This window comes from Rattus norvegicus, chromosome 10 (genome assembly GCF_021556685.1).
Source record: "Rattus norvegicus strain SHRSP/BbbUtx chromosome 10, alternate assembly SHRSP_T2T, whole genome shotgun sequence".
Taxonomy (NCBI): Eukaryota; Metazoa; Chordata; class Mammalia; order Rodentia; family Muridae; genus Rattus; species Rattus norvegicus.
In genome coordinates, this window is record NC_141543.1 from 63,521,745 (window position 1) to 63,661,521 (window position 139,777).

General features: G+C 48.5%; 5 protein-coding genes, 1 long non-coding RNA gene and 1 other non-coding gene across 16 annotated transcripts in view; 5 read left to right on the forward strand and 2 right to left on the reverse strand.

Moving 5' to 3' along the window:
* The first annotated feature begins 415 nt into the window (after window positions 1–415).
* Window positions 416–15,751, forward strand: P2rx1 (purinergic receptor P2X 1). 4 transcript variants are annotated; one of them, XM_087569950.1, is made up of 12 exons: window positions 416–1,054; window positions 8,719–8,866; window positions 9,028–9,099; window positions 9,493–9,562; window positions 9,748–9,844; window positions 10,148–10,228; window positions 10,467–10,608; window positions 13,036–13,163; window positions 13,495–13,585; window positions 13,956–14,021; window positions 14,372–14,473; window positions 14,616–15,751. In XM_087569950.1, the coding sequence occupies exons 3-12, from the start codon at window positions 9,049–9,051 to the stop codon at window positions 14,679–14,681; spliced, it is 894 nt and encodes a 297-aa protein (XP_087426076.1). In that variant the 5' UTR covers window positions 416–1,054; window positions 8,719–8,866; window positions 9,028–9,048; the 3' UTR covers window positions 14,682–15,751.
* LOC148002953 (uncharacterized) lies at window positions 3,085–16,698 on the reverse strand. The gene is made up of 3 exons (XR_015631791.1): window positions 16,630–16,698; window positions 4,238–4,639; window positions 3,085–3,256 (listed from the first exon to the last, which is right to left on the reverse strand). It is a non-coding gene; the product is annotated as an uncharacterized LOC148002953 (long non-coding RNA).
* Window positions 6,304–6,377, forward strand: Trnai-aau (transfer RNA isoleucine (anticodon AAU)). The gene has a single exon. It is a non-coding gene; the product is annotated as a tRNA-Ile (tRNA).
* A 2,787-nt stretch (window positions 16,699–19,485) lies between the features above and the next one.
* Window positions 19,486–42,584, forward strand: Camkk1 (calcium/calmodulin-dependent protein kinase kinase 1). 4 transcript variants are annotated; one of them, XM_087574013.1, is made up of 18 exons: window positions 19,486–19,583; window positions 19,814–19,955; window positions 26,160–26,248; window positions 26,339–26,730; window positions 27,371–27,418; window positions 27,800–27,853; window positions 28,211–28,262; window positions 28,465–28,598; window positions 28,990–29,026; window positions 29,931–29,952; window positions 31,513–31,601; window positions 34,481–34,680; window positions 37,082–37,135; window positions 37,798–37,871; window positions 38,136–38,223; window positions 38,458–38,586; window positions 39,010–39,113; window positions 40,717–42,584. In XM_087574013.1, the coding sequence occupies exons 4-18, from the start codon at window positions 26,371–26,373 to the stop codon at window positions 40,787–40,789; spliced, it is 1,518 nt and encodes a 505-aa protein (XP_087430139.1). In that variant the 5' UTR covers window positions 19,486–19,583; window positions 19,814–19,955; window positions 26,160–26,248; window positions 26,339–26,370; the 3' UTR covers window positions 40,790–42,584.
* Window positions 42,585–47,801: 5,217 nt separating this feature from the next.
* Window positions 47,802–77,500, forward strand: Ncbp3 (nuclear cap binding subunit 3). Of its 2 annotated transcripts, NM_001108281.1 has the most exons (13): window positions 47,802–48,006; window positions 49,748–49,813; window positions 52,839–52,944; window positions 63,519–63,644; window positions 64,152–64,280; window positions 64,499–64,575; window positions 65,589–65,697; window positions 67,640–67,739; window positions 68,729–68,832; window positions 71,314–71,608; window positions 72,873–73,027; window positions 75,089–75,250; window positions 76,255–77,500. In NM_001108281.1, exons 1-13 carry the CDS (start codon window positions 47,824–47,826, stop codon window positions 76,488–76,490), a joined length of 1,848 nt encoding a protein of 615 aa, NP_001101751.1. In that variant the 5' UTR covers window positions 47,802–47,823; the 3' UTR covers window positions 76,491–77,500. The 2 variants fall into 2 exon arrangements, with proteins under 2 accessions (NP_001101751.1, XP_087429062.1); XM_087572936.1 differs by lacking the exon at window positions 64,152–64,280 and having other exon boundaries at window positions 76,255–77,373.
* A 9,440-nt stretch (window positions 77,501–86,940) lies between these two features.
* Window positions 86,941–139,777, forward strand: part of Itgae (integrin subunit alpha E) — a 54,458-nt gene continuing 1,621 nt past the window's right edge. Inside the window, exons 1-30 of one of the 3 annotated variants that reach the window (XR_015631104.1) lie at window positions 86,941–87,062; window positions 99,783–99,906; window positions 104,248–104,345; window positions 105,087–105,154; window positions 105,483–105,600; window positions 105,814–105,951; window positions 106,726–106,841; window positions 107,362–107,513; window positions 108,549–108,702; window positions 109,163–109,313; window positions 109,744–109,811; window positions 110,614–110,752; window positions 111,405–111,547; window positions 111,878–112,018; window positions 112,513–112,737; window positions 113,547–113,677; window positions 115,137–115,267; window positions 117,306–117,469; window positions 118,898–119,026; window positions 121,828–121,901; window positions 125,176–125,308; window positions 126,772–126,870; window positions 127,674–127,753; window positions 128,455–128,529; window positions 129,225–129,288; window positions 129,368–129,475; window positions 133,826–133,882; window positions 134,132–134,227; window positions 135,909–136,004; window positions 137,259–137,357. Coding sequence is in view for 2 of the 3 variants with exons in the window: in NM_031768.3 (NP_113956.2) it covers window positions 87,026–87,062; window positions 99,783–99,906; window positions 104,248–104,345; window positions 105,087–105,154; window positions 105,483–105,600; window positions 105,814–105,951; window positions 106,726–106,841; window positions 107,362–107,513; window positions 108,549–108,702; window positions 109,163–109,313; window positions 109,744–109,811; window positions 110,614–110,752; window positions 111,405–111,547; window positions 111,878–112,018; window positions 112,513–112,737; window positions 113,547–113,677; window positions 115,137–115,267; window positions 117,306–117,469; window positions 118,898–119,026; window positions 121,828–121,901; window positions 125,176–125,308; window positions 126,772–126,870; window positions 127,674–127,753; window positions 128,455–128,529; window positions 129,225–129,288; window positions 129,368–129,475; window positions 133,826–133,882; window positions 134,132–134,227; window positions 135,909–136,004 (3,309 nt within the window). In the remaining variant the exon portion in view is untranslated. 3 annotated transcript variants of the gene reach the window in all.
* Window positions 130,877–133,664, reverse strand: Haspin (histone H3 associated protein kinase). The gene is given in 1 exon segment (NM_001398936.1): window positions 130,877–133,664. A coding segment is annotated over 1 exon segment (2,256 nt). The 5' UTR covers window positions 133,643–133,664; the 3' UTR covers window positions 130,877–131,386.

The following is a 139,777-nucleotide window of genomic DNA, read 5'->3' on the forward strand; positions in this document are numbered from 1 at the left end:
GGCCAGGCTTGGATTTGACGGGACTGATGAATGGGGAGCATCCAAGGGCAGCTCTGGGCTACAGGACTTGACATCCACTTCTGCCTGTCTCCCTACAGGTCCCCAGGACTGAGCTGTCTACTCTGAGACTGTGGGTGTAGAGATGGATGTAACACTCTGACGGATTTCATCTCAAGTCCTGCCCGGACCCTCCAGTTCTGTCCTGTCAGGTTCCTGGAATGGGGGTAGCCAGTAGCTTTATCTCTGGCCCTGTGGCTGGTGGCCATGGTGGTTTCCTGAGAGCAGCTCCTGTTTCCGGAGGCCCAGCAGGGCCCAGGCGGAGCCTAAAGGGGTAGTGGGGCTGGGCCTGGGTGGCCTCACTGGCTCCGCCTCTGTCTATCTTTGGGAATTTATTTCACCGGCACCACGGGCCGGTACTCCACTGCCTGCCAGCAGCCAAAAGCTGTTCTGATCACCCAGGGTTTTTCCTCCCAACCCAGACCCCACCATCGAACCTCCAACTCTGGTCCCACCTAGCCTGCTCTGTCCTTAAGGGGCCGGGAAGCCCCAGTCACTCCACTGCTATTGTAGATGCAGATGGTGGCCTGCCCTTGACCATAGAGGCCGTGTGGGGTGTTCATCTCTGAGCCCCTTCTGGCCCACCATGGCTCGGCGGCTGCAAGATGAGCTGTCAGCCTTCTTCTTTGAATATGACACTCCCCGGATGGTGCTGGTACGAAACAAGAAGGTGGGAGTCATTTTCCGTCTGATCCAGTTGGTGGTTCTGGTCTACGTCATTGGGTGAGTCTAAGTCCCCCTCCCACCACCTTTGGGCGCCTGTCCTCTACATGTGCCAATCCTGAGAGCTCTGGGGTACTGAGGAACCCCTCATCTCTCTATGCACTGCCAAGTTCTGGTGAGCCTCCATGCTATTAAGAAGAAATAGGCCCTGTCAGCCCACTGTCAAGATGGAGACATCATCACAGGATAGGACATACTTCTCTGGGTGCATGATGACCAAGAGGCAACACCGTTGTGGGTCCTGAGGAAGTGACACGGCAACTGGTCCTTTCTAGTGAGTGAGTGGTACTCCCTGCTAGAGCCCTTTTCACCTCCACCTTCCCACATGCAGCCGAGACAAAGCGACACCCCATTTTACTCGCCAGAAGACAGGCTCTGTTCCCATCTCTCCAGTCTGAACAAAGGACAACCTGGGATATCCAGGCCCCTGGGAACTAAAAGGCAACTGGATTCTGAACACTTAGCATCTTGACGGAGGCACAGAAGAAGTCTCCATTCCTAAGTGTGGCGTCTCCTCCCCGGCACAGGGTCAGAGCAGCACAGGTCTCCCTCAGCCATCTGGCTAGCCTGGGAATGATGCAAAGGCTAGGTTGTCCTGGATCTTGCATGTTGCTATGTGTTGTGTGGCCTAGCGTGGTGCTAAGTGACTGCCCATGTCCTGAATGTTTAGCCATGTACCATTGGCTTTATGTACCTGTGCTGGATGTGCAAACATATGGCTGTGGCTCTGTCTGCCCTGGGTCTGAGGTAGTTGGGTACCTGAGGCATCGCCACATGTCAGGGACATCATGTTTACTCACAGTTGTGATAAAAAGAGCCCCTGGAGACCCTGGAGTCACTAAAAGGGTTGGGTCCTAATGGGAGCCTGGGAGCACCCAGCAGTCCAGCCTGACTGCTGTGTGGTTCTGAGGGTGCTGCACATTCCCATGTAGGGGAACCGGAACTAAGGGCCCAAAGAGCTACTCATGTGGTACTAACCTTTTGGGAGGGCCTAGCCCCTAGAACAGACTTTCTTCTCTTCACTGGGTCCCTAAGATTCAGAGCTGGTCAGAGGCAGCCAAGGCTAGGATCCTTTGGATGCACCTCGGGCTCTGTCTCCCTCTCGGTCACAAATCAATGTAGTCAAGCTTAGGAGGAAAACTAAGGCCGAGAGGAGCCCCGGGCCTTTGCTCTGCCTCCTCCCTTCCCACCCCCCACAAGGCTTCTAGGAAACTTCCTGATGGGCGCCAATAACCACATGTTGAGCACATGAGGAGTGTAAATGTCCGCCATTAGTTTTTTCCTAGTTCCTCCAAGAAGGGGAAGTCACTACTCAAGCTTAGCCTGTTTCTCACTTGGGGAGACCAAAATGGTTATCCCGACTCAGGCCCCAGGGGCTCTTTACTGTGTTTTCAGAGCTGTGGCTATGAGCAGTTCCTGGCTGTCACAGTGTCAGGACAGAAGGGACAGTCTACCCATCCCAGCTCTGCTGCAAGCTGAGTCCCTTCTGCACCTTAGTCCTGATCCCTACCTCCTGCGACAGGAACCTCACTCCATCCCTCTTTCCTGTCTTCTGCCCTGAGATGGTCTATCAGTTTCAAATGGAGGTAGTTCTTGTTGGTGTGAGGGTGGGGGTATTGGAGGTGAGGGAGGCGACTAGTCTCACTAAAATGCCCAGTTCGCACAGCAGAGCCAAAGGCAAGGTCTTCAGGTCCCCAAACCCAGGCTTCCCTGCCCACTGGGGCACTTGCTAGCTCTAGCTATGGCACCTACTGCCTCTGTCGCCCTCATCTGGCCACTGCCTGATGCTACATTGACTTCTGAGCCTGGGCATTGCCAGCCTCAGTTCCCCCACTGTTACATGGGACAGCGGTTGGAGAGGACCATGCTCTTCCTTGTGAAGGGAAAAGGGCTTGCTATAAGGATCCTCTTCTTTGCTAGGTATCTGTGTGTTTGCCTGGATGTCTGGTCCTGTGGGTGCTGAAGGGAAGTTGGGGGTTCCCCTGGCTCTTCTGGAACTCACTGTGTTCTGGGTTCATACTCACAGATATCCACTTGCCTCTGCCCCCCAAGTGCTAGGAGTAAAGATGTGTGCTAGCATGTCTGACTCTAGCTGAATGTTTTGTTCAGTGACTGGAACTTGCATGAGACTGACTTCAAATACCATTATACCTTCTCTTTTAATTAACTTTTAATAGGCATTTTTTTTCTTTTTTTCGGAGCTGGGGACCGAACCCAGGGCCTTGCGCTTGCTAGGCAAGTTCTCTACCACTGAGCTAAATCCCCAACCCTTAATTAACTTTTTAAAAAAAGTAATTATTTTTTAAAGATTTATTTATTATATATAAGTACACTGTAGCTGTCTTCAGACACACCAGAAGTGGGCATCAGACTCCATTACAGATGGTTGTGAGCTACCATGTGGTTGCTGGGAATTGAACTCAGGACCTTTGGAAGAGCAGTCAGTGCTCTTAACCTCTGAGCCATCGCTCCAGACCTGGAAAGTAATTTTTTAATTTTGTGTGAATCAGTGTTTTGCCTGTGTGTAAGTTTGTGTCAGATCTTGGAGTTACAGACAGTTGTGAGCTGTTGTGTGGGTGCTAGGAATTGAACCTGGGTCTTCTGGAAGAGAAGTCAGTGCTCTTAACTGCTGAGCCAACTCTCCAGCCCCCTCTTTTAATTAACTTGTCTTTCATTTATTTGATGTTCAGAATTAAACCCAGGGTCTTGAGCATGTTAATTGCACTCCCTGACCACCGAGCTATTCCTTAGTTTTTATAAACACACACACAAACTCATGGATGCAACACACACACACACACACACACACACACACACACACACACACACACACGCATGCACACACACCATAATTCTAATCAGGCATGTTGGTATTTACCTATAATCCCAGCACTCGGTATCATAAATTCAAGGTTAGCCTGGGCTACACGGTGAGTTCCAAGCCAGTTTGGAGTACACGATAATACTGTCTCAAATCAAAAAGCCTCACAGGCATGTTGTCCTTATAATTCACAAGGTTGTATCATTACATTTCTGTCACTCAAAAAAATCACTCCCCCTTCTCCTCGCTGCTTGCCTATTCTGGGCATTTCCTATAAATAGAAGCCATGTGCCTTTTTGTATCTGGATTCTTCCTCTTGTGTTGCTTGTGACATGTACCAGTGCCCCAGTGCTTTTTATGGCCAAATAATACTCCATTGCGTCTTGTTTATTAGACGACCTGTGGTTGGACATTTTAGGCTGGTCCCACTTTTTGGCTCCTAAAAGCACTGCTACCCTGCGTCTTTGTGGACCAGTACTTTGGTGGATTTTTTTCCTCTAAGGTATACAGGTAGTAGTGGTGTAAGGTCAAGTGAAATCCCATATTTCAGATTTTCCAAACAGTCTGTTACGTCAGAGATGCCTATGAGATGTCTGGTGTGGACAGTGGATGTAGGGCCCCAAGTATATTAATTACCTAAGTAATTAACTAAGGTGGAAGGGGTCTATTTTGGTTTATGGTTGGAGGATACAGTCAATCATGATGGTGAAGGCATGGTGGCGGTAGCTCTGGCTGCAGTGGCAGGAACTGGGATGGCCGGTCTCCTCAGGAAGCAGTGAGAATGCTGGCTTGCTTTCTCTTTCGTAGTCAGCTCACAAGTGGTGCTGCCCACACTCAGGGTGGGCATTCCCAGCTAAGTTAAACCTTCCTCTCTGGGGATGTAGCTCAGTTGAGATAGTGTTTGCACAGCTTGGATGAAGCCCTGGATTCTGTCCCCAGTTCACACAGACGTGGGTGGGGTGTGTCCCTGCAGTCCCAGTACTCAGCAGGTGGACGCAGGAGTTCAAGGTAGTCCTCAGCTACACAGCGAGTCTGAGCCTAAGAAGGGATGTTTGAGACTTTGTTTCAAATGGTCCAAACAACAAAGACAGCTTCTCCCCACCTACAACTTCTCCCCGCCCACACACACACACCCAAATTAGCTTACTGCTTTGGGATTCAGCCTCATCCACGTTCTCAGGACAGAGACATAAGGATGTCAAGTTCTGTGCCATATACGAACAGGAATGACCCGGTGGCCCAGTTCCCAAAAGAGCTTCTATACCCCGTGAGACCTCATGATCTTGGTCCCTACTGGCTGCATTTCTCTTAGCGTCCTCAATTCCCACCATAAAGGCTTATTACGCTTACAGCATCCAAGGGCTTCTCTAGCCCACAGCTCCAAACTCTGCCACAGACCGGTTTCAAAGGCCTAGGGTATACACGGTCAGTCTTATCTAAGCAATGGCCCCATTCCTCAGTACCCAGATACGTGGTAGGAAAGGTCCTCTACAGGAACAGCACTGACAGAACGCATGTGTAGCACAGAAGGGGAGTGGCTACATGGACTCACACAATAGATACGGGACAGGTAGTTTAACCTCGGCTCTCTGCATGTGCTGAGGCTGACAGCTTCGTAGCTGATCAGTCCGTGAAGCTATACCTCAGGGATCCCGATATGGCATGGGAGGCCTGGAAAATTCCTGGAGAGTCACTGGTTCTCAGCTCACATTGGAAGACCAAGGAAGGTAGGGTGTGGTGTCAGCGGAGGATGTCAGCCACAGCAATGGTACACACTCCAGGAGGAAGTGAAGACAGACAGACCACACTGCTTCTTCTCCGACTTCTTTGTCCCTGGGCCTGTGGGAAGGGACTGCTCACTCTGAGTTAACCTGCCCTTTCCGTTACTCCTCAGTGGGCAGGTCCTGAGGGAGTCTGCTAGGTGACTCCAGACGCAATCAAACTGATGACACACAACGCACCCAGAGCTGTAAGCATCTATGCGGACTTCTTGAGGGCAGGCTCGTGGATTTTGCTCACTTCTGTGGTTTTAGTGTCAAGAACAGTGCCTGGCCCAGAAGACGGGCTTAGTACATCTCTGTTTGTTGAGTGATAACTAGATGCATGGGGCCGAGTCGTAGGGGCGGAGCACAGGCATGGTGGGTAGATCTTGAGGCAAGTGTACATGAAGCAGCTCATCAGAGCTCACCCTGGGCTGAGAATGGAGACCCCAGGGAGGGAAGGCTATGACGAGAGAGTTTCATTTCCATGTGTCTGTGACACGCCAGGTACTTTATTAATTTACTTGCAGAGAACTCATAGAGCCCTCTCCAGGCAATTACCAAGATGTTTTCGTCTTTGTGGGCCAGGCCTGTGTATACAACCTTGTTAGAGATTTGGCGAGTGGACATTACCTTCCAGGCAGGGCATCCTCTATTTTACTGTGAAGGCTGGGAGCTCAGAGAGGTTTAACCTCGAGTTTGAAGCCATACATCTGGCATGTCTAATACATGGGCCACTTCACTATGCGTCTTCTTTGAGAAGGGAGCCCCCAGGAGAGCTGCAGAGACCGGCAAGGGTAATTCCTGGAAGTTGAGGGTGAAGATGGTAGTGTCTCTGACCTCAGACCTCTTTGATGACCTTTCCGGAGTGGCAACCATAAGGCCAGGCCAAGGGATGGCTTTGGAAGAGCTGGTCCAGCAGTTAAGAGTGTGTACTGAGTTGGCCGGTTAGCTCAGTTGGTTAGAGCGTGGTGCTAATAACGCCAAGGTCGCGGGTTCGATCCCCGTTCGGGCCACTAGTTGAAGTCTCCATTTTCCTTCTGGGGCTGGGGATTTAGCTCAGTGGTAGAGCGCTTGCCTAGGAAGCACAAGGCCCTGGGTTCGGTCCCCAGCTCCGAAAAAAAGACCAAAAAAAAAAAAAAAGAGTGTGTACTGCTTGCACAGAGGACCCGAGTTCAGTTCCCAGGACTTATTTCACATGGGCAGTCACACTCACCGGTAATTCTGGCTTCACAGGGTTCAATGCCTTGTTTTAGTCTTCATGGTTATCTATAGTTATGTACACACACACACACACACACACACACACACACACACAGTTAAAAATAAAATCTTTTAAAAAGACATAGCTTTGGAATGACAGACCTAGTGCTGTCGTGCCAAAGTTATTATTATCAGAACCGAGGTCACAAATGCCAGACTTGACATTTCCTTTTGACCCCCCAGAACAGCAGGCAGACACAGCTCAGAAACTGTGTAATGGTCCCAATCATAGCTAGAGCAGAAGCAGCTCCTGAAAGACACGCCCACACCGGTGCTGAGCCACCCTGGGTGGGAGGCCTCCAGCCTGGGTCTGCTCCTGTTTGACCTCTGACTTTCTGGAGTGGGGAATGCTCAGACTTCAGATTCTCCGTCTGCTGTGTAATGTGTTGTTATTGGGCGAAGGGAGAAACTGGGGTTCTGAGGATAGAGATGTGAAGTGGAGACCAGTGGCTTCTCTAGGCTTAGAATGTGCAGCAGCCCCTTTAAGCTGGGGTGCAGAGCAGAGGCCTGACTGGAGAAAGGGACCATGGGAGTGAGGAACCTTTCTGTTGTCTCCCAGCAGGGCAGCCTGGCAGGCAGCCTCAGAAGAACCTAGACCTTTGTTTGGCTTCACCTGTTGCTATTTGGAACCTGCAGGGGGCAGCAGTGACCACGCTTAGACTTGGAAGAGGGATAGGTTCCAGCGCAGGCTTCTAGTCGATGATTAAAGTAGGACAGTGGTCCAGCTGCTTCCCTGGAGCCCCGGACAGGGAAAAGACAGTGACTCTGGGAGTAAGGCTTAGAGAGTCCCCATCCCCAGAGTAGATGACTCCGAGCTCTTTGTCTAAGTAAGGGAAAGAACGGCAGGAAGAGAGCATACACTCCTACCATCTTCTCCCTGCAGAGGACCGTGGGTACATACTCCGGTGGGCAACACACCCTAAATCTACAGTCTCTTCTAAAGGAAGAGGCTCTCCTCAGACAGAAGTGCGATACAAAATTTCCAGTGTAAGCATTGGAAACGAAACCTAAGCTAACAGTGGAATAAACTTCCTTAGCTCATGTTCTAGTAAAGCCCAGCAACTGGGTCCCCCCACCCCTCAAGGGCTCCAGCAATATGGTCAGGAGTCTGGTCCTCTTCATCTTCTGCTTCTATCCTCAGGTTGGTGCTTGGAGATGGCAAAATGACTGCCAGTAGTGTTGGTCTCCCAGGTGTGTGCCCTGCTTAGCATCCACACAGAGGAAGTAAATCCTGGTAGATTTTTCCTAAGAAATCTCAAGAAAAAAGAAATCTGGCTTTGCTACTGACACTCCTCTGATGACAGTTAGACTCACTATTTCTGCCACAAGGGTGGGACATTGATCAGCAAACCTTGGCCATGTGCCCATTCCTGAGGGTGAGGTCTGTCCCACTGAGCCTTCTTGAGTAAATGTGAACCACTCACATAACAATTTGGGAGAGGGGGCTGGATGCTGCAAGGTGGGGTTACAGTCTCTAGCCCCATGTCCTGGCTACACAGAGAGAGGAGTTCTCATCCTCCCTGTCTACATAGAATGATAGCTCGGACTTTGCTAGCGCCAGCTAGCATCCTAAGCAACTTCTTTGCATTAACTCACTTGACAGACTAGTACTAGTGTCATTCCCGATGTACAGATGAGGAAGATGAAGAATCTACTCCACACGTCACAGCACCGGGGAGCAGCCCTAGGAGGCAAAGCCAGTCGCCTGGGCAGTCCTCATACTTTGATGGAAGTCTTGTGGAAAGAAACAGAGTGTTGGGAAGGAGGATTGGGGTCAAGAGCTGGCCAGGGGCCCTGGAAAATAGCTCTTGGAGAAGGACTAGGAGAGACAGTCAGTAGCTGCATGGGTTGGTCTCCTCCTTGGCTGAGGTGGAGTAGTGGTAAATTAGGCACCGGCCAGCAGGGGGCAGCAGGCAAGGCTGTCTTGGCTGCAGTCTGGGAAACTACTTGGGAACCAAAGAGACTCAGAAATGTTTCCAAGGTGGACAAGAGGATGCCAGAAAAGACAGAGGCCTTCCCAGCCACCTGCATCCTTGGATGTCCTGTCTAACAGTACACAGAACCCTAACTCCCCTGTTTCCCCTGGCTCGGCAGGTGGGTGTTTGTCTATGAAAAAGGATACCAGACCTCAAGTGACCTCATCAGCAGTGTGTCCGTGAAGCTCAAGGGCTTGGCTGTGACCCAGCTCCAGGGCCTGGGACCCCAGGTCTGGGACGTGGCTGACTATGTCTTCCCAGCACACGTAAGCTGCACTATCCTTCCTCCCATAAGCCTTGGCAGGCTCTGTGAAGGACCAGTCCAGCTCCATGCTCTCTGGGCCTCAGTCTCCCTTACTGTGAGACTCCACCGTGGTACCATGGAGCTACCAATTCTCATCCTCACCTCTCTGCCCTTCACATCCAGGGGGACAGCTCCTTTGTAGTTATGACCAACTTCATCGTGACCCCTCAGCAGACTCAAGGCCATTGTGCAGAGGTGAGGACCCCACCCTTCTCCTGGACCCACAGGGGAGGTAACATAATGGAATCTCCTTGGACCTTGGTGGTAATGTGGAATGAGCTTTCTGATTATGTTAATGATGTAATGTTTGACAGAGAGTCATACAAAATAACCCCCAGACACTGATAGTGCCATTGTTGGGCACTGGGCCTCGCCATCCCAACTGCCACTCCCCTGCCAGTGGACACTGGCACTTGTCAGCTAGGCAGAGACATAGATAAATGTGAAAGAAGGAGGCTGAGAGCAGAGGCCTCCTATGGAATAGAAGATTTTGCCCCATGTCTACACTGTGGCCCTGGGGGGGATAGGAAAGGGTCCTCCTTAGGACCAACCACAGGGTCTGGGGCCAGCAGCTCTCCCATCCCCCAGAACCCAGAAGGTGGCATATGCCAGGATGACAGTGGCTGCACTCCAGGAAAAGCAGAAAGGAAAGCCCAAGGTAAGACCAGCCCCTTCCTGCCACCTCCACAGCCACCTTGTCTGTGTCTGCCTCTCTCTGCACCCCATTCCCCACCAAGCTGTTCTCCACTGAGAGACTCTGCCCATTCTCATCCTGGCTTTCATCTACCATGAGGTGGAAGCCCAGAATGGGGTGGGAACCCAGGGGCTCCTGTCTCCCTACAGGTATTCGCACAGGCAACTGTGTGCCCTTCAATGGCACTGTGAAGACATGTGAGATCTTTGGTTGGTGTCCTGTAGAGGTGGATGACAAGATCCCAAGGTAACCGATGTCTTCTCCTTCAAGGGAGCTAGAGACAGGGTTCAGGCCCACAGACATCCAGATCTGGCAAGAATGGGTTTCTTCTATTTCTGATCCCACCTCTCACCCTAACCACATGGCCCAGGCCCAAGAGTCTCCCTGGTCTAGGAGCCTGTAAGGCCCTGTGCCATCTGCAGCATGGCCACTCCAACCCCACCACACATCAGTGCGCTCTGCAGGAAAAACCCTGTGCTCCCTGCCAAGCTCTTCGGGGCATACGAACAGTCTTGGGGAAGGGCACTGAGTGAATGCTGTCTCCCCCAGCCCTGCTCTTCTTCGTGAGGCTGAGAACTTCACCCTCTTCATCAAAAACAGCATCAGCTTTCCACGCTTCAAGGTCAACAGGTTCGTGGGAAAGGAGGGCAGAGATGCAGGTGGCTTGACACAGCTGCAGTCGCTCTCACACACTCTCTCTCCACCCCGGCTGCTTGCGTTCTGGAGGCAGCAGTGTTAGCCCTGCCTCCTGGAGAGCAGACTTTTCTGGGAGAAGGATACTCTGTAGAGTTCTTGGGGGTTCCTAGTGCTGAGTGAAGTGAGGACCCTCCCAGCTGGCACATGGCTGCTACCCATGCCCTCCACACAGGCGCAACCTGGTAGAGGAGGTGAACGGCACCTACATGAAGAAGTGCCTCTATCACAAGATTCAACACCCCCTGTGCCCAGTCTTCAACCTTGGCTATGTGGTGCGAGAGTCAGGCCAGGACTTCCGCAGCCTTGCTGAGAAGGTATGGATGGGATGGGAGGGTGGGCGCCAGCAAGGAGGGGACAGCTGGGTGTCACGACACAGGCTGACAGCCCCATTCTGCCTCCCCCTGACACAGGCCAAGTGTGTGCATGAAACTGTCCCCTAGATCCAGATCTCCCAAGGGTCCTTTGCAGGTCCTCCTGGTCTGAACCTGCCATAGAGAAGGAGGTGCTAAGAATGAAGAGATGTGGGCATGTGGGCAGACATCACTTCCATGTTCGATGGTTCCTTCCTTTTTTTCCTTTTTCCTTCTTTCCTCTTCCCTCTCTCCATCTCTCTCTCTCTCTCTCTCTCTCTCTCTCTCTCTCTCTCTCTCTCTCTCTTCCTCCTCCTCCTCTTCTTCCTCCTCCTCTTCCTCCTCCTCTTCCTTCTTCTTCATTTTGTTTTGGGTCAGGGTCTCCCTGTGTAGCCTGGGTTAGCCTCAAACTCCTAATCCTCTCGCATCTGCGTACTCAATGAAGAGTACAGTGTCACCACACCCGGTTTATTTTTAATTTTTTTTTCTGCTGAGGATGGGCCTCACAGTGCTCAGTGGTGTACCCCAACACTGAGCTGTACTACAGCCTAAAATCACTGGAATATTTTGTGTGTTTTTTTTTCTCCATGGTGGGGATGGAACTCACATGTCCCCTGGATTCCCTTTGTAAGACTCTCAAAGATGCAGCCTGGGTTCAAATCCCACTCTGACTTCCATCCAGTGTGCCCTCAGATGGGTCTCTTAAGTTCAGCATGTCTGAGAATTGTCACTGAAGACACTAATAGCACCATTCCTTCCAATGGGGGTGCTGTGAGGATGAAGTGAGCACGCACCCGTTGGTTAGCACTCAGCTCTGCTTTACTGGGACAATTCTATACCCTGCTCTCGCTGGATCCTTCTTGCCCCTGCTTCTGCAGCTGCCTATGTGGAAATGGTAACCAGTCTTTTTTTCTGTGAGATCACCAACATGCCTCACTTAAGACACTTGTGTATGGCAGAGGTCTGCAGAGGTTTGCTTTCAAGAACCACATGGAGGTGGAAGCAGCCAGACAGTGGTTAACTGTGGATGTTCAAGCATCAGTTTGCCTGACCCTATAGGGCTGTCACGCTTTACAGCCTGCCTGGTTCTAGAGCCCACACCTGCCCTCACCCACTGAGAGGTCTGGATCTCTGTTCCCATCTCCCTGCTGAGTGGCTCAGCTCCCTGCCCACTTCTCTAATCACCTCTCTGCTCTTGGCCCGAGCCACCCACCTGTCCTGTTCCTTGCCTCCCTTCACTCTCTGAAGTGTTTTCTGCTCAGACTTCACAGGGCCCTTCTAGTTCAAAGGCTGCCTGCTTTGTCTCCCACAGCACTGTGATTTGATCCAGGAACTAAGAAACAGTGATGAGTGCCAGATGGCTCTGTTCCCCTTGGACCTGACAGTCTTAGGGGACAGAAGTCGATAATAATCACACAGAATACACGTATGACAAGCCAGGTGTTCCAGCACACACCTGCAATTCTAGCACACGGGAGGCAGGAGCAGGGGATCACGAGTTCAAGGCCAGCCTAGGCTACACAGTAATACCCAGTCTCAAAAAACTAAGGAATGGAGAGATGGCTCAGCAGTTAAAAACACATGCTGTCCTTCCAGAGGACCTGCACCCATATCAGGTGGTTCACAACCTACCTATAACTTCAGCTTCAGGGAACCCAATGACATCTTCTGGACTCCGAGAGCCCCCACACACGGGGCAGACGTTCACCCAGATACATATACAAATAAAATGAAAAATAACAAAAGCCAGTCAACCAACTGAGCAACTGAAACCCAAAGGGGATAAATGGCCTAAAAGCAAACATGGGTTTTGTTTAGGAAAGAGTAAGCTGAGGTGGTGACAGTCAGGGAAGCCATCAATAAAAACAGCCAAATAATGAAAAAGAACAAGATTTCTGAAAGAAGAGGGGTTACAAAGGCCCTGTGATGGGAAACACTCGGTGTATTCTAGAAAGATCGCTCAGTGATGGGAGGAGGTGAGAGCAGAGAGGCGGCAGACCTCAGTGTCCCTTCTCAAATACAGAATATCCTCTCTGAGATTGTGCAGATGGGAACAAAGTGGCTAAATGGGTGGTACTTGGTTGAAAACCTAACAATTTGACTTTAATACCTGGTCCCACGTGGTAGATGGTGGAAGCTCACCCTTGCAAATGTCCTCTGAACTCCACAGTCACAGATGTACACAGAGTGTATGTATCCACACGCAAAATAACAATGTAAAACAATGTTTCAAGGAGAGTAGGGTCCGTTTATAAGACAGTTTTCCTTGTTGCTAGTTTTGTTGTTGTCGTTTTGTTTTGTCCTCTTTTAAACTCATGAAGCCATCTTGCCAGCCTGGATAGGAGTTTTAGAATCCTGAAGCCCAGAGCTTATGTTCCTGTGTCCCGGCAGGGTGGGGTGGTTGGTATCACCATTGACTGGAAGTGTGATCTGGACTGGCACGTTCGGCACTGCAAACCCATCTACCAGTTCCACGGACTGTATGGGGAGAAGAACCTGTCTCCAGGCTTCAACTTCAGGTACCTCACTGGCCCCTGCCTATTTCTGGAATGACATGGGTCGACAAATGTTCCCAGAGGGGACCAGAGGACCCTAGATGGCCACCATTCTGTGTGAGTTGTCAAACAGGAAGCTAGCAGGAAACAAAGCCTTAAATGTTTGAGTCCCCAGGCCTGGGTCTCTACCCCTTGGAGTTCCCTTTGGTGGGAGTCAAGAAAGGGTTGAATACCACTCTCATGGACGGAGGCATTCTTCTTGAGCAGTACTGGAAGGTCCTTTCCTAACGCTCTGGCACCCAGTGTGTTTTTGTCTCCTGCTACCTGTCTGTCCCCACCCCCCACCCACCCCCAGATTTGCCAGGCATTTCGTGCAGAATGGGACAAACCGTCGTCACCTCTTCAAGGTGTTTGGGATTCACTTTGATATCCTTGTGGATGGCAAGGTAAGTATCGCATGTGAGGGGGCAGCTGCCAAGGGACCTTCCTGCTTTGGACGTCTATTGTTATGGATAAATGACAAAATGGGATGGGTGTGATCAGAGATCTGCTTTTAATGACCATGGACAGACGTGGGTGATGACCCTGGCCAGGTATTGAGCCACTGCCATGGCTCTCCTACCATCTCCTTGGGTCTAGGGGAACAGGGTTAGTGTCGAAAGCTCAGGTTTACTGACCTGAAGCTGGCTCTCAGGAAAGCCGCAGCCTTGGACCACTGGCAGTGGGAATAGTGTGGAGTTGTGGGAGGAGGGCTTGACCCTTTCTATCTGGGCCCCTTCTGTTGATCTGGTTCTCCCCTGGACCCTACCCCCCCAGGCTGGGAAGTTTGACATCATCCCTACTATGACTACTATCGGTTCTGGGATTGGCATCTTTGGAGTGGTAAGTACCGGGGACACATGTTTGCTGTCTGGAGTTCAGCTGCTCCTCTTCTACGCTCAGAAGCAGAATCTCAAAATGTGACCACAGCTACCTTTCATGAATGAACAGCAGCTGCTTTCCCCAGGATGTACCTGGGGAAACTGAGGCTTGGAGTTAAGGCAGGAGAGAGGTCAGATGGGCTGACTGGGTCCCAGGAGGGGCTTGTAGCACCTTATCCTGTCTTCAGGAAACTAGGGTCTAGAGTGGCAGGATCCAGGCAGGACCGCAGGCAGTAGGGACCACTGTAGGACATGGGAGGTCTGTATCTGCCCCAGATTCCCGTTCTTATCTCTGCCCCTCCATGTCCTCAGGCCACAGTGCTTTGTGATCTCTTATTGCTCCACATCCTGCCTAAGAGGCACTACTACAAGCAGAAGAAGTTCAAATATGCCGAGGACATGGGGCCGGGAGAGGTGAGTGAACTTCAGCGTCTTGAGCAGGTCCCTCCAAAGACCTCCAGCTTGTACAAGTGTTGGCAGGCGCTGTACTGCAGGGCTTGGTGCAGCAGGGCAGTGCTTCTGGGACCTGACTTGCATTTCCACATTGCGTACACAGGGTGAACATGACCCCGTGGCCACCAGCTCCACTCTGGGCCTGCAGGAGAACATGAGGACCTCCTGACCTTAGTCTTGAGATCCGGACTTGACGCAGTGTGTGGCTTCCGGCAAGGGCTGATGGCTTTGAGCCAGGGCAGAGGGCATTCCCAGAGGCTTTCCTGCAAGGCAGACACCAGTGGCCCTCTGGTTCAGCATGAAGACAGGCAAGACTTTGGATTTCAGAGCTCTGGTTTCAGTTCCACATGTCCCTTCCTGAGGGATGCCTCCTCCAGTTTTCACCAATTTGGGTTCATATGGCTGGGCCCCTCACACATCTATACTCTAGCTTTGTGCTTAAGGCTCAGGCTGTCATTGTCTTTCCCACAGCCTTACCTGCCTAGATTTGGGCTCTTCCACATGGTAGCCACTAGCCAGATGTGTCAGTTTGAACTTTAATTAAAATATAATAAAAAGATGGCTGGGTTGAACTAGTTACAGGGACACTTTTGGCCCGTGGCTGCCACACTGGATAACAATGGATGCTGTCATTGTAAGAAGTTCCGAAAGAATTCCTGGGGAGGCTCATCAACAGTGCAGGTGCCTGATACACACCCCCACCCCCTAAACCAGAAACGCAGGCCATTTTGTAGCTGAGGCTTAAGAATTGCTCTCCCAGAGCTTTCTGATTCTTAAGCTCCCAGTCAGCCTTGGGTCAGCACCAACTGGCAGGTGTAGGCACTGAGCAGGGTCTCAAACACCCACAGCATTTGTGTGGACAGCAAGTGTGTCGTGTGTTCTTGTGCCACAAAGAGATTCACGAACCCCCATGTGCACACACACCTCTACACATACCACCCTCCGCCCCCACTGTGGGAGGGAACAGCTTGGGCACTGCAAGCACAGCCATCTGAACACACCCACACTGCAAGGCAGGGACACACAGTCTCCATACAGTGTCATCCCAAGGGAGTCACACCAGACCAGCCCTTCTAGCCCCTGAACCTGACTCAGCTACCTCAGGTGGAGATGTAACCCTGGTGAATCCTGGCTCCTTGCCTGTGGCCCAGTCCCAGTTTCCATAGCCTGTCCAGCTTGGCCGGAACATGAGGGCTGAGGAGGCAAGGGGTGGGCCACAATAAAAAGAATGAGGACAAATAGCTGTTTTTTTTGCTTTCCTTTCAAGTCCGTCTGAAGTCCAGTGTGCTTGCCTGTGAGATGCACAGCTGTGCTGAGCAGCTAAGGTCCCTGTGGGAAGGCTGGTGAGGGATGCCTGGGGCAAGCTGGGCCAGTGAGTCTATAGCAGTCCCTGAGCCCTGTCTCTGCACAGCACAGGGCACCAGCGCTCTTCCCAATACCGAGGAGCACGCTCTTCTGGCTGTGGGGCAGTTGAGTACAGCAGAAGCAGCTTTGGGAGACATGGTTGAGGGAGGGGCTTGTCCCAGGGATCTGGGGACACTTCCCCAGACATGAGGCTTATGGCTGGAGAGTGGAGACGGCCACATAGGCACACCCTCTAGCCTGGGCTCACATCCAACCAGGGGTTCTGAGTACCTCCACCCCCACTCTGTCTAGACCAGTCTGTCCAGCACAAACTACTCATAGTGATGGATCTGTACTGTCCAATGTGGTGGCCACTTGCCAAGGGTAGCCTAGAGTCATTTCAGTTTTTAGTTTAGTTTTTTTTTTAAACAATGCCTTGTTACATGGCATGGTTTAAACACAGGATCCTCTTGCCTCAGCCTCTCAAATGCTAAGATAATGATATTCAGCACTATACCCAGTTCCGATTGTCTTTTGTTCACTAAAATAGCTGTACATAGCTATTTGACATGTAGTGGCTAGCAGAGTGGACAGCACGGACCAGTTGTTCTCTCAGACCTTGGCCTTCTGCCACCTTCCCCAGCCAAGAACCATCTACTCTCCTTGTTTCCAGTGCCCAAGGCCCATGCCTACTGTTCTTTTCCCCCTGTGTGGAAGAAAAAATTATCCAACTAGCCTGGTTCCTCGGGTCAAGGCGGCCTCCTCTCTCTTACCTCCTGCATGTTTTCCTCTCTTGCCTCCTTCTCTGGCTCATGTCCTGCAAGCCAGCCTACTCCCTCTTTATTGCCACCCTTCCAGAAAGACCAGTTTGCCCTTCTCAGTAGCTGGCATCCCCACCCCCACCACTTCCAGATGCCCTTGCCAAGGTCACCAGCAGACTCCTTGATGCAAAAGCCACAGGTACACTTGGGCCGCCATCTCGTTTGGCTCCCAGCATTTAACAGTTGTTCAAAGATTCCTTATAGCGGTAGCCAGTATAGCCTGTCCCGATTTCCTGGCAAGCATGAAGTGTAGGGGAAGAAGGCCGCTTGCAGCTCTCACACAGCTCACCCTGTGTCCTTGGTAAGTGGCTTCTCTCTAAGGCTGCTCTGTGTGTCAGGGTACTGGCAACCTCTGCTAAGGGTGAGGAAAAGGGACATGTGAAGTGCCCAAGGCAGTGCCTGGGACACACTATTGCCCATTGTTTCTGGAAATCACACACACACACACACACACACACACACACACACACACACACACACACACACGTCTTCTTGGTGCTATAACCCTTGCTCCTTGGTTGGACATTTGGTTGCTTATAATGGAGGTTGCCTTTCCATGCATGGTCTTTTGTTGTTGGTGGTGGTGGTGGCTTTTTTTTCTTTCTTTCCTTTTTTGTTTTGTTTTTTTTTGAGACAGGATTTTTTTCTATGAAGCTCTCAATGTCCTGGAACTCACTTTATAGACCAGGCTGGCCTTGAACTTGGAGATCCACCTACCTCTGCCTCCTGAGTGCTAGGATTAAAGGGATGTACCACCACTGGCCAGCACCTTTTCATGTTCTAGCTCTCAAGACTGGGCCTGGTTATGTGATAACATTCGAGTTGGTGGGATGTATGGTGAATGTTCTGTGACACTTTCTTTAAAAGAGCTAGTGTGGGGCTAGAGAGATGGCTCAGTGGTTAAGAGTGCACGCTGCTCTTACAGAGGATCCAGGTTCAGTTCCCAGCACCTACACAGTGGCTCACAACTATCCATAAGCAGACATAGATGCACACACATGCATATACACACACATATATATACATACATACATGCATACATACATACAGGTAAAATACTCATCCACATAAACAAATGCTTAAAAGAAAGAGTTAATTAACATTGACCCTTCGTTATTTCTCTCTATTCCAAATCCTGGAATACACTCGTGATAACTGGAGCTCTGGCCTCTAATTCAGAACCACGAGGACAAAGGCTAATTCCAGGGCTTCCTGGTGCAGGGGGTGGAGGGAGCCACAACTCAAAGGTTTTGTGGAGCAGAGCCACCATATCAGCCCAGAACTGTTTTCCAAGGTTTTCATGTAACATTTGTTGTTGTTGTTGCTGGGGACAAGGATTTTAGCTAAAAGTCCTCTTAGCCTTATTTCAGTAGATTTGCTTGAGTCTTTCCATGGCTCTACTCATGACTGTGGGTCCTCAAGGCTCTCAAAACTGTTGCTTCAATATTGGGGGATAGCTCAGCGATAGCACACTTGCTTAGAATGCAGGAAGCCCTGGAGTCAATCTTCAGAGCTGGGGGGGGGGGGATGTCTCTTAGTCCAGCTCTTTCCAATCCTCCAGTTGCTGGACCAAGTTAGTTATTCATTCAACAAACATATGCTGGACACTCATTAGGAGGTCAGGTTGTGCTGGAAGAATTCAGTACAACCCTTGCTCTCAAGAGTTCCTAGTCCAGACGGGACTCAGGTGAAGAGGTGCAGAGATCAGGAAAACACTGAGAAAGGGCTGCAGGCCATTCTGGGTATCCAGAAGGTCATAGGGAAGGCTTCTGAGCAGCAGAATCATTGAACTGAGTCCCAAGAGACAAGTGGGGTTTAGGCAGGCCAATGGTGAGGGGACCTATTTTAAAGGTGGTGGGAGCAATGAAAGATCCTAGGAAGCAGCTGTCTGGTTACCCCAGAAAGGTTAATGGGAAGTGATCCTGGATTGGGGTGGGGGTGGGGCTGCTACACTAATCAAGTGGAGGCATGACTGTGGAGTTCTGGAAGGGGTAGGAGGTGGAGAGATCTTTAGGGATCTTAATAGGCACATGGCAAACCCTTGTGCTACACCGGTTGGGTCAGAAAACCTGCTACACAGGTAACTCCTGGTTTCTAACTCCTGTTTGAGACAGAGACACAGGTGAGACCAGGTTGGAGACAGCAACATGGGTTTGGGTTTGAGGCAAGCATTGATGTGGGGGATCTCCAATAGACTAATAACCGCAGGATCGAACCAAGAGTCTGTGAGGGACCAAATTCCCAGGCATAACTGCAGTCAAGACCACTTGGTCCTGGAGGGCTCTTTTCCATTCCCTCGGCCCAGCTAGGGGATAGTTGCCTTCTGTTACTCTCCAAACCTGAGTGCAGCCCCACCCCAGCACTCTGATGAATCTCCCTCCTCCTTTCCTCCCCCAACCCCAGGAGAACACTCAACCTCTGGGCCTCCTCCTAGCACCGGGCCTCATCCCGAGGGAGGGATGCTCTTGCCTCTACAGACTAGGACACCGGATTGAGTACTCGAGAAAACCATCGAACGCGCCAGGCCAGGCTGACGGCCCACGACGTGGCCTGAGGGACGTCGGGTTCCCCTAGCCTGCTTGTCTGCGGGCGCCGGGGGCGTGACGCGTCGGGGCCCATCCGCAGGGCCCCTCCCGAGCCGCCTCCTCCGGGTCCCGTGGAGACCCGCCCCTCTCCACCCCTGGGCGGGAGGACCGGACTCTGATTGGACATCTCTGCGGGCGCTGCGCGGCACAGCCAATGATCGCGAGCCGGCGCGGCGGCGGGCGGGGGAGCGAGCGCAGCCTGGAGCTGCGGCGCCAGCGGGTTGAGCCGGGCGATCCTAGCCCGGCGAAGCGGGCAGGGCGGGGCGCGCATAGCGGGAGCGAGCCCGGCGCCCACCGCAGAGACTGTCGCCTGGTGCCTAGGTAGGGGTCAGCAGCCGGGATTTGGAGTTGGGAACTGGGGTGCGCCGCCCTGTGTAGCCAGCGTGCTTTAGAGGGGTGGTCTGCGAGGCCGCGTCTACGTGGGCAGCCGGAACCTGGCGTGCAGCGATCCCCGCTGTGTCTGCAGAGCCAGGTCCTTGGGGTGGCTCCCCGAGCCTGCATCTGTCTAAGCCAACTATGCGGGTGACCGGCCACCTGCGTCCCTTCCGCAGCTGCTGTCCGCGGGACTGCATAGGAACCCCTCGCGGTGCCTCGGGCCCCGGCTCTGGGTGGAGGCCGTGTCTATTCGGAGTGGGCCTGGACGGGTACACCCACGTGTGGATCTCGGCGGAGCGCTTCTCCCACGGCCCTCCCGTGAGTCTTCCGTGGAGAGCTGGGGGCGGGGTGATGAATGGGACGGATGCGGCTAGCGACTTCAGCTGCTGCGCAGTCGTCCCCTGGCTGAGTGAGGGTGGCGGAGGCGGCGCTGTGGTTTCTGGGTCTGGTGGGTACAGGATTGGTGTTCCGAGGGTGCACACGTGCGCAGGGAATGTGTGTGGTGTTTTGGAGGCGGTGTGCGTGCGTCACGTGGACACAAGAGTGTGCCTGTGTACGTGGGGGGTGCATTTCAGGATGAAGTGGTGTGTGAGTACGGGTCACGAGGACAAGGGTTACATCTGTCAGGGAAGGGGTGTGTGCCTGTCTTGAGGATGTTGCAGAGTGAGCAGAGCTCGCTGTCGCATGCCTTGGGTCCCAGGACTATGTCCCAGTGAGCGCCTCTTTGCCTTGGCCAGATTCAGGGTGTGAGAGAAGCACACAGCTGTGTCCTTGAAAATCTCAAAGAAAAGAAAAAGCTGGGTCTTCTATGAATCCCTACCTCCTCCATCCAACACACATTGTGGGTCAGACTGTTCTAGACCCTACTACCTGCTCCTTTGTCCCCAACACTCAGTCTTCACACCAGGACTGGGGCTTATTTTAACCTCATCCAACTGAATTGCTTCTCTGCTTAAGACTCTTCTGGCATTGGAGGCCTCTGATTCTGTCCACAAACCCTAAACCAAGCCTGAGTCCTACTGCCACGTTTGGAAGGGATTTCTCTTAGGCACAGAGATTCCCTTTGGAGTCTTGCTTAGTGGTCAAAAAAGAATTTCAATGTCACCTACTCCAGGAAAACACCCCCAAGGCCAGTGTAAGGGGACCTTAGCTTCTCTCTGGATGCATACCTTCATTAAGGAACTTTCCACTGCAGCCACATCCCCCGTGCTGGCCTTCACACAGAGCAAACACCTTCCCACCTCATAGCACTTGCACCTATAGGCCAAGAAGCTCTTCTCCAAGTGTCCACACTATTCACCGCCTTTCTCCTTTCAAAGCTGCTTAGAGCTTGCGTGGCATACAAGCCCTTCCTGCACTGCATCGACCGTACCCCCCAGCATCTTACTTCTGCCCTGTCTTGTTGCGGTAGCTGTCTTCCCAGAGCATCCCACAGAACCTGTCATATGTTTATTGCTAGCATTCTTTTTTTTTTTTTTTTTTGGTTCTTTTTTTCGGAGCTGGGGACCGAACCCAGGGCCTTGCGCTTCCTAGGTAAGCGCTCTACCACTGAGCTAAATCCCCAGCCCCTATTGCTAGCATTCTTATTTGTTGTCTCATGACTCTACTGGAAAGCAAATGGTGAGAGCAGGGAGTTTGTCTTTTGGGTTTACCCATTTGCCTCCTAGTACCTATACAGCAGATACCCACTGAATAGTTGTAGCAGGAGTGCATGACTCTGGATTTCCATGCCAGGAGTCAGTGTGCCTATCTGTTCCCCAGACGCACACTAGAGGCAAACTCCAAACATATTTGCATGTTAGAAATCCTCCCGTTAGCAACTGGTGTGGAGGGAGGCGTGGGATATTAATCTGGGGTATGGAGAGCTCTGGAAGTCGTGAAAGAGTGGTGGAGGTCAGATCTGTGCTATTTAAGGTGCTTAACTTAGTGAGATCATCCACCCAGCAGTGGGGAAGATCAAAGAGGCTCCTCAAAGGAGGTGATGTCTGAACTGGTCTTCAGGCAGTGAAGCCAAGGGAGGTGTGTTCCTGGCAGAAGGAGCAGCTTGTGCAAAGGCCTGGTGACACAGAGCCTGCAGTTTGCAAAGCTTGAAGTAGTGGGATGCAGCCAGAGCAGAGAGTGGAGAGCAGGTGCTGCGGGAGGTGGAGGGGTGGGCAGTGAGACAGAAGGAACCAGGGGAAACAATCCCTTTGGCTCTTGCCTATGAAAACTGGAGAAATGGAGTTCCCATCTCTGTGATGGGAACAGAGGATGAATAACAGGACAGGGATGGTACTGAGCTGAATATGTCCCTGATGTAGCTGAGCTGCGCAGAAACAGGGAAGGGGGAGATCTCTGGAAAGAGGGTGGAAGCTCAGAAAAAGAGGCCCACAGATGTCAGTTTCCACAGGTGGACTGAGGGATGCCTTGAGGAAAGCGACAGTGGGGGAGGCACGAGCCCACCTGGGTGTTTGGGGATCCCCTGAGGTAGTGGGAGGGCCATCCTCACAGCAGGCATCCTTGAGCATGACTTGGCACCAGACTCCTGGGTCTCCCTTAAGGGGACTGAGTCATCCCAGGCAGGGGTGGGGAGCTGCAGAGGGCACACCACAGCCAGAACCATTAGGCCCTTGTCAGAAGTATAAGCAGGCTACAGTGAAGTGATCCAAAGACACCAGGGCCGCTTTGATGTGCAGCCCGCCTGGCCACTACCTCCTTGCACTTACCCCTGACCATTCCTTTGCTCATCAGGGCTGTTCATCTTCTGCCTGGATGGCAATTGGTCCCTGGCTCAGCCTGACTCTGGAACATTCTAACAGTCTACTGGTCCCTGAGGTTACTGTAGATAGGGCTGCATGAACCAGTGTGGGTGACTGCAGGGTCTCCTTGCCCTTTCTTCTTCTGGCTTCTGTTGGAAGACTTAGCTGGATGGGTCATGTCCTTAGAAAGAGGTCAGATGGAGTGAGCTTCTGAAGCCAAGAGCTTGTGTACTTGGGAGTGGCTGACACTTGGAGGGTGGGGTGCAGCTTGAAGGAGAAGCCTGAGTCAAGCTAGTCCAGAGCCAGGCACCTCAAGTGGGTTGTGTTTGGTAGAGTGGGGCTCACTCTGAGTTGCTTCCTAATGCACACACATTCCAGCTACATATTACTCAGGCACAGACTGCTTCCGTGTCCGCAGCTAAGGTGGCTTACAGAGAAGGCTGGACAGTAGCCATCTGTCTGATTCACCTGTGAGAAAACTGATGTTTCCAGAAGCTTAGTGTCCTAGTCCAGCATGGTGGTACACGCCTTTAGTTCTAGAACTCAGGAGACAGATGCAGGCAGGTCTGGCCAGCCTGGTCTACAAAATGAGCTCCAGGCTACAGAGGAGCCTGTTTCAAAAAAAGATGTACGTGTGTGTGTGTGTGTGTGTGTGTGTGTGTGTGTGTGTGTGTGTCTGCATATATGTATCTTTAGTGCCCTAACCCAGGCAGCGCAGCCCCCATCTGGGAGAACAGGATTTGAGTTTTGCCTAATGAGCGAGGACCTGTGCCTGGGGCTGGTCTCTTGGCCAATGGAGGAATCCCTTGCCCACAAGAGTCTTTGCTGTGCCCAGACTGGGTCTGGGTCCCAGCATGTCTGTCCATCTTTCTGTTTGTCCACTTGACCCCTATTTACCTGCTAAATTGCCTTCTACGAAGCATTCTCAAGGCTGTAGTTTGGGAAGAACCTTGAGAAGACCCATTGGGTGAGCTACTGAGGAATGGACCCTCAGGCCAGCCGTACAAAACACTACCAGTTTCAGGCTGGTGGGGCAGATAACCCTGTGCAGTTCTTTCCCCTTGAGTCTGGCTCTCCTGGCCCTGGTTACGTCTATGTGCAGGCCTACATGATCAGCTGGTAAAAGGGGAGCCCTGGGGTGGGGTGGGAGTGGGGGTGGGGTGGGGGTGGGGGTGGGGTGGGGGTGGTAGCTGTTTGTCTGCACAGTTGTGATCCTAGGAGCTGATTCACAGCTCGGGCAGACCTGTTTCCAGCCTCCTCCAGTATATTGTTCCCTGGTCAGACACAGGCCCCCATGCATACAATACAGGCACAGCCTATGCACAAGGCATTGGGTAGAAACTTTGGGCCTCCCCTGCTGCCTCTCTTCAGCCAAGCCTGGCTTAGTCACCTGAATTTGATCCAGGCGAGAGGGAGGGATGGATGGAGAGCCTTACGTCAGCTCTCACAACCTCCTCCCACAGCCACCCTCGCATCCATCTGGGCCCCCAGCTCATCCCATGCGGTCACCACTCCATTCTTTGGAGCTTGTCAGTAGCGGCCGCTGTTCTGTGTTCCTAACAGCATCAACTTCTTTACACCTCACACCCACACGGGTGCAAGACCTGCCTTGTGGCCCATTTCACCAATGAGAAATTCCCAAAGTTATCTGCTCTCCCGACCCCTAACGGCCAGGAAGTCGGCAGCCTGGGCACCCCAGCCTGGGTGCCAAGCCAGGTAATAGTTCTTAGACTAGAACAGGAAGGCTTCTGCACCTACTGGCTGTGTGATCCCAGGCCCATTCTTATCCTCTTCCCATTCTCCCCATTCTCCCCACCCCATCCATGGGGAGCACCCTCATGGAGACAGGGGCTAGGGTATGGGATAGGGGGTTTCTAGAGAGGAAACTGGGAAGGGGGATAACATCTGAAATGTAGATAAAGAAAATATGCAATAAAAAATGGGGGGGGATGATGACCTTTCAGGAGTTATAGCCATAGGGAAATTATATGCAAAAGTTATGGGCCAGGCCAGCCTGGGGCTTCTCTCTGCTGGAGGTTCACTTCTGACTCTGTCCTCCATCCTGATGTGGCCTGCAGCCTAAGGCTGCTTGGGTTTCCCTCAGTGAAGTGCTGTCCCATCCATGTAATGGGACCAGAGCTGCAGAGATCACTATGGCGACCACTTGTATTCAGCAAATATTTATTGAGCTCTTACCGTGCCAGGCACTGTGGAAGACACAAGTGATCTTACGGAGACAAAGCAGACTGAAGAACTAATCTCAGGGCTTAGACCTGGGGGGTGGGGGAGAGCTACCCTCTGGGGAATGGAAGAGAGGAAGGAAAGGGAGTCAGGCTTGGGGAGGCTCTCTCACTGTCCTCACCTCTTCCAGGGAGGCCTCTCAGAGCTCCTGGCTTACAAGTCTTCCTCACCCTCTTCCTTTCTTGTCCCCAGCAGCAGCCCTGCTGCCTCTGCTCCTAGCACTCGCACTCTTAAGTGTAACATTTGGTCACATGGGCAGGCTGGAAAAACCAAACAGGAGGAATATAAACACTGCACTAGTGTCTTGTGTGACAGACCCCAAGGTGGCACTCCCTCCCCTAGTGCCCCTCCCCTGGACTGGCAGCTCTATTGGGGCGGGAGGGGGGAGCAGACAGGCAGAGGCTCTGACCTTTGCTCTACAATCTACCTCCAAGTCTGTCAGAGCAGCTAGGTAGGCATAGCATCCACAGGACAGAGGGGAGCCTGGCTTGCCCCAGAGCTGTGGTAGGTTGTCAGCAGAGGTGGCTTCCTACCAGTGGCTAGGGCATTCCAACCAGCCCTACCACCTGTGCCCATTCCCAGTAAGGATGGAGAGCCAAAGGTAGAGTGAGCATGGCTCCCACAGGACCTGTGTTCTCTGAGTTGCAGTCAGGATAGAGGAAGTCACCAACAGACCGGAAGGGCAGGGGTTCGGGAGTCCACTTACTTCCTTTTCTTAGAAGTTGCAGAATGAGGCCCAGTAAGGAGGGAGCTTTGGGAGGGGGTGGAGCCAGCATGTGGGCTGTGGCAGAGAGAGTGGTCTGGTCTGAGAGTAAGTCAGGACTCGGCCAGGGCCAGTGTATAGCTACACAGGGTGATGGCTGAGGTGCGGGTGGGCCTGAGGCTGGGGATTGAGGTTCAAGCCAGGGCTATTGCTAGGATTTTGAGCAGGTTGGGGACCCAGGAAACAGTAGCTGGGAGGAATGTGGGAAGCCAGATCCAGAAGCACTTCAGTCCCAGCAGAGCAGCTGTAAGGGACATTTGGTCACATGAACAGGGTGGGTGGGTGGAAGTCAGGAGGAGTATAGAAACTGTGCTAGCATCTTGTGCAGCAGACCTCAATGTGGCCCTCCCCCTAGAGTACCCTCCCCTAGGCTGGCAGCAATACTAGGACAGAGAGGTGAATGACCAGGTTTACCTGGAGTCTTGAAGGTAGTGAGAGGAGTGATGGAAGCCAGAGACCTCAGGAAATGTTGAGAGGGACAGCAGTGAAGATCTGGGACATCCAGAAGGCCTTCCTGGAGGAGGTGTCTGGGTCTGCAGCTCCAATACCCCCGCCTGCTGCTAGGGGGCTGTGCTGGAATGCTCTGTCAGGAAGGGGGACAACTGCTGAGCCACTGGCCATCTTGTAAAGTTGGGACAGAGTTGACCTGGGACTCCGTGCCTTAGTGTGGCTAGGCTTCTAGGCCTTCCCCACATCTGTCTGTCCCCACTGCAGAACCAATGTCGTTGCACTCTTCTATGTAGCCATCAGAGCAGGAGACTGTACCTGTTTTATATGCAGGACGCTGAGGGCATGCTGCAGAGCTACGTGAGCTACTGGGGATCCCTAGGCTTGGGTGCTGGCAAGCCAGGCCAAGGAGCAGCCGGGAGGTAGGGTCTATAGCACTGTGGCTACAGAGGGAAAAAGATCTAGACCCAATCCACTTGCCTGGCCAGGAGTGACCCTCTCTCCTCTCTCAGGTTCCCAACAGGAATATCCACGGACTGAAGTGATGGAGCGCAGTCCAGCCGTCTGCTGCCAAGACCCTCGAGCGGAACTGGTAGAGCGGGTGGCAGCCATCAGTGTGGCCCACCTAGAAGAGGCAGAGGAGGGCCCAGAGCCTGCCAGCAATGGTGTGGACCCCCCACCCCGGGCCAGAGCTGCCTCTGTGATCCCTGGCAGTGCTTCAAGACCCACACCAGTGCGTCCCAGCCTCTCTGCTAGAAAGTTCTCCCTGCAGGAAAGACCAGCGGGAAGCTGTCTAGAGGCTCAGGTTGGGCCTTACTCTACAGGACCTGCCAGTCACATGTCTCCTCGGGCTTGGCGGAGACCCACCATCGAGTCCCACCATGTGGCCATCTCAGACACAGAGGTTAGAAGTTGTTCGTGGACCTGTCAGGGAAGCCTGGGTTTGCACCCACCACATGAACCACACACTTAGCTTTCTTTGGTTTGCCTACCTTTAGAGCTCACTGAGACGATTGCTACAGCAGGGCTTCTTCCATGCAGGGAAAGGCCATCTGAATCAAGGGCTACCTCCTGCCTTCTTCCCACCCTCAGCCCAGACGTAGGGCCCTCTCTTGTTCCTAAGAAGCCTTCTTAGAGCTTGGAAAACAGATCATGTATGTCTCTACCCCTAAACCATCCCAAGCTTGGGCCATAGTCTTGCCTCTGAGAGAATGCTCCGACTTAGAACCTGCAGTGTGCTTCCGGTGCCTGGTCTCTCGTGGGCTTGGATCTGAATGTGAACTTGGGTCCTGTTGGGAGCACGGCATAGCCAGGGCTTCACCCATCATAACCTCACATGTCATCCAAAGCTTCTCATCTCTCGAGGTGGCGATTGCTACCCTCCAGTCTTTCCCAGTCTAAACTTGAAAGGCTGGTGAGAACTGCGGGTGTGGGAAGCAGAGGCTGGGTCCTGAACAGTCTTCTAAGAAGGGAGCACTGTTAGATATGAATGAGCTTATCCAGCAAATGAATGAGCTGTCCTTGATGCTCCCTCCCCCCCCCAGGACTGTGTGCAACTGAACCAGTACAAGCTGCAGAGTGAGATTGGCAAGGTACGGCCTGGGCAGGAAGGGAATTGGGGGGTGGTGCTGCAGAGTCCTCTCTGAGCATCCATATTTCACCCTGATGGGACTGGGGAACAGAGCCAGGAACACCCAGCTTGATTGGGAGATTGTCAGAGGAGGGCAGAGATAACTTCTGCCTCCTGACTCCCAGGGTTCCTTAATGGAGACTAGGAGAGACAAAAGGCTGCATGGGGTGTGAGGTAGGGGTGGGCAGTTCCCAGGGCATGGGAGTCCCCTCCTCATCAGTTGGAAATGTGAGCCCCAGAACCAGATGGTAGGAGATAGGTTGGGGCTGGGGTCCAGAGGCTGGGACCAGAGCTGTTGAGAATGTGGCTATGTCTTGAGGGGCTGACGGATGGCTCTCTGCAGGGTGCCTATGGTGTGGTGAGGCTGGCCTACAATGAAAGGGAAGACAGACACTATGTGAGTCTGGGACTGGAAGGGGTGTTGCCCAGGTTGGGCCCCAGAAGCTGGGAGAGTAGGGAGAAGTGCTGGGAAAGGGACCAGGGGAGGCTCTTAGGGGGAGGTTTCTGTTCCTGGGCGTGCTGAGGGAACAAACTTCCTCTTTCTTGGGGTGTGTAAGCAAAGCTTGGCTTCCTCTGAAGAGAGAACAGGAGGAAGGCCTAGACTCGGCTATGGCATAGCAGACATACCTGGCCACATGCTCAGTAACAGTGGTAGCTGCCAGTGTGCTCATGTGGACCACAGTCCCCATGCGACCAGCCTTTTCTAGTTCCTGGTGGCTGCACACATGTGATGTTTCTGTCCCTTTCTCCATAGGCAATGAAAGTTCTTTCCAAAAAGAAGTTACTGAAGCAGTATGGCTTTCCTCGTATGTATGCCTTGACCTTGGGAACTCCTAGGCTGGGGCAGAGGAGGAGGGAATGGTCCTTAACTACTTTTATTTAGGAGTGGGGTAGAGGGGAGGAAACAGGAGCCTGGGAATGGACTAGGCTTGGTGCACTGGAACGAGATCTCAGCCCCCTAAGGGTCTTTCTCCAGGATCAGCACCTTGATTTCCTTTTTGGTCATAGGCCGTCCTCCCCCGAGAGGGTCCCAAGCTCCTCAGGGAGGGCCAGCCAAACAGCTGCTGCCCCTGGAGCGTGTATACCAGGAGATTGCCATTTTAAAGAAACTGGACCACGTGAATGTAGTCAAGTTGATCGAGGTAGGAGGGCTGGGGAGGGTACTGGAGCTTGGTGGGTGGGTGAGTGTGTGGGGTGGGTTCTCAGTTTTCCAGGGCCTAGGGAGCAAGTGGATGAGGCACTGGGGGCAGGCCATCCTTGAATGGGACTGTGGAGGGATTGAGGCAGTCCAGGGCATTCTTGCTGAGGGTGAGGGGCAGCCCTCCAGGGGCAGGGGTTGTTATGTGGAGGGTTGATGGGGAGGTCAGTAATAACTGAGGCCCTTCTGTTGGTACCTGTACAGTTCCTGCTCTGTGTCCAGGGTGGCTGCAGGGCACAGCAGGGGTCTTGGGTTAGAAAAGGACAGAAGGCCTGGGTTCCTCAACTCCATTCCTCCTCAAGCCCCATGCCCATGTGTCTGCTCCCTTTGACCAGGTCCTGGATGATCCTGCTGAAGACAATCTCTATTTGGGTGAGTGACCCAGCTCATTCCCACAGCAGCTCCCCTAGGGCTGGTCCCACACAGAATGTTTGGGTAGCCATGATCTCTTGTACTCTCAAGTCCTGGATTTTCCTGGGCAGCACTGTAGAACGAGACCTAGATTAATCATTTGGTGACTATTTCTCAGGCCCTAATGAGTCCCAGTCAGCGCAGTTCTGCATTCAGTAGGTGTAAGAAGCTGTCTGCGTCAGTGAATCTCAGGATCGAGCCTCAGTTTTCTCCCCTGTAAAGTAGGATAATAGGGTCAGAAGTGTCACTCAGAAGTAGAGCATTTGCCCAGCATGCTTGGGGAGCTGGGCTCAATACACAGCCCTTCAAAAATGATAGTTACAATAATAATGTAATAGAATGAGGTAACGGTGGTCTGTGTCTCATAGGGTTGGTACCAGGAAATGTGCACATTTGTAATTATCCTTATTAATATGGATGCTATTGCTTAAGTTCTTTATCCTGATTGGTACTTGGGCTTTTCCGGGAGGAGATTTGGAGAAATGGCATAGGAGGGCTGGAGGTGAAGCTCTGGGGATTGCCCAGGACTAGCAAGACCCTGTGTTTCTGCTCCATCACAGAAAGGGGGCAGGAGAGCTGGCTTCAGGCATGGAGAGGCAAGGCTTTGGTCGGGGGTGTTATTGGCCAGGAGCTTTAGGAACAGGTCTGCTCCTTCTCAAGCTTCAGTCCCTCCCTGGCAACTGGGCCCATGCTGAAGTCTCAGCCCCCGAGGCTCTGCTCAGGCAGGCCCATGAGGCTCTGCTCAGGCAGGCCCATGGGGAGCCTCTCTCACCTGTCGGTCCCCTGCCCCTCTCCAGAACAGGGAGGAATCTTGGCACTGGCCACCCACAGCCTTCTGATACCTCCTGTCTCTCTTTTCTTTCAGTGTTTGACCTCCTGAGAAAGGGGTGAGTTCCTGTCCCATTCAGGCAGGTCATTTGTGATCCAGGTCTCCTACCCTCCCTTTGTCTCCCTGCCCAGGGGCCAGCTAGTGTAGATGAACGAAGAGTCGAAGAGAAGAGTCGTACACCAGCTCTCCCTGGAAACTCTTGCCTCAGGTCGATAAGAGACCTGGGACCATTCAAATGAAGGCCAGGAAGGGTTGTGAAGGCTGGGGAAGTCAGGCTGGGAGAGGGATGGGCTTTAAGTCAGACCTCGAATACCTAGGAAGGTATTTGGATGGATGTGGGGGAAGGGCAGTTTTCAGGTAAAACTCAGGCTTGCACTTAACTCACCAAGGGTTCTTTACACTTTACACGGCAGAGAAAGCCAAGGATCAGAGAAGGTAAATAGCCTACCCAAGTTACACAGCAAGTTGTGGAAGAAGCCTGGGGTTCCAACTCTGTCACCTGCCCTGTTTGATGTATGCGGATATTTGCAGAGCAGCGGCAGGGACTAGTGGGTACAGAGCTGGGTGGACCCCTCTCTGCCATGCCTCCGATGAAGCTTATGAGCTCTCCCTCTGCAGGTCCTTTCCTGAAAGACTAATTTTTTTAAAACCTGCATTCAAAAATCAAAAGGTTTTAGGGACTGAGCCTGCAGCTGAGCTGGTAGAGTACCTACATAGGGCACATCAAGCCAAGACTTCAGTCCCTAGCAGTGCATACAACCAAGGATGTCAGCTAATACCTGTACTCGGGGTGGAGCCAAGAGGATTAGAACTTCAGAAATTCAAGCTCTTCATTAGCGACATATTGAACTTCAGGCCAGCCTGGGCTATGTTAGACCCTATCTCACCGCCACCACCACCACCACCACCACAACAAGTATATGGTTATTTTTATTTTATTTTATTTATTTATTTATTTATTTATTTATTTATTTATTTATTTATTTATTTATTTTTGTTTTGTTTTGAGACAGGGCCTCACTATGTAGTTCTGGCTACTTAGAACTTGCTCTGCAAGCTAGGCTGGCCTTAAAGCCACAGAGATTCTCCTGACCCTGCCTCTCCGAATACTGGGGTTAAAAGTATACTCTACCACACTAGTTTTAAAAAATGGAAGTTTGTATTGCTGACCATATCTGAAACTGATTATCTGGAACACTCGTTATCACATGTTATACATTCTGAAACATTCTATTTCATTAGACAAACAAACAAACCCCCAGACCAAACCAAACCAACAACAACAACAAACACAGACCCACTTGATTTGATTTTTCTGACTCAAGTCTGGGTCCACAGTTTTAGAGCCACTGGTTTAAATGGCATCTTTGTAATTATTTGGTTAAACTTAATTATTGCAAGAGCTACGAGCCAGAGGAAACAGAGATGTTAGCCTTGAAATTATGATTGAAAAGGGATAAATAGGCCACAACTTTTATTGGCATATGGGAGAAGCTAGTATCTTGAGTTCTATGAACTCATGAGCACCAGGATCCCGGGAAGGTGCCTGTTCCCCAGTCCTTGGAGTCTTCTGTAATCCTGATTCCACTGAACAGTCCTCCTCCCTCCTTCCTCACAGACCAGTCATGGAAGTGCCCTGCGACAAGCCCTTCCCAGAGGAGCAAGCTCGCCTCTACCTCCGGGACATCATCCTGGGCCTCGAGTACTGTGAGTGAGATTGTCTGTCCACAGGGACTGGATCTAGATGACACAGGCGCGGGCTCTGCCCACGCTCAACAGCCATTGAGCCCTTCCTGTCAGTCAGCAGTGATCTACCAATCAGCTTTAGTGGAGAAAGAGGCGGGTAGGTGTGGGAGGACCTAGTAGGTTTCACTGGGCATGCGCTAGATTCTTCGCCGTGCATTGCATCCACCACTGCGTTTCTCTGCGTGTTTTTTTTTTTTTTTTTTTTCTGCTGAGTTCTAGCCAAGCTTCCCCTCTCTGCAGAACATCAGGAGATGTAGAATAGAAGAGATTTGTGTCCAGCTGCCTGGGGAAGAGTGTGTCCTGGCATAATGCCTGTGGTAACGGCAGGGTAGGCTTAGCTCTAAGGACCTCTAAGGCAAGAGCTCAGGCGCTCATAGCTTCTGTGCCAGGAAGTAGTTCACCTGCTCATTTATTTCATCCACTCACTTCACTCACTTATGTGCACCTACTTGGGGACAGATGATGGTCAGGACTGAGGGGGCTCTGTGTGGCAAGTGATGCCTGCCAGGTCTGCAGAGGCAGGCTTTCTGGAAGAGGCTGAGATCAGGTCCAGAGGAGTGAGGGTTCACTGGCCAGCTATGAGGGTTGATGGTGGGAGAGCCTGTCAGGCGGAGGCGAGAGAGGTTCCATCTGGATGTGGCGTGGCCTGGTGGCTAATGAGCAGTGGTGCTGGCACACCATCCAGGCTTTGTTGAGAGGGCTGCAAACATCTCTGAAGGAGGCTTTCTGACTGAATCCTGTCAGTATTCTGAGGCCTCCAAGCCGAGGAAAGCCTGAGGGGATTTGCTTCTTCGAAAGCACTGCCTGGCAGCTGTGTGGTGGCTGGATGGGGTGTGAGAGGCAGCCAGCTGGCCGGGGGCAGGCTGTTTCCACAGCTCAAGTGACAGATGGTGAGGTCAGGATTAGAGCTGTAGCAATAGGGTGGGAAGGAGGTAGGGTGGCTGGCATGGGGAGACTAACCAGTCTAGAGAGAGAAACCTCAGAAACCTAGGGTTCTGGCCTGATTTGGGAAATGGGGTGCTGTCCATCTCGCTAATCTCTTATCTGGGCCTGTTGTGAATTCTCTCCCTCCCTAGCTGAGGCATAGCCCACAGTGACATGCGGCATCTTTATGCTGATGAGCCCCTCTGGTGCCTCCACATTAACGCTCTCTTTGTACATGTAGGGAATCTGAGGCACGTGGACAAGTGTTTAATACATAGACTCCAGTAAGAGCCCATAGTGTAGGAGAGATGGGTATGTTTATTCTTGGTGCTTGTCTAGTAAGCACTGGGCAGGAACAGCCCTTCCAGGGCTTGGCTGCACCCCCTTCCTTTTCTGGGTCCTTCTCCTCTGTCAAGGGCCCATCTGCCATCTAACCCCACTTCAGATGCATGCTGACCTAGAGTTCTAGGTTACAGCCTCTTCAGGGCCCAGCTGCTACTAATGAAGAGCATCTCTGGGGTAAGTGTTAGCACCAGGGCTGGAGAGGTGGATGAGGAAGGCATCTGTGCCCCCCAAAGACTTGTGATTCTGGTCTTGTGGAGGGACAGATGGGACTGGTCGGAAAGGCCCAGCTGATGGAGGCAGGTGTATTAAGAGAGACAATGAGAACACACACACACACACACACACACACAGAGTTTTTTTCCTTTTTAACTCAGATTCACTGTGTGGCACAGGCTGGCCTCAAGCTCCTCATCTACTGCTGTCTTTTAAATTCCTCAGATTATGGTGGATGACAAACAGTGTGTATCACTATACCCAGTTTGGGCTATTTTTACCTTAGGCTCCATTGACTTCTTGCTCTGAGGTCGAGAGGAGGAGGACCTGAGGTGGTTTTGAGAATTTTTTGAAATGAGTCTTTAGAGTCAGAGAACAGTAGGGAAAAATGTGGAGTTTCTTTTTTCCTTTTCTTGTTTGAGACAGGGTATTGCTATATAGCCCAGGATGGTCTAGAATTTGCAATCTTCCTGACTCAGTTGAGATTACAGGCGTGTATCAGTCTACCTGGCTAGAGTAGGGGTTCCCTTTTGCTGGTGAGGAGTTTGTAGACAGGCGTCAAGTTCCGATACTGAGATGCATCTCGTACTGTTATCTTTTGGCCATCCACATGTGCACAGAGCCTGAGTTCAATGGAAAACCTAGAGTTGAGAAAAGACTTAAACACTATATTCCATTGTCAACCGTGCATCATTTGGGCCTTCCCTGCTCTGATGGGGATGTCAGATTAGTGTCCCTTGCTGACAGGGATAGACCCTGGGGACACAGCAGGCTCCCAGTGTTCTGCACTGTTTCAGACTCTGGCTTCATTCTGCCGGAGATAGATGTCTGACCTTCACCCCAACCATCTTCATCCTAGTGGTGCTGAAGCCTGGTGCCTCCTTCTCTGAAACCCTAGTATTCAGATCCCTGGGGCTGAGGCAGTACTGTTGTGTTTATAACACAATACAGTCCTCACAAGCCAAGCATCAGTCCTAGGAGCGGGGATTCCCTGGTCGAGGCTGGACCTAGGCATAGGCTGCGATGTGGTTTGGACCTGCAGACAGTGCTGATGTGGGAAGGGCCTATGGAGAAATTGTCCTCCCTGTATTTCCCTGTGACTTCTCTCTTCAGCAGGAAGTGCCTTGTTTATTGAGGAAAGATAATTGGACTTAGAGTCCAGTGACTCCCAAGGTTCCCCTCAAATGTCTTCAGTTGCATATGGAGCAGGTAGCCCCAGTGACATCTTGCGAGGTCCTCTCATAACACGAGCGGATAGGGCTGGGGTGCAGCAACATGCTTTCTAGGCTGGAAGAAGGCAGCAGAGGGGCCCCGGGCAGCTGTCCCCAGGCTTGCATATCACCTGCTTCTCTCTGCAGTGCACTGCCAGAAGATTGTGCACAGGGACATCAAGCCGTCCAATCTGCTCCTTGGGGACGATGGGCACGTGAAGATCGCCGACTTTGGTGTCAGCAACCAGTTTGAGGGGAATGATGCTCAGCTGTCCAGTACGGCAGGGACCCCAGCATTCATGGCCCCGGAGGCCATTTCTGACACCGGCCAGAGCTTCAGTGGGAAGGTGATTCCCAGGGCCTGGGTTGGGATTTGGGTGGAGGGCAGAACAGCTTGTAGAGGGGTTGGGGGGGGGCACTTTGCAAGCTGAGGGCTCCAGGCTTCTTGCATGTGAATAGTGCCTGCCTTTTCTCTGGAGCCCAACACATACCCCGTGTGGGGCTCCTCTGATTCCCTAACAAATGGTTACAATCTCACTTGTATCTCTTACTGCTGTTCTGTGTTCTGTGTGGGGCTCTGGGCTGGGCTGTGGTACAGGCAGAGCTAAAACAGTCCCATTCGTATCCTTCCATGTGGTGATGAGGGCTGAGAGTCGTGGTCAGAGGAGGTGGAGGTTTCCTTGGGTCCTGAGCATGGCAGGGTCTAGACTGGGCCTTGAGAATCTGAGCTGGAGGCAGAAGCTAGGAATGTGCAAGAGGATTGAGAGGACTAGGACTGGTCGGGATTTAGACTTTTATATGACCAAAGGGGGTTATGAATGCAGCCCAACACCAAACTGTAAGCTTACTTACAACACATGGGTGGGGGTGGAGAGATTGTTACTTGGTCTCGTGGTGTTCCAATGCCATCTTCATAGAGGTGCCTGGTTTAGAGGGATTGAATGCTTGCTTCAGCTTTCCTGAAGTGACGGGTTTCCTAAGGCTACTGCAGCAGTGTGGATGGCTGCCCTCACTGCCTGGAGCTTCCTGTAGCACCACTGCATGCTGCCATACAGGGAAGGGGAAGAGGTAGCTGGGTAGTGTGGGCCTTGGAGTTCGAGCAGAGAGAGGCCAAGGGTATAAATTAGTTTTTCAACTCTTTTATTTGAGGCCGGGCACATGGCTCAATGGTAGAACATTTGGTTGGCATGTATGTGTTGGGGTTCATTCGCCAGTGCTGCAAAACAATAATCAAAAAGGACCTTTTTTATTTTGCTATAATTCTAAATCTACTGAGAAGTTATAAGAAGAGTATAAAGGAATCCTGTGTGACTTTAAGAACAATCAGTAATTTATTTTATGCTGTGGGCGTTTGGCTCGCACGTATGCCTGTGTATCGGCTGTGTGCCTGGTACCAGCAGAGAGTGTTGAATTCCCTGGAATTGAAGTTACAGGGTGCTGTGAGCCACCATGTGGGTGCTGGGAACCGAACCCACATCCTCTGGAAGAGCAACCAATGCTCTTAGCCACTGAGCCGTCTCTCCAGCCTTTTAACCGATTCATCAGCATTGCCGCGTTAGCGTTTCCATTGTCTTTATGTTTCTGATTATTTCCATCACACTTTTCTGAATCATCCAGAAGTTTATTTTGAGACAATATGGCTCTTTATCACTCTGTACTTCAGTGACTTTGCTAAGAGCGAGCGCATTCTCTTACATAATCTCAGTACAGCGACCAAGGTCAGGGGCTCATCACTGATGAAACTGCTCTGTAATGTATCGCACACATGCAAAATTGTTATGAGATGGTATTGAAATGTTCTCAACTTGCCTGTTCTCTTTTTCTTTTTCTTTTCTTTCTTTCTAATCCTGGAGAGCCAGCCATCAGAGTCACTTGTCACATTTCCTTAGAGTCCTCTGATCTGGAGGCATTTCTCTCTCCACCGTTTTTCTGGGGTGAGGGGTAGGGACAGGGTGTCACATATCCCATGCTGTTCTAGAACTTGCTGTGTAGCTGAGAATGACCCTGAACTAGCGATTGTCCTGTAGCTACAGCCCGAGTGTTGGTTTACAAACACATTATCCTGCGTTCTCCCATCCTCCAGCTTCTTGGCCTCTCTCTGACATCCTGACCTTAATGATTTGAAAGCAGACTGATGTCTTAGGGCACACCAGTTTGCACTTGTCTGTGTTCCCTGGAAGATGGGTGGGTGGATGGATGGATGGATGGACGGACGGATGGACAGGATGGTGGTGGTGGTGGTGGTGCTCTGAGTCAGGGGGTGCACACATGAGGATCCTGTGGACGGCCCCACCTGGGCCTCAGAGGAGTTGTAGGAGGGCATGGGGCGAAGCGGGCAGGGGTTGCCTCTGGCATTGGAAGCAGTTGCACAGTAACTGGAGTGAGGCTCTCTTGAACCCAGAGCTACTTATTGAGCGGGAGTTCAATGCTACTGCTATTTTGGAAATACATCTGGGTCACGGAGGCAGCAATGACCCCATGGGTGAAATGAGGCTTGGATCCCGCTGAGTTAGAACAGTGTTCTGGCCTGTCCCTACAAAGTCCACAATCCCAGGAATGTCACAGCTCTGTTCTGTTCATCCTTGGCATGTCCCCTGGCCTTAGCACAGGGCCCAGCATGCCTCAGGGAGTGTTTGTTGATTGATGCCTGCCTGGGGAAGGAGCTCTTCCACAGCCTAATAAAGATGGGTGGGGTAAGGTGGGGGTGGGGGTGGTCATATTTACTAACACTGGCTTGTTTCTTTCTAGGCCTTGGATGTATGGGCCACTGGGGTTACACTGTATTGTTTTGTCTACGGGAAGGTGAGTCCTGAGGCGCCTGCAAAACTGTGTGACAGATTCAAGGAGCCAGGAGTGGGTGGCGGATGCAGGACCTTTTTGTGTGTCCCTAGATAAAACCGCTTTTGAGAAGCCCACCTAGGCCAAGAAGTCTGAGGGAAGAGAGGCCATTTGTTTCTCTTTCTCCCCTCTGGAAGGGACTGATGTGTTGTCCTGGGTTTAGCACACAGCCAAGAGGTGACAGTGGTATTGCCTCCTCTCCTCCAGAGTGAGCCCTGTCCTCTCTTGATGCCATTCATTCCTTCATTCGTGCAATCATTTCTTCACATCATTGGGTCTTGCCAAACTCTAACCCTGACGTGATCGAGATCCCCGACCACAGGTGCTTTGACTCTGGTGACCACGCTTAAGAAGGCAGGCGGTTTCTCAGTGAACATGTCCCCAAACACCAGACCCAGGGAGAGGAAGGCTTTGCTGTAGGCAGTTTTATTGCTTGTGGCAGGTGCAGCCAGCATAGTTCTCTAGTGACTCAGCTACGTTTGCAGAGCCCTTGCTGTGTGCCCTGAACAAGTTAGATGGGGCCTTTGCCATCTGCTGGGTTGGGGGTGGGGCATAAACTGCCTCCCACCCCGGCCCCCTACAGTGAGGATCAAGGCCTGCAGTCTGTCTGTCTCTCCTTCCCACAGTGCCCATTCATTGATGAGTACATCCTGGCCCTGCACAGAAAGATCAAGAATGAGGCCGTGGTGTTCCCTGAGGAGTGAGTTGTCCATGGCGGGGATCATGGGGGCTCTCCTGCCTCCTGGGTTGGGTATCTGATCTTTAGCAGAGCATTTGCGTTGTGAGAGTCCCATCCCAGCCTTCAGAAAGGGGAAACTGATCCCTGGGAGGAGCCCGAGCAGATGCATGGCCTCCTGTCCTTCTGTCTGAGGAATGTGGTTGGGATTTTTCCTGGTCCCATGGGACAGAAAAAATAACCCTCATTAATAGTGGCATCCTGGTTTCTTTCCTTTTCTCTGCCCAGGCCGGAGGTCAGCGAGGAACTCAAAGACCTGATCCTGAAGATGCTAGACAAGAATCCTGAAACAAGAATTGGGGTGTCTGATATCAAGGTGGGAGGCCAGAGGCCTTGTCCAGGGCCAAGGTCTGTGTCCCCTTCTGGACAGACCTACACTGGGACATGTGTGTTGGGTTTCTGTTTGGCATTTCTGGGTCAAGGTCTCCTTCAAGGTCAATCAATGCTAAGGATGCTTGGGGACCTTAGCTAGTGGTTGTCTGTTTGACCCTTCCCTGGGTTGGGACCCTTTTGATGACCCTGACCCTTCCCTGTCTTCTGGGCTCTACAGTTACACCCTTGGGTGACCAAGCATGGAGAGGAGCCCCTCCCTTCAGAGGAGGAACACTGCAGTGTGGTAGAGGTGACTGAGGAGGAGGTGAAGAACTCAGTCAAGCTCATCCCCAGCTGGACCACTGTGGTAAGAGCGTGAGGGGTGGGGCTCTCTTGTCTTAGGAGGGTGTGGCCACTGCTTGGGACTTGCTCTGCTCTTGGCCTTTGAAGGAACAGTGGGGCTTCAGGTCAGTCAGCCACAGTACAGGGGCCATGGACACCCCTGCTCCCTTGGAGTCTATGGACTATTGGAATAAGGTAATCTTATTCAGCCTGATGGAGAGACCTGAGGTCTGGTGAGGGCTGTGTCAGGAAGAAGCAGTTCCTTCCTTGCCTACGTTCTGTGAACTGCTGCTCTTCCCAAGGCACCACATAGGTGTCTAAGCATGACAGGAAAGGCTGGAGACGTAGCTTGAGGTCCCCACCTGTCAGTTAGACCACACCCTACCCATGAACCTATCTGCTTGCCTAGGCTGGGACTGTATTCCCCATATTAACCTGTTCTCCCCAGATCCTGGTCAAGTCTATGCTGAGAAAGCGTTCCTTTGGAAACCCATTTGAGCCCCAAGCACGCAGGGAAGAAAGATCTATGTCTGCGCCAGGAAACTTACTGTTGTGAGTACAGTGGGCCAAGGCCTGTGGGCTGATCCCTGGGCCTGGGCAAAGGTGTGGCACTGAGACATGTCCCCAGCTTGCACTAGTGTGGAGCTGTCCCTGGAGCCTAGGGACATATCCAAGTCTCAGAGCAGGGTCCCATGTGCACCCATGTCTAGGCCCAATGTCTTATATGCACACACTGTAAGAGATGAAGACTTAACTCAGCCCCACCCGGGACAGATCTTTCTGGAAGGCTGCCGTGGCCATGCTCTCCGTAGCCAGCACTCTGTCAGTCGAGTCCATGTGGACAAGCTAGCTGACAAGGCTGGAGGAGAGGGACCCCTGTTGGCTAATGGGCCCCTACTTTGAACCACATGTAGGGGTTCACCACTTTGGGAGAGATCAGAAAAGCAGTTTTCTGAACATTGATTCTGGCTTCCACTTTTTCTGCTGCCTTAAAATTGACCTTCCAGTTAGTTTATGCATAGACCTTCAGAGAACTGTGAGCATTGTGAACCAGAATACCATGGTCCTAAGGCCGTTGAGTACTAATCTGGTTGTGAAGGAGCTTGGGGAGAAGGGCTGTACGTCTGGCTTGCCCTGTGGTAAAGGCACTTTCCCAGGGAGGTGAACATGGACGTTGTACAGGCCTGCCCTTATAAGGAGTGACCACACAGTGAGGTAGACCTGGGAGATATCTATGCAGTTCCTGATTCCTCTTTGAGGTATTGGGGCCCTGATATTGGAGTTGCTCTTGGTGGAGTGGATCATATAGAATTTGACAGATGAACTAAGATAGATCTGAGAGTGAAAAGGAGTCTGTTAATGATTAGGGACAACAGTCTGGGGCTGGAGAGATGGCTCAGCCGTTAAAGGCTAGGCTCACAACCAAATATATAAGGGACAACAGTCTGACGTCACAATTGTGCAGTCAGCAGGGACCACTCCAGCTCAGTGCTGTGTCTTGGCACCCCCTGGTGGTACAATGAAGCAGTCAATAGTTAAGAACAGTTCTAGTTCGTTCCCTGGAACTGAACAACAAAACCAAAAGTAAAGTACACTTTAACCTCGAGGACCTTGGGGTCCTTGGTAGACTCCATTTCTTTTACATTTTATGAAATTGTTAGTTCAGTTCAGTGAGATTGATCCTTTGGATATTTTTAAAACACAGGCGGGAGCAGGAATGGGTGATCAGATTCAGGTGATCAGACCCACTATTCTACTGAATAGTGGAGCAACTCTGTCCCGTGAGCAAGGTAAAAAAAAAATGCAGAATGAAAGCCTTTAACCCACCGGGGGCCCAGTAAAGGTCAACAAGAAAGACTTTTGACCTGACTAGTACTCGTGGTATACTAGAAAGTCATCTGAGTCAGATGGTAAGAGATTCCTGAGAGGTTTAGATTCCATCCCAGAGCAGTGGGTAGCCGCAGAATGGTTGTGGCCAGAGGAAGTAGCAAGAAGGACTGCCGTGATGGAACAGATCCTAGGGAGGCTAGTGTGGGGTGGGGATGTCAAAGGCTGGAGGATGGTCAGCCATATGCAGATGTGTGTGAGAACTTAGAATCCCCTGCATACACATTCTCACTCCTGGGGTCCCTCTGCCCCTGGTGTTTCCTAACAGGAAAGAAGGATGTGGAGAAGGGGGCAAAAGCCCAGAGCTTCCCGGAGTCCAGGAAGATGAGGCTGCATCCTGAGTCCCTGCATGTGCCCAGGGCCATCGGCAGCATGCTCATTCCGCTCCTCCAGAGGCCCACCGCCCTCATGCAATCATCGCCCCTGCAGGCAGGGGGCTGGGGACTGCAGCCCCTCTCCTGGCTCCCCTCACCCATTGTGCTGCATGACCTGCGCACAGGCATATCCAGGGACAGGATTGGAATGTGTATCATTTGGGGCTCGGGGGTCCCGGTTGGTTCTCTCTGTTCTGATCTATCTTGTGGGGAATATTAGAAACCCTACCTGACTGGCTGGTGAGGCCCAGGGCAGAAGGCAAGAGACCAAAATAGCAGGTGGAGACCTGGTGGGCTGCTTCTCAGAGAACTCCCATAGTGATCGGTGGCCTGCCCAGCTGCTGCACACGAGGAGTGATTGTGTCACTTCTGTGTGGAAGGTGCTGAGTGCTGGAGTCCTCAGATCTCTAGTGTGGATGCTACAAGTAATGAGGCGTGCCTGGGAGAAGACTGATCTTGGAGAATCCAGATTCCTCTCATTGTCTTTTACCTGAGGGCTTGGGTGGGAGCGGCTGTTATGGAGAGCATCTTCTGGCTTTGGGTAGTCCGTGGTACACTGTACGGCAGTCACGAGGATCTGACATTCATAGACTGTGTTTTACACTTGGCACTCGCTGGAGAAAGGACCAAAGTGAATCCAGCTTAGAGCATAGACCTGAGCCTGGAGCAGTGTACTTCTCCTGCCAACCTCCCTTCCTCTCTCACGGATCTCCAGAATGAAGGTTACAGAACACCAGGAGTGACAAGGAGGGCCACGGACTCTCAGCACTGTGGCCCTGCAGATGTGGAAGTAACTGGGATCTAGGCGCTGAGCCGACACTGGCTTACTCACTACATGCTCTGATGGAGGAGGCTCAGCCAGATGAGGGACCGTACAAGACGCACTCCTGTCAGGCTGGTGGCCCTTCTGTCAGTTGCTTCAGTACAGGACATCAGACAGTCAGCCCACACAGGTCAGAGCTGCACAGTTGGGACACACGTGGACACTGCCCTTTCAGAACAGATGTCAGCTGTCTGGATTCTGTGGTCGTCTGGCTATTCTAATGTTTACTGATAATGCTCATAGGGATTGGTCCCCAAAGGGAGATGAGCAGGACTCAGGTAGCCCTCTCTGAAAGCCTCCCATAAGAGATCCTGGCTGCCCACATGGGTTTCAAGAATGCAGGAGGGCTAGGCTAGAAAAGAGAGAGGCTGTGCGGGAGCGCTGGTTCCCACTCTTATCTCTGTGCCCATGGGTGTACATTGCTCCTTCATGTGCACATGCGTGTGTGTGCCCATCTGCTGTATACAGCACACTTGCATGTCTCATACTGGCACATGCATCTGTAATATAGTTTCTATGTCAACTTATGCCTAGGAGCAGAAGGTAGCCCATTGTCAAAGGGCTCCCATTTCAACCCAACTCCTCTGCACTAAGGCAGCCAGTGTAACCCAGGGCTTGAAAACAATCTAATCCTATCTCTAAGAATACTTTTATAGAGTGAATAGGAGGCAAGTTATGCCAACCAATAAATAGCAAAGAGTCAGGGAGCTTCACCGATGGGACCCACACAGGAAAAGCTCGGAGTTGGGTGGCTGGCTCATTGTCCCCAGCAGAGCCAGGAAGGCATGCTCACTGTCACCTGTTGTTGAGAGCTTTGGTTGGCTTTGGTTTTGAATGTAGCACAAGTGAACAAACTCCATAAGAGTGTTTATAAAAATTAACTTCTTAGGAAGTGAATTAAAAACAATAAAAGCCCTTTGTTGAGTTAAAAAAAAAAAAGGCTTTGTATGTCTTCTGCATCCAGACATGCGTTTCTTTCTTGTCACAGTTGACTTGGCTCAATGTTCTGGAAGGCTCTGAGGCACCGCAGGCACCTGAACAGCATGTAGGGTAGTGAGAGGTGGGGAGAGGAGAGGTGGAAGATGGCTCGTGAGGCTAAGGAACTCCTGTCTCCTGAGCTTTGGGGAGAACTGGTTGCTTGAGAGCCATAGGATACATTTCCTGTTTCATAGGGGTTTGGGAGCTGGCATGCCCAGGGCCTTCCCCATGACTTCTTAGCCTCAGTGCTAACACTGGTCATGGGGTCCTCCAGGGTGTTGATAGCAAATGTCATCCTTGAGGTCGGACAGCCTTGAGTTTGAACACCAAGTTAGGCTCCCTACCTTATAACGGACACCTTTGGCAGGCCAGGTCATTTCGGGAGCCTTGGTTTCTTCAGTACAAATAGCATCAGCATTTTCATAGACTTTTGTGACAGCAAATTAAGTCCTTGTTACAAGAGCCTGGCTTGTTATACCTAATTCAGAAGATGAGCACCTTCCGGGGAAACCTGGGTCTGCCGCCCAGCAGGTCCAATATGGCTGCTGTTTTCCCAGCCGTGGTCTTGCAGCTGGGCAAAGCTGGAGACTGATGAGAGCTGAAGACCAAGAAGATGACCAAGCTAGAAGCTGTCAGTTGGTGATCAGTTTTTCCACTTGAGGAATGCAGACCCTCAATGTTCCTGGCTGCTTCTCGGTCACCTTATGCTCCTGTAAAGGGCAGTACCAAGCCTCCAGAGGGGAGACGGTGACCAGATGAGTTTGTCAAATGCCAGACCAATAAGTGGGTTTTGTTCCCATTCCTTTGCTATCCCCACAGCCCCTCAGTTTCAGCTCCTAACTCTCATCTCACTGGTCTCCAGTCCATGACCCCACTAGCTGCCTAGCAAGAATCCCACTCTAGTATTCGGGGCTGCTGCTGGCCTCTCTGGGTGCCCTGCTGGCTCAGGTTCCACCCATCTACCTCATTCACTTCTCTCCCCATCATGTCTTCTAGCCCCCAGACCCCTCAAGGGTACTGCCTTCCCCATAACCCCACCTCTGTCTGTCAAAGTACGTGATACTCTCAATCAAGATGGTTGGGTCCTGACAACAGAATGTTGGAGAGAATCACAGGCGCTTCATGTGATTTCTCCATGAACCTAATCCTTTTAGTGTGCACACTGGTAGGACAACTGAGGCCCAGAGAAAAGTGGCTTAGAAAAGTGTCAGGTTAGACTCTACATCTCTTGCTCACTAACCCCCAACCCAGGCCTTTCCACACAAGCTCCCAGGAGAATTGTAAAGCCCTACACATGCAAAGACATGTGGGGAACCCAGAGATAAAAACTACTATACCACATGGGAGAACGAAACCCAGCGCAGTGGGGCTGGTTAAAGGTTTGGAAGGCAGTTGAGCATGCCTTGGGGAACCTTGGTGCCTATGAGAGGATGTCTACAGACTTTAAATCCTACAGACCTGTTTCCAGGTATCTGTTTTCCTCAATCTCTCAGTCTACATGATGGCTCAGGTAGGGGTGGGGGAGGGGAGATATGGAGGGTTCCAGATTCCTCAGGGGGATACATATCTCAGGTTACTGGGTGACCTTCACTACACACAGGAGAGCACACTCAAACAGCCTTCAACTTCTCAGATGTAAATTGACAGTTTCCCCTGTAGGGAGTCAGGGAGTACGTGTCTTGGGTGTCTACTGAAGACATTGTCAGTATAGCAAGTGGCAGTCTGGTTGGACTAGGCCTCTGAGGTTCAGTGCTACTGAATTCCAGGCTTAAATGTTAGGGGATCCCTCCCTAAAACTCTTCCTCCCTACACACATGTACTCAACTGTACCTGGTGGCCACAGACATTTCTCAAGCTGAGATGAGAACAGGTCAAAGCTTGGGTCTTCACTGTCCTAGAAATCCAGTGTTTATCTCTTCGTGCCTCCCTGCCCCTCTCCACAACCCACTATTTACTAGAAGGTCACATGGTTGGAACCATACAAATGTAACTTTTCTCTGGCACAGGTAGTTTTAATGAGCAGTAAGATTTGACACGGGGAGGGCCCAGGCTCTCCTGTCTTCCACGTTGACCTTAAACTTGCTCTGATTCTGCTGCTTCTACCTCTGAGTGCTGGGATTGCAGCTGTGTGCTCTCATGTCTGGTTTATTCTATGCTGGGGATTGAGCCAGGGCTCTGTGGGTGCTGGGTAAGAATTCAGTAGAATTCAGTTAAGGTAGGGACACACGCAGCCTATGTCTTTATTTTATATTTGAAAATTATACATATTTTTTAACCTTAAGGGGGGAGGAGAAGGGTAGTGTTCTATAGCTCAGGATAGCCCTGAGATCCTGGTGATCATCCTGCTTCAGCCTCCTGAGTGCCAAAATTACAGGTGTAAGCAAGTATGCTCAGCTCTGACTGTATGTGCGTGTGCTTATATGTAAGTATGGGGTGTGTACTCGTCCATGTGGGTATGCGGAGGCTGACGAGTATCTTCCTTGATTATGTAAGTACAGTTCACTCAGTGGCTGGGAGAGGGTGTAAGATCTCCTGGAGTGTAGACTGTAGGGACTGCCTGATGTGGATGCTGGGAACTGAACTTGGGTCCTTTTCAAGAGCACATGTGCTCCTAACCACTGAGCATCTCTCCAGCCCCCTCCTCTTTATTAATATTTCAGACACTCAGGCCCTCTGAAAGAGCATTATGTACTTAGAACCAGTGATCTATCTTCACTTTAGTTTTTGAGGTGGGGTCTTCTCCGTGAACCTGGACTACCGGATTCAGCTGGGATGGCTGGCCAGTGGGTTTAGGGATCTGCCTGTTGCTGCCCCTCCAGCAGTCAGGGTTTAGATGCCTGTCACTTTGTCAGGCTTTTACATAAGTGCTGGGATTTAGAATCGGGTTCTAGCACCGCAGGAATTTTATGAGGTGAACCATCCCTCCAGCCCCACTAACTGTAACTTTTTGAAAATTACTTTTTTTTTTTTTTTTGGTTCTTTTTTTTCGGAGCTGGGGACTGAACCCAGGGCCTTGCACTTCCTAGGCAAGTGCTCTACCACTGAGCTAAATCCCCAACCCCTGAAAATTACTCTTTACCACCTCCTAAATTTCTGTGGTTTCACCTCATTGGGCTGCACTGTGGGCGGAGAGGCAGAGAAGTGTCTGGAGTAGCAGCCTGGGAGCTTAGTGTTGACTGCCTGATGTGTCCCTGTCCCCACCCCCACCCCGCTGTGGCTGTCCCAAGGCTTCTCTGCACTGCAATTTCAAATCCCTCTGAATTGAATCCTCAAGCTGCAAGTCTCTTTAGGAGGGAGAGAGGCCTGTGTGGCTGAGTAATTAACCGCTTCTGTTTCTCCTACCTCCCACTCTGTAGGCCCAGAAAGATAGCGTAATGGTGGGGTTCATGACTGTCACCCACAGCTGGCTATCCCAAACACAAACCTTTCTATAAAATATACACTAGGAAGCCAGGCATGGTGGCACATGCCTATAATCCCATCACTCAGGAGGTAGAGGTAGGAGGATTAGGAGTTTAAGGTCATTCTCTGCTACAAAGCGAGGAGCAGGCCAGCCAGTGCTACACAGCAAGATTCTGTCTCCAAACAAGAGGGCTTGGGTAAAGCTCACTGGTAAAGGGTTTTGTTAGCATGCTCAAGTCTCTGGGTTCCATTGTCAATACAGCAAAAGGAGAACAAAAGGAAAGGAAGGGGAAAGGGAGGAAAGAAAATGCATTCTATTCTTTTAACCCAGTTTTGTTCTTACATTTGTACTGCACTCAATGGATGTTGCCGTTCTGAGGAATTCCATCTTGTTTGTCCCAGGGTGCAGGCCCATTTTAAGAAAAGCTTGAATGTGCTGCACCACTTGTGTTGGGTCTCATAAGCACACATAATTAGCACGTTTGTTCCTTACATTCTTCTTGGAGGTGTGTGTCACCTCTTTGTTCTGCTGAAGGAACTGACATTCCGTGCCATGCCCAAGGTAACCTAGTGTATTTGATTCTTGTATTCTTCTGCTTTAGAATGATTTGTCTTTCTCTGAAAGGATTTTTAGGAGTTCAGATATATGGTCTCAGATATATATTCCTGGTTCAGATCGGGAGATAGGTCTAGAAAGGACCCCGAGCTAGTTAAATATGACATAGGAGGAGACACAAAATCAGGACTCATGACAGACAAGAAGTGCCTTCTGAAAGTCTGATTGTTCAGACTTTCCTTTTTCCCAGCCAGATTCTTACTAGAAACATTTGCAAGAAATCATGCTTGTGAGTCTTGTGATGGATAGAGCTCCCAGAAGTGAGAAAATGGAGTCTACGCTCTGGTTGTGCCCTTTGGGTAGGTCACTGCAATCTTTGAGCACCCCCTTTCCATTTAAGATAGGGTCTTCTGTAGCTTAGGCTGGCCTCAAGCTAGCAAGTGCCCCTTGGTGCAATTGGAGGATAACCTTGAGCACCTAATCCTCCTGCTTCTATCTCCCAAGTGTGGGGAATACAATCATGTACCACCATTACCAGTTTAAATTTAGTCAGGTCTCACCTTGGATCCCTGGATGGCCTGGCACTCGGAGATGAGCCTGCCTCTGACTCCTGACTACTGGAATGACAGGCATGTAACCCTACACTGGGCCCTAGTTTAAATTTTTTGACTACATAAAATGGTTCAATTACTGGAAGACTTGACAGAGACAAAGTTTACTATGGAAATAACTTTGTAAACGCTCAGATTGCCGAGATGATATATTATAGTTCATTCTGGGCTCTGAAGTACAATTGCCTAGGCTTAGATCCAGGTAAATAACCTACCTTGAGAAAACCGTGCCTCAGTTCTCTCCTATGTAAAATGAAAATAATAATAAAAGAAAGTAATAATAAAATCTTATTCCTAGAACTGTAAGGGTTCAAGCCATGGAAGTATTCGGCACGCAGTAACTGCTCAGCGGTTCTTAGAAGTATAGTCCTTAAAGTGTAGGTATTTTGGAACCTCAGACGAAGCTCCACCTCCATTCCTGTTTCGTCCCGCCCCCTACCCCGCAAAATCCCGCCCCAAGCTGGCCCCAGGTTCTGAGGCCACCAAGGGGGCGCCAGAGATAAGGACGGCTCTCTGGTAGAAACGGACGACGCTCTAGGTGACAGAGGTGCTTCTCTGTGGTCATCAGCGACGGCGCTCTAGGCGGCCGGAGTGAGGGGCGGGCTTTCTGTGGTGCGGCCGGCTGGCAGCTATGGCGGCCGTTCGCGGCCTGCGAGTGTCTGTGAAAGCGGAGGCCCCCGCTGGGCCGGCTTTGGGGCTTCCGTCGCCCGAGGTGGAATCCGGTTTGGAGCGTGGCGAGCCGGAACCCATGGAGGTTGAAGAAGGCGAGCTGGAAATCGTGCCGGTGCGGCGCTCCCTAAAGGAACTGCTCCCGGTACGGGCGAGGGGCGGGGGCTGAGGAGGAGGTCGCCGAGCGAGTGTCCCTTGCGAGGCGGGGAGGCGGTGGACAGCGGCGCTGGCGCAAGTCCCGGAATGCGGCGAGGGGCACGAGCGCCGAAAGGCGGGGGCCGCGCATGACCCGGAGAGCTCCGGAGAGAAAGGACGCCGGGGCGCCCGGAAATGGGTGCAGAGAACGCTGGAGGAGGCGGGGGTTCTCGGAGAGAGTTGGGGACACCCCTCTGACTGCCCCTCGGTGCGGGCCCGTGGCCCGGAACGAATGAACTGAGTTCGGCTGAAGATAAAAGGGAGTCGCGGGCGGGAACAGAACCGGATCAGTCCTGAAAGGAAGTGTTAGGTGCCGCGGGCGTCCAGGTCTCCTGGTGGGTCCTACCCCGGCGGAGTTGGTGTCACTTAAACATGACATTCGCTCTTCGGTTGGGAGGGCTAGACTTGTCAAACAGCAGACACTTGTGTGTTGGTATTGTGAATGAGTGTCCTCATGTCCCCGCGTGCCTTCACTGCGTCTACTTGGTGGTCCCAGCTTCTGACGCACGGTGACATTTGATCTTTCTTTAACCACAGTGGATATGAGGAGTGTTTTGTTTGTGGTTTGGTATCCACATGCCCGCTCCTAAGGCTGGTGTGAGGCCTGGGTAGCTTGATTTTCACACATTAACTCCCCCCCCCCGTTTAATTATGCGATAGCAGGTCTTGGTTTTACGTTTGAAGTTATAGTGAAGGGTAAGGTAGTGGTGACAAATATCTTTGGTAACATCTATAGATTATACTGTGGTCGTGACTTTAATCAGTTTAACATGTATATATCACACATCTCTCTATGTGCTGGTGTAATTCCAGGTGCCGAAGAGCAAAACTCCCTCTTGGTGTTTGCCCTAGTAGGGGACACAAGTAAATAATTTCCTTTTGTGTTAAGTGCTACAGAGAAAACACATCCTGTTAATAGGATAAAGTACAGTGGCCAGGAGGGATGTGAAGCAGTTGGTATGTGTTGGGATGCACAGGGAAGTCCCCCGAAATAGATTCAGCTTTAACCCTAAATGACAAAAAGGGGCCAACCATGTTGGTTGGAAAGGGAGCAATTCCTAGCAGGGAGGACTGCAAGCACAAAAGTCTCGGACATGAAAACAAGATTGTTTTGTTGAAGAAATGTTGGGTTGTCTTCAGCACAAGAGGAGAGCAGAAGTCAGAAAGATGTTGTAGAGGAAAGCAGGGCCTAGAGATTGAATGCAGGGGCCAGGGTATTGGCTGCAGACCCGAGACTTCAGTCCTCATTCTAGTCACTTCCCCTCCTTTTTTTCATTGTATTAGGCTGTATTTTTCCCAGAGATCTAGGACTTGAAACATTTTTGTGGAGGCATTTGCTCCACCTAGTGGCCTTTCATAGAAAATTTGTCCTGTCTGGTTTGGGGAGTTAAGTGACTGTCTCATTTTTGACATTTTTCACAAAAGACTTTAGGCTTTCATTTATCTAGATGCCCTGAGTTGACAGAATTACTTAATGTTATGCACAGGCTCCTGCCTGGGGTCTGGAGAAGACTTCTTATTAGAATGGTTGCTTTCTACTGTGGAGCCTCAGAGATAGACTTCCTCCTAACAAGGGTTGTTAGAATGGAGAAGGGTTGCTAAAAAGAATGGCTTCAAAAAGGGCCAGCTGTCAGGCTGCCTTTTATGGTGGATTGTTCTGTCGGAGTTTCTCATTTTTCCTCTTCTGGTAGGACACAAGCAGAAGATATGAAAACAAGGCCGGCAGCTTCATCACTGGGATCGATGTCACCTCCAAGGTGAGACAGACGGTGATTATTCAGGTTGATAAGCAGATAGAATTAGTGAATGTGGTCTTTACCTTTTACACAATGGTAAATATTTTTGCCTCATTTTTTCTTTTGTTGCTGATATGTATCTCATCTATCTATGATACACATATCTCATAATGTCAAATATCTACATCTGTCTGCCCAACGATGTCCTTATATATCCTGAGACCGTTCAGGCAGCATTTGTGTGTGCACATATCCATGAAAAGATAATCACTGAACTTAGTTGTCTGTGCTAACCATTTCCAAGAAAGAGTTTGCACTGGGAATGCTTATTTTAATATTTATTATTTAACATTCACTTGTTATGTAGGATGGATGTGTGTGTTTTGTGTCAAAGTGTGCATGCTGTAACACATGTGAAGTCAGAGAACAACATCAGGTGTTGGTTCTTACCTATCATCTTTTTTGTTTGTTTGTTTTTTGTTTTTGTTTTATTTGAGGCAAGATCTCTCTGCATAGCCTTGGCTGTCCTGGAACTCACTATGTAGACCAGGCTGGTCTCAAACCCACAGAGGTACACCTGCCTGTGCATTTCAGGTGCTAGGATCAAAAGCATATGCCACTACATCTGACTTTTTTTTTTTTTTTTGCTGGTAGTAGTATTATTGATAATATTTTTAAATTTGTGTATGAGCATTTGCCTGTATGTATTAAGTGTACCACATTCAGAACTAGGATGTGAGGAGCTCAGGAGAGGACTTCAGATCCGTTTGGACTGGAGTTTCAGATAGTTGGGAGCTGCCCTGTGGGTATTGGGAACCAAACCTGGATCTCTGTAAGAACAGACAGTGATTGTAACTGCTGAACTATCTCTCCATTCCCCCTCCTACCTTGTTTTTGAGGTGTTCTCTCATCTCTGTCTCCTGTCTCTAAGAATGTAGAAATTACAGACAAATGCTGCAGGGTCGGACTTTTACATGGTACTGGGAATCTCATTCAGGTTGTTAGGCTTACCTGGCAAGCACAACCACAGTCATGCTATGCCCCTGGCCTCGGGGATGCTTAAAGCCATTAATGTATATCTGTGGAAACACTGCTTTCCAACTTAGAAAAATGGTTAGAAGTTGTCTGCATGTCTAAGCTTTGAGGGCCATGCCGACTGATTATCCCCAGCATCTGACAATATTGTCTTTTGCTAAGTGATTGCGTTACCATTGTACCACCTCCATTATCATACCTCAGAGTGAAGCCTCTTAGTTCCCATGTGATAAATTGTCCATACGTTGCTTTAATTCAGTTCATTCAGACTTTTTCTTTCTTCATGATTTAAATGTGTGCTGTTCAGTTTAAAACAGAATTTTCCATTTCAATTGTACTTTTTATTCTGTGTATATATCAGTGTTTGCCTCTGTGTGTTATGTGCACCATGTGCCTGCCTGGTGCCTATGGAGGTCAGAAGAGGGCATCAGATCCCCTGGAACTGGAGTTACAGACAGTTGTGAGCTACACCATGTGGGTGCTGGAAACTGAACCCTGGTCCTCTGTAAGAGCCCGTGTGCTTTTAAGTGCTGAGCCATCTCTCCAGGCCCAATTTAAAATGTAAAATATATATATATATATATATATATATATATATATATAATGATAATATATATATATTAGATCTTTAAAAACAAGAATAAAAGTAAGTATGTTATACTTGGCTTTTTATAATTTCTCCCTCTCAGTTTGTGTCAGATACTTAAAGGCCAGAAGAAAGAGCTGAACATCTTCTAGTGGAATAGAGAATAGTACAAAGTGAAATGTTCTCAGTGTCATTAAGAAGTAGACTGCTGAGGGTTGGGGATTTAGCTCAGTGGTAGAGCGCTTGCCTAGCAAGCGCAAGGCCCTGGGTTCCGTCCCCAACTCCGGGGGGTTGGGGGGGGGAGAAGTAGACTGCTTTCAACCTAATACTTGAAACAGGTACCCGGGAAAAGGATTTGGCTAGGAGATTTACTGACTCAGTGAAGTGCTTGCTGTGTAAGCATAAGAACTGAGTTCAGGTCCCTAGCACTCGTGTGAAAGCAAAGCAAAACAAAATGCATAGAAGTTTGCACCTGTAATCTCAGCACTAAGGACGACCTGCTCCCCCACCCTCAAATGCACACATACATTCCTACCCACACACTAAGCACACACACAAAAGCTGGGAAAGGAGATTGTGGTTCATGCTAGGAAGACTTCAGGGACACAGATGAGCATAACTGTTGGGAAAGAACTGAAGCATGGCTGCTTCCTCACACCCATAAACTGGTTTTAGTCAAACCTTCAGTCAGTACGCAGTTGCTGAGGGGCTGTTGAGAGCCATCAGAAGATCATAGTTGGACATGAATTTATTTTCACTTTTGGAAGAAATTTACAAAGCTGAATTTTTTTTTTCTTTTTTTGTCAGTGTTAATGCATCCTTGTCACTTAGGAATGAAAAGAGGCAATTTCATACACATAAGGCGGGAATAAAGGAGACTATTTTTGCTCTGGTGTTATTTTTATATGGGGGTGTGGCTATAGGGAGTGGACCATTCAGGCATCCATAATGTGGAAGAGCATAATAGGTGTGATTACCATGCCCACAGACAATGTAAATGATAATGGTAGTTGTGGAGCTCCTAGAAATAGCACTGGATCAGCTCTGCCCTTAGCTAGAGGAGATATTTCCTGCAAACCTTCCAGTTTCTTTTGTCTCCATTTCTACACTAAGAAAATTGAAAAGGTTAGGTTATTTGTTTTAACTTCTTAGTGTGATTGTCGGTGGTATATGAAATATCAGAAAACTTTATAAACCAGTGCTCACTGACTTCTTGACCACCTCCTGTGTTCTGGGTGCAGTCATGGGCTGTGATAGGATTGAGACTATTTCAGCCGGTTTACTGTAGACTGCGTATGTCCAGTTCTCTGCAAAACACATTCAAGGTTACTTATTTATTCTGATTTATTTGAAAGTTGCAGCATGTTTGTGATTTAACTTTCCTCATTCTCCCTTTATCTCTTTGCCTCTTTTTGTACTTTCTAGGAAGCAATTGAAAAGAAAGAACAGCGAGCCAAACGCTTCCACTTTCGAGCAGAAGTAAATCTTGCCCAGAGGAATGTAGCCTTGGACAGAGACATGATGAAGAAAGGTAAGGTGAAATGTTTTCATCCTGTTCCAAGAGTGCCTTCGTTTCATGTTTCTGGCTTTGTTCTGTGTGTCCAGTCATCATTCAAAATACCCAAGAAGAAGCGTTAAGGTGAGGTGCTGTCAGATTTTCTCAGAGCTAGAACAGTGGAACAGAAGAAGTTGTTAGGGAGGCTTGTGTCAGAGGTGAGATGTGCATCCTTGCCTCTGGACCTCCTCATCTGCTTTCATCATAGTGATGTTAGTTAGCTTCTCTTTGCCTTGAAGAATAGTGGAAGTGCATGTCTCACTGTGAACCTGTCTTTTAGGGCACTTGGAGCAGCTGGGATTTTTGTTGGTAATGATACATGGTACATATAAACCTCCCATTAGTTATTTTCAAAGAGAAAATACTCCCTACAACTCACAGCAAGGCAGTGATAGTGGTGGGTTTTTTGTTTATTTGTGCAGCTGGGTGTAACTCTGAGACTTACTCAAGCTAATCAAGTCAAGCCACCACATCCCCAGCCCAATTACTAATTTTCTGTTTGCTTGCTTGAGGCAGTGTCTCATGTAGCCCAGACTGATTTCAAACTGAAGATGATCTTGCTTCTACCTCCCAAGTTCTAAAATTCAGGAGTGCACCATGACACTCACTAGCAAAGCAACTTTTGAAGAAGGGAGCCTTTGATTGAGTGAGCCTACATCCTTCTCATTGCCTTATCTAGATCCATGAATACGAAAGGCCTCTCTCTGTTGTACTTATAAATACTGGTGTTTATAAAGGGCTCAGGAGGCAGCCTTCTTGCTGCATGTGGAAGCCCTGTGGGGCGGGGCTGTGTGAGTCTCTTAGTCATGCTTGGGCAATGAAAGCAGAAGCTCCTGAGCCTGCAGGATGGGGGAAATGGCTACTGTCTGCTAGGGACGTGCTTTCCTACGGCACTGTGTTAAGCACATGTTTGTTTTTCACCGCAAGCCTCTGAGGAGTATATTTTTTAATAATTATTTTACAAAGGAAGAAACAGGTTATAGAAGTTTAATTAGTTACTCAGAGCTAATGAAAGACTCAGGAGTCTAACCTATATCTGTCTCACTTTAAAGACTTAAACCTTACTTTAAAAACATTGTTTTATTGTGTGTGATTTTAGTCAACAATTGCTTATAGAAAGCAATCAAAATCTTACGTTTCTGCCAAGTCTTTGATTTAGGTAGAATCTCATGTAGCCCAGGCTAATCATGAACTCTGATCCTCCTGCCTCTGACTCCTAAGTTCTGAGTTTATTGGTGTGTGCCACCATACTCAGCTATGCAGGTATTTCATTTAAAAAGCAGGAGGTTTGCCTGGACATCAGTTGGGGAATATTGCTCATTCTATAGTGCAGCCTGAAAACAAGACTTAGGAAGATGGCCTAACCAATGCTCCTGAATCACTGCTACTCACCCAGATGAACTTAAGGTAGAATCGTGGGAAGATGGGGTTGGATAAGCCCTAGAGGTAACTATTGTTTTTGTAACTCCTGGGTAATTTAATGTGGAGTCAGGATTGGACAGGATTTGGAACCATTGGTTTTGAGCAAAGGTTCTGAAGCCCACTTTCCTGGATTCAAATTCTTTTTGTAGCTCTGTAACCTTGGACAAAATTAGACAGAACTGTCAGGAGTCTGACGAAATGTTGCAGCTCTTAGATTGGTGTTTCGCACATAGTAGGCACCCAGTAGATGTTAGTTTTCTGGTATTCTTCTAAGTAGTCGCCTGAGCAGACCAGCCTTCCACTTAGAGAGGGAAGTTGAAATAGGTCTCTTCATACCCACAGCTACATTAGGTGTCAACTGATTCATTTTCTTATTAATACCAACAATAATAACACTTGTTAAATGCTTACTGAGTTACAGTTGCTCTGTTATGTGGCTAATTTGTCCCTTAGGGATCCCCTGAGGGATTTTACTGATGAGAAAATCCAAGTGCTCAGAGAGTGAGAAATTTGCCTGAGGTTCCATAGCCAGGTATATAGCAGAGCTGGACTTGAAGGCTGGACTGACTGGAAGCCTGTGTTTTTATTTTGCTAGCATTCAGGGACACAACTTGACACAGGCTACATCTATTATGCATCAAAAGGGGTTAGTTAGCTACTTTTGAATGTCTAAGCAGATTGCTAACTAGCTTTTGTCCTCATGTCTCCAGGATCAGAGCTTTTAAAGTCGGAAGGGACCTTCTAGATTATTTAGACCAGCTTCCTTCTCAATACTTCAGGCCCTTGTCATCCAGAGGTGGTATGAAAATCATTATGGGGCAGGTAACTTTGTCTTAGGATACTTGCCTGTGTGGAACATTGCTCTCTGGGAATTTCTGTCCCGTGGTTGCTGTCTGACTTCTAGGAAAAACACTGTTAAGTACTTTGCTCATTTATACAGCGATCTTTCAGGAGACAGGAATACAGCCTCAGGGACTGGAGCAATGGCTCAGAAGTTAAGAGTACTGGCTGCTTTTCCAGAGGCCTTGAGTTCAGCAACCACATCTATAGTGAGATCTGGGGCCTTCTTCTGGCCGACAGGTATACATGCAGGCAGAATGCTATATACATTATATGCATTATATACATTATATACATATATGCTATATACATAAAATAAATCTTAAAAAAGAAAGAAAGAAAAAGAAAAAAGAAAAGGAACTACAGCCCCACTGCTCTTTCTTTCCTTTGAGACAAGGTATTAGGATAGCCCGGGTGTGCCGTAGAGCTTAGGCAATCCCCCTGCCTCAGTCTGGGTTGCTAGTGTGAGATACCTCATTTGGTCCTAACCAACTTTCTTTTGTTTGACATGTCTTTCTGGTCCTCCATCTCTCTCCGGTTTCTACACGTCCTTCCTCAGGTGCTATGTAGAATCTGGATATGGTATCTGTGTTGAACAGCAGACTTGTTGGTCCTTGTCCTCTGTCTTGTGCCAGCCAGGGCTGTAGAGCTGTCTTTGGCCTGGAAAATCCTTGAACTTGTAGCTTCTCCTAGCTGCTGAGTGGTGTGCTAGGGTTGCAGGGTTGTACCATCACACCTGGCTTTTTGCCCTTTCTCTCTTAATTTTTTCACTGTATCTTCTCCACCTTAAGTCTGTGTTGTTTCTTTTTCTTGATCCAGTTGTCAACTGTGTTGTACAGTGCATTTCCATCTGCAGAGAAACAGCTGCACTGATGTCCTGTGCTGTATACGTTGACTCTTGACGGAGCACCATTCACAGTATTCTTTGAATTGTGTTGACTTAGTAATCTTGTCAAAAAACAGATCTTGGAGCATGAGTCTAGTGTGGCTTTTTTCTTACTAAATTCATGGTGTTTCCTGTAGGAAGAGTTGGTGTCTTAAAAGATCATAGCTGCTGTCGACTAAATTTCAGACTGATGGAGAGAGAGCTTTTGCAATCTCTAGTTTGAATCTCCTCCTTTTCTCTACATCAGTCCTTTTCAAGGCTTCGAGGTACTCTCTTCCCTTGCTCCTTTGTAGAGATTATTGCCTACCTCTGCAGTCAGCATGTTGGGATGTAACTCTGGCTAGAACTGAGTCTACAGAAGTGATCCTTCTGTCCTTGTGTTGTTTCTCATGTGTACTTCGGCTCTGCATTAAAGGTGTGAGCTGCTGCTACTTCCAGCTTAGTGGAAGAGCAAAGCAGATCAGCAGTTCTGCCCTTTCTCTTTTTGCAGCAAGGCAGTTAATGAAAAAAGGAAAGCTATTAGCACTTCATTCTTGTTGTTTGGTTGTTTTGTCTTTGTTTTTGTTTTCTTTTGAGACTTTATAGCTCTGGCTGTCTACTCATTTGGTAGACCAAGCTGGCCTTGAACTCACAGAAGTCCACCTGCCTCTTCCTCCTGAGTACTGGGATGAAAGGTGCCTTCTGCCACTGCCCAGCACTGTCAGCACTTGATAGGCCTGTTCCTGTTGTTCTGGAAACAAGGTCCTTATCATGACAGGCTACTGCAGCATGCTACCCACACTGCCATTATCACTGTGCTTGTGTGTTTGTTTCTGGTCTCTTTTCTCTTTCTAGGGTATTGCCTCCTAGCAGTTCTACATCAGCATTTTCTGTCCCTGCAGAGTTTCCCTTTGTCCCTGGAATTGACTCTTTCCTTCTCCTGGGATTGTGTGATAGGTTGTGCTTACCTGAGTGCTTGCTCCACTTTCCATGGAGCCTTTTTAAACTGTTCCTATATTTGGGAGCCACTAGTTTTGTTTTTAATTCTCCTAACCTGAGGACTGTGGATAGTCTTTTTTCTTTAGGTTTTCTGAAATCTCCTCTTCTCCTGACTTGAAATCTGTCCTACTCTGTTGAGGGCCATCTTCCTTTTCTATCAGAGCATCCAAGATGGCACCCTGAGTGCCTGACTTGAGAGCAACACTGAGTAAATACGCAGCGCAGGTCACCTGCTGTAAGTCTAGCACCTCTTAGCTTGTTTATTTCACAGTGACATTGCAGGCAAGGTGAGGGCCTTTTCCTTTGGCATTCTTCCATGAGATCTTGATTTTAACAATGTTCTTATTTCTGGGGGCCTTGCTTCTGGCAAGTTGGTTTTCTTTTGAGAACAAACCACATGCACATGCCAGATAAGTGCTTTCTCACTGAGCTCCACCCCTAGTCCTTGTTTTCTTATTTTGAATAAGGGTCAGGATGGCTTTGAACTTGGAGTCCTTTGGCATCAGCCTCCTTAGTAGTTGGGATTAAGACCTGTGTCACCACGACTGGTTTTTGACTGGCTTCTTTTGAAGAAAATTGTCTATTGTCAATATGTGTCTCATTCTGATAAATTAAACATATCTAGACAGAATTTTTTATTCTTTTACTCTTTTTAAATAAGTTTTAGGGCTAGAGAGATGGCTCAGTGGTTAAGCCCGCTGGCTGCTCTTTCAGAGGTCATGAGTTCAATTCCTGGCAACCACATGGTGGCTCACAACCATCTGTAATGGGATCTGATGCCCTCTTCTGGCCTGCAGGTATACATTCAGATAGAGCATTTATATACATAAAATAAATAAATCTTTTTTAAAGAGTAAAAATATGGGGGCTGGGGATTTAGCTCAGTGGTAGAGCGCTTACCTAGGAAGCGCAAGGCCCTGGGTTCGGTCCCCAGCTCCGAAAAAAAGAACCAAAAAAAAAAAAAAAAGAGTAAAATATAAAAATAAAAAAATTACATGAAAAAATAATACTTTATGTCAGCAGTTTTAATTATCATGATGGACTATCATGTCAAAACAGATTCAAAGGGCTGACAGTGTAACTCAGAAGTAGTACGCTTGCTTAGCATGCACATGACAGGGCCCATAATATGGAACAAATAAAATAAATAATTTTTCTTTAAACTTACACTTAAAAAATAATAAATTTTTTAAAAATTTGTTTTCTCGTGTATTACATACTGGTCATAGTTTCTGCTCCTTCCTCCCTCCCAGCCCCTCTCCCCTACCTTCCATCTTGGAGACTCAGGCAGGCCTCCCAGGGATACCAACCAAACATGGTATATCAAGTTGCAGTAACACTAGGCGCCTCCCCTCATATTAAGGCTGGAAGGGTTAACCCAGAAAGAGAAAAAGGGTCTTAAAGGCAAGCAAAAGTCAGAGACAGCCCCTGCTCCCACTGTTAGGAGTCCCACAGGAAGACCAAGCTACACAACCATAATATGTATGCAGAAGGCCTGGATCTGATCCATGCAGGCTCCCTGATTGTCAGTCCAGTTTCTGTGAGCCCCTGTGACCCAGGTTAGTTCATTCTGTGGGTTTTGTTGTAGTGTTCATGACCCCCTGAGTCCTGCAGTCTTTCCTCTCCTTCTGTAGGATTCCCCAGGCTGTGGGTCTCTGTATCTGTTTGTCAGTTGCTGGATGAAGCCTCTCTGATGACAGTTATGTTAGGCTCCTGTCTATGAGTATAACAGATACCATTAGGAATTGTTTCATTGACTTTGGGGGGCGGGGTGTTGCTGGTCATCTTTGGTTTTATCCTGGGTCTCTGGGCTATCCAGCCTTTGGATCCTGGCCCCAGGCAGTGTTGGAGTGGGCTCTAGTTTGTGGCATGGGTCTCAAGCTGGAGCCTTTCACCCTTTAGTGCTTAAACTATTTTTTTAATCTGTAGGCTTTCCTCTTTTTAATAATGTGATATTTTATAGTATATGCTATGATGTGGTGATACTGAGTTTTGTTATCTTTTTCATGTGCCTGACTCATCGATTAAGTTTGTTTTACTAGATGAACAAATATGTATCCTCCCTGTCTCACTGTGTAGTCTTGGCTGGCCCAGATCTCACTGTATAGACCAGGCTGGTCTTGAACTTACAGATCCCCCTGCCTCTGCTTCTCCAGTGCTGGGATTAAAGGCGTGTGATATTACCACCATGCCTGGCTCTATCTTGTTCTTTTTGTTTTTCATTTTTGTTTTTGTTTTTGTTTTATGTTACATTCTGTGGAACCATCTCTTGACATACCATAGCCTTCTAAAATCTTTTTAGATTTTAACTTTTGGCTCAAGGAACTAAGAAGAATGTAGAACTAGCTAGCACTCACCTTGTACAACAAGGTGTCCTAGAACTCAGGGGGACCTTCCTGCCTCTGCCTGTTTTCAGTGCTAGAATTACAGATGCAGTACTGCCAATATTACCACAACTGGCATTGCCCTACAGTCCATCCTTTTAAATCTCAGCCTCAGTGCTGGAATTAAGGCCCACACCATCATACATGCTATATTGCCTATTTTTTAATTGGATTTTTTCTTTTCTATCTTTTTTTTTCTTTTGGGATATTAGAGTCCCTTATATAGTGCAGATGTTATCGTTTTGATGGAGGTATAATTTGCAAATACACTCTTCTATTTTATAGAGTGTCTCTTCATTCTGTGATTATTTCCTTTATTATAAGGAAGTTTTTGAGTTTGGTATAATCCATCTGTTTAGTTTTGGTTTTGTTTCCTGTACTTAGGGGATCTTATCCTAGGAATTCTTTTCTATTCCAGTGGCCTGAAGCTTTCCTCCTGTTTTCTTTTGGTAATTTGTTTCAGATTTTTCAAATCTTTTTTTTTTTTTTCTTTTCTTTTCTTTTTTTCAGAGCTGGGGACTGAACCCAGGGCCTTGTGCTTGCTAGGCAAGCGCTCTACCACTGAGTTAAATCCCCAACCCCTCAAATCTTTTTAAAAGAAAAATTTTGCTTTATGTCTATGAGTGTTTTGCCTGCATGTTTGTCTGTGTTCTGTGTACACAGTCCCTGAGAACAAATCCAGGTCCTCTGCAAGAGGAACAAGTTTTCTTACTCCTGAGCCATCTCTCCATCCCTTAAGTATTTCTCAGGTGTGCCCAGCCTGCACTCCATGAGCTGCATGAACATCAGGGTAACTATGAATGTGCCACAACACAGAGCTATACACTTTCTTAATAAGAGTTTGCATGTATGATTTTTCTGTTTTGTTTTATTTCATAACTTGATTACATGGTTCTCCAACATGAACTCTGTAATGAAAGATCCTGTTGCAGTGTTGGAAGATTCGGCATGGCTCCATACATTTGGAGTTAATAGCAAGCCTGCTTCTACCATCTAGGCTCAGGCTTCTCAAACCTCTAGCCTGTAACCTTCAAGATAGCACTGGGAGTGGGAATGTAAATTGGAATAGCTGTGTGGAAGAAAATGCTATGTGTGCTCCTTAAAAAAAGTTAAGCAGTAGGACTGCCATAGAACCTAGTTAGTACACCACTTCTGAGCACATAGCTAAAGAAAAGCAGAATGTGAAGAGTGCATTTGCATTTATTGTAGCACTATTCATATAGCCAAGATAGGAAATTAAATAAAACGCTCATTTCTGGTGCTAGGGATTAAAGCTGAGGCCTTACACATCCTAGGTAAGCCCTATCTCTGAGCTACATCTGCCCCACAAGCTGATGGATAGATTAAAACAAACATGTGGTACAAACTCCCATGGAATACTATTCAGCTATAAAAAAGCGAAGGTCTGTTGCTGTGCCAACATGGTAGAAGTAGAGGTCGTTATGTTAAGTGAAATAGGCCTGCCACAGATCAACAGTACACATGACTCCATTATGAGCTCCGAAATAGATGAGTTCAGCAGCAGTGCACAGTCAGATGCTGGTTAACAGCCTGTGAGAAAAGGAGGGATAGGGGTTGGAGAGAGTCGATCCGGGGTTGTAGCTATAGTTTGGAGTAAGAAGATCTGGTTGTGGAATTGCATGGGAGGGTGATTATGGAGACTTATTTTGCAGTATGTCTCTCAAACCTCTAAAGGAAAGAGTTTGACTGTCTGTACCAGAAATGAGTCCTAAATGCCTGCTTTACTTTCTGTTTCTGACACAGGGCCTCACCCTATAGCCCAGACCTTTCTTAAACTCACTGTGTAGTTTTGAGTTCTCGGTGATCCTCCTGCTTCAGTCTTGTGTGTGCTAGGTTCCCAGGCCTGAGCCAGCATGTCCTGTTCTTTCTCAGGATCAGCGCAAAGGAAGACGTGCCTAAGGAGTAGTGAGGGCAGGATTGTCAGACTTACCTGAGACGAGGAAGGGAGGGTGCGAGGCCCTAGTTATGTGTGGGGTGTCTTATTTGCATAAGATTTAGAAATTAACACGACTTGTACAGATTGGTAGGCTTCTGTCATCTCCATACATGTACATGTGAGCTTTGTTCAGATGCTCCCTCCAGCGCTCCCTCCTGCTCCACTCCTCCCCACTGCGCCCGGTGCACAGCCCCTTCCCTCATAGTCTCTGCTTGAGGTCCTTAAAGGGATCGAACAAGACCAGGTAGTACCTATATAAGGATTTTCAAATTCTTAATGACATATTTACATATTCTACAATTAAAAAGGTTAAATAAGATAATCTACTCAAAGTATTTCATGGAAACAGTCAAATGACCATGGCTTTTAACTTTTTTTCACCAGATATAACTGCTCTTTTCAGTGTATTGTGAATAGGACCAGGCTTTTTCCTATAGCTACTGAGGTGTTGTTTTTTTTTTTGTTTTTTTTTTTTAAGATTTATTTTATTTATATGAATACACTGTAGCTGTCTTCAGACACACGGGAAGAAGGATGGTTGTGAGCCACCATGTGGTTGCTGGGAATTGAACTCAGGACCTATGGAAGAGCAGTCAGTGCTCTTAACCTCTGAGCCACCTCTCCAGCCCAAGAAGCGAACTTTTTTTTTTTTTTTTTTTTTTTTTTTTTTTTTTGGGTTCTTTTTTTCGGAGCTGGGGACCGAACCCAGGGCCTTGCGCTTCCTAGGTAAGCGCTCTACCACTGAGCTAAATCCCCAGCCCGAGGTGTTGAATGCTATATAATGATGTCTTTATTTGCGGATGTGCATGCTCTGGTGTGCAGAGGTGCGAAGACAACTTCCAGGAGCCGCGTCTTACCTTCCACCTTGTTGAGTGGTCTCTTTATGCTGTGCTATGTCCTCCAGGCCTGCTGAGCCATGAGCCCTGCCTCTGCCTCCCGCCTGTAGAGTCTGGGGTTACAGATGCATGCCACTGCGTCTGGCTTCTTAGGTGGGGCCTGGGGTTGGAACTCAGTTCCTCAGGCTTATGTTGTAGCCAGCTCTTTAACTGCTGTGCCACACCGGGTATTGTTGATAACTTTTTTTTTCATTCAATATGTTTTAGAATCTCTGGTGTATATAATCCACCCCTTACCCCCGTGTTATATTCTATGTATAGTTTGAGTAAATCATAAGTTATTTAATATGGGTAAGCCATAACTTATTACCCTCATGGCTGCTGGATTATTAGAAATAGTGCTGTCTTAAACATTGTTATGTAAACTCCTTTGTGAACTCACAAATGTATTAGGATTGATGCTGAGAAGTCACAGATATTTATTTATTTATTTATTTATTTATTTATTTATTTATTTATTTATTTTGTAGGATATGTGCTAGAGTACATTCTGATACCCTTTGGAGTATCCTTGTCCTTACTTCCCCTAGGAGGAAAAGCAACTCTTCCCATGTGGCCTATGTTTCATGGAAAAGACAAAATCTGCTCAGTAAAAACTAGTCTTTTTTATTGGTTTTAGACAGGGTCTCACTATGTGGTCTTGGCTGGTCAGGAACTCACAGTGATCTGCCTGCCCGTCTCCTGAATGCTAGGATTGAAGGTGTCCACTTCCACACCCAGCTTGGTAGCTTCTTAATATGAACTTTCCAGATTAGTAGGAAGGTTAGCCTATCTCTTCATGTTTTTACCTATCTATATACATTGTTTCACAATTTTTGTTCCTTTTTTAGTTTTTTTTTTCTTTCTGATTTGTAGGATGTCTTTTTTCTTTATTTTTGGGGGAGGGACAGGACAGTAGGGTTTGAGAAAGGCCCCATACTGTGAACAGTCCTGTGTGGCCGTGTATTTATCCATGCTGTCCATTTCCTCTGTCTGAGCCCTGGGTGGCTGTCCTGAATCACGTCATTTGCTTAATGTGGGTCAATGCAGACATTAAAGAATTTGACCCTACCCTCTTGTTCTGTGCTCCTTTGAAATAATTACTGTTTCAGCTTCTTCCTCTTCTAGAATCATTATCTAAACCATTGTAAAGAATTGCTAGCAAGCTGTACACAGCCGGTAGGAAAATTCTGTGTCTTGTTTTCTAGCAATCCCCAAGGTAAGACTGGAGACGATCTACATTTGTGGCGTGGATGAGATGAGTACCCAGGACATCTTTTCCTACTTTAAGGAGTACCCTCCAGCTCACATTGAGTGGCTGGATGACACCTCCTGTAAGTACACCCACATTCTCTGTTTACTGTGCATTTGTTTATGAGTTTTAAAGGTTTTGCCATCTTTGATGGTGAATAATTATTGCCCAAACTGCTTATGCTTAACTTTTGTCTCTAGCCTAGGAGAAAAAAAGTTAGCCTAATAGTACTTCCGTAGCAGTCACTGTGTTGCAGGGGGATTTCTTAGGGTAGCAGGTCTTACTTTAGCCCAGCCTGGCCTAGCACTAGAGAGAGTTCACTCCGCCTGCCAAGTGTTGGGGCTGTAAGTGTGTGCTGCCACGTTTGGCTTCAGGCAGTCCATTGGGTAGAACAGTTATTGGTTGATTGGGTTTGAGAATGTAGCTCCAGACGACATTCATGAGACATTGGCCACCAGTCTACTTTTTCGTGAGCTGGTTTTTACATTGACTAACAGCCTCTGTAGCCAGTTAGACTGTGGCAGTGAACCTGATGCCAAGTCTGCTCACAGAAAGCTTACGCTTGTATGTGGGTGATGTTTTGTTTTAGGTAATGTGGTTTGGCTAGATGAGATGACAGCCACACGAGCTCTCATCAATATGAGTTCTCTGCCTGCCCAGGATAAGATAAGAAGCAGAGAAGCCAGTGAAGACAAGTCGTCTGAGAAAGACAAGAAAGGTAACTGCACACAAGGAGGGCCCTTGCCGTCCTGCACTGACCTGTTCAGGGCCTTGAGTAGAGCATTATGAACATTGCCTCACCAGATGTTTCTGAGGTAAATTATGATACTCGGGTTTATCAGTCAATAGGAGTAGGAAACACTGGGCTTTTTAAACTTTACAAGTTTATGATGGGGTTACATTAAGGTTCCTCTTGTCCCTCACACTCCATTTTAGACAAGCAGGAAGACAGTTCAGATGACGACGAGACTGAAGAAGGAGAAGTTGAAGATGAGAATTCAAGTGATGTAGAGGTTAGTAATAGGGCAAAGATATCTGTAAGGTTTTATTGAAAAAAATGCTTACTGTCTTTTTAAATGTAAGACTTAAAGACTTAGTAAGCTGTGCTCTTTGTCTAGCTTTTACTGTGGAGCCTTCTACCGTGCACCAGACTCTTGGCTTTTAGTTTGTGTGGATGTAACAGTTCATCTTGGAATCTTAGAATAGTGGTTATACTTGTGTAGAAGAGAAAATGGGTTTATTAAGAAACACTTTGAAGTGTTACCTAATCAATAAAATAAGAGAAAGCAAGTAGGGTTTGTTAGAAATGTTGGAGAGTATTCATTTGAAACATTTGTGTGTGTGTGTGTGTGTGTGTGTGTGTGTGTGTGTGTGGTGCTGGGACAAACCTAGGGCCTCGCACATGTTAGGCGAGTGCTGTGCCTCTGCTCTGTGTCTTCAGCTGAGTATATTCATTTCATGTTTAAATATTAAAAAGTGGTTAAGTGTTTACTATATACCAAATTCTGGGAACAAGCTATTGTTTTTTTAAAAAAACAAGCCCTTGCCTCGCTGTAATTATATTCTAGAGGGGAAGTCAGATACAGTTGCATGGTGTTAGGAGACACAGCAGCACTATGAAGACTGTAAAGGATGAAGGGAAAGAGATTAAGGGCTACAGGGATGGTATGTGCTGTGCTTTCAGAGGACCTAAGTTCCATTCCCAACACCCATGTGGGATGGCTTATGGCTGCTCGCTATACCCACTACAGGGTGTCTCGCTTTGTTCTGTCCTCTGTAGACAACTGCACTCATGTGCACACAGCTCCACACAGACACATATAATGCACGTAGTTTTAAGAAGTGTTTATAATAAAAGAGATAGAAAATGATGGGGATTACTTTTTAAGGGAGATAGTCTCCAGAGGAGCAGGTGCTATAACACTGATGGGTATAAATGACAGAATGCTTCCTAGTGGTGACTGTTCAGAAAAAGTATGAAATACTTGAATTTTTATATTGAAAGTATTTTTCCTTTTCTCTTAAGTTGGACACATTGTCTCAGGTAGAAGAAGAGTCTCTGTTAAGAAATGACCTTCGTCCAGCTAACAAACTCGCTAAAGGAAACAGACTGTTCATGAGATTTGCTACGAAAGGTAAATTTGATATTTGGTATTAATTTTTGGTTAGAATGATGAAATTATTAAGTAAAACTTTCCCGTTGACTGGAAGCTAGCTCAAATAATGCCGAAGCTCCTTTTAAACAAATCCTTTAGGAAAAAGCAGCTCCCTGACTGAGAAGCCATCTCTTTCACATTTGTATTTGCTAGTATTTATTCACTGTTACCTCCCATGCATGCTTATGATGTATTGGATCCCATTTTATCCTCTTCGTGTTCATATATTCCCACCCTTTCCCTTTTGACCTCTCCCCTTTTACCCAGTGCTGAAATCCACATAGAAAAACAGACAGGGTGCTTTGTGAGCCTTTGATTTTGTTTTTCAAAGCAGGGTTTCTCTGTGTAGCCCTGGCTATCCTAGAACTGGCTCTGTAGACCAGGCTGACCTGGAACTCAAGGCTCTACCTGTCTCTGTCTCTCAAGTGCTGGGATTAAATGTGAGCCACATTTAATCTGGCTTGACACTGTTTTTATGAAGTAAGGTTTTTTTTTGTTGTTTTTTGTTTTGTTTTGTTTTGTTTTTTTCTTTTTTTTGGAGCTGGGGACCGAACCCAGGGCCTTGCGCTCGCTAGGCAAGCACTCTACCGCTGAGCTAAATCCCCAACCCCATGAAGTAAGTTTTATTACAGTCGGGTTTTTGTTTGAGCCGTAGGTACTGAGCACTGGAACAGAGGGCATTGGCAGTGCTCAGGGTGCCCTCTAACATTCTTTTTTTTTTTTTTTTTGGTTCTTTTTTTCGGAGCTGGGGACCGAACCCAGGGCCTTGCGCTTCCTAGGCAAGCGCTCTACCACTGAGCTAAATCCCCAACCCGCCCTCTAACATTCTAACCCACCCCTGAAGTGCTGCTGTGGGTGAGGATTTAGTTAGGGTATACTGGTCTGACCCAGGCCGTCATCCAGACGCGTGTCTGTGGCAAGAGAGCTGGCTTTGAAATGAATGAGACTCCTTCAGCATACACTGAGTCTACCACTGTGTCCATCCTGGTCATCCTGGTAGGTAACAAAGCGATGGCCAGTGGTAAAGGTGTTCCTTCAGCTCCACTGTCACTACACTTGAATCCACCTGGAATCACCGGATCAGGGATTCTCCCACCAAGGCCTAGGCCAGCATCTAGCATGTTGGTAGAAGTCTGATTTTGCAGAAACTCCTCCTGAACCAGAGCTATGTGTGCAGTATACCTTTGCCTTTGGTGTCTTGGGCTGGTTTCAGGTGAGATATAAGTTGAGCAACCTAGGCCCCTCAGTGTAGTAGAGAATGAATACCAAACGCCCCTTATGCACTGGGAGAGCCCACTGTCTACCATGTCTGCCTGCTTCATGAAGTTCTCATGTGTCTTGTCATAGAGGATGCTGACTTTCATTAATACCAGCAAGTAAGCCAGCATTTTGTGCCAAATAACAGATAAATGAGTCTTAAAGTGCTGAGCTTGGCCCTGCCACAACTTCCTAGGGAACAGGAGCATATGGTAGGAGTCCATTGTTGACAGTGTTGCCATCCGTGTGTCTACCATAGTGCCATATGAGGATAGGTAGCTTTGGTGTTCTATCTCTGCATAATTTCTGTGCCCCTATATTCCAGCAGAAGAAATGTGCTTGCTGGTATCTTATCTTGGTAGAACTTTCACTGTATGTCCTAATTTGGAACAGTGCCATGAGGGTACTGAAGGTCTTTCAGGGGTTGATAGAATGGGCTGTTGCAAATAGTGTTTTGGTAATCATGGATGTGCAGATTTGTTTTGGGCATATATCCAAAAGTAGTATAGATGGATTATTTGGACTTTTTATTGTTATATTGCATACTTAAGGTCAATCTGAACTGCATGAAACCCTGCCTCAAAATACAAACATCAACAATCAACCAGTCAATATTATTTTCACTCTCATAGGAAACCCTAAGTAACTGTTCTATTAACTTTAGATGACAAAAAGGAACTTGGAGCAGCCAGAAGAAGTCAATATTACATGAAATATGGAAATCCAAATTATGGAGGCATGAAAGGAATTCTGAGCAATTCATGGTGAGTCCAAAACCTTAAAATATGATGGCTGTTTGTCTATCTTAATGTTTTTATTAGCACATAATAGACTTCATTATGACATCAATGTACATGGAGATAATGCATTTTGATAGTTTGATCTTGGCCTCTCCTGTCCCCACCCACTCCTCTTCAACTAGTTCCCTTCTACCTTGACAGCTCTCTTGTGTGTGTGAGTGACCCCTTGAGTTTTGTTAGGGTTTTTTACAGGAGCACGGGTATCTTACCAGTAGTCACTGAAGACAACTTCTCCCTCCCTACTCAACTACAAATTGCATATAAATCATGGGACCCTGTGAGTCCGTCCCTATTCCATAACAGAGTTGATGAACTCAGTCTTGGGTAGGTTTCTGCCAGAATCACAGCTTGAGATGAGTGCTGCAATCATGCCATACCCAGGAAGTTCTTCTTCAGCTATTAGTTCTTTCCTGGCCCTTCCTCCACAGTGTTTCTTAAGACTGAAGGGGTGATACAGATGTCCATTTATGGTTAGGCACTCAGGAGTTTTTTATTCTTGGCGTTTTGTCAATTTCAGGTTTGTTTCGTTTTTTTTTTTGTTTTTTGTTTTTTTTTTTTTGGTTTTGGTGTTTTTGAAACAGTGTCTCAGGTAACCCAGGCAAGTCTCAGACTCTTATGTGGCCAGACAGAACGTTGAACTCCTGATCCTCTTGCCTCTACCTCCCAAGTGTTGGAACTACAGACATGTGCTATCAAGCATGGTTTTAAAATATAATAATTTGAACACTGCTTGAGCTGTTTTTCATCCTTTGTGGGTATTCTGTGGCGGAATGTCAGAACCAATGTGGACTGAAGGCCAGTGAGGGAAGAGCTCAGGAGTCTTAGCTGTGCAGTGATGTGAGAACGCTGCTCCGGCAGGCACCTGAGGCTGCCGTTGTGGAGCTGGAGTGAAGTAGATCTCCACATCCTTCCTATCGGTTTCTGACGGTGTGCTTATTTTGGCAATATTGCAGGAAGCGAAGATATCATTCCCGTCGCATTCAGCGGGATGTGATCAAGAAGAGAGCCCTGATTGGGGATGACGTTGGCTTGACGTCGTATAAACACCGACATTCCGGTAGTTGCCTGCTCAGCTCTTGGGTAGACACACACGTTTGGCTCTCGAAATTGTATTTTTATTCTTAACACAATCTTTTAAGGTTCCAAACTATTATCCTCTCTTCCTTGTCCCCAACCTCTGCCAGGAAAGTAAGTCAAGTCGTGGTTAATTTTAAATTACCCATGCAAGAGGTCACATTTTATAAAACCATTCTAATAAAAAGGACCATATGTTACAGAAAGAAAATTAAAATAAAAATTTCTTAGGAATTTAATTTTTCTTCTATTAATGCAACAACTGCATGGAAACAGCCTTATCAATGGACTGACTTTGTTTTCCCTTTCCAATGATGTGAGTAGGTTGCTGTGTTGAGTGTTTTCACACATTGGTTTTTTATATGAATGCTGCCAAGATATGGGACATTGTGACTTGAGGCTTTTTTCTTTCTTTCTTGTATCTTTATTATAAAGGAACCATTTTCATTATGTTTTCTAAAAGATTGAATTTAATGTTGAGGTGTACAGTCTTCTACTTTATAGAACTAGGTAAGTCAGTATGCAAACAAAATACCGTGCCTGGGTGTCGCTGTCACTGGACGAGACAGGGTGGAGTGGAGTACATATACTTTTACTAATGGATGTGAGCAGAATTGTGTCTCTGAAATCTGCTTATTAGTTACACATGCAGTCTCTGTTACACTTCCACAGTTTCAGTTACTTTAAGACACTGTTAGCTGGGTGGGTGCCACACACCATTAATCCCAGCACTCAGCACTCCAGGAGGCAGAGGCCAGAGGATCTCTGTGAGTCCCAGGCCAGCCTGCTCTACAGAGGCTAGACAGAGGAAACCGTCTTAAAAAACAGACAAAAAGAGATACTGTTGTAACCTACTCTTTATGCCCCTAATTCAGCTATTCTAGTACAGTAACTGATTTCATTTTACATATTGTCTACTTTCAAAGAATTATAATTATTGTAAATGTATACTTTATATTTCTACTCAACTGCAAGCATTATTTCATGTTCTTTTTTTTTTAAGGATTTTATTTTTGACTATTTGTGGATAGGAGGGTGTTGGTGTATGTAGCACCTGTGGCTGCCAGGAGAGGGTGTCAGATTCCCTTGGAGCTGGAGTTACAAGTCATTGACTCTGGTTCACTGCAAGAGTGGGTATGCATTTTTAACCACTGAGCCATCTTTCTATCCCCCTAGCCCATAAACTTTAGAGTTAATGTTAATTTTTATTATGAGAGTGAGTTACCATGTGGCATGAAGTTACACTGAACACTGAATTACTGCATAGTGAATCATAGAAAACATCTGGTCATACTATTTTCATCAACTGATCCATGTGTAACCTTACTGTACCCATTTTTTTTTCTTTTTTTTTTTTTTTCTTTTTTTTTTTTCAGAGCTGGGGACCGAACCCAGGGCCTTGCGCTTGCTAGGCAAGCACTCTACCACTGAGCTAAATCCCCAACCCCCCATTTTTTGTTTAAAGACAGTTGATTTAATCTGTACTGTAAATTAATTGGCATTGAATTCACAACTGAGGGCACTATAGCTCATGCTTGAACAAGGCTAATTTAGTATAGGTATTTTCTTCATGAGGTACACCACCATCCTTTTACACCAGACAACATTTCACTGTATTTCATGGGGGCCTTTTCTTTTTCTCTATAGCCCTGGTATCCTGAAATACACTGTTGTAGAACAGACTGGCCTTGAAATCTCAGAGATTCATCAACCTCTGCCTCAGTGCTGGAATCAAAAACATAAGCCACCATACCCAGCTTAAGGACCATTTTTAAGCAGCGAAAGTATGTGAAGTCACATACCAAAAAAGTGTGAAAACACAGCAGTTAATAGATTGAAAAGAACCTTGCTAACACTAAGAGTAATGACTAAGAACGTGGTGTTGCTATGGCCTTGTCCAGGAAGAACACTTCTGGCCACTCAGGTGTCCTTCAGTCTGCATGTGTCTTCAGATGTTCTTGACAGTACCTTGAGTATGGGTTTAGGAGTCACAAATAAATCTGACATATTTTTAAATATAAAACTCCTGGGCTGGAGAGATGGCTCAGTGGTTAAGAGCACTGACTGCTCTTCCTAAGGACCTGAGTTCAATTCCCAGCAACCACATGGTGGCTCACAACCATCTGTAATGAGATCTGGTGCCCTCTTCTGGTGTGTCTGAAGACAGCTACAGTGTACTCACATACATGGAATAAATAAATAAAAAATCTTAAAAAAAAACCTCATGAATGATGAAGATTGCTCATATTTTGTACATGAGTTTATACTACTGTATTCATGCGTTAGCCAGTCTCTTGGATAAACAAGTAAGAATGAGAGTGGCGTCCAGTTGACAGTTTTATAGGCAGTTCTCCTGTACAGTCTCAGTGGGAGCATTCTTCCCTTCTACCAATGTTGAGTGGAAATCATACTTGTTAGTTTAGCCTTTAGTTTAGTACTAACCTTTTGGGTTAAATTTCTTCAGGATTAGTAAACGTTCCTGAGGAACCCATTGAGGAAGAGGAGGAGGAAGAGCAGGAGGAAGAGGACCAGGACATGGATGCTGATGACAGAGTCGTGGTGGAGTACCATGAGGAGCTCCCAGCTCTCAAGCAGCCCCGTGAGCGGAGCATGTCTAGGCGATCCAGTGCGAGCAGCTCCGACTCCGACGAGATGGACTATGATCTGGAACTGAGGATGATCTCCACTCCCTCCCCAAAGAAAAGCATGAAGATGACCATGTATGCAGATGAAGTTGAGTCTCAGTTGAAAAGCATTAGGTACAATTGTTTTCCTCTTTTTAGTCAACTTAACTTTAAATTTACTTACGTGTTTTGCCAATACTAAGGATTGAACCCAGGAGGATGTCTTGTGTACATACTAGGTAAACACTTTCCCACTGAGATATAACTCTGTGATTTGATTTTATTTTTCAAGACAGGATTTCTTTGTGTAGTCTTGGCTCTCCTGGAACTCATTCTGTAGACCAGGCTGGCCTTGAACTCATGGAGATCTGCCAGCTTCTGCTCCTAAGTGCTGGAACTAAAGTCCTGCACCACCACACCTGGCTTTGATTTTCTTTCTTTAATATTTATATTGTATATGTTTGCCTGCATGAATGTCTCCGTTTACCATATTCATGTCATACCCTCAAAGGTCATAAAAGGCCATTAGATCCCCTGGAACTATAGTTGCAGATTGTTGTGTGCTGTCATGTGGATGCTAAGATTCAAGTCCTGTTCCTTTGGAAGAGCAGCCCGTGCTCTTAAAATGCTTAACTCTTAAAAGCCATGTTTTCAGCCCCTATAATTTGATTTTTAAATGGCAATTACAAGTGTAATTCTTCATGTTGTAATCATTTTTATACTAGTTTTCATTCTTCTACCATGAGTATTGAACACAAGTGGTCAAGCTTGGAAGCATGTGTCCTTACTTGCAGAGCCATCTTGTTAGCCGTGTGTGTGTGTGTGTGTGTGTGTGTGTGTGTGTGTGTGTGTGTGTGTGCGCAGACCTGCTCCACCGGCATAGTATACTCTCAGGTAGGAAGGAAATGGGCTTTTAGTGTTGATTTGTATGGCTTTGTTCACATCTTTGTGTTTAGTTTTTATAGAACTAATAGAGAATCCTAGCAGAGTAGTGCTGTCACCGTGATAGGAGGGTCTTGTCTGCAGACAGAAGTATCTCCTGTTAAGAAGGGGATTGTAGATTTAACTGTGTCTGAACTACATCCAGGCGTACCTGTGTGAGCAGGGTGTGAGCCTCTTTGCAGGTGTCAGCTTAGTGTTTGCTTACCCTTGGAGAAGGGAGCATCAACTGTAAGTTCTGATAGAGTGTACAGGCATCATGGGAAACCACAGTGTTAAAGCTGGCAGTCTGTCACTATCACCATCTCTTCACAGCGTGGTGATCCTGGTGAGCTATCACAGTGGTATGTGTCAGTGGTGGTCATCTCAAGCTGAGTTTTTCTGAAGTGGGAGACTTTCTTGAATCTTTCCTCACAGTCAAAGTTAGTTACTTGTGCACTCTGCTTTTTTTCCCTTAAAGGAATCCCATGAGGTCAGATAGTATATCCACAAGCAATATAAAAAACCGAATTGGTAACAAATTGCCTCCTGAGAAGTTTGCAGATGTCCGGCACCTTTTAGAGGAAAAGCGTCAGCATTCCTGTCCACGGCCAGCAGGCGGCAGTACTAAACCAGGTACCGTTCTTCCTCTTTTATGCTCCTGACTCCCTTCTTGTAAGCCCCTCGAGTGGCCAGGTTCCATCCCTAGACTAACGTGTCCAGCTCCTCAATATGAAGGTGGCCAAGCTTTCTGCCCAAAGAAAAAGTCAAAAATCTGGCCACAAAATCCCACCAATCCCAGGCCACCCTACCTATATAAAGCCGGCCTCCTGCTCAGTTCTTTGCTCTCAAGCAGAGGCAGCCACCCTCCTGTGTCCTTCCCAATAAATCTCTTCTGAGAGGTTTGTTGTGCAGTGTGACCTTGTGGTATTCATTGGCTCCCAACTGCCAGGATACTTTCCCCTCAGAGTTCTAATCCTTACACTTCTGAGCACCTGAGAGCAGACGGGCTCAGGGTAGGTTCTTCTGAATTCATTTAATTGTTCCTGTTGTGTTTAAATCTTTAGGCATTGAAGTTCATGAGAAAACAAATAAAATCAGATTTTGCAACAAAACTAGTTTTCAGTATTCTTGTTTGAAATAATAAATAAATACTAAATATATTATTTCCCTGGGATATTTTATACCCCAAACCAATAAAGTTGGGTGGTTAGAAACATGTTTGAGTGTGAACTAGATTGTGTATGTGAGCAAACCCTCTAATAGAGCAGTCTAAATGTGTGCTTATGGCAAGGGCTGGCATGTGCAAGTCTTTGGGGAGGCTACAACAGCTGCCGCAGAGCTGCTGAGGAAATGAGAGCCGGCTTTTGGAGAAAGCAGCTTTAGAGCTTAGTCCTGGGAGGCAAACTATCTTTTGAGGTGGGGAATAATATGATTCTTATTTTAAAAGATGTTTTTGGAGGATTAGAATATAGTGGGGATAGAAAACAAAGCAACAAGAGCTAAACTTTTTAGGGACAGTGAAGTCAGGGGTGAGAATGGAAGCCTGGGAAGGAGGAAGAGGGAGGAGGAGCCACTGAAGAGGCTCAGCTTGAGCTCTTTGTGGGTGTTTACCTGAGACGTCAGCAGTCTCAAGGCCGATGGACACGAGGCTGCTGTGGCTGCTGCTCGTTAGTGGAGACCTCAGGCCCATCGGCTTTGTGAGAGACTTGGAGGAGCTCACGCTTAGCTTAGCACACGGTTCCTCTACCCGTGGCCTGCCAGTCTCGTTATACTTAGTGGTTAAATGTAGTGAGTTATTGAGAACCACTTGTATTTTCAAGGATTGTGGCTTCTACCCTTGGGGAGCTTGCAGTATTGTTAACTGAAAAATGTGGTATCTTACTTAGTTTTGCTTGGTTCTGGCAAAGAAAAAAAGAAAAGAAAACTTTGCTTTAAACACTCAGCTGATGGCCTCTGCATCCAAGTTTTAAGTTTTCTTAAGAAAAGCAAGATCAATTATGAACAGAAAAGACTTTTAGAAGTCTTCCCATGCTGGTGCTGTGCTTTCACTGTGGGAAATTTGGGATCAGGTCTTTGGAGAGCTGTATTGATTAGTTTGGTTGGTTGGGGCCTCTGTCTCCTGAGGGCTGGGATTAAAGACATGTGCTACCACCATCTGGTGACTGGCCAGACCTCTTTTAGGAGTCATTTTGGAAGAGAGGATGCCCTGCCACATTAGTTTGTGCAGAACCTGTGGTGTATTTTCTGTATTGTGTGGGAGGGCTCAGCACAGTGTGAGCAGGACCACCCTGACTGGTGGTCCTGGGTGCAGTAAGGAAGAGGGGCAAGCCAGTAAGCAGCACCCCTCCATGGCCTCTGCATCAGCTCCTGCTCCAGGTTCCCACTCTGAATTTCTGCCCTCACTCCTTTTGATGAGTTGTTATATATAGAGAGAGATGATAAACTCTTCCTCCCAGGTTGCTCTTTTTTTTTTTTTTTTTTTTTTTTTTTTTTGGAGCTGGGGACCAAACCCAGGGCCTTGCGCTTTCTAGGTAAGCGCTCTACCACTGAGCTAAATCCCCAGCCCCCCCAAGTTGCTTTTGATCATGGTATTTGTCACAGCAGTAGAAACCATGGCTAAGACAAAAGCCAGGATACTGAAGTAAAACACATACACTTGCTAACTTTTTTTGCACACTTTTTCTCTTTTTGCAGATATTCGCCAGCGGTTAGGAAAAAGACCGTATTCTCCAGAAAAGGCTTTTAGCAGTAACCAGGTGGTCCGGAGAGAGCCGTCTTCGGATGTACATAGTAGGCTAGGTGTTCCCAGGCAAGATGTTAAAGGCCTCTACTCTGATACTCGGGAGAGGAAGTCAGGTGAGCAGCACCTCACATTGGTGGAAGGGAAGGAGTGGGGACCAGCGTTGTAACTCAGAAAGTAGGGCTGGGTTGTTCCCCTTCAGTTAGCGAGACTGCCTTTGTTCACATCAGCATCAGCACCATGCCTAGGGGGAGGAGAAGGAGTTATATATCCTTTCTTCTTTTTAGTTTCACATTTAGTTTCTTTGTTCACACATATGTCTAGTTTTTTTATGTATTTTTTTCCTAACTTCCATTTTGTTTTACTCTTCGTAAGTAAAACTTTTTTTTTTTTTTTTTTTGTTCTTTTTTTTGGAGCTGGGGACCGAACCCAGGGCCTTGCGCTTCCTAGGTAAGCGCTCTACCACTGAGCTAAATCCCCAGCCCCGTAAGTAAAACTTTTAATTATCCTGTAGTGTGTGTATACCACCACATTCTAAACACACACTTTGTTAGATTTTAATAAAACACTTTTCTTTTGAGATTTATTTTATGTGTTTTACTTACATGTTTGTGTGTGTACCGTGTATCTGTCTGGTGCCCTTGGAGGTTAGAAGAGGGCATTGGACCCTGGAAGTAGAGTTACGGATTGGTGTGAAGTGCTATGTGGGGTTGGAAACGTAACCAGGTCCTCTACAAGGACAAGTGCCCCTAACCGAGAAGGCCTCAGCCCGATACAGAAACATTCTTTAAAAATGGATAGCTGAAAACCTGAGGAGAATTGTTCATAGTGAAATAGATCCTTCAGTCTGCAGAGTGTGAGAGCTGGCAGTTTCTTGGCAGACTGAGGGGGACACAGCATGGGTTGTGATGTGTGTCCCTCCTGGGAAAGAGGCGAGTGTTTATCCAGTGCCTGGTGTGAGGACTCTCCCATTGGGTCTCAGGGTGTCCACTCACAGACTGGTGTCAAGCCCCTCTGCCGATGTTTCCTGTGTGGCAGGTGTTGGCGGTGCGCCTGCTTCCTCAGAACTATGTGGTGCTCAGCACTGATTGCCAACTGAAGTGTCTTCTCACCCCAACAGGTGGTTTATGGACTCGCTTAGGATCTACACCCAAGACCAAAGAAAAGAACACGAAGAAAGTGGATCATAGGGCATCTGGGACTGAGGAAGATGACTCAGAGCTTCAGAGGGCATGGGGTGCTCTGATTAAAGAGAAAGAACAGTCTCGACAGAAGAAGAGTCGGCTGGATAGCTTGCCGTCACTCCAGATCGAAGTCAGCCGGGAAAGTAGCTCTGGTTCAGAGGCAGAGTCCTGATGCCCTGGCCTTGGCAACTGCCCTTAATCGGACGTTCTTTTATGGATGGGGCGTGCAGTAGGAACCTCCCTTGCAGGAGTTGGCGCCCTTCCCTTCTGCACCCTGAACACTTACTGTCCTAGTAGGACAGCTGAAGAGTGTGACGAGTTTGGAAGGTGTCTCTGTCTTGTGCTGCAGAGTTACAGTTCTGGGCCCTCGAGTCTTTTCCCCACCACCCACAAGCTTTACCCTCGGAGTTAAAGGCAGCCCTCCAGATTTTGTAGACGTTTTCTTAATATTTTTAACATTGTGTCTTTTAAAAGAAATGTTTTACACAGTCATCCAAAGAGCAGAGAACTGAACTTCTCACTGTTGCCTTGGCCCTGACAGCTCTTGCCAGCACCCTTTCCCAAGAAAAGTCAGTTCTCAGGTGCTTATTGGACAGTCTTTGAGGGGGAAGATGGGGGAAGCTGCCAGCTTGGCCTTCCAGGACCTTAGGTGGTGGCTCCGAGTCTCACAGACCTGACGTGAGATGCATCTGCCCTCAGGGTAGATAGGTATGCAGCAGCAATCAGAAGTGCTGCTGTCTCCCAGGGGTTTCTTTCAGGGCCTTTTCCTGGCTGGTAGCCTGATATAAAGATCAAGTTCAGTGCTGTAGGACATCTAGGGACAAACAACTGTGACTTCTGGATTTGGAGTTGATTTCTGTGCTTAGGGGTGGGGTCTTGTGTTGATGTTGAACAATTTTTAAGTCTGTATTATGTTTAAAAACTATTAATGACTTAAAAGTTTAAATTTTTAATTTTTATATGTGGATATTCCTCCTGTTGGCTAAGGGGAAGCTCAAGTGGTGTCTTTTGTGTTGTTAAATATACATTATATACTTTGGAAGAAGGCAAAGAAAGGAGTCTCATTATTTTGAATGATACCAATTGTATGGTCTGTTGTATTTGAGTTCAACTTGCTTTGTGGCGACTATGTGATGGGTTCTTGTTCATTAACACTTTCTAGAAGTGACACCCTGAGAATTCATTCTTTCTGAGAATTCAAGTCTCTGACTTGTCATTGAAGACTTATTCAAAAATAGCAAATAATCTCTTTTCAAATTATTGCTCCATGGAAAGGCAGTAGATTACTTGGCTTCTCATCTGACTTTTACTTTGTAGTATTTTAATACTGTATTACTCTGCAGGCTGAAAAGTGGTGTTTCACTTGAGTGTGTGCGTTAAGACTCCGTTGGGATATCACGCTCTTCACCTGCCTAGATTGTTCTGTACCCAGGAGATCAAAGAGCACTTGACTTGTGGTTGAGCACGTGTCCCTTGGTGGCTGCCGCACTGTGAATGAACAGTGTTGCAGTGTTGTAAGTAAAGAAGTAGAAGGCTTCAGAACTAAGTTGTAGCAAAGCTGCACCGTATGTATTATTTTGGTAACAACTCCACCCCCGCACTGGAAAGACGGGAGCACATAACTAAAGTGGCTTGGCTTCCGAGGATCCTAGAAAGAGAAGTAAGAACTCCTGCAGTTGAGACCTAAGGCCTCCAAGGTTTCTAAGTTTCTCTTGCCCCATGTAGCTCACAGCTCACAGTCAGGTTCTTAGAGATTCAGGCTATGGTAGAGTGAGAAGGAAAAGGCCTGAGAACAGAGACCTGGATGTCTCTACACGGTGGGGCCTGAGCCTTGGTTTCCCATGAAGCAAGTAAATGGTCTGATGCAGAGAGTCTGGCTTTGTTGGTATCTCTCAGTGGTATTTTATTCTTGAGGCTGCAACTGCAGAATGTTTTCTGTTGAGGTGGCCTAGGTGTCAGGAAGACAAGGTAGCTATGAGATTGTGGGCAGGGACTTACCCCATCTTTTTATAGGCTTTAGTTCTCCCAGTGGGTTGAAGATATGCGTGTGGTTCCCACCTGACATGGTTTCCTTAGGGTCTAGACAGACAGACAGACAGACAGACACACACACACACACACACACACACACACACACACACACACACACCAGCTTGCTTTTTGTTTCTGTTATGACACTTTCCCTCTAGCAATCTAGACCCACCCGTGGGTCTTTGAGCACTTGTCAATCTCCTGCTAGAGATGAGGGGAGGACTTTGTGGAAGACAGGAAGTATGTTGTCAAAACTAGCTCCTTGAACTGACCAGGAAAGATGCCCACTTTGGCAGCCTTGTGGTTCTTACAGCACAGACAACCCAGAAACTTACATGCTACCTAACGTGATGGTCTTCCCAGCATCTCTCTCTCCCTACTCGGAGCTGCTCAGATCTTCAGCACCTTGAGCCCTGTGTGCTTAGGAGTGACAGTAAACAGGACAGCCCAGCAGGCAGCTGGGTATACACTATTCAGGGCACTTTCTGTCCATGTGGGGTTAGTCTTTATATGTAGAAGATTTTTAAATACCCTTTTGCTGCTTGGTAATAATTGCAAATACCTCATCTTCCTACTCTCCCTCTTTATAGAGAGGCCAGATGGCCTCTGGCCCTCCTCTATCTAATTCCATGATTCCTTCCCTGCTCTGTCCTTCCTTTCTGCAGCAGCTTCTCTCAACGCTCCCTCTTCAGCCTACACGTTGTAGCGGAGGTGAATGTTTACTTAAGAGATTACTTACATAGTGTGCAGTTCATCCCTTTAAAGTGTGCATTTGGTTGTTGGCTATTTATAGAGTTGTGGAACCATTGTCATCGTTAATTTTAGAGCATATTTATCACCAAAAACATCCTGTTCCCACCAGCAGTCATCCTTCAGCTCTCCTCAGACGTGGCACCTACTAATCTTTCTGTCCTTGTGGATTTGCCTGTAATAGACATTTCATAAATGTTATATGTGATATCTGTGTAGTTAGTGTGTGTGTGTGTGTGTGTTTAGACATGTTTTCATTGTGTAGCCCTGGCTGCCCCTAAGCTCCCTATGTAGAGCAGGCTGGCCTTAAACTCAGAGATTGTCTTCCTCTGCTTCCCAGATGCGGGATTAAAGGTGTGTGGCACTGTGCCTGCCAGTGCGGTTTGTTTAATTGTCTAAATATTTTGTTTACTGTTCATTTGATGGACATTCTGTGATTTCTAGTTTGAGATGATCATGAATAGGCTTCTGTATATATCTGTGTGCAGCTCCCCTTTCTCTCTGTCTCTCTCTCTGTCTCTCTCTCTGTCTCTCTCTTTCTCTCTCTCTCTGTCTCTCTCTCTCTCTCTCTCTCTCTCTGTCTCTCTCTCTCTCTCTCTCTCTCTCTCTCTCTCTCTCTCTCTCTCTCTCTCTCTCTCTCTCTCTCTCGACAGGGTTTCCCTGTGTAACAGGCTCTGGCTATCCAGGACTTAATTTGTTGACCAGACTGGCCTCAAACTCACAGAGATCTGCTTGCCTCCGGAGTACTGGGATTAAAGGTGCACACCACACCCAGCATGTTTCCATTCTTGTGTATAGGAATGGAAGGACCATAAGGTGATTCTTTAGTCTATGGAGGAATTGCCAAACTGCATTCCCATGGAGTATATCAGGATTCCAGTTTATCAAGTCTTCTCCAATATTGTTAACTAATTTGCAGTGATGTTCCATTACGTATGTGCTGTGTTTTATTTTGTTGCAGTGCAGGGACCAGACCCAGGACCTTGCAGATGTAGACAAGTACTGTACTACTGAGCTACATCCTCAGTCCCTTAACTGGTTCTGAGCTACAGTTTCCTAATAAGTAGTGATGTTGGCCATCATTTCTTCCTCTTCCTCATATGTGTGTGTGTGGTTTTGAGACAAGGTCTCCTGTGTTAGACAATATTTTTGTTTTGTTTTATTTTTTTAAAATAGAATTTCTTTGTGTAGCCCTGGTTGTTGTGGAACTCTAGGCTGGCCTGAGACTCAGAGATCTGCTTGCTACTACCTTCTGAGTGCTGGGATTAAAGGCGTCCACCACCACCTGGCTATGTTGGTCATATTTTTATGTATAACAGGATGAACTTCTAAAATATCAATCTGATCTTATGATGCTTGTGCTTAAAGCCTTTCCAGAACTTCATCATTGTTTTTGGAATAAAATTCCAAACTTCTCTGATAGTCTATGGAGCTGTCAAGATATAGGCTCTGGCAGTATCTGTAGCCTGTTCTCTTTTCTCCCTTACCCTCAAGTCTACAGTTCCTGTATCCCTCTTGATCTCAGTGGCTTTCTGGACTGCACAGTGTATGCCTTCAGGTCCAGTTGCTGTTCTGTCTTCTTTATTCCTCTTATGATCAAGGTTTTAAGAGAAAATCGTCAACTTTGGTTTCCTTGTATGTGTTTCCCAAGTATTGCCATAAAGGAATCTTAGCCGACCCCCAGGGTTAGATCATAAATCAGTACCCAAGGTAAAAACTGTGTAATCAAAATACCTCTTGGAAAGCCCAAGGTGGGTGCCACGTTGAAGACTAGCATCAGGAGGTTCTTGCAGTCAGTTCTTGCCTTTGTGGGAAGAGATCGCTGTTTCTTTGGTTGAGCGCTAGGTGAAGTAGTTGACCCTGCAGTTTAGGACTGTGTCATACAAATGGCCCCTTTACTTTGGTGTCAAAACACACTCAGTGAGTTCACTTTTAAGAAGCTTGGGAAGTTGAGCCACAGGAGCAGCAGAAGGACAGAGGGTGTCCAGCTTGCCTGGGCTTGCTGATGGGGGAACAGAGATAGTGTGGCTCCATCACCTTGCGGCTGGCTCTTTTTTTTTTTTAACTTTTCAGACAAATGCTTCCTGTTTAATCCTGTGACTCACAAACCACATGCCTCCAGCCCAGCACACCTCACTGTACTCTTACTTCCTACTCCTGGTTGATCTGTTTGCTAGGTTGTAAGCTCGTGAGAGCAGGGACCATGTTTGGCTTGTGCATTGGGCTTTCTGAAACCATGCTTGCTACCGTTCTGACCTAGAGCAGCTCTACCCTCTGAGGCCCCAGGCCTCCGACAGGGCAGTCTTGAGTTATCTGCCGTGTGTATGCAGTGCCTCCTTTTCATGCCTTGTTCTTGTTTTCCCTTCCAGCCTGTGAGCTCCCAGGGAGCAGGTATCTTCATGTTTTCTCTCTGTCCCTGAGCCAGCCCAGCCCAGTGTAAGTAGTGCTTCAGAAGTATTGGCGACGTGAATGGATTGTGGCAGCTCGGGCTTGCACAGCGTCCCAGGCAGGCCTTGTATTCTAGCTGAGCCTACCAGATGCAAATGGAGATTACTCGTTGGCATACACCATCTGTGCAGTAAGGAACAGTTCCCATCAAGCAGGTCTCAGATGTTAACGATCTGCGACTTCTCAGCTGGAGCTCATCCAGCTCTAGAAATGTTGCTGGGAAATCATTTTGTTTTTCAAACTCAAGGACAGTTTTATTAGGGTGTAAAAGAAAAACACCAGGCAAGTTGTAAATCTCAGCAGATGGCAAGGTGAGGGAAACAAAGAAAGTCGAACTGCCTGAGTTAAGCTGACCTTGACCTCAGCCATGTCGTGGCCAGGAGGAGGTTTTAGAGAAGGAATAAGAATCCACAGTACCAGAGCCTGCCTGGATCTGACCAGCATCTAAAACTAAAGAGGGGTGGAGTCCCTGAACTGTGGTCCTACAGAGTTGTGAGCTAGGAACCCAACCCAGATCCACCACAAGAGCAGCCATTCCCATGAGAGGTGGGAAGAAGGCTGGCTGATAAGTAAGAGGCCCCAAAGAGGGAACACGGAACTGCTTCTTAGACCCTGGTCCTGTCCAGATAAATGACCGCAACCCAGATCAGGAGGCCGAAAGAAACTGCCCGCCAGCAGCCGATGCTCTACCTGAAGCATCATTCCTCCTCCTGCTCCCAGAGCGCTCTCGGGGGTGAACTGCTAGAGTGCACTTTGGGTAAGCAGCAGCAGGTTGCTTTAGCTGCTGCATGGGTAAGCTTGTTTAAGCCTTAGATAGTAAGATGTTGCTCCAAACTTGAGCCTTTTCTTCTCCCTTAAAATAAGAAGAAACTTTACTTTTGGTAATATTGAGAATAGTACTTCCACTTCGAGACAGATTATAAAGTGCATAACATGACCGGCAGCAAATGCCTAGAACTTGTCTTGTGTTTATATGGCAAATCTTAGCAGAAAGAGTAGTGGTCCCAGCTCCTTCAAAACCCTGTAAGCATTTCATAGAGCTTTGATGAGCGTAGTCCACTCTGGAGCTCTCAACCCTACATCAGCCTCCCAAACATATAATAAAGAAATAGAATCTATATTTTACCATTCAGCATACTAAAGCATGTTATAAAGTATGGAAATGGTATTTTATTGTGCTGTTGATAAACTCTATAGAGTGTGGTGATACTCAACTTACCAAAGTCACTAGCCTGCCTGCCCAGGAAGTCTGTCCTAGAGGCCTTCTCTGGATGCTCAGATTCTTCAGTGTTAAGACTTCGTGTGACCCCAGATACTTCTGCCCCTGGACCAGTGAGGACCAGTGTAGGTCAGAAAGAGCAAGAGCCTCCCAGTGTTAACAAAAACCTATCCTGTCCGCTCCCTCCCTAGTGTTGGGTCCAGTGATGCTCCTTTTCTGCGTGTATACAGAAGGTCCCCTGAGGACCAGGAGCCGGGCAGCACTCTTTTTTTTTTTTTTTTTCTTTTTCTTTTTCTTTTTTTTCGGAGCTGGGGACCGAACCCAGGGCCTTGCGCTTGCTAGGCAAGCACTCTACCACTGAGCTAAATCCCCAACCCCGCCGGGCAGCACTCTTAGCTCAGGTGGAATGTCTTTGAGGACAGGCAAAGAGAATGGTGGCTGGAGCTGAGATATGTCCTAGGAACTCATTCTAACATCCACCAGTGAAGATGGCACTTGCCCCTTCCTCTCTGGGGCTTAGTTCCCCTGTCCATGCAGGCCTCAAATGAGGTGACAGGTTTCTTTCATGCACACAAAAGTTGAGATGGGAGAGATCTTAGGGTGCTTTCTAAAGAGCTTTGAATGGAGACCCACCTGCTCCCACAGCCACAGCCGTGCAGCGATCTACCTTCTAGCCCCTCAGCCGTGAAGGGTACAGAAGGGCCAGTGAGATGGCTCAGTGAGTGAAGGCTCTTGCCACCGTGCTTGATGGCCTGAGTTTGTTCACTAGGTCTACGTGATGGAAAGGAAGACTCTTGCAGGTTGTCCTCTGGCCTCCTCATGTGCTCATGTGTGTGCATGCACGCAGGTATACGCAAACGCTGCTCAGTGTTTATTTGAGAAGGTAGCGTAAGGTACTGGTTTGCTTGGGCAGCTATGATGCTGGAAGTTGAGAGGGTGCCAGCATGGAGGATCCTCTCCTTGGCTCACTCACGTGGCCTTTCTCCTCCATGTGTGCCAGTAACGCTTCTCAGTACCAACCTATGGCACTAGACCTACGTCCACCCTTTTGAACCTTTTAAACTCGGCGACCTCCTCAAAGCCAGGTTTCTAACTAAGTCTAGTCACACTGAGGTGCAGAACTTGAATACAGGGATTTGGAGATGGATACTGTTCAGATTCACGATCTGAGGAGAATGGCTTTGTTTCTTCTTGCTTGCTTGCTTGCTTTGTTTTGCTTTGCCTTTTTTTTTTTTCTTTCTTTCTTCCTTTTTTTTTTTTTTTTTTTTTTTTTTTTTTTTTTTTTTGTAGTTCAGGGTCCTGGTTTTGGAATAAGTCATGTCTGGCTCCCAGCTCAGTGACTGTAGCCTTAGGCTCAGTCCTTAGCCTCCCTCTGATGCCAGCACCATGAACCATGAGATGACACTCCCCTCTGACAAAGGCTATTGTAGGTGGCCTTGGCTCTGCCTGTCCCTGACTCCCTCTAAAGCTCATCTTCAAGTATTCTTCCTAGCTCCTTGAGGAAAGGCTGGCTAGGATCGCAACAACTTTTGTCTGGAAGAGGATGGCAGCTCGCCTCCACTGGTGTATGTGTCACACTTCCTGCTTGCCTGTGACTCGCAAGACAGTCTCCCTCCTCCTGATACACACCTCTCCCTGAATATGTATCAGAGTTCCCTTTGGGGAGCGGTAGCGAGAGGAGGTAGGGTCTCTCCTTGTTACACAAGCTGGCCTGACCTAGACCTCTCAATAGTACATCAACCTCCCAAAAACAAGAATTTCAGACCTGCTGTGGTTTTATAAACTTTCTTTTGAAATAATTGCAGAATCACAGTAGCATCAAGGATAGAACAAAGGACATTTTTTTCTCTGTTTTCTTAACCAGTCTTTCCCTTGTCCCTTCCCCCACGGCCCCCAAACTACTTGAAGCATTTTGCACTGCATTCCACTTTACCCTCACTGTGTTCACTGTGTCCACAGGAGAGTTGCCAAGATCAGAAGTCTGTAGCGTCTGGTCAGTGTAACAGTTGCTCGTTTGCGGCTCAGGCTTCCTTCTATCTGTCCAGTAATGCTGTTCCAAGCATTTCTCAGCCTCACCCTCCCACCCCTATCCAGAATCTAGTCTGGCATTCGAGGAGTGGACTGCCTTTGTTCTGTAGCTGGAGCGTGTCCTCAGCCTGACTTTTGTCTTTCATGACGTGGATGCTTTGGAAGGATACAGTCTAGTTAGTGATGAGATTGGTATTCAGGTTGGTTCCTTGGAAGTATGTGTTTGCCAAACTTCCAGCCTAGGACTGGGTGCTGTGAGAGAGGAACGGAATCAGAGGCAGCAAAGCTGTGCTGCTAACCCAGGTAGGTGCCTGAGGCTCTGCCTCGTGGGAAAGCATTGATATCAGATGGGCTGGGAGGGCTCCTCTGCAAGTCATAGTTAGCGCACTGACAATCTTTGGTGGGTACAGAGGTGTTGGCACTCCACAGCATCTACAGAGGTACAGAAAACACCCTGCGCCCTGTGCAGCTCTCCCCATCCTCACTGCCCAGCCTCCTGAGGTGCCTAGGGGTTGCACTCAGCCTTATTGCTTGCGGGGTTCCTAAGTGAGCTGGGATCCTGGGCTTTCCTACCCTACCAAGGGATCTAGACTGCCCCTTTCTTCCCCAAGGGCCAGGGCTGGGAGAACCCTTTAGTGGCTCTACCAAATGTCCTTGGATCAGGAGGAGCTGAGCTTCCAGCAGTGACAGGAGGATGGGTGGGCTGGCTGCTGGTACCACTGCAGCTTGTGACAGGTCTGTCCAGCAGCCTTCGGGTGCTCTATTCTATGACATCAGACCTGGAACTCTGCTGTTCTAGCTGCTAATAACGTGTTGTGCAGGGGGGGGGGGTGTGAATTGTAATCTCTTTATGAAAAGTTATATAAGATCTAGTCAAATGTCAGACCAAAGCTAACAGTGTGAAAATGTTTAAGTGTCATTGAATCTTCACAGAACTTTGACTAAATAAATTTTCCATGTGAAAAACAAAATAAAATTGATTTTCATGTAGTCATTAAGGCCATGTGGTTATCTGCTTTTGCTAACACTGTAACACTTCAGAATATTCTCTTTTTTTTTTTTTTTTTTTTTTTTGGTTCTTTTTTTCGGAGCTGGGGACCGAACCCAGGGCCTTGTGCTTCCTAGGTAAGCGCTCTACCACTGAGCTAAATCCCCAGCCCCAGAATATTCTCTTACATCCATGGAAGAATAAGAGGTTAATGCCCAGCCTTTCTGAATTAAGATTGCATACAGTCTAGAGTTCAGTTCCCTCTGTGCACTGGCATCATTTTAACGTGTCAGTCACTCACGGCTGATAGCTCCAGTTGGACAGTAGAGTCCAGAACAGTCCATCTTCGCAGAGGTCTTACTACATGACCCAGGCTGGCCTTGAACTTGGTCTTCCCACCATACACTCCTAAATGCTGGGATTGTGCTAGGCTGAGCTGCCCAGAACTCTGCTGGGCTGTGCAGGATGGCCTCCTTCCCTCGCTGCTGCGTAGGCATGTTTGGTGGTTGAGGGAGTTGGATTTAGATATGGCTGCCCCTGTAGTAGTCCCCACAACCTGGGCAGGGTCAGAGCCGTGCTGTAAGGGCCATGAAGTCTACCTCTTCTGTTAGGCTGGAAGCTCAGAGCCCTGCGAAGCTGTTATCAGCCTCACATTTTGAAGACACTTGAACCACAGCTGGATTGAAGCAATGACTTTAATACCTCAGTTCTTCATGCTCACCTGCTCTTCCAGGGCCCTACCTATGCACTGAGTACAGGAGCAAATGTAAGAGTGCATTTTTTGCCTGTCAGAGCACTTTCTATTCGAGGGGACCCAAGATGGCTGGGAGCTGATCCCATGAGTCTGGCTGGGGAACATTCTGGATGAGACAGCCTGGAATTCAACTACCTGGACGACTTGCTCCTGTACCTCCTCTGTATGCCAAAGACACCCAGGACACCCACCAGCCAAATCTTAGCTCACTCGTGCATGAAATGGGGGGTCTAGTGAGTGACGGAACTGGCCTGACAGTTGTCTAAGCTCCCGGAGCCCAGCCCACAGCTATGGGGAAAGCCACCTGCTGGCCTTGTATGAGCTCTGGTAGCTGTGTCTGCTTGAGAGTACCTGTAGGTCTGTGGTCCCTTATCTGAATATGCTTCTGCCCCGCCTCCTGGCCTCCCCTGCAGAGGAAGGGAAGCTGAGGGCCTTCTGAGGTTCTCTGTGTCGCCCCACTCAGCTCACACGGTTGCGTCTGCTCCAGCTATGAAGTGGTTCTTCCATGCCCTTCTCTGCGTGGCCAGTAAGTCAGCCTTTCCTGTCTTCAGTGCTATCATCTCTGTCTGCCTGGGCTCCGGATTAGTGGTCAGAGAAATGCTGGGCTTCCCTTGGGAAGTGCCTTTGCTCAGACAGATCTGGAGGTTTACAGGGAAGACCTCTTCGGTGCTGATGGCCCCTGGCTTCAGTTCTATGCAAAGTTAGTTCCCAGAGTCACATCCCAGAAGCTAGTGATGTGCTGTGCCACCCAGAGGGCCCTTTGTTAGTTAACAGAGCAGCTTCAGCTGCTGAAGTCAGGAAGACTGGAGAGAATGTGGAGACTAGCAGGAGATGTGTGTGTGTGTGTGTGTGTGTGTGTGTGTGTGTGTGTGTGTGTGTGTGTGTGTGTAAATCTACAGACTGAATATCGAGGGGAACCTGCTTCTTCTGTGATGTGGAGGAGGGACAGGTATTGATTGTCCCCTGCTGTCAGAGGATCCCACTCTGTCTTTAACCTTGAGTGGGAACTGCCTTTGGACAAACTGTCCTGAGACCACCATAAGATCCCAGAGACAAGATAGCGTAATCAGCTGAGCCCCCAGGGATCGCTCAGACAGGGCTGTAGTCTGGTCTTGTCTGGCTCTCTCTCTCTCTCTCTCTCTCTTTCTTTCTCTCTCTCTCTCCTCATACTTGGCAAGAGAATAAGGTGGCATCAGACACAGTAATTTGGGGGCCGGAAGCTGTATCTCTGGAAGGCAGTTCATGCCAGTCAGTGAAGGTTTGAAGGAGCAGAGCCACGTCCCAGGAGGAGGATGCAGGATGAGCCAGCCATGAGCCAGAGCATTCGGGAGGCAAGCTAAGCCCTGCTCAGATCACCGACACATGGGTGGGGAAAGTTTTGATGTTTTAAAAAGACCCAGTGGAGCCAGAGAGACGGCTCAGCAGGTTAGGCACTTCCTGCCAAGCCTGAGGACCTGGACTCCATTCCAGAGACCCACATGGTAAAAGAGAGCCTTCTGCCTGCTGCCATCCTCCTCGGCACACACGTGTGTGTGCACGGACACACAAGCTTTGTTTTTTAAGCACTTGATGGTCACCATGGAAGATAAAGTTGGTCGGATGTTTTGCTATGTTGCATTCTAGACTTGTTTTTATTTCTGTTACCTGCAGAGTGGGAAGTGGGGCTTCACCTTTTTTCTTTTTAATCAGAGCTCTAGTGCCCCATCATCAAAGCTGAAGATGCTGAATCTAGAGTAGTCCACTCCAGGATAGACTGAAGGGTGGGATCAAGGAGCAGTAGGGGCAGAACCGTGTCTAGATAGGCCTCTGTCCTTCCTCACAGCTCCAGGATGCTCCATGGCCTGGATAGATGACCCTAGCAGTGGCACTTTGGGCTCCTGCCCATCTTTGTTTCCCGCAACCTCAGCAATGGCATCACCTTGGGCACCTCCCCCACTACCTGCCATTCATCAAACCCCTAAATCTCTGGCACACAAGTTGACAAGAACAGGATGGAGCCAAGCAGTGGTGACGTCGTGCGTCTTTAGCCCCAGCACTCGGAAGGCAGAGGCAGGCGGGTCTCTGAATTCCAAGACAACTTGATCTGTAGAGTGAGTTCCAAGATAGCCAGGGCTACCCAGAGATACAAAGAAATCCTTTCTTGAAAAAACAAACAAACAAACAAACAAACAAACAAAAGCGAGACAGGCAGGTTTGCACTGAGGCCCTGCTGCGGGGTTAGCTATGCTGTGGGATGCAGTGGGAGCTTGGCCTTGGTATGTGATGGGCAAAATGAGATAGCACCGCTCTACACTGTGATGCCTGGGGTTGATGCTACACCAGGCCTCAAGACTGAGGCTGAGTCCTGAGGGCTTTGGGAATTGGAAGCAGGCAAGATGCTACGAAGGAGAATGAGGATGAATACACTCTGAGCACGGGCCCAGGCTCTTTACTCCTGTGCCTTGCTGGCTTCTCTGGGTTGGGGCCAATCCACAACTGTTCCTGACCAGATGGCTCTGCCCTTCTGCCCTTCCAAGCCACCCATTGTGGTAATGATCTTTTCCTGTCACTCATGGGGGCAAATGGACTAAAGGTTGTCTAAGGAAGGTTTGCAGAAAATGCAGATGCATACACATTGAAGTCTAGAGCAGCCTAGGCCCCGGCCCCCAGCCCCTATCCCCAGTATACCCCAATGCCATATGCTCTGCCCCTGAGTTCATTCTGCACTGACTCATTCTGAGGCCACAGTAACTCACTTCCTCCTGTGTCTCAGAGGTAGAGTTTACTTCTCTTGTGAGAAGGGAACTTTGCTATGGATCTGTGAAACCTCATGACTGAAAGAGGAAAGAACCAGAGTCCAGGACCTGCTGTGCTCAGGACACCAACCCCAGCTCCCCAGTGGGAACCACTGGGGAAGTTAGGAGGTGGCTGGCCCGGCTCTGCCTAGGTCTAACCTACAGCTATGTGTAGATTTGAGAGAAAAGCTTGGTCCTCAGAAACAGGGATCCAGGTACCTGAGATAAGCCTAGGAGAATGGTGGTGTCTCAGCAAATAGGCAGACTAGGAAGAGGGGCTTTCAGAAGCAGCAAGGCCTGGGTCTGTGAAGACGATGGGGAAGCAAAGACATCGGAGCAGAAAGCTGCTTACTCTGATGGTGTCCTCCCCGCCCTAGATTAGGAGATGCTGGGCCCCAGCATGATGAGAAAGCAGGCTGTACACACATTCACCTTCCTAGCCCAGGGGAGGTTCATGGAAAGAGCTATAGGACCCAGTGGAACCACACTCAGGTAGAAAGGACACAAGATGTGAGGTGGAGCCTCACATCTCTGACCTCTGGAAAACTGGCTCGTGTGTATGAAGTATGTGTGGTACACATAGGGAGTGTATGGGAGGTGAGCGGTGCGTATGCCGTTCATAGGTACTACTATATTATAGACTGTATGAAGTGTATCGCCTGTGTGGTATACAAGACATATGGCAGGTATGAGGTGTGTAGATTTTATATGGAAGTTAGATAGTATGTATGGAGCATGCAGTGTGTATCATATTTGTGGAATATGCATTATGTGTGCATAATATATGAAATATATATGTTATATACAAGTACTATAGGGTATTAGTACATACTGGAGTATATGGGGTTTATAGGTATGCATGAGGTATCTATGCACAGAAGAACATGTGTGTGGTGTGCACAGGTATATGGTTATATACGGGGCATGTAGAAGACATGGATACCTGAGGGCTTCTCAGTGCTGGAGTTTAGCAGCATGGAACCCAGGGTGTCAGGCTCTGGGAAGCCAGGGATGGTCTCGAGCACGGTAGGGACGATCACACTTGTACAGAAGATGGAGTTAAGAAGTAACAGGAGACAGCAGAGAAGCTGGTGAGGAGGCTGCAGTAGTGGTCCAATCCGTGAGTGCTGAGGAGGGCAGGAGGATACAGTCGGGATGGTTATAGGGATGTTCAGGGGAAACCTTGGGAAATTCACATGTGCTTAGCATGGGGCTGTGCCTTGTATCCAGGAATTGCCTGAGATCGGTGTCTGTTTTTTTTTTTTTTTTTTTTTTTTTTTTTTAATCAGGTAAACTAGAGGTGTGGAGCGAGGGGCTCCGGTTGCCAGTGAGGTTTGGGGCTGAGGTAGTAAGGCTCTGTGAGAGAGATGAAGGATGTGGTTCCTGAGCTTCTCCTGTCAGACAGGTGCTCTGTAGATGCGTGTGATCTGCAGATGTCTATGGCCCTCCCCTGCAGAGCCTCTGGACCAGGCTCCAGGATGCTGAGCCGAGAGTCATTTCTATAGCTCGTTCCTTCTATAAATGTGGACTTCATTTACTGTGAACAGTGATGACCAGTGGGCTGCGAGAAGACATTTAGAAGGCCTAGTGCAAAAGAAGAGGTAGTGGGGGCTGCCGGGGTGAGGTCTCTGACTCAGAGGCCCATGTGACTGGAGACAGTTTAGGGGGACAGCCCTGTGGGTAGAGTGGTGACAGACACAAGTCTGACTGGGTTCTCACATCTGACTGCGTGGTAAATTTGGAGGAAGAAGGTGGGCGGTGAGGTTGTGAGAGAAGTGGCAGCCCCTTTACCTGTGGTCACAGAGCCTTTGACAGCAGGATCTGCACACCAAACCTCCACTCGACAGGCCCTCAGCTAGCGTCGCCCCGTCACAACTGGAAAAAACAAAAAGTAACGGTCCCTCAGTGTCCCCGTGGCATAGCAAGGATTTGAACTCAAGACTTTCTGCCCTTAGGGCTCAGGTTATTTTTTTCTCAGTCTCTGTGGAAAGTATGAAGTAAAGGGAATATGGAAGTGTGAGCAAAAATGAAATATAAAGCCTCACAGTGGACATGCATGCACGTGCACACACACACACACACACACACACACACACACATGCACACCATGCACACCATGCACACTATGCACACCATGCACGCACATATCTATGCATACCTACCAATGCATGTACTGCTGCTGCGTCCCCTGTTTATAAAATCAGATCTCCATGACCTGGTCCCTTGCCCTAAAGCAGGGTTCTGCTAGCATAGCAGGGAGCCATGCCTAGCAAGGGGCTGCTCAGCTCCTTGGGAGCCATTTGTAGCCCTGTTCTCCCCCCCCCCCCGCCCCCGCAGTGTTTCCAGGTTTTGGTGTAAGCAATGAAATCAAACCACCTGGGCCTCAGACCCAAATAATCAATTTAGAGTTCAAGAGCAAATCGGTAGCCTCATCCTGTAGCACAGTGCCTGGAAGACAGCACTGGGAGGAGCTTTTGTTTACACCACCCCCTCCCTTTGCTTTCCCAGCCCTTTAGAGATCCAGCCAGACTCCTCAGTTAAACAGAGCAATCATGGGGAGGGGAAGGTGTGAGAAAGAGGGCTAGCTGACCTGTTATGCTATTTTCAGGGTGTCTCTTCTGAACCTGGCTCTGTGGTTTGGGGGTATCATGCATGACTCAGATCACAGGTTGGGGGAGACAGATCTAATCATACATTTTTTTTATCAAGATGGGGTTTAGTCAGAGCCGGCAAACGCCACAGGATGCTGAGTGGGTTCCGGGATCAGTGAGCTACTTTACCCAGGATCTGGATTGGCTGCTGGGTGGCTGAACAGGCCCATAAGGTGGACCTGCCAGGAACATGGGGGCAACTGACGAGGAAGGCCCAGGGGATACAAGGACCATCTAGGCCTGGTGGGCAGGTGCCTCTGATGCTCTAGACTGCAGATCCACTCTATCAATCAATTATAGGCAATCAAGACACTCTGCAGTTCCTTTCCCTTCAAGCGATTCGCTTCCCATTTTCTCTTAACTGGCTCACTGAGGCACAAGGCAGAGCGTGAAACGAGCCAAGGAGGCGGAGTCCAAACCCCAAGCGGTCCTTGCCTAATTCACAGGGAACACCATCATTCCCTTCTCAAATGGGGAGTCCTGACTGGGGAACCCTGTCTGGGATGGCAGCAAAATGGACATCAGGAAGACTGACAGGAGAAAACGGGGTCATCAGACATAGGAGTACACAGTGGCTTATCTGGGACCCTGAGCTGCAGAAAAGGAGCAGGGACCTGGAGCTGCTGGGCCTTGAAGTCCTGAGAGGGTGGGGGAAGGACCTGGAGAAGCAGCCAATGCGGTCCAGGTAATAAAACCCACCTCTTCCTGAGGCTACTCCACTCAAGAGGGTTTCCCTTCTAGATGTAAAATTGATTTTTGTTTCTGGCAAAAAGGCCTTTTGAACCTGGTATGTTCATTGTGTCTGTAATTCCCAGAAAAAACAGCTCATTGGTGTTTGAGACTCGCTTTGGTCTTGTATGGTCGTATTTTGGGATGTCATGTCCTGGGCACCATACTATATGGAATGTACTTGTGGGGACTAGAGAGGCTCTGGTGTTTTCATTGGGTTCTCAAAGTGGTCTGTGAGTCCCCAAGCACTGGGGAACTCATGGTCTGGTTGCTTTCTGTGTTGCTCAGGGCAGTTACAGAGGGTATGAATGGCAGCTCTGGGAAACTTGAGGAGTCTATGCTTTCTCCAAGCCAATCAAGGAACTGCAGCTTGGTTTAAATACAAGTAACAGCTGTGCTCTGTCAGATAGGTTTTGGTTTTTGAAACAACTGTCCTGTGTGCCCCAACTGTCCTGGAACTTGCTAAGTAGTCAAGGCTGGCTTCAAACTCACCTCCACACTTGGCCAGAATAGTTTCTTTTTCCTGTTTTGTAGACACCGTGTGTGACATTGGCTCATGGACACATTTATCCAGATAAAACGATAAGTATTTACTGAGACCCAGAGCTGGGTCCAGAGCCCAAAATGGGGCTGGCTGAGGCAGTATAAGACATGTAAGTTAATGGTTGACCTCCTTCCTTGTCTAATTGGATTCTTCCCTTTTAAAAACAAAGCAAAAACAAAATATATAATTTCCTCCTGTCTGCTTTTTTCCTGCTCCATAATTCTAGTGGCTTTAATATTACCAGGCCAGGCATTTTAATAAATCAGCACAAATTATTCTGAGCAAGGCTAAGGTAAGATAAAGGAAAGGAGTACAGAAGCATGGGACTGGGGAGGTGTCTCAGTGGGAAAGCATTTGCTGGGCAAACATGAGGGCAAACATGTGTAGCCCTCGCTGGACTGAAGCTCACTGTATAGACCAGGCTGCCCTCGAATTCACAGAGATCCACCTGCCTCTGCCTCTAAGCACGAAAACTGGAATAAAGACCCTCAGCATCCACATAAAAGGCTGGGCATGGAGTATGTTTCTGTGACTCTAGAGCTGGGGTGAAAGGAGCAGAGTCAGATGGGGACCCCAGAGCTCCCAGTCCAACCACTCTGGCTAACCAATGAGCACCAGGTTCTCAAAAATAATGTGGGGGTGGTGGTGGTAGAGGAAGACACCTTATGTCTGTCTCTGGATTCCATACACAGCAGCACACATGCACACATACCCACACGAACATACACATACACTGCACACACTCAAACCCCAGTAAAAGATGAGGTCACAGGAGTGTTTAGCTGGGTATAAATGGTAAACTGGAGTTGTTTGTTCTTGAATTCTCCTGTCACAGGCTGGGGAGGAAGGACTGGGAATCTAACCAGTGGAAGGGTTTTCATGACAAGATTTCCAGTGTGTCTGAAGGTGTACAGGATATCTGTAGCAAGCTCAATGCCTACCACACATACAACACGGCTCTCAGGATTCCCACGCACTGGATACATCTCTGTCATTCCCACTCTCTGCCAAAACATGGAAATGAGGTCTGAGGACCCTCCAGCTGTAGACATATTCACAGTGAGGAGGCTTGCTCTTGGGCCCTTCCTTGTCTTCCTGACTCAGGATCTGTGATTTTGGATCTTTGGGTATGGCTGGGCATGGCAGTACAAGTTTGTAACCCTGGCACTTTGGAGGCAGAAGTAAGAGTTTGAGTTCAAGACCAGCCTAGTCTGTAGTAAGTTCCAGGACAGCTGGGAGACAGAGAAACCCTAACTCAAAAGACCAAAACACAAAGAAGACATTAAGAATCCCCACTAGGAGGGGCTGGGGATTTAGCTTACCTAGGAAGCGCAAGGCCCTGGGTTCGGTCCCCAGCTCCGGAAAAAAAAGAACCAAAAAAAAAAAAAAAAAAAAGAATCCCCACTAGGAGATAGATAACAATGCCATGCCAGTGTGAGGACTGGACTTCCCATCCCCAGAACCCGGGCGATTTAGGTGGGTGGGGCAGCCTGCCTGTAATCCCAGTATAGGAGGCAGACACAGTCCCTTAGAGTAACATGGCTCCAGGTTCACCAAGAGACCTACCTTATGAAAGACAGACACCTGATGTCAACTTCAGGCTCTGCATGTATATGCACACACATACGTACATGCGCCCCACACATAAAATAAGCAAAAGCAAACCTCAGAAGACTCATTTGCATGTCAGTGACTTACTGAACTCAGGAGCCCTGCCTACCTCTGCCTCCTGAGTGCTGGCATTAAAGATGTCTGCTACATTGCCCTGGAACCCTTCTTTCTCTCTTTTGTTTTAACAACTTTTTAAAAAAAGATTTATTTACTTATTTTATGTGAGTACATGATCGCTGTCTTCAGACACACCAGAGGAGGACATCAGATCCCATTACAGATGGTTGTGAGTCACCATGTGGTTGCTGGGAATTGAACTCAGGACCTCTGGAAGAGCAATCAGTGCTCTTAACCACTGAGCCATCTCTCCAGCTGCATCTTTCATTCTTTAATGATTTTCCCCCTCTTTGGTGAACAGAAGTTATTCACTTATTTCCTTAAATTTGTGTTGTTGGTGTCTTATTTTAAAAATATTTGTCTATCTGTGATTTCTTTTAAAAATGAATTATTTCCTTTTTTACATTTAGGCATGCAATCCGTCATTGTTAAAACACTCGTTTTTGGCTGGGATGTAGTTCAGTGCTCAAGGCCAGCCTGGGCTAAGTATGAAGACTGTTTTTAAAAAGTGTTTGTTAATCATGGGTTTTGTTTGACTATTAGAAATGTTCTTTATTAGATTAAAGGAATTCTCTTTTATCTCTAGTTTGTTTAGAGTTTTCATCCCATTTCCCTGTGTTGTGCCCATTCAAAGCATCCATGAGCCCCAAAAAAACTACCAAGGAGCTGATTCCAGTGCAACCGCCTTAGAGTCTTTTCATTCGAACTCAGGCTGATGCAGCAGGTCGGGAGGGTGAAGCCCCCCAATTTCAAGCAAGTATTTGTAGGGGGGAGCAAACAAGCAAGGGAGCTTCTAGCCTGGCACACATCTGATTGGGGGGCTATTATGGGATTTGGTTGCCCTTTAAAATAATCGGCTGGTGGTGGGAGCCACACCATGAACTCAGCGTCTGCTTTCCTCCTGATTGGTGGTTGTTAGGGAGTGACTTGGAGGTGCAGGCTTGTTAGGGAGTAACCTGGAAACTAGTGTTAGGTGCACAGGCTGTTGGGTAACTCAAGTTCAACCTTAGATCAGATTCTCTAAGACGGAGCCTAAACCCAAGACGGAGTTGTTCTGGTCTCTCACTCTCTCACCTGCAAGTTTCACGTCTATGATGTCACGAGGGGTGGGGACACCAGCTGTCAGTTGTCCTTTCGTTGACTGCTCCTGTCGGCATTTGGTGTCAGTCTTATGTTGATGTCATAAAATAGCTTGCAGATAACCTTTAGTTCCCACTCCCTGGCACACCGAACGCTGTTTCTGTGAGCCTCACTAGAACATTGTCCGAACGCTTTGGAGATTCTGTCAGTGAAGACATTGTGCCTCCTGTTCTGGTCCTCGGTAATGACTAAAACTCTGACTCACCTTGGATGTCTCTTCTTTGGCCAGTTTTGGTTTTTATGTTTAGGTTTTTGGTTTTTGGTTTTTTTTTTTTTAAGGACTTTTCCCATCTTACCTAAATTGTCAAGGTTACTGGCATAACCTTGGTATGACATCCTCTCCTGTGAAATGCATCTTAGGCCAGACATGGTGGCACATACCTTTAGTCCCAGAACTCAAGAGGCAGAGACAGGAGGATCTCTAAGCTGGAAGCCAGCCTGGTCTGCAGAGGGAGTTCCATGACAGCCAGGGCCACACAGAGAAACCCTGTCTCAAACAAACAAACAAATAAAATAAGTCTACAAAAACCCCCATATGAAGTAAAAGTGGCCAATGCTCAAACCTGTGATTAGCAAAAAACCCAAATCATCTAATATTAAAAACATCATTCAATTTTAGTCACATATTAATGAATTAATACTTCCACTTTCCGACAAAATATTAACATTTTACACTGTTTTATCAATTAATATTTTATAATACATGTATAATATAAACTATATTATCTTCACCACCCACCCAATACATCTTCTAAGAACTGCAGTTCAGACGGAGCCTAAATTGGTTGTAACCCGAGTCACAGAGGAAATCACAGAGGAAACACTGAGTGCTTAGATTAAGATATGAAAATCAGAACCTGCAAGACGCACTTAGAGCCGTGATTACAGGAAAGCAGTCTTTCACACATGCTCAAAGAGGCTGAGCATGGTGGCACAGGCTGTAATCTAGGCGCTGGGAAGACGGAAACTGGAGAACCCGGAGTGCAGTTCATCTCCAACTACATTAGGAGTTCAGGGTCAGCCTGTGCTACATGAAACCCCACCTCGAAAAAAAGAAACAAACGAGCAAAAACCAAAAACAAGAAAACAAAAAACAAAACAAAACAAAACAAAATCATATATATGCACACAATTCTATTCTCCCCATCCCTGTCATAGATGTAAACCTTCCGGAGTAATATAATGGAGACCCTTCTATACACACACACACACACACACACACACACACACACACACACACACACACTTTTTGTAGTGTATATGTAATTTGCCTGCAGGCATATTTGTGCACCACAACCACATACATGAGACCAGAAGGCAACAGGTTGTCTGGAACTGGGATTACAGATGGTGGCTAACCATGTGGGAATCAAACCTGGTTCCTCTGGAAGAGTAGCCAGTGAGTGCCCTTAACCACCATCTTATCTCTGCGGCCTGGAAGGCTCTATTTCAATAAGCTAAAAGAATAGCAGATCAAACCCAAAGATAGTACAGGAAAGAATAAAGATATAAGCAAATACTAACGAAGTTGAAGATGAACTCGCTATAGAGAAACTTAAGTTTGCTCTATGAATGATCAATAAAGCCAGATCTGGTGCTGTGGGACGGTGGTACCAAAGTGCATTAGGAAGCTAAAGTTGTCCTCTGTTAAAGAACTGAGTTTGAGGATGGCCTGAGTAAAAGAGGGGGAAAGCATGAGTGCTAATGCTAAAACTTCACTAAAGCACGTCCTAGTATGAATGAAAAGAGGGCCTCACCCTTGGTCCTAAGACACATTTTTTTCTTTTGAGAGTAGGGGCTGGGGGAATCGTTTCTCTGGGTGGCCTTGGCTGTCCTGGAACTCACTGTAGACCAGGCTGGCCTCGAATTCAGCGATCTGCCTGCCTGCCTCTTGAGTGCTAGGATTAAAGGCAGGCATCACCCCTCCAAGCTGTTTGTAGTTTTGTTTTCAGACCTTTGGGGCTCTTCCACTGGGCACGGTGAGTCGAGAGTCACCCTGTGCCTCAGTTAATTCCCTTTTCCTCCTGATCAGTGGAGTCCCATCAGATGAACACAGTTGCTTCATCCGGTCTCCCACAGGTGACGTTTGGCTTGTTTCCAGTTTAGGGTTTTTGAGGACATTGTGCTTCCTCATTGGTCACTTGTAGGAGTGTAGACCTTCTCTGGGGCTCTGGATCCCTGTTAAAGTTTGGTACAGGACACAGTATGAGCCATGTGACCGGTGTGAAAATCACAAAGCTGGAAGTATAAGGGCTGGGGGCAGCACCGGCTCCGCAGAGAGTGCTTTCCCTGGGACCGGCTCCGCAGAGAGTGCTTCCCCTGGGACCGGCTCCGCAGAGAGTGCTTCCCCTGGGACTGGAGCAGCACCGGCTCCGCAGAGAGTGCTTTCCCTGGGACCGGCTCCGCAGAGAGTGCTTTCCCTGGGACCGGCTCCGCAGAGAGTGCTTCCCCTGGGACCGGCTCCGCAGAGAGTGCTTCCCCTGGGACCGGCTCTGCAGAGAGTGCTTTCCCTGGGACTGGAGCAGCACCGGCTCCGCAGAGAGTGCTTTCCCTGGGACCGGCTCCGCAGAGAGTGCTTTCCCTGGGACCGGCTCCGCAGAGAGTGCTTTCCCTGGGACCGGCTCCGCAGAGAGTGCTTTCCCTGGGACCGGCTCCGCAGAGAGTGCTTTCCCTGGGACCGGCTCCGCAGAGAGTGCTTTCCCTGGGACCGGCTCCGCAGAGAGTGCTTTCCCTGGGACAGGCTCCGCAGAGAGTGCTTCCCCTGGGACTGGCTCCGCAGAGAGTGCTTCCCCTGGGACTGGCTCCGCAGAGAGTGCTTCCCCTGGGACCGGCTCCGCAGAGAGTGCTTCCCCTGGGACCGGCTCCGCAGAGAGTGCTTTCCCTGGGACCGGCTCCGCAGAGAGTGCTTTCCCTGGGACCGGCTCCGCAGAGAGTGCTTTCCCTGGGACCGGCTCCGCAGAGAGTGCTTTCCCTGGGACCGGCTCCGCAGAGAGTGCTTTCCCTGGGACCGGCTCCGCAGAGAGTGCTTCCCCTGGGACCGGCTCCGCAGAGAGTGCTTCCCCTGGGACCGGCTCCGCAGAGAGTGCTTTCCCTGGGACTGGCTCCGCAGAGAGTGCTTTCCCTGGGACCGGCTCCGCAGAGAGTGCTTTCCCTGGGACTGGCTCCGCAGAGAGTGCTTTCCCTGGGACCGGCTCCGCAGAGAGTGCTTTCCCTGGGACCGGCTCCGCAGAGAGTGCTTTCCCTGGGACCAGCTCCGCAGAGAGTGCTTTCCTTGGGACTGGAGCAGCACCGGCTCCGCAGAGAGTGCTTTCACTGGGACTGGAGCAGCACCGGCTCCGCAGAGAGTGCTTTCCCTGGGACTGGCTCCGCAGAGAGTGCTTTCCCTGGGACCGGCTCCGCAGAGAGTGCTTTCCCTGGGACCGGCTCCGCAGAGAGTGCTTCCCCTGGGACTGGAACAGCTAGCTTGGTTTAGGAGGGAGGCCTGCAGCTCTGGGTCAGACACACCCGCATGCACTCCTTCCCGACTGGAGAGGCATTCCTAGAGATGCAGGATCTTTTTCTCCACTCCGTAGTGAGGCGATGACATCACAGGATCAGGCAGATTGAAGCTAGGCACAGGTACAACAGCCTCAGGCTCAACTGAGTGCCTATTTCATCAGGTGTTTCTCTTTGGCCCGCAGGCCTGAAGCCCTTGGGAGCCTTCAATGTGGATGTGGACTGGTCCTGGGTCACAGCACTCCAGCCAGGTGCGCCTTCCGTGCTCAACTCCCTTCTGCATCAAGACCCCAGCAACAACCAGACCTGGTGAGTGCAGCCAGAAAGGGTGAGGACTAGGGTACCTCCAAAGATGGCTGACACGCAGCCCAGAGAAGGCTGTGATTTCTCACCCCAGATCCTGGAGCGCCCATTTCCCTTGGTGACACACAGCCAAAGAGAGAAAGTGGGAATGGGGGGCTGTGATCCCCAGACCAGCCTGTGCAGAGCCCCTGTCCTCAGCTCATTGGGTTTCCCTTACACTGGGTCAGGGAAGGGAACTTTAGATCATACTTTAAAATGAACGTCGCCAAGGGTCTTTACTGACTTATAAAAGTTACATGCCCTCAACAAAGGAAAGTTGGAAAGTGACAACAAATAAATAAATAACTTGAAACTGTGAGGCTCAGACACTGAAGTTAAGAGTGCATCGTTCCAGGTGGAGCTCCTGGCTCAGAGACACCTCCCTGTATCCACTGAGCAAGCTTAATGAGGTACTGAGCCCCAGCCCCAGTTTCTCCCCCCTGACTGGTGATTTGTGGAACTCACAGGATTGCTGTGAGACTTTGAGAAAATGGAACCAAAGGGCTTTCTTTACATGGGTTCTGGCCGAACTGAACTGTGGGAAACACTGCCTTGTGTCTTGAGAATCTCATCGGCATCCGCCCTCTGTGGCTGAGCAAGAACTGTCAGATCTGAAGGTTGTGCGGTTGAGGATGTGGTGGGTGAAACAGGAATGTGTGGGGATGTGTTGGCATCATTGCCTTGGAGAGCAGTGTGGCCATTTCTGGTGTGTCCAGGACGCACAGTGGCCTTTGGTTCAGCACTTGCACCCCAGGCACCAGCTCTAGAGAGATATTTAGGTCCATGCAAAAGAAAAACCAAATGTGGTTCTTGGGAATGAACCCAGGATCTTACACATTCTAAGCATTCACTCCATGGCGGGGTCCCTGCTCCAGGCATGTAGATGATGATGATGATGGTGGTGGTGGTGGTGATGATGATGGTGGTGATGGTGATGGTGGTGATGATGATGATCAGAGCTGGGGGAGGGGGAGGAGAGTGGTTGACAATTGAACTCAAGGCCTCAAGGCACACTACTAGTGAGCTTCATTGATATGAAGACATTCCCTGATATGAAGATATTGGCAGTACTTGTAACATGAAAGACAAAAAAATAAATAAAATCAAAGTGTGGTTGCATGAAATCAAAACCAGGTCAAATCGGTGAGTGGAAGTAGCTTTATGTTCAGCCTGGAAATGTGAGCCGAGAGGGCAGGATATCATTCATTCCTTAACTGCTTAGCCGTCTCTCCAGCCCGCTTCTGCCTAGTGTTTAACTCAACATAAATGAGACAGCAGAACCCACTTGGTCAAGCGACCCTCAAGCAACACCAGGTCTCTCAGCTTCATTAGTGGTACTCTTCGAGGCTGGAGTTTTGCCTGGTGTGAACTGCCCTGATGCTGAGTCTGTGGGCAATCCCCCCCCCACCCCCGCCCTTCTACTCCACAGCCAGCAGGACTGGTTTGATCAGGTTTATAAAGGGCGGCTGAGTTTGCATTTTGTTTTCCAAGTTGCTGGCACAACATAAATGATTTCTAGTCAAGTTATCTGTTATCTGTGGCCATCTCCTGCCATCTTCTACCACTACCCCAGTGGGTCCCTTCCCAGCCCTAGGCTCACAGTTTTAATGTCCCCTCCCTCAGGCCTCAGTAGATGGGAGGGAGTGTTTATGTTTAAAGCTCTCAAAGAATAGGGTGCTGGGAGCTGTCAAGAGATGGGGAACCTGGGTTGGGGATTTAGCTCAGTGGTAGAGCGCTTGCCTAGGAAGCGCAAGGCCCTGGGTTCAGTCCCCAGCCCCCCCCCGGGGGGGGGGGAGATGGGGAACCTGGTGGGGCACCTCCCTGAATACCTGCTAGGGCAGAGGGGCTGGGGGTTTGCACTGTCAGCAGGAGGATGTGGTGGAGACAATTCTGGGTTTCTGGGCCTGCTGCAGGGGGCAGGAAATGCACCAATTGGTTGGCCCAGTTCACCATAGAGAGAGAAACAGGTTGATAACTGTTCTCATCCCCAGGGTGGGAGTCATACGCCTGTACTTTCTGAATTATGGAGGATTGAATAGGACTACCAGCTGGGAGGAGGCAGGAAGTGAATGAGCTATCCTGGAGCTACACCCAGTCCAGAGTGGAACAGGGAACCTGGAGTGGTCAGTAGACGGCAACCTCTGTCGTAGCTGGCCCTTTATCATAGCTGGTTAGTCCGTGTTTAGCTGGTTTGCTAGTCACTAAGTCAGCAAACCTGGAGGCTGCCAGCCATAGAAGGGTGGGGGGAACAACACAGACTGGGCCTTAGGCCTCAGAATTGCATGTATGGATGGCCACCTTGGGGAACTGCAGTGTGCAGTCTGCATAGCTGCCCGTGGTGGTCTCTTGGGAGCTCACAGCCAAGGCAGAAACAAAGGTCGGGCATGGGAGTGGGAATCTCGTAGTTGGGTGTACTGGAGATTTGAGGGGTTCCATTGTAACTTCCTTTGGGAAGGCAGAGCTGGTGCCTAGGAAGGCTTCTCTGCAGGAGAAGGGAGTAAGAGTCACCACAGGAGGAGAAAACAGGGAGGACACAGGGCTGTTCTATGTGCTCTGGGGAGGAACACGGACATGAGCACATCTTCCATTGGGAGCAAGAGGAAAGGTACTGGGCTGGGACGACACAGCTTGGGGAGAGAGGCAGAGTTACTGAACAGTAACCTAATTTGGAACACTCAGGCACACCTTGATCATTTACCTCTCTGTCCAACGCCTCAGATCAATCCCTCAACCATTGCCTGTACAGCCATGCAAGTCATTCAACAAATGTGTACGGAGCACTTACACTGTGCTAGGAGGTGTTCTAGACCTCAGGAGCTGTGTGATAGACAAGGTAGACAAGACTGTTGGGGAACTCGCTCGGTGGAGGGGTCAGATGACAAATAGGTAAATAAGGAAGCAAGTTACTGTCTGGTGGTGACAAGTTCTGAGAAGGGGAGCGTCAGAGGCAGGGTAACTGGCATATGAGGTAGGGCTACTTGGAGAAAGCAGTATGAGTGGGTTACAGTTAAGCAGAGTACAGGATGGGGCCAAGACAGTTTTAGGGAGTGGAAGGCCAGGGTTGCAGGCAGAAAGGACAGCTAGCCAGAGGGCCTGAGTTGAGAAAGGACCAGGACCTAACGTTGTTAAAGGCCACAGCATACATCTGCAGGTCTTTCTCTGAGTGAACAGGGGAGGTTGGAGAGGTAGAGATGGGGTCAGATCCTCTCTGGCCTGTGGGCTGTGACGATGGGTTTAAGGGGGAAAAAGACAACAAGGGGTTTGATGTGAGTCAGTGGCAGAGCACTTGCCTGGCCTTGGGTTTAATCGTCAGCACCACCAAAAAGAAAAAAGAAAGAGATGCCTGGTCTTTAGTCAAAGTTGGGTGGGGTGTCGCAGCCCTTTAATCTCAGTACTCAGGAAGCAGAAGCAGCAGATCTCTTGAGTTTGAGGCCAGCCTGGTGGTCTACAGAGTGAGTTCCAGGACAGTCAGGGCTACACAGACAGAGAAGTCCCATCTTGACAAAAAAAAACAAAAGTGTCTTAGCGGCAAGAGCTGAGGAAGTAGAGACAGGACCCCATGTCTGTCCCTCCTCCTGTGCTACCTTGTCTTTTATCCCCCACAGCCACATCATGACCTTTCAAAAGCACAGACTAATCATGTAACATGTGCTTCCCTTTTACAAAGCCCCCCATAGCTTTGTCACCACAAAGGCCTTGCACTTGGTTCACTATTACGAAGGCGATCTTCCCCCTCCCTACTGCTCTGCTTACAACCCCAGCCACAGGGGCTCAACTGCCTTGGGCCTCAGGCTCCATGGAGCAGTGTGATAGTTAGACTGTTTAAACTGACACTGTCCTCTGCCATCTTCTTGAACTTGAGATGGGAGACAAGAACTTCACAGCAGGATTGACATCTCCTCAGGCTGTCTTCATCAGCTCCCCAAACCTCTAGTTCCCAGTCAGGAAATGCTAAGGGCAGGTGAGTAAAATGTTCCAGTCAGCTTTGCCCTTCAAGGGCCCGGCAGTATGGCTGGTGACTTCCTGGTTCCCCATTCCATCCCACAGGGGTATTTTCTAGCCACCAGAAGTGCTCCAAACTGTCAGGCAGGCAGATGGGGTTACACTTAACAGTTTCCCTGACTAGAGCCGTGTAGACTAAGCGCCTTCCTCTAATGCTGAGTCTGCAGGCCTGGACTAGAAAGCTGTCTGTCATACCCAGGTCTGGGCCTCTTCCTCAGGCAGGAATAGGAAGACTGGATCTGGGCAGGCAGGAAGGGAAAAAGAGCCATCAGCCAGCTTGTCTTTGCTGTCTCCTCACCCTCTTAGCCTCCTGGTAGCCAGACGCAGCTCCAACAGGAATTCAGCAGTCCTGTATCAATGTGCTACATCCATCATTCCAGATGAAATTGGTTGCCAGCCAGTAGGTAAGCCAACCCCACCTCCATAGCATGCTCCCCAGGGCACCTCCTAGGAACCCCACCTAATCTCAGCTCAAACGATTCTAATCCCAGTCCTGCCTGATCCAGCCTAACCACTTCTGCCCGGCAGCCCCATAGTGAGCCTTGAACCCCAGTGCCCAGGCTCATGCTGCCCACCACAGCCCAGCCTGCCTCTCCTGACACAGTCCTAATGACAGATCTGGAACCAACACTCACTGAATGCTCACCATGTACCTGGCCCTATGTTAAGTAGTAGGTTCACATTTTTATGTGTCTCTGTGTTCACATGTAGTTGGGCATGCGTGGAGACCCAAGGCTGACATTGGGAGTCTCCCTGGATCTCTCTCCCCAGATATACATTCAAGTCCATGTTCAGCAGTCAGCCCAATGGCCTTAACCCATAGGTCACAGGCACCTACAGCCTGCGGCTTCCCCCAATCCCACACACGCCAGGAGCCCTTTAAGAAGCCCTAGGTGGCAGTCATTTCTGAATCTCCATCCCTGGTTGTCAAGGCTGGGCAGTGGGGTCTTGAGTGGGGTTGAGATGGTAGAGGGGGTTGGGACAGGGACTGCATCCTGACATTCCCAAGCTACTCAGATCCATGGAACCTCCAACTCTAGCTTCTCAAGGCTGCTGCCTGGCATCAGCATCCCTGTGGCCCCGACCTTGGCTTGATGGTGGGCTCCCAGAATCCCCTTCATCCTTCCCTGTCTTAACTGTTTCAGAGCACATCCTTATGCCAAAGGGCAGGTACCAGGGAGTGACATTGGTCAGGAACCACAATGGTGTTTTGGTGAGTAGATAGGCAGGAGGACAAAGGGCCCTGGGGAGGTTGGTGCTGGCTCCTGTGGGTGATGATGGCATTGCCAATCCTATTGCTATGCTGCCATCTATCTGTGGTCTGACCATCTATAGTAATGCCGTCTGACCCAGCCAGCGCCCACAGATGGCATTTCTGACTCTAGCACCTGACGCCTGACCCTGAGGACTGAGGCAGCTGTTCCTCTGTCCTCTAACTGACTGAGCCACTATGTTCTGGAATGGGGGTAACAGTGGCTGTGACTAGGAAGTATGGGCTGACCCCACTCACCTGCCTGCTCCCTCTCTTTTCTTCTCTCCAGGTATGCATTCAGGTACAGTCCCGGAAGCCCCGCAGCCTTAACTCGGAGCTCACCGGTGCCTGCAGCCTACTTACCCCCAACTTGGACCTCCAGGCGCAAGCCTACTTCTCTGACCTTGGTAAGGATTGGAGGTTCTCTGACCTTGGACCATATTAAAGAAGGATCCAAGGAGACACACCAGCTCACAACAGGAGTAGAAACTTGTCCTAGAGTGGGACAAGCAAGCTCAGGGTCCTTGTCAAGGAAGAGTTAATGATCTCTGTCTTGGGGGCAGGCAACTGTGCACCGAGGCTTCTTCTGATTCTGTGTCTTATCTGTGTGTTTCTTAAAGAAGGAGTCCTGGATCTGGGTGCATCTGTGAACTCTGGTGACTACTACGGAAGCAAAGGAGGCAGCACAGGGGAGGAGACGAAATCAGCCAGGAGACTCCGACGACAGGCAGTGGAGGAGGAAGACGAGGAGGAAGCTGGTGAGAAGAGGCAGATTAGGGGTCTCCATAATGAACACCAGGCTAATGGCCTCTGGAAGGAAGATGTGTTCAGATCTAGAAGATGGGGAAAAGTGCCCAGGTCCTTTAGGTATAGCAAGTCCCAGCCCTGTCTCCTCAACTAAAAAAAAAAAAAAAAACAAAAACATTTATTTGTGTGTCTGTTCATTGTGTATGGGGGTGTGTGCGTGCAAACACAGTCCCATATCACAGCACACATGTGGAGGTTAGATGACAACTTGCAGGAGTCAGGTCTATACCTCTACTGTGTGAGTTTCCGGGAATCAAACTCAGGTCATGAGGCTTGGCCACAAGCTCCTTTACCAGCTGAACCATCTCATTGGCCCTTCTTAGAGGTGGGGAAACTGGTCACCAAAATGAGAGTGAGTCCCATAGTAGTCAAAACCAGGTCTTAGATCTCTCTTTGCCTTTAAGGTAAGAAAGGTGATGGTGCACACCTTTGATCCGAGCACTCAGGAGACTCGTGAGGCAGGTGGATCTCTGAGTCTGAGGCCAGCCTGGTCTACAGAGAGAGCTCCAGGATAGCCAGGGATACAGGGTCTCAGGATATGGGGTCTGATGGGGAGAACTCCATTCTCAGGAGCTTCCGTGGCTTCTTCCCTGAACTGAACCACAGACAGGTTCTGAGTATTTTGTGTATGTGTGGGGGTGGGTGGGTGCCTTACAGGGCAGAACACCGCCCTTATTCCTGCCTGGAGTCACACCCACACCTTCCTGCTCCTTCGTCCTGACCAGGCACCGAAATCGCTATTGTTCTGGATGGCTCAGGAAGCATTGAACCCTCAGACTTCCAGAAGGCCAAAGATTTCATCTCTACGATGATGAGGAACTTCTATGAAAAGTGTTTTGAGGTGGGCTTCCTTGATGGCTGGGCTCTTGTCACCTACGCACACATCTGTTTCTGAGTACCAGCTTCAGAACAGCTACCCTTCATCTGCTCATAGCTCTTTAGGTATTTGAGCTGAGCTCAGCTGGGTGACTCTTCTGTCAGTTTTGTCTGGAGCCACCATGCTGTTATAGGCATCTGCTTGCTTGACTAGGGTTGGATGGCTTGAGATGGCTCTACTCATTTGTGGTAGCCATGAATGCTTCAAAGTCCCAATACATACACGTGTTTATATCTCACTAGCCAAAGAAAGTGACATGCTGAACCTACAGTCAATATAGAGGGGTCTTCATGGGGACACAGATTCAGGGAGAAATTACTCTGCTCCACCAGTGCCTGCCTGACTGAAGACTTCCCTTTGCATTAGCATCTCCTTGTGTTCAGGGACATCAGAATAGACAAGTGCTTTCTTCCTGTGTTTCTGGGACAAGGTTGTCTGTAGTGCAGTCCAATAACCCCCTCCACCTCCCTCTGTCCCCATCCAGTGCAACTTTGCCCTGGTGCAGTATGGGGGCGTGATCCAGACTGAGTTTGATCTTCTAGACAGCCGGGACATCAACGCCTCCCTTGCCAAAGTTCAGAGCATCGTTCAAGTGAAGGAAGTCACTAAGACCGCCTCAGCCATGCAGCATGTCCTGTGAGTCCCATGCCTCTGAGAGGCTCTGTAGCACAGTGTCTGGAAGGATGACTGGGCGAAACTGTGGGAGAAGGAGGTTAGGGTGCTGAGAAGGCTGGGAGAATGACACCTGTCTTTCTGTAATGCTCCCCCTCCCCAGGCTTCCTGCTATTAGTTGCTCAGGAGTGCCCAGGAGAAGGGTGCTGGGCTCAGATCCTAGCTGTTCTTGTATGAGCTCTGAGAAATTGCTTAACCTCCTGTGCTCCTTACATTACTTAACCTTCTTCACTTCTAACATGACGATAACACAAGTTGATGCTTCTTAGGGCTGTGTGAGGAATAAATAGTTATATTTATATATAACTATATACTATATTTATAATAGTGCCAGGTGCATATGGACCGTTGAAACTAGGCAAGGTGACACATATCTGTAATGTCAGCATTCAAGAGGCTGGAAAATTGTGCCTCAAACCCCAAAAGTGACTTTGAGGACAGATTGCTCTACACAGCCAGTTCTAGGACAGCCAGGGCTACTCAGAGAGACCCCGCCTCAAACAAACAAACAAACAAACAAACAAACAAACAAAAACAACCAGGCAAAACAAACAAACAAAACCTCACAAAACAAAACAAACATAAAATCCAGAATACATTTTTTATAGAAGTAAAATTTTAAAAAAAAATATTGCCTGTCCTTTCAGCCTAAAATTCCATTTGGGGTACACATAATGGGGGTTGGGGGGCACAGTGGTCTTACAATGGGGAGCCGACGAAGAGTACGTGTGTCTGTGTGGCTTATGCCTTGCTGTGTGATATAAATCCACCCTCTTCTGGGTCTTTGTTCAGGGAGAAATTACTTTGTTTCGCCAGTGCCTGTCTGACTGGAGACTTCCTCTTTTGCATTAGCATCTCCAGAGTAGACAAGTGTGTTCTTCCTGTGTTTCTGGGGCAGGGGTTCCTTAAGTCTCCAATTTCAGCTATTCAATGAATAAAACCTAACCCAGAGCCCAGACAGCCCATTAGACAGTTGTCTCCATTCTCTCTTCTGTTAAGAGATAATATCTTCATTCCAAGTCGTGGCTCCAGAAAGAAAGCATTGAAGGTTATGGTGGTGCTTACTGATGGTGACATATTTAGGGACCCTCTCAACCTTACGACTGTCATCAGTTCCTCAAAGATGCAGGGTGTTGTGCGCTTTGCCATTGGGGTAAGTGCTAAGAGCTGAGAAGCAAACCCGCCCCTGTATAGACTGGGTGAGGGGGCAGCCCAGTGGGTCTGGGAGCAGTGTATCCAAACTCTCTCTCTTCACAGTTGCTCCTCTCCTCCTGGCCACATGCTCTAACATGCCCCCCTCCTTGTTGGGTCCTACAGAAGGCTCATCCCGAGGTGGGCATAGCTCACTGGCTGAACAGGATGGCGAGAGTCTGTATGAAGGTTCCTAGGGAGACTACTGACCTGAGTGTGTCTCAGTAGTTAACACAGACATCAGGCCTGATACACAGGGAAAGGTCATCAGGCTCTGTAAGCAGAGAGGGGGTGCTGAGGAGATCCAGGCATGTCAGGAACACACAGCCAAAAGAGGAGCTTTACTGGGAGAGAAGGATAACAAGCAGGAAGGAAGGAAGGAGATGGTGACGAATCGCTCACTGACTGGGTTCTTCACACAGGTAGGCAATGCATTCGAGAATAATAACACTTACAGAGAACTGAAGCTGATTGCCTCAGACCCTAAAGCGGCCCACACTTTCAAGGTGACCAACTACTCGGCTCTGGATGGGCTGCTGAGCAAGCTACAGCAGAGGATCATCCACATGGAAGGTAAGGGCTCGCTGGACCCTGTGAGAAGGCCTCGTGTTCAGCAGGACGCCCTCCTCAAGACCAACTTTCCCTGACTCCTACCTCCTCCTCCAGAGACACACAGCTCTTAATCTCTAAAATGGCAATGGCACCCCTGGTTCTCCCTGCTCCCTGAATCTATGAAACTCTGCTGAGCCCGTGGTAGAAAAGCAAGTAAGACCAAAAGAGTCCCAACAGGAACTAACAGATGAGGAGACAGAGGCCCAGGAAGACAACGGGAACTGGCCAGGCCCAGCCAGCCAGTACTTTCTTAAGCACAAACCAGGTCTCTGTTCTCAGCTCAGTGCATTATTCCACCAAATAGCCATCCCTTCGGGGGCCTGGCCTGGCCATCTAATACCTTACCTTGCCAATTGGCACAGCATATTTCACCGGATTCCTTGGCTTCCAGGCACAGTTGGAGACACCCTTCAATATCAACTCGCACAGACTGGCTTCAGTGCTCAGATCCTGGACAAGGTTTGTGGCCCACTCATGTTGGTGCAGGTTCCCCGATATGTACCGCCAGGGAATGAGGGGCTCCTGGTTCATAGTTTCCCTGTGGGAGTGTCTCGGCAGGAGCCAGTTTAGAAACAAGAGAAACTATCCACTCCCTTCCCCTATCTGGACTGCTGAGATAGACAAAAGAATAGTGATTTATTATAGTAGGTCACTTTGCGTGCATAAGGGATTGGGACCTTCTCTTAGCTGTAAGGACTGAGATTCAGCCTTGGTAACAAGCCCACCGAAGTGTCAGGAAAACAGGTAGTTTGATAAAGCTGAAGCTATGTCCAGTGTGTGGGAAAAGAGGAAGCAGACAGGGTAAGGGTGGGGGGTGAGGGGGTGACACACGACAACAGACAGGACACTCACTAACGGGGGTGGGGGCTCTGTGCAGGTGAGAGCTAAAGCCAGTTACCACACACACACACACACACACACACACACACACACACACACACACACAACACATGCTGCAGGATACAGCACCTTTCCACAGCACAGGGGAAAGCGGGGGCGGGGGGGGCGGGGAGGTGGGTGGAGGGGGTTAGGAGCACCATCTCACTCTGTCATGTGCTGAAGACTGCCCGGGATCTGGGTCCCAGGGTGCCTTCTGGAGTTTGGGTTACTTGCGGGACTCATGAGAACAGAGCGCAAAACCCAGTATTTGCCAACCCGTCTTCCTTCGTGGACGCTGGAGACCCTCTTTATCCAGGAAGTTTTGTTTCTCTGGCCCCTGGGGTCCCTCCTGTTCATTTGGTGCCCTCTGGGTCCTCTGCAGGGGCAGGTGTTGCTTGGCACTGTGGGGGCCTTTAACTGGTCTGGGGGCGCGCTGCTCTACAACACACAGAATGGTCGGGGCCGCTTCCTAAACCAGACAGCCAAGGAGGACTTCAGGGCCGCACAGTACAGCTACCTCGGTAAGGGCGGGGTCTGGTGGATGCAGGCGGGACGAGGGTGGGGCCTGAAGGTGGCAAAGAGAAAACGGCTCTGGGATAGCAAGAAGGTGGGGCGAGGGCCGGGCCTGGATGGGGAAAATGGAGCCTGGAGTGCAAGGAACCCTAGCAAATGGATATATGAGGATAGGGCCTGATGGCTAGGAAGGAGCAATAGCAAACTCGTCATCTGGGGCTGGGGTTAGAAGACGGGCTTGGAAGCTAACCCGGTGACAAGGCAGTCTGAGACACTGAGGTTTTCTGCTGGTCTGCATATTAGGATTCCTAATGGAGACAAGTTATGATCGGTCTCGTGACTCACAATCAAGCTATCAGACCTTAGTCAGGGACCCTGACATTGAGAATTAGGCTGGAGACAGGGTGGCCTTGGGCTCGGAATAAGAGGAATCAAGACATCTCTGTTAATAACAGTAGCAGGTACCCCTCCCCATCCTTTATCCTGGTCTTCACATACAGAGCTCATGTGCTGAAGCGGTGCATGGGGACACACATGTCACTGTCAGCGCAGAACTGACTTCAGTGGGAACATGTGACTGGGAAGATGGAGTTGAAGGGAAAGACTGGACGGGGGGGTGGGGGGGAGCAATTGTTTGCAGTCACACCACTCTGGCCCCAGGTTATTCAGTTGCAGCGCTACACAAGGCCCATGGTGTCTCCTACGTGGCAGGGGCTCCAAGGCACAAGCTCCGTGGGGCTGTGTTTGAGCTCCAGAAGGAGGACGGAGAGGAAACCTTCATGCGACGGATAGAAGGAGAGCAGGTATCTCCTGGAGAAGTCACCTTTCCACCAGGAGGGGCCTGAGGTCCTGGGAAGGATGTGCCTGCCCTGGGCAAGGCTCAGGTCTGGGTGTAAATTCAGGGGTTCTCATGTCTGCTCCGCGGGCTCCCTCTGTGGAGACTCAGCTACTCACCCCTAATCCCCTGTGACCCCAGAGATCAGGTTGATCTGGAAGAACCCCAGCTTGGTGCTCCAGGAAGAGCATAAGCGACTGCTCTAGCTGCGGGGAGGGCGGAAGGGGTTTCCCCAGAGCTGGGAGGGCAGAAGGAGTCTCCCCATCCTCAAGATTGCTGAGTTCTTTCTGGGCTGTAGATGGGGTCCTATTTTGGCTCTGTGCTGTGCCCTGTGGATATCAACATGGATGGAATCACAGATTTTCTGCTGGTGGCAGCTCCATTTTACCACATCCGTGGAGAAGAAGGCAGAGTCTATGTGTACCGCGTGCACGAGCAGGTGAGAGTGTTTAGCCCCGTGAGCCTGCTGAGGCTGCTTCTGTCTGCTTAGGTAGCAGAGGCTGGATGAACCTGGGCTTCATATCTGCTTGGTTAAGGTTGGACAGTACTCATGGGGGTAGTAGCATCTGCCATAGTTGACCAGTAGATGGAACCCTTGCTCTGGTCTTGCCGTTTCTCACAGTAACTATGACAGCAGCTCTCACTGTCACATTACCGATGCTGAGACTTGCTCCAGGTTTTCCACAAGGGTATGGGAGAACTGCAACTGGACCCTAAGCCTCTCTGTTGCTAAGACAGCAATATGTGGGAATAGAGAAGGCAGGCTCCAGGTCCTAGACTTCGAGACACTAGCTTTACTATAGGCCTGTTCCCTTTTTTTTTCTCAGACTCCTGCTGGAGAGTGGGAACTTGAGGGAACACACCCTCCGGGTGGTCCCAGGATGATTGCCCACACACCTTTCTTGGGAACTGAACTGTTGGTTCACTTTGCAGGATGCTCCCTTCTCCTTGGTATACACACTGAGTGGGTACCCTGGGCTCACCAGTAGCCGCTTCGGCTTTGCCATGGCAGCTGTGGGGGATATCAATCAAGATAAATTCACAGATGTGGCCATTGGGGCCCCTCTGGAGGGCTTTGGGGCAGGCGATGGGGCAAGCTATGGCAGCGTGTACATCTACAATGGACACTCAGGTGGCCTGCATGCCAGTCCCTCCCAGGTAACTATGCAAGGGCTTCCCTGTTTCTTCTCTGGGGCTCAAACCTCCCACAGACAGCGAACTAAAACCATAAGTTAGCCTCAGTCCTATGTGCTGGGCCAGCCTCTCTCTGGTGGTGGAGAATGCCAGTGAAGGCAGGAAGTCACCAGGGGTAGGCTGGCCATCAGCCCACTTCAGGTCCCTCCTCTCTGCCTCTGGTCTCCATCCAGTTCCTCCATACTCTCTCGGTCCTCCCCTTCCTCCTCCTCCAGCTGCTTCCCTCAGGCGGTCCCTATGCTGCTTACTCTTAGACATCTCAGTCCTCAAACATCATCCAGAAAGCTGTTGCTTCGCTGTGCACTAATTCCCCTCTTCTCCACACACGATGACTGAGATAGTCCCCCAGTATCTTGATACCCAATATATAGCCACATCATAATGATTTTAACTCTGTCCACCCCTCCAAACACACACACACACACACACACACACACACACACACACACACACACACACACACACCCCATAGCATCAGCTTAGGCCTTCTACCCTCTCCTTGGCCCCAGCTCCTGCCTCCAGCCCATCTCCCTTTTCTGACACCCCCCTCCCCAGCCCACATCAAGCCTCCCCGTACTCACATCTCCCTACCTTCTTCACTGTGTCCTCAGAGCCCTCTGCTCTTCCCCTCCACTTCCCCCTATAAAGTGTCACCTGCCCTCGGGGATCCACCCAGATGTTACTTGCTCAGAGACAGTTCACCCCCAGGATGAGGAGGTGGGTGCTGCCGCTGAAGGGGGATAGAGGCGAAGCTTCTCTTTCTCCTCCCACAGCAGATCAGAGCCTCCTCTGTGGCCTTGGGACTCTACTACTTTGGCATGTCTGTGTCTGGTGGTTTAGATTTCAGTGGCGATGACCTTGCCGACATCACAGTTGGCTCTCAGGATGTGGCAGTTGTGCTCCGGTAGGGGTCTTCCCCGCCCTTTTCTGACTCAAGCCCCAGCCCCGTCCCTTGTTCTACACTCCGTGGGCCCTGCAGATTCCAGGCACGGAGGGAGGGGAGAAGTGTGGAGACGGGGTACAGGTTGAGGGTCTGCCTGGGTGGGTTTGCTCCTTTAGCTCTCAGCAGGCTGCTTCCGGTGTCAAAGTCTAAGTCCCAACTTTCTTATCCACAGTTGGGACTAACGACAGTGCCTGGCTCACAGGGGTGGGAGGGTCACATGACAAAGTACTCAAGGAAGGTAGTTCACTTCTGGTGGTGGGGTGCAGCATGCTGTGTTTTTCAGAACCTCTGGGGCGATTTTCAGTCTTGTGGCTAGAGCCTCTGTGTACCCTGCCGTGCAGAAAGTTCCACATCTGTTGTCTGGGTGTCACCAATGTCTCCAAGTGAACAGGCCTCCAAATGGAGCTCCAATTCCCAATCTGCCCTGCCCCAGGCTCCTGTTTCAGCAAATGGTACTCTATCACCCACCTAGAAAGTGATTATTAAACTCTGGGGCTGTGTCTGGTAGCATGGGCCTGTAATTTCAGCTACTCAGGAGGCTGAGGCAGGTAAGCCCAAGGTCCTCTGAGCCACAGAGGACAAAAGCTCTCTCTGGGCTTCTCCATCCTTCCTCCATTGTCCTGTCTATAGCTTTTTTGTTGATGTTGACTTCAAAACACCTCCCAGCACAGGGGGGCTGTCATCTTTTGCCAGGTCTGCCATGTAGACTGTGTTCTCTTGATGTGATCCCTCTAACTCTACTGCTTAAAACGTCTCAGTGGGTCCCACCTCAGTACAATCCCAATCCCACTTCCTCCTCTCTGCCTACAGCGCAGTCTGTGGCTGGCCCCGCCCACCCTCTGTCTTCCTGACCTTGGTGTTTCTCAAACAAACAAGCCTCATCCTGCCACAGGCCTTTTGTGTTTTCTGCCCGGAATGCTTCCTCCTCCGCTCAGACCCTCTCATAGCTGGCTTTTTCTTGTTAATGGCCTCACTTTCAAGGTCCCCTTATCAGGAAAAGCATTCTGACCACCGGTTCTAAGTGCCTCCCTTTCTATCACCTTCTCCTACCTCAGCATCACCCGGACCTAGTATTTCTCTGTTCCTGTTGATGATGGCCAGTGGGTGAGGTAGCACCATTTACTGAAACAGGAGCCTGGGGCAGGGGCAGACTCGGGCTTGGAAGGTGGAAGGATTGAGGGCTCCACTTGGAGGTGCTGGTGAGCAGACAACAGGTGTGGAACTTTCTGCAGGGCATGGTACACAGAGGCTCTAGCCACAAGACTGAAATTTGTTCCCCCATAAGAACAAATCCTCACCCCCACCACCCCCAACACAGGGTGCTAATACGTCCTGTGGACTCAGTGCAGCCCCGAATGTTGGAGATGTTGAGTGCGGCTGACTCTGCACTTCTCATGGGCTTCTTTGCTGTCTTCTTTAGCTCACGACCTGTGGTGGACCTGACTGTGTCTATGACCTTTACCCCTGATGCGCTGCCCATGGCCTTCAAGGACAAGATGGATGTAGAACTGTGCTTCAAAGTTGACTCTTCAGCTGTACCTTCTGAACCAGGTAATGGCTGCCTGGACCCCGTGGTATTGTAGTCATTCCCGATTAGCTTGCAGGGATGGTACCGATTCCTCTCTAGGAGACTAGCTCCTTTGTCTTTAGTTTGGTTAACTATGGATGCCCCCGGAAACAGATGAGCTGAGATCATGTTGGGAGGAGGGATGCTTCTGAAACAGTATTCAGAAAGGCAGAGGCTGCCCCACCTCGCAGCCTGTTTCCCCTTCCCGGTCCCCCCAAGAGAACCTGCTGGAAGCCTGGCTCCTCTTCCACTCCCTACCTGGGAGCATGCTTTCAGAAGGAAGAAGGCCAGAGGGAGGAGGGCAAGGCTGTCACAGCCCAAGTGTCCAGGCCTAAGAGCTCCCTCCCAGCAATCTCCCAACAAGTCCCCAAGGTTTAAACCTTATGAACAATCCTAGTGACGGCTCCCTGCAAGTATGAAGCAGTCCTCTTGGGTGAGGGCATGACAGAACTGGTCAGGTATGGTAGTTTGAGCTTGGGAGATGGGGAAAGATGAAGAGTTCAAGGTCACTTTCGGCTACTTAATGAGTTCAAGTCCAGCCTGGGCTACATGTGAGCCTGTTTCAAAAAGGGAAAGAATGAAGTGCAGACTTAGGTTACTGAGGACTTGGTGTCCCAAGGCAGGTGTCCTTCTCTTGCTGGGCCCTGGTTTATGTTCTGTACAGTAAGGGGCTTGGCCCAGGCTATCTTCAAGATGTTTTCAGCTCTGCTGTGTTCAGATCTTGCAATTTCTCTCTCTACTTACTGTACTTTTCCCCTCCTCCCTTTTCCCTCTTCCCTTCTTCCTTCTCCCTCTCCTCTTCCTCCTCCCCACTTTTCTCCCTTTTCCTGTCCTTCCACCTCACTCTCCTGTTTTAGTTTCTGTTCCTGGGCTGCCCTTCCCCCAGAGGCTCTTCCCTATGTAATCCAGACTTTTTGGTCTCTCTCCTCTCTCAGTGCACACTCTTTCTCTTCTTCCTCTCCTGTCTTTCTCCCTTCTCATGTCAACTTCTCTGACCTCTTTCCTTGGGGCCAGTGAATTCACACTCCCGAGAGCAGCTTCCCAAAAAACCTACACACACACACACACACACACACACACACACACACACACACACATATGCACACGCACAGGCACACAAATCTGGTTTGAGTAGGCTCATTTCACTGGTGGAGAAATAACAGTGATTTAAAAAACTGCAACCAGAAGCAACTTAGAGTGAGAAGGGTTTCAGTTACAGTTTGTATTACTGGCTTGCTCTTTATGGCCTGCTCAGCCTGCTTTCCTTCCTTCCTTCCTTCTTTCCTTCCTTCCTTTTAAAGATTTGTTTATTATATATAAGTACACTGTAGCTGTCTTCAGACACACCAGAAGAAGGCATCAGATCTCATTACAGATGGTTGTGAGCCACCATGTGGTTGCTGGGAATTGAACTCAGGACCTCTGGAAGAGTAGTCGGGTGCTCTTAACCGCTGAGCCATCTCTCCAGCCCTCAGCCTGCTTTCTTATAGCACCCAGGACCACCAGCCCAGGAGTGACACCACCCACAATGGACAGGGCCCTCCCACACTAATCAAGAAGATGCACTACCTGCTTGCCCAAAAGCCAGTCCAATGGGAACATTTTCTCAACTAGGTCCTGTCTTCCAAAGATCTCTAGCTTGTATCAAGTTGACATGAAACTAGTCAGCACACCTTCTAAAGCCTCTTTCTCTAAGGAAGGTTGGACTCAGCCTAGGGAATGTGCTGGATGTGGGTCCAGACCACCGAGAGACCCTGGCCAGGTCTATCAGAAAAAAGGGGGAAAACCATCTTCACAATGATGATGACTAGCCGGGCATTAATGCCAGCACTCGGAGGCAGAGACAGGTGGATCTCTGTGAATTCAAGTTCTAGGCTGAGCTGTATGATGAGACCCCCAAAAGAACCTAGAGTCTGGCCTCAAGGAAGTGCATGCTTGGGGGCCATGCTCAGCAGTGGCTCACAGAGCCTCACAGGCCTTGCCCTTCCCAGCCTCATCAGAAGGTCTGGTCTTCAACTCCAGGCCTTAGAGGGATGTCACTAAACTTTACCGTGGATGTGGATGTGACCAAGCAGAAGCAGAGGCTGCAGTGTGCAGACCGGAGTTGTTGTCAAAGCTGCCTTATGAAGTGGAGCGGAGGATCCTCTCTGTGTGAACACTTCGGGCTCATCTCCACAGAGGAGGAGGTAAGTAGAGACAACATCCCAGAGAATGCAGTGCAGGAGCTTCCCCACACAGACAAATGAGGTGACTGAAGCAACCATAGCATATCAAGGACCACAGAGTGGCCCGGGAAACATAATCCTACCAGAAATCCAAACTATAGAAGCTTGGGCTGCGGGCATGTCTGTGATACAGTGCAGGATCTGCATGTGCGAGGAACTATGCTTAGTAGTCCCCTGGGAAGGAAGGAGCAAAGGAAGAAGGGAGAAAGAGCAGGACAGAGGGCAGGCATCTACCAACATTGAACACAGACGCCATCACTGAGCCTCCTAGAAGCTGGCTGAAGCCGGGAATGGTTTAATTAGGGTGTCTAATCTTACCTCACAGTGACAGTAGGCTGAAGTGCCTTGAGTGGATCCACATCAGAAAATTAGAATAAAAAGGCAGAACTAGAAAGACAGAGTTATTTTTAAAAGGTTACTTAGAAAGAGAAATCTTGTTGAAGATATTGAGAGAGAGAGTTTTTAAAAAGTAGCCTTGTCAGAACTCAGGGTCTAATGGGTCTTAGAACTTTGGACCATGTGGACCTTTTATTTCAGAAAACAAACTCATGAATTCTTGGCTTGGGAAGGTTTCTAGGACATCTATGGCCCTCTAAAAATAAAGGCATAGAGCTAGGGAGATGGTTCAGTGGTTAGGAGAGCACGTTGCTTTTCCTAGAGGACCTGAAATTGGTTCCCAGGACCATATGGGGAGGGGGTGGGGGGTGGCTTGTGACTCCAGCTCCAGAGACCCAATGCCTCTGACCTCCTTAGGCACCAGCATTCATGTGCACATAACCCACATCACACATATATAAATAATTAAAATAATAAAATAAATTTTAACATTTAAAAGCCTAGCTGTGTTTTACCAGGCAATCAAGCTGACTTACTCTCATGTTCAACATTTATTTACTTATGTATTTATGTATTCCATGATGTACATATGGTAGTCAGAGAACAACCTGTGGGAGTTGGTTCTCTCCTTTTACTGCGGGTTCTGGGAATTGATCTCGGGTTGTCAGGCTTGGGAGCAACACCTTTACACACTGAGCCATCTCACCTGCCCGCCTCCTCTTTTCAGTTTATCTCTCAGTCTCCCTCCCTGCTGACTGGACATCTTTGTTAACTCACATGTGGCTATGACTCTCCCCTCTGTGGCTCTTGTCTGCCCAACCCATAAAGTCTAAGCTAGAATCCCTTTATGACTAGGGTGAGAGCCATCAAGTGCCCTGAGATTCAAGGGTGAGCAAATTGAGGAACCTTTTCTAAGTCTCTTGGTGGCTTGCTCGAGGGACAGCTGCCCTCTGCCTGGATCCTTTGGAAGACTTCCAGGTCATCACTGTCACTCTTTATATCTCCTTCTTCACACACACACACCTCTGATCTCTCCGTCCTCCCCACCCACAGCTTTGTGAGGATGACTGCTTCTCCAACATCACCATCAAGGTCAGTTATGAGTTCCAGACATCCGAGGAAAGGAGGAACCACCCCAACCCCATCCTGGACCACTACAAGGAACCCTCTGCCATCTTCCAGGTAACTTTACCCACAGGAAGAACCCAACTGTCTTGAGGGACATCCCACATGAAACACCTAACCTCAAACTCCTCCCCTAACCTCAAAGACAGCTAGAGTCATGGGAGAGGTGGAACTCCCAAGATGGCTGCTGTGTATTGCTCACCGGTGAGTAGCAGGTCTCTACTGTTGCCCTGAGCATATGTAGTCCCTACATGCCTAATGATGCACATGAATGCACTGTGCAGTGGGGCTCGGACTTTGCATGGTATCTTAGGATGTTGTGGTCACTCGTGGGGCTAAGCTGGAGGCTGCTCCTGTGCTGCAGAGAGGAAGCCTTGCACAGTTGCTTCCTCAGAGCCTTCATGTTGGGCCGTCTGGCTCTAACCTGTACCTACCTCTATCCTGGTGCCATCAGTGGAGCTGGGACAGGTAGGTAATATCACAGAAACTTTTTCGTGACCCAAAGGGGAGCTTAAAGATAAAAGAGCTGACTTTTCTTTCTTTCTTTTTTTTTTTTTTTTTGGATCTTTTTTTCGGAGCTGGGGACCGAACCCAGGGCCTTGCGCTTCGTAGGCAAGCGCTCCACCACTGAGCTAAATCCCCAACCCCAAGAGCTGACTTTTCTAATCCTCTTATACTTGAGGTGATTTGTCCTTAACCAGGCTGTGGTTCCCAGGGTACTCTGCCAATCTCTACCTAGAGAAAAATCACCAGGGAGGAAGAAGTGATAACAGGAATATTAGAAGGTGGTAGTTGGGGTGGGCGTGGAGGCACACTCTAATCCCAGCATTCACGGAGCACAGACTGAAGGCAGACTTCAAAGCCAGTCAAGTATACCCAGCAAGTTCCAGGTCACCCAGCACTGCAGAGTAAGACCCTGTCTAAAACAAAACCCAAAGAATTGTCACTGGAAAGTAAGTTACATATCTGATACTGCTTCACCCCAGTGCTCAGTATATACTTCCTAAAAGCAGGACCACTCCCTGCCATAGCACAATGCTCGGAGTCAGAGGGACCCGGATGGCGTACTGCTCTATGCACACTTTACCTGAGATCCTGGTACCTTTGCTTTTTTAGTAAAAGGAAAAAAATAGTTCTGGGGATGTAGCCCAGTTGGTAGAATGCTGGCGTAGGATACATGGAGTCTTAGGTTCAGTTCCTAGAGTTCAATAAAATGGCACACATGACTGTAATCCCAGAATTTAAGAGCTAGAAGCAGAAAAGGGAAGTGCAAGGCCACCCATGGCTTAACAGTGACTTCAAGGCCAGTCTGAGCTACAGAAGACCCCTTATCGATCATCAATCGATCAATAATAAATTAAAATAAATGTAGGATCTTTCACTGTTATTATCTTAGTCACTTCTAATCTAGAATGATTGACTTCTGGCTTTCCTGGTCTTTATTTTATTTTGAGACTGTGTCTCATTTAATACAACTTAGCCTCATCTTCCTGCTTCTACCTTCCAAGTGCTAAAACTACAGGCATTGGACTTCATGCCCAGCCTTTGTTCTTGTCCCTAAGTAGTCTCACAGTTTGGAGGACGTGGGGCAGTCATTTTGTAGCCTGTCCCTCTGTTGGGTTATCTCTGATGTTTCTTCATATTTGAATCCAGGCTGTGCATTTTGGCAGGCGCCTAGCAGAAGTAAGGCAGTGTCAGGACACCATGCAGGAGGCACGCAGTATTAATTGTGTGCTCGCCATTCATGCTCCCTCTTCCCTTTGTAGATGAGCAATTTAGGGAGAAAATTTGAGATGTACATATCTTCCTCAACATCCATTTATAAGCTGTCATATAAGTTATTACCTTGACGGTTTGGGAAAGAGATTTTTATATATTTATTCCATCAATAAAAGGGATGAGAAAAGAAATAGGTTCTGTGAATGCATGGATGTTAGCGGACAGTGAAAGGCAGCTGGGAGCTAAGGGAGGTTAACCCTCTTGTCTTCCATCAGAGTGGAGTGGAGAAGGGAGAAATTCACGTTGGGCAAGCCTGATGACCTGAGTCCAGTTCCCAGATCCCTGCTAGAGGGAGAGAACTGACTCCCGAGAGCTGGCCTCTGACCTCCTCAGGGCCCTGTGTCATGCACGTCGTGCCCACACTCACATACATGGACTGTATACAACACACAGTAAAAATAAATATTTAAATTTAAAAACAGGACTTGGAGCGTGGACCCTGGGATTCAACCTAAGCACTGAAACAAACAAACAAACAAACAAGGCAGCATGGATTTGTTGATCTAATTAGATAGATCTCCACATTGTGACTTCTAAACTGCATCTTCCTTTTCCAGGGAGTGGGTGGTCTCTTTGCAAGCTCTGGGCTCCCACTTCGAGCTTAGCCTATGATACCATCCCCACACAAAGCTGCTGCAGTGATCTCCCTGCTGGGAGCTAGGGGCAAAGACTCCTAAGCTGGGAGGCTGGCTGTTTCCTTTGCTGCAAACACTGGACTTGGATACTTTAAAGTCTGTTTTGTTTGGTTGTTTTTTTTTTAAACTCAAACAGAATTTTTTTTTCAATCTTGAGGAGAACTTCTGAAAGCGAATATGACAGCACGCCTCTCATTCCAAAAAGGTCACCCCATCTTTGAGCTTGGCTAAAGGCCTAGATCACAGTATGCCCGTGTTGTCTAAGAATGTCACACAGTTCTCAGCCAAGTGGGCACAGTCCCGGTTGTCTGCCTTCATTCTCTGAGCCATGCTTCTCTAAGCAGGAAGACATGATGGGCAGAAGTACCCCGAGAAGGTTGGAGGCAGGGTTACTGGGGAAGGGTAGGATCCTGAGGTTGACTCTGCTCCTCTGTCTGGTTCCAGCTGCCCTATGAGAAGGACTGCAAGAACAAAGTGTTCTGCATCGCTGAGATCCAGCTGACCACCGCCATCTCTCAGTGAGTCGGATCTTGTTATCATCACCATCATTTCTGCAGCTGATGTCTTCCCAAGGGTCCTCCTGGGCACGCCCCACAACCAGATCCATGAACGTTCCTTTCCCTGTCTCCTCATGGCCCTCAACACAACTTTGTATTTGTTATTTCAGCCGAGGGAGGCAAGCTAAAGATTTGTCTTCCTATTGTATAGATTGGGAACAGAGAAATAGTGAAGGTCCTTCCATAGACCATTTGGCATATCAGTGGCCATTTAGTGGACCTGAACCAAGGTCACTTGAGCTCCTAGACAATGCTATGTTCACAGTGATCCTTACTCCTAGAACTTCCTCTGGTTCACCTCTTGGACAAATTCATAAACAAATTCTGGAGTAGTTCTACTCTATTCCAGGGACTCTAGTCCTGGGAAACACTGCAGTCAACCTTACAGACAAGCATTCTTCCCCTCCTGGTACTTAAGGGGGAAAGGGACAGATAAGTCAACTCTAGGCTTGTAAGTTAAGGTGCAAAGATAAGTCAGGCAGGGAGGGAGCAGTGAGGGAAAGGGATGAGGTTTAAATGTGGTGGTCAGGGAGGGTAACAGGAGACTGTGGGTACCATCCTTGTGGGTAGAGCAAACACCGTGATGGTAGCAGGCCTGGCAGGTGGGGTATGAACCTCATGTGAATGCAGAAGGGAGAGGGGGAGAAGGAGTAACATGGGGAAGGTAGGGGCCTATGGGACCTTAGAAGGGCCTTGGATGTGAGATGGGGGGGGTCAGAGGAGCAAAGCACTCACATCTTACAGTCTAGCTCTTGCCAGCCCAGTAGTTCTCAACCTTCCTAATGCTTTGAGCCTTTAATACAGTTCCTCCCGTTGTGGTGACTCCCAACCATAGCACTATTTTCACTGCTACTTCATAACTGTAATTTTCCCACTGTTACAAATAGTAACATAAATGCCTTTGGATTCCAATGGTCTTAGGTGACCTCTGTGAAAGAGTTGGTCAACTTTGAAAGAGGTTGTGAGCCACTGTACTAGACAATGACGAACCTTAGGCAGCAGGGAGAAAATGGTTACTACTGGACAGTGCAGGTGAGGTAAGAGGGTGGTGCCCAGACTGAGTGAGGCAAAGGCAGTGGTTATCTTTTGAAGATAGTCTTAGGATTTGCTGACAGGAGAGGTAGGGAGCAAGGAGAAGGCTCCACCCAGGCATCTAGAACTACATCATCCAATACATTCAGCCCTAGTCCCAGCTGAATATTTAATTCCAAGGTCATTACATTTAAATGCGATAAAAATGTAGTTCCAGGGCTAGAGAGGTGGTTCAGTGCTTAAGAGTCCTAATGACCTCTCCGGAAGACCCAGATTCGATTCCCAGCAACCACATGGTGGCTCACAACTGCTTATAACCCCAGTTCCAGAGGATCTGATGCCCTCTTCTGGCCTCCCAGGGCACCATATGCATGCAGTGTGCATACATTGATGCAGGCAAAACCATTCATGTACATAAAATAAAAGGAAAAACAACACATGGTTCCTTAGTGGCACTTGCCATATTCCAAATCCAGAATACCCACATGAGGTTAGTGGCAGTGATACGTCAGCAGATACGGCCCACCTTTCCATCTCTGCAGATGTTTTACTGCAACACTGAATCCAACAAACGTTCAGCTTCCTGATGGGCTTGCTGGAGCGGAGCATGCGACATTCTTTTTTTTTTTTTTTTTTTTTGGTTCTTTTTTTCGGAGCTGGGGACCGAACCCAGGGCCTTGCGCTTCCTAGGTAAGCGCTCTACCATTGAGCTAAATCCCCAGCCCCAAAGAAGTGAAACTTTTTTTTTTTGGAGCTGGGGACCGAACCCAGGGCCTTGCGCTTCCTAGGCAAGCGCTCTACCACTGAGCTAATTCCCCAACCCCCCGCGACATTCTTTAAAATGCCCTCAATGGCTACCATGTGTGTCGTGTTGCTGATGACCAGTTGTCTGGAGTTGGTTTCTCTAGGACAGATCCCCTGCCCTTGAGTGGATGTTTGTAAGACTTCCATTTCAGAGGTGCACGATTATTTGGGGTCAGCACTACGGAACTCATTTAAGACCCAGCTGCTGTCAAGAGGGGATGGATCACAGCCACCTCAGCCTGGCAGCCAGTTCCTTGCCAGGTGATGTGGTGTGCCCAGCTTGCTCTCTATCACCCCCTACTGTACACAGCTGGTAAGCCACGCTTGAGAGCCCACTGTAGCAGTGGGTTTCGACGTCTCTGAGGACATGGATCCCCTACCAAATCAAATGAGAACTAGACTTCCCTGCCTGGACTTCAAAGTGAGACTCTGTCCAAACAAACAAACACAGAGAGGCACTGTGGCTCACATCTGTTAGCCAGCACTTGGGAGGTGGAGGCAGGAGGATTGTAAGGCCAGCTGGGATACACAAGTGAGTACAGGATGAGCCTGAGCAACGGAATGAAACTGTTTTTTGTTTTTTTTTTTTTTTTTTGATTCTTTTTTTCGGAGCTGGGGACCGAACCCAGGGCCTTGCGCTTCCTAGGTAAGCACTCTACCACTGAGCTAAATCCCCAGCCCCATGAAACTGTTTTAAAATGAGCTCTGTGGGGGTTGGGGATTTAGCTCAGTGGTAGAGCGCTTGCCTAGGAAGCGCAAGGCCCTGGGTTCGATCCCCAGCTCCGAAAAAAAGAAAAGAAAAAAAAAATGAGCTCTGTGGTAAAGGCTTCTAGTCTTTTGGCTTCTGTTTCCTCTTCTGCAAGATGGAAAGTAACTGTACGTCTCTGACGGGTAATTCTGAGCATCAATCGAGCTCATGGGGCACAGCGTTTGGGCCATGGTAACCACTAAGTGGTTATAATGTCACAAACAGCTTAGTGGCTAAGCAGTTAAGGTGGACATGGAACCAGGGGTTCAACCCTGTTAAAAGGAAGAAAATCTGGGCCTTTGTACAGTTTATCTTAGAGGAGAGTTAAGAATGTGCTTTTCAGGGCTGGAGAGATGGCTCAGTTGTTAAGAGCACTGACTGTTCTTCCTAATGGTCCTGAGTTCAATTCCCAGCAAACATGTGGCTCATAAGCATCTGTAATGGGATCTGATGCCCTCTTCTGGTGTGTCTGCAGACAGCTATGGTGTATTCATATACATAAAATAAATAAATAAGTCTTTAAAAGACAAATAAAATTTCTTTTAATGAAAGAGTGTGCTTTCTGTCACGAGGACTTTTACAGATTAAATACACTGCTGATGTGTTCTCTCTCTTTCTTTCTCTCTCCCTCTTCTCTTTCGCCCTTCACAGGCAAGACCTGGTGGTGGGTATCACAAAGGAGGTGACCATGAACATCAGCCTGACTAACTCTGGGGAAGATTCTTACATGACAAACATGGCTCTGAATTATCCCAGAAACTTACAGTTTAAGAAGATACAAAAGGTACTCGTGACGGACTTGGGAAACATGCTGCCATGTCTTTTCCTTGCTTGCCTGCCTGATTCTATTCCATGGCCAACAGCCTCCTTCTGCTCCGTGCAATACAGGAATAGCAATTAGACGAATCCTCTCTGATTCCGTGCCCTGCAGACCTATGGCACCACCATTTGCTTACACAATACGCCCTCCTTGCACAGCCTCTCTTAACCAGGATTATGGGAGGTAAATTTTAATGCCTAAGGAATGGAGGAAGTTAAAAGCCTACCCTACTGTTCATCATGCTGGGCTTACAGACACAAGGCCAGCTGCAAAGATGGGCTAGCAATTGTGTGGCTGCCAAGTATCACGGCACTGATGTTTTGTTCTGTTAATTCAAAGGTTCTTTTGGAAACTAGAAAACCACCCTGCTCTTGTCTGGGGAATCTACGTCACTTTGACAGAGAGAACTAGATCCAGTGCCCCCTGGTACAGAGCTGCAGATACAGTGTTTCTGGTACAGAGCTGCAGATACAGTGTTTCTGGTACAGAGCTGCAGATACAGTGTTTCTGGTACAGAGCTGCAGATACAGTGTTTCTGGACACAGCTTTCCTTGGACAGGGTCTGTTAACCCAGTTGGGATCATGCTGCCCATGGCATCGCCGATCCCTTTACCCTTCCCTGCCCTGGGGCTCTCAGGACAGCCTTTTTCCTTAACTCCACTTATCCCCAACCCTCTGACAACTCTGCATTTCCTTTGTCGAGTGAGGAAACTCTCCAAGACAGTTTTCCTCATTGCTGTGGGTCAGTAAAACCTGACTCTGTTGGGACTAGAGGTTTGCCCCCGGGTAGGGGGTCTCAGTTTGCTTGAGCTAAGTTAGCATATATTGAATGAAAAATTGAAATTATCTTCTACATATCTAGAATGGAACTAGTGATGGGTATCGGGGCGTAGGTCTGTTTGGTGATCTAGATGAGGAGTCCTGGTTGAGCCCAAACTTTCCCTCCATCTCGGTGAGACACTCGCCTTCTTCTCCATGAGGACTCTACAGGGTGCTGTCAGCTGGAACCAGTCTCCACTGCCACTGTGCCTCGCTCACAGAGCATTACCCTTAACTCTGGGTTTAAACTCAATTCTCAGTTGTGAGAAGGCTAGGGACCAAGCCTGACGTGTAGACAAACCAGTGATTGGTTGTTGAATTTGTGTGAGGAAACTACTTCTTTTCCTCAAGAGCATCTCTTGGGGCTGGATAGAGGGCTCCGTTAAGAGTATTAGCTGCACTTCCAGAAGACCTACGTTAGAATCCCAGCAGCTACATGGCAGCTCACAACCCTCTTTAATTCCACTTCCAGGGAAATCTGACATCCTCTTCTGACCTCTGAAGGTACCATGCATGTACATGCATGCAAATCACACATGTGGGCGAATCACTGCTAGCCATAAAATAAAAATTATACAACAAAGATAAAACATCTTCTGTTTTAACAGCCACTCTCTCCAGATATTCAGTGTGATGACCCCAAGCCAGTCGCTTCTGTCCTGGTCATGAACTGCAAGATTGGTCACCCCATACTCAAGAGATCATCTGTGAGTGAATCTGTTGTGCTTAGGTGTCTCTCCTGCTACCGCTGACTCCCAGCCTCATCTGTAACTTTCAGGTGTGGTTACTATGTTTCCCTTTGCTGTCAGTAGTGTTTAGAGTGTTTCCGTGTTTCCATCCTCAGTAGTGTTTACAGCTGCCAAGTCTGCCCTCAAGTGGAGATCTGAGGTGTGGGGAATAGTTTTCTGACCTACAGTGTGGCCACTGTTGGCTTCCCTGAGGAAAGCAGAGGGAAATGGGGGTAATAGGGAAGTGGTGTTAGACCAAATTATCTTTGTATTGTGGTTTCCCTCGCTCATAGGAGAATAATGTCTATTTGGTTCACTCAGCATTTGCACTGTGAGGCTTAAGTGAAACAGTGGCTAGGCTACAAAAACCATGAGAAATGTAAACTGGGTTTCCTAATGCCACTGAGCCAGTGTCTTAGTCATTGTTCCATTGCCATGAAGAGGCCAGATGACCAAGGTAAGTCTTACAGAAGAAAGCATTCAACTGGGAGCTTAGAGTTTCAGAGGCTTAGTCCATTTTCATCCTGGCAGAGAGCATGGTGGCAGGTAGGCATGGTGTTGGAGAGGTACCAGAGACCTATATCCTGATCAGCAAGCAGAGTGGCCTGGTGTGGGCTTTTGAAACCTCAAAGCCTATCCCCAGTGACATAATTCCTCCAACAAGGACACACCTTCTAAACCTTTTTATCTGTCTGAGTTCCACTCCCTGGCATTCCATCCCAGTAGTAAGCAGTTGTCAGGTGACTGGTTCCCCCACTTACTTATTTTCTCCTTTAAAATAGGTAAATGTCTCAGTGACTTGGCAGCTAGAGGAGAGTATCTTTCCAAATAGGACAGCAGATATCACTGTGACCATCTCCAAGTAAGTAGTGACTGTGTTAGCAACCTTAAGTTCTGGCCTTGGATCCCTGAGCTCACAGAAGTTTCCTCTCACCAAAGATACTGACAGTATTTTAATTCACGCAAAGGAACACTAGGGTATATTCTGGTAGAATGAGCTTTGAACTAGAGTCCTAGTTCTGGCTTCCTTAAGTCTGCAAAGCCTCCATGTTGAAAGATAGAACAGGATGTGATGTGGTGCTGGGAAGGAGCTGTCAAACATGGGCAATTCTGTTCCTGAGGCAGTGTCTGGAGCCTTTTTTTTTTTGTTTTGTTTTGTTTTGTGACAGGGTTTCTCTGGGTAGCCCTTGCTCTGTGGACCAAGCTGGCCTCAAACTCAGATACCTGCCTGCTGCTACCTCCTGAGTGCCCAGCTTTCTAGGGTTGATTTTGATTACCATGATTTAGGAGGACTACTGAGTCCAACTGTGGAGCTTGTAAATATTCTTTTGTCCTAACTGCCTTCCAAGTACTTCACACCACAGATGCTAATAACTACTATTCAGTGTATAGAACAAGTCTATAACAGAAAATTCTTTGACCTAAAATGTCAAGTAATGGGTCTGAGAAATCCTTATAAAATCAACATTCTCTTAAGTGTGGCCTCAGTGAGTCACTTTGAGCCGATTCTTAGGAAGTCAAGGTAACAAAGCAGTTGTGGTCAATTAACATTTGTATTTCTAGTTCCAATGAGAAGTCTTTGGCCAGAGAGACCCACAGCCTTCAATTCAGGCATGCCTTCATTGCAGTTCTTTCCAGGTAAGTACTCCCAAGGGGTCTATGTGTGACAGTCATGCAACAAGGACAGCTTTGGGAGTCTTTGTGTGGACATAAGTGACTGTCAGGGTAGACGTGGGCATTCCCCCTTCTCTGAGGAGGCTGCTTAGTGCTCAACCTCTCTAGGATACTGTCAGGTTCAAAGTTTATCTCCCTCCAACACCCAGCCACCAAAAGAGCAGTCCTACTAACTTGTCCAAAATTGAGTCTAGGCCCAGCTTACCCTAGACTACAGGATTTCTGGTAGTTAAATAAAAGCTAGCATTCTTCAGGAACTTGTGAAACTGGTTCCCATCTGCCAAAAGGAGTCCTTTCTCTTACCTCTGGCAAAAGTGGGCATATGGCTCTCCAATTTACATATATCTGGGTGAGACACTGTCAAAAGCTAAAGTGGAGAGAGTAGGGGGCCTGACATTGACAGGCCAGTGCACTGCCACACATGCACAGATGCACAAAGTTGGAGAAAAGGAGAAAACAACTCCAACCGAGTAGTCCAACTTCATAGCTTGCAAATATTTTGTCCCAACTACCTTCCAAGTACTTCACATTTTGACTTTCAGTGTTGAGTCTTTTTGAGGACCTGTGCTGTCTGTCCTGGTGTATTCAGTTGGAAACACTCAAGTTCATTCAGAGCCAGGAAGGAATCTTGAGTTCTCACACATGTCCTCTTATTGCAGACCGTCAGTGATGTACATGAACACGAGCCAAAGCTCTTCTGACCACAAAGAATTCTTCTTCAACGTAAGTGTACAGCAGTTGCTGCCAACCAGAAGCTGGTAAAGCCACCGAGCTCTGACTTTCTGCTCCTCTTACTTGGCAGGTGCACGGGGAGAATCACTTTGGAGCTGTATTCCAGTTGCAAATTTGTGTCCCCATCACATTACGAGATTTACAGATTATAAGAGTGAAGCATCTGACAAAGACTCAGGTATTTAAATGGGATTCTTTACTATGAGCACGCCTCTTTCCAGAGACTACAGATTCTCAAAGGTATAAAAACTCTAGCTTTAGCTAGGCCTGGGGGTACAGGCTTGTAGTTGCAGCTTCCTGTGAGGATGACACAAGGATGTTCCTTAGTTCAAGCTTGCTGCAGCTATGGAGTAAGAAGCCTGGGTAACTTAGTGAGATCTAGAATGGTAATTTTAAGAGGCCTTTCTGCCCTACTCTGCCCTGTATAAGACACAGAAACTTTATTAGCAAGCTAACTAAACTGGGCAGGTTCTGAGCTATTCTAACCTACAATCCCCACCACAGGCCCTGGTACTTGCTGACTGAGTCTTGCTGTTTGCTCTGCTCCATGTGTTTCCTCAGGGTGATTTTCTCTTGGCCATGTGCTTATGGTCTGTCCTGCCTCATGAAGACCTGCTTCCTCTACTTTGTCCTTGTCCTCGTCATCCCTACCTGAGACCCCCTCCTCAATCTCAAGTCCTTCCTCTCTTCTGCCCAGTTACAGGCTCTAGCTTTTTATTGTCCAATCAGAGATTACTGGGGAACATTCTTTACAGCACATTGGTTAATACAATGCCCCATGTCCAGACTGCAACTGGATCTTGGAGCTTAGAACTCAGTATCTGAATACACAATGCACAAGACCAACCCCAATAGAGATCTTCTCATATACTAAAGAGGGCTAGAGATGCAGCTCAGTAGAAGGCTAGCCTGCACGAGACCCTGGATCAAAACTTAGTACTACAAAAACAAACAAAAAAGTAACACGGGCTGAAAAATGACTCAGTAAAGCATTTACCTTACAAGCACAAAACCTAGAGTTGAATCCCCAGAATCAATAATAAAATGCTGTGTGTGGTGGTATGTGCTTATAATTTCACTGCTAAGGAAGTGAAGGATCCCAGAAACCTAGTCTAATTGGTAAATTCCAGGACAACCAATGACTCTGTCTCAGTGGTGGATGGCATTCCTGAGGATGACACCTGAGGTTGTCCTCTGACCTACTAATCCCTGTACCAGCCCACAAACCAATGTGCACTTAATTTTAAAAACAAAAGCCAGCCAGGCAATGGTGACTCACACCTTTAATCCCAGCACACGGGAGGCAGAGGCAGGTGGATCTCTGTGAATTCAGAGTCTACCTGGACTACAGAGTGAGTACTAGGAGAGCCAGGGCTACACAGAGACTCAAAAAACCAACCAACCAACCACCCAGCCAAACCAACCAACCAACCAATCAAAAAAAACAAAACAAAACAAAACAAAACCCAAGATGAGCTTTAGAAAACGAGACTACTTACTTATAGGAAAATACTAGGAGAAACAGAAGGAAATTAGCCATTAAGATTTTAAGGCAGAGTCTTGATGAAAACAAACAAAATTTCAAACATCAGAGCCACCAGAGACATTTATTTTCCTGTTGAAAATCTATAAACTGTGCTTCTGTGATTGTTGAGTGAATCTGATAAACATTCCGCACACTTCCTGTACGCAGGTGTGCACGCCTCCCTCTTGGTTTTGACTCTCTAGTCTCTCCTGCTCTCTGCTTTGCATCTTGACAACACCAAGAGCAGTTTTGCTCATCCTACATAAGGTATCAAGGCTCAAGAAACAACTCAGGCCTGCAGGCTCCGCTGACAGGAAGAGGGCTTAAAGGGTGCATGCACTTCTCCTCTGTCTAGTTCATTTCCTTTTTTAAAGAACATTTGTTAAAAGCAAGTTTAATCACGTCAACAAACGTTTTGGTTACCTTTTAAAAGACAGGATTCTCTTTTAAGAGGCTGACAGGGAGGCTTTTACCTCCATCCTGCTCTAGTGGCAGAGATTAACTAATAGTACCAGAGGCTTAAAAAGTGTACTTGGTGAGGCTCTGAAAGTGCAGGTTCCTGGCTTACTTAAATAGACTATGTCGGCAGAGCAGGTCAGTGGCGGAGCTGAAGTTCAGTACAGTCCTGTGGAAATGCTGCAGTTTCCTCTTTATCTGCTTCATGGCTGCGCTGTGGCATTTAGTCTTAAACCTCATCTTGTTCAGAATCTTGTCCGTGAGGTAATGCAGCCACAGCACGTTATTGTAAGGGTGATACTCGCCCCAGCAGTTTTTGTTCTCCTTCCTCATGAGCCTGTAGATCTCAAACTGGTAGTCACCCTCACCTGTAAATAGGTCCTCCTCAGCAGAGATGTCACAGAAAACCACAATCCCATCCCGCTCCAAGCGGGACAGGGTATAGTCAATGATGTTGACTTGTAGCCCATGGGTGGGAATGGTGCTTGTTTTCCCATTGAGGGTGTAGTGGAGTTCTTTGAGGTTGGTTTTCTTTAAGAGCACATTTCCCCAGTGTAAGTCCCGGTGCTCAAAGTGCAGTGAGGCCTCTGCTACTGCCAGGGATGCGGTGATCTGGTGGAGGATGCTCTTTGCGGTGGCCACGGAGGTTAGCTTTGTCCTCATTCGCTCCAAGTCAATCCCACCAAACTCAAATTCCAGGATGATAAAGAGCTGGTCTTCCTGGAAAAAGTCAGGCCGGTCATTTGCAGACCCTTTGGTTGTGTTATATTGGTCCCAGGCTTTAAGCAGCAAGGGAGGGTAAAGTCCTTGAACACAGTATACTGAGTTCAGCCCAATAAAGCCTTCTGTGCAGTTGTACACCTCGTTAGACAGGAGACTCAGCTCTTTGGAGATGATGATCTCTGGCAGGATCTCCTCGAAGGTTTTTTGGTGGGACCCATTGACTAAATCTGATCCTTCAACAGCAATGATCTTTAGGGCTACAGGTGTTTGGTCATTAATTATTTGAAACACTTCCCCAAACACTCCTTCCCCAATCTTCTCACAGTGTTCCAGTTGTTCTGTAGAAAGGCAATCACTAAAGGGGATAGGCCCTTCCTGATTACACTCCCCATAAACCTTTTCAGCATAAGATGGCCTTTTGTCTGTGATGTGCAGGGTCTTTAAGGGACTTAGCAAATACATGGAAGAGCATGGAGAAGAAACAATACTGTTTTCTCTGTTCAGGATAGAAATTGAACATTCAGACTGGAAGGACCTAGAGAGAGAGCTGGTAATCGATCTGCTGCATACCTCTGCCACGTTGGTTATAATTTTCTTCTTGTGAAAACCGAAGGATGCTCTGGTTTTGGTCCAAGAATCCTTACAACTAGTATTCAAGTCCCTGGAGCAGAATGAATCTTTCCTTTTCTTCTTAGATTGGTGATAGCGGAGGGGAGATGTTCCCACTGCTTCTTGCTGTTTCCTTTTCCGGAGTGGTTCAGTTCTCTTGGGCCTGCTGATTTTCCCTGGTACACGAAGGTCTTTGCGAGCACTGGACTCTCCATAGTCTATCTGGTCGACTCCTCGGGACACAACCTTTTTACATGTGGCGGTTCTCTTTCCCAGGCTTGCCAGATCAGGGTCCGTTAGTCTGTTACCCGTCTGCTGTCTTTCACAACACGATTCCTTCACATTCTCCCCATCAGTCCCCAACTCCTTAGCTTCTGTGGTCCTTGGGTCCACACGGCTAGAGAGAGATGACCTGAAGCTGGCTTCGGCTTGGGGGGCACTCCTGGTGTACTTGCCTTCTTCGGTTGCTGCCTCCTGGGGGCAAGGCAGAGACGCTTCACCCAGGGAGGCTACCCGGAAGTGGAGGCTCCCGGGGACTGTAGAGTCTGCATTCAGAGAGTCGGGGGCTCCGGGCGAGGCCGGAGGGCTGAAAAGGGAGGCACTGGTGCCCAGCTCGTTGCTGTTCCTGGACTGGATGCACACGTTGAGGTCCGAGCCGAGGCAGCCCGGGCTGCAGCTGAGGAAAGGTGGCGGTCGCAGCCGGCTGCACGGGGTGCTGCACTTCTGAGGGGGCCGAGGTCGCAGCCTCAGGACTCTCTTAGTGTGTGTTAGGTCCGGAGAGTCGCAGCCCCGAGGACGCCTGCGCCGCGGGCCCACCGGGCTGCCCGGGAAGTCGGGGTCCTCAGGGTTGTCGGAAGCGACAGCCGGTGACAGGTTACTGTCGCTGAGGCTGCTGCTGAAGGAGAGCTTCGGGTTCGGCGGCTGGAACCATTTCACAGCCAGCGAGTCAGGCTGCCGCTGCGACCTCCGGACGCCCCTCGCCGCGTACGTTCGAAAGAGCCGGGTTCCGGACCTCCGGTGAGACGCTGCCATGGCGGGCGCCCGCCCGTCATTTCAAACAGAAACACCGCGAGACTTCTGCGAGCACACGCCGGCCCGCTGGGTCCTAGCGCCGGCCGGTGGCTGCACAGCACGCCTGAACTTCCGGAAGCCGCCAGGGGGTGGATGCCTAGTGGGACTGAGCGCAGGGCGGCTCAGCAAAGGCTCTCATTTCAGGCCCACACTGAGTGCACCCAGAGTCAAGAGCCCACGTGTGGAAGCGATCCTGTTCAGGTGAGCAAAGTCGTTTTAAGAGCCCGAGAGAGGGATGTGGAGAGCTGCAGCTTCTGCAGTGTTCTTTCTGAGACTTTCAGCCTCTTTGGTCCTGTTAGCCAGGGTAACCGACACTTTGCTTGGGCGAAGGGGAATTGCACAAACTGCTCACACCGTCTACTGTGGGACCTTGAATGCCCTCTCTTCGTCAGATTTTTCAATCCTAAGGCACGGAAAGGGATTAAGCAAAGTCACCTTTTGCTTTTGCAGAATGTGGAAGAATGGCATTCAGTGATCTGCGCTATCACATCTAATAAAGAAAATGTAACCGTGGCCGCAGAGATCTCCATGGGCCACACTAAGCAGGTACTTGAGATTCAGATGCTGCAGCTTACTTGCGTCGTCCAATCCTTAGAGGACCTATCCTCTAAGAAAGGGTGGTAGTATCTGAAATGCGCCATTCAAAATAAATCATTCGATTGACCTTCTGTCCCAAACTGCTCTTAGCAAGTTACATAGTAGGGACTTGAATCCTTTCCCATACTAAGGCACGTTGGAATTACCCGGGACTCCTCTTTGCAACATCCCTGTTTGTATCCCAGCAGCAAACCCTGCCATTGCACCTTCAGAATATATATGAAATCACTTCTCGCTGTCCCTACTGAGAGTGTGGCTGTAATTCAGTTCACCGTCTCTAGCCTATTGCATAATCTTGGACATGCTCTCTTTCTCTTGGCTTTCCCCCTAGCCAGTTCAAATAATTCTTCAAGAGCTGAAGAGATGGCTCAGCAGTTCAGAGCATGCACTGCTCTTTCAGAGGATGTGGTTCTGCTCCTAGCACCCAAGTTGGGCAGCTCACAACAACTTGTAACTCCAGCTGTTGGAGGATCTAACTTCCTCTCCTGGTCTCCACGCATATGTGCCCATACATGCACATATGTTTTTTAATGTATATGAGCACACTGACACTGTCCTCAGACACACCAGAAGTGGGCCTGGGATCTCATTACAGATGGTTGTGAGCCACCATGTGGTTGCTGGGAATTGAACTCAGGCCCTCTGGAAGAGCAGTCAGGGCTATTAACCTCTGAGCCGTCTCTCCAGCCCCCATGGACATGATTTTTTTTTTTTTAAAGAAATAATTCGTTTAGCATTAGACTGTGCTAGCTTCCTTTAGAAGCAAAAACCAGGGGTTGGGGATTTAGCTCAGTGGTAGAGCGCTTGCCTAGCAAGTGCAAGGCCCTGGGTTCGGTCCCCAGCTCCGAAAAAAAGAAAAAAGAAGAAGAAGAAGAAGAAGAAGAAGAAGAAGAAGAAGAAGAAGAAGAGGAGGAGGAGGAGGAGGAGGAGGAGGAGGAGGAGGAGGAGGAGGAGGAGGAAGAGGAAGAGGAAGAGGAAGAGGAGGAGCAAAAACCAGAAACCCCAAATGAACAGAAGCAGTGGACTTTGGAGTTGGATAAATTTAGGTTAAAATCTGTACTTCTTTACTGTGGTGCAAAGAATTACATGATCTGGTCTGTATTTGATTCTTCATCCTTTCTCTCCTGTCTCTTCCTTATCTGTCATTTCTAATTTTTAGCTTGCTAGTGTTATTGTGGCCACTGGGCCTTTGTACTGTAGTTAATTTGCTTGACATTATTCAAATTTTATTTTCCTAGAGAGGCCTTACTATGAAGTGGGAACAAATGATCAAGTTTACCATTGTGCAGTGGTTGAGATGGAAGCAGTATGGTCTCAACTGAGCTAGGAGTGGGACGGAGGAGAAGGGGCGTGTACACAGCAGGGTGTTTTAAGATTGGCCAGAACTGACTGTGGATGGGGGTTGCGGCGTGAGGTCAAGTGTAAGAGAAAAGAAGTTGAGGGATGGGGGAATGACTACAGATTTGTTGCATGGATAGCTGGGTGGGTGCTGTGACCATTTATGAAAGCTAAAGGAATATTGGAGAAGGGATATATTTGAAGGGAAAGATGGTTGGAACTCTCTAGAACAATGAACTCATGTCTAAACTATGTTTTGTGTCCCCACATCCCAACTTTCCCCACCTTATAGTTACTAAGAGATATAAGTGAACTGCAGATCCTTGGTGAAATATCTTTCAACAAATCTCTCTATGAGGGCCTGAATGCAGAGAACCACAGGACAAAGGTAACGAAAGCCATTGTCACTTCTGGCCTTGTCTGCACTACCAACTGCCCTTGGGACCCCAAGCTTCTGCCTCAGTTTCTCTTTTGTGAAACAGGAACCAATAGTGGTGGGTGCTTAGTTTAAAAATCTATTGATTTTGAAAATAACTTAGGAAATAGTTAAAACATTTCCTATGCAAGAAGTTATTTTTGAGTACATAAGATGTCTTCCTAGTGTGCAACATTAGTGTCTGTTACAGGGTTGAGCAGGAGCATGCTCAGTGCCTAATTCCTTTGTAGGACATAGACCAAGCATTAGAAGTGTTGGAGTTCATTTTTCAAAAACATGAACAAAGCCAAGCTGATGCCTGTGGTTTGGGCTAAACGTTCTCGTGCACATGGTCCTGCATGCTCATTCTTTTCCTTTTTAAATTTTACTCCATATGCATGGGTGTTTTGTCTGCCCCTGTGTCTGTGCGCCACATGTGTGCCTGGTCCCCACAGAAGGCAGAAGAGGGTGTTGGGGACTGGAGAGATGGCTCACTGTTTAAGAGTGTAGGCTGCTCTTGCTGAAGCCTGAGGTTCAGTTCCCAGCACCTACTTAGGGGCTCACATTCATCTCTGATTCCTGTTCGAGGATCTGTTCGGATCTCAGCAGGTGCCATGTGCACATGGTTCACAGATGCAGTCAAAATACTCGTAAATTAAATACATAAATCTAAAGGGGAAAGAAGAGGCCATTGGATACCCTAGAACTGGAGGTACAGGTAGTTGTGAGCCTCCACATGGATACGGGGAACTGAACCCAGGTCTTCTAGGAGAGCCCAAAGTGCTCGTAACCACTAAGCCATCTCTCCAACCCCTGAATTTTGTTATTTTTCTTTCCTTTCTTGTTTGTTTGTTTGAGGCAAGGTCTCTCTACATGTCCCTGGCTGTCCTGGAACTTACTGCTATAGACCAGGCTGTTTTAGGCTCACAGATATCCCCCTGCCTCTGCCTCCCAAGTGCTGGGATTAATGTGCCCCTGTGCCTGCCTCTGCGTTTGAATTCTTGCTGACATTCACCTCCCTGGATAAGCAGCTGCTTTGAGAGAGTGCAGCTGCTCTTGCTAGAGACTGAGTGGTTCAGTGCGAACTGTAAGCATTCAGTTAGGCATGGTCCCTCAGCACAGGAAACCATGGGAGACAGGACTGCTAAGCGTAACGATTCAATTGCTTTCTCCAGAAAAATCTTGTTTTCTTTTATATTGAAGATTTGTTAACTTATTTTGGGACAGGGTTTCTGAGTTCTGCACAGACCGGCCTAGAACTCTGGGTCCTCTTGTTGTAACCTCTTGGTGTCGGGATTTCAGGTCTGCACCACCGCAATGTCACGGGTAAACTATGTCATATACATAGATGAACATGTGTGCGTCTTTCTGAAATGTCAGACTTTATTCAGTAACAATAAACTCACAAAATGTGATGGTTTTAGTAACAGCGATTAGCCGTCTTCAGTCATCCCTGCTGCGGCAAACACAAGCTCTTTCTTTCCTTTCTTTTCTGTCTCCCCTTATTTTTAATCACACTGCCTAGATTTTTTTTAAAAAGTGTATTTTCATAAAGTAGTATCATTAAGCTGGAGGGAAAATATACACCTTCAGTCCCAGGCTTGGTGGGGGGGGGGGGCCCGACAATGCAGAGGCAGGCAGATCTCTGAGTTCCAGGCCAGCTGGGCTACAGAGTGAGTTCCAGGACAGCCAGGCTACACAGAGAAGCCCTGTCTCAAAATACCTAAATAAATAAACAAACAAGCAAACGATGTTATTGAAATCCAAGCCTAACAGAAAGGCACCAACTGAAACAATGACTCTTTCATCCTCCTCTTCCCCACAGCCTAGCCCTGTTTCCAAAGGCAGCTACTTCAACCATTTCTTAGATGCATGTTCTTTTCTCTAAACTTGGTGCTCTGTGTGAAGTGGTTCCGGTGATGGGGGATGTACCATGATCTAGGATTCTAAATAGCCATGTATCCCGTTGTCTTTGACTGACAAGTAAGGGGGAACTCCATGTTATACCACACCTGGGCCTGTTTAGAGAGAGAGGGGGAGGGAGGCACACTCCTGCTTTGATCCTTGTTTGATGGCCACACCTTACCCTGTGGCCAGCACAGAGTTGTCAAATCTTCAGTTGATCTAAATGTTGAGAATCCATTGTCAGACTTCACTTGAGAGTTTTTCAGAGTTTGGAATTTTGCAGACTAGCTGAGCTTCTGTAATGTGAAAATCCAAAAAACTGACTTACTCCAAACTCCAAAATGTTTTGAATGCCAGTATAATAGTTTAAAAAAAAAAAAAAAAGGATCTGGGGGCCTGGAGAGATGGCTCAGTGGTTAAGAGCAGTGGCTACTCTTTGGGTGGGCCCAGCCCCCACTTGATCTTGATCTGATGCCCTCTTCTGTGAGCTCCAGGCTCACAAGTGCTGCACAGGTAAACTTACAGGTAAACACCCATGCACATCAAGTTAGTTTTGAAAGTTTTAAATATGGCTTGGAATTTGGAGTAGGATGAATTTGGGAGTTTCGGGTGAGGGATGTTCAACTAGTATTTCCATATGACAGAATACAAGGCAGGGAACAGGAAATTAGCAGGAAGAGTTTTCTTCACGTACCCTCCATTTTCAGGAAGGGACTTCCTGAAAGCTCCAAGGAGAGTCTTTACATGCTTTTATAGTGCAGGGACACCCTCTGTCACCAGCAAAGGATACTCTTCTGGGATAGCTTTGGGTCACTTTGGGGAGAACCTGTGCATTTCAAAGGGGACAAAGGAAGAAGGCTTTGAGAACAGGGATGCTGTTTCCACTCCAGTCTGTCGTATTGTGCCCCTGTCATCATGGCGCTCCCTTCATTCCTCAGCCTGGGTTCCAGAGTCCTGTCTCCCTTCCCCTACACTTCAATCCTTTGTCTCTCCGTTCCTGTCTCCCACTCTGGCTCTGTTGCTCTGTTCCCTTCCTACTTTCAAGGTCAGAACTTAGTCCTGTAAAGCTTGGCTTACCTGTAGGCTAAGTGTGGCCCAGAGGGCCAGTCCTGAGTCACTTACATTTATAACTTAGCCAGGGAGGCCTCAACGGTGAGTTGAGTAACTGTCTACCCTGTATGGAAATCTCTCCAAAGCATGCCTGACCTTGGTGCCTATGTGCTGGCCTGAAGGGAACTCAGTATCTTGTAATAGGGAATTCATGATGATCCCCTGGTTCTGTGTCCTGGCAACATGCTCCCACTGCTACCCAGGAAGGACAGGTTCCAGTCAGGAGATGGTAGAGCTTTTCAGCGCTCAGGGTGAGAGAAGTGTTCTGAGCTAATGAGGTCCTTAGGAAATGACTGGAGATGACTTATAACAGAGGAGCCCTGCAATGCCATGGATGGATCCACTTTTGCACTTCCCAGTGTCCCTGAAGACTGCACTCAGCCTGGTGAACAGCAGGACAGCCCGGCCAGACATTTCCTGTAGGAAAATGTATTGCCAGAGACTTTAGACATTTATACAAGATTTAAAAACATCTGTCAGACTTGAGTTGAAAAGGACTCAGATCATTTAAACAGGTCATCGCTTCAGAGACAGTAACACAGACCAGTACAGCTGCTAAAGGATCTGTGTGCGGTGAGAGTGTTCTCAGACAAGGTCATGTCTCCTGATGACCTCGCTCATTTAGATCAGAGACCAGAATAGTTTCTTGTGAAATACTGTGGTCATTAGATGATTTTTAGGTGATGTAAAAGTGCTGTGTCAGGGGATGGTCAGCTTCTTGCTGTGTGTCG

What these genes read in the sequence shown, in the direction of transcription:
- P2rx1 (XM_087569950.1), top strand. Translation starts at nt 9,049, where the DNA reads ATGACCAACTTCATCGTGACCCCTCAGCAGACTCAAGGCCATTGTGCA. An exon ending in GTGGATGACAAGATCCCAAG is followed by an intron (nt 9,845 to 10,147) that starts GTAACCGATGTC and finishes TGTCTCCCCCAG; the next exon opens with CCCTGCTCTTCTTCGTGAGG. An exon ending in TCTCCAGGCTTCAACTTCAG is followed by an intron (nt 13,164 to 13,494) that starts GTACCTCACTGG and finishes ACCCACCCCCAG; the next exon opens with ATTTGCCAGGCATTTCGTGC.
- Camkk1 (XM_087574013.1), top strand. Translation starts at nt 26,371, where the DNA reads ATGGAGCGCAGTCCAGCCGTCTGCTGCCAAGACCCTCGAGCGGAACTG. An exon ending in TGCAGAGTGAGATTGGCAAG is followed by an intron (nt 27,419 to 27,799) that starts GTACGGCCTGGG and finishes GGCTCTCTGCAG; the next exon opens with GGTGCCTATGGTGTGGTGAG. An exon ending in AAAGGGAAGACAGACACTAT is followed by an intron (nt 27,854 to 28,210) that starts GTGAGTCTGGGA and finishes CTTTCTCCATAG; the next exon opens with GCAATGAAAGTTCTTTCCAA.
- Ncbp3 (NM_001108281.1), top strand. Translation starts at nt 47,824, where the DNA reads ATGGCGGCCGTTCGCGGCCTGCGAGTGTCTGTGAAAGCGGAGGCCCCC. An exon ending in GGATCGATGTCACCTCCAAG is followed by an intron (nt 49,814 to 52,838) that starts GTGAGACAGACG and finishes TGTACTTTCTAG; the next exon opens with GAAGCAATTGAAAAGAAAGA. An exon ending in CAGAGACATGATGAAGAAAG is followed by an intron (nt 52,945 to 63,518) that starts GTAAGGTGAAAT and finishes CTTGTTTTCTAG; the next exon opens with CAATCCCCAAGGTAAGACTG.